Source organism: Chlorocebus sabaeus, chromosome 2 (assembly GCF_047675955.1).
Source record: "Chlorocebus sabaeus isolate Y175 chromosome 2, mChlSab1.0.hap1, whole genome shotgun sequence".
Lineage (NCBI taxonomy): Eukaryota > Metazoa > Chordata > Mammalia > Primates > Cercopithecidae > Chlorocebus > Chlorocebus sabaeus.
In genome coordinates, this window is record NC_132905.1 from 63,834,680 (window position 1) to 63,967,796 (window position 133,117).

The 133,117-nt window shown below is 48.1% G+C and overlaps 3 protein-coding genes across 4 annotated transcripts; 2 read left to right on the forward strand and 1 right to left on the reverse strand.

The window, feature by feature from the left end:
• Window positions 1-14,756: 14,756 nt before the first annotated feature.
• LOC140709655 (ectonucleoside triphosphate diphosphohydrolase 6-like) lies at window positions 14,757-61,097 on the forward strand. Its single transcript, XM_073009040.1, is given in 14 exon segments — window positions 14,757-14,940; window positions 26,739-27,057; window positions 29,274-29,350; window positions 32,682-32,825; window positions 34,304-34,379; window positions 35,107-35,142; window positions 36,079-36,158; window positions 36,896-36,975; window positions 37,579-37,643; window positions 40,229-40,330; window positions 41,843-41,983; window positions 43,086-43,142; window positions 44,186-44,298; window positions 44,479-61,097. Coding segments are annotated over 13 exon segments (1,362 nt in total). The 5' UTR covers window positions 14,757-14,940; window positions 26,739-26,765; the 3' UTR covers window positions 44,578-61,097.
• Window positions 61,098-64,908: 3,811 nt separating this feature from the next.
• LOC140709656 (glycogen phosphorylase, brain form-like) lies at window positions 64,909-77,938 on the forward strand. 2 transcript variants are annotated; one of them, XM_073009051.1, is made up of 2 exons: window positions 64,909-65,273; window positions 75,430-77,938. In XM_073009051.1, the coding sequence occupies exons 1-2, from the start codon at window positions 65,031-65,033 to the stop codon at window positions 75,532-75,534; spliced, it is 348 nt and encodes a 115-aa protein (XP_072865152.1). In that variant the 5' UTR covers window positions 64,909-65,030; the 3' UTR covers window positions 75,535-77,938. The 2 variants fall into 2 exon arrangements, with proteins under 2 accessions (XP_072865152.1, XP_072865158.1); XM_073009057.1 differs by having other exon boundaries at window positions 64,940-65,273; window positions 75,438-77,938.
• A 9,099-nt stretch (window positions 77,939-87,037) lies between these two features.
• Window positions 87,038-114,471, reverse strand: TBC1D20 (TBC1 domain family member 20). Its single transcript, XM_007963086.3, has 8 exons — window positions 114,294-114,471; window positions 99,473-99,658; window positions 96,316-96,396; window positions 93,105-93,291; window positions 92,835-92,936; window positions 91,523-91,664; window positions 89,963-90,150; window positions 87,038-89,700 (listed from the first exon to the last, which is right to left on the reverse strand). Exons 1-8 carry the CDS (start codon window positions 114,361-114,363, stop codon window positions 89,445-89,447), a joined length of 1,212 nt encoding a protein of 403 aa, XP_007961277.1. The 5' UTR covers window positions 114,364-114,471; the 3' UTR covers window positions 87,038-89,444.
• Window positions 114,472-133,117: the final 18,646 nt, after the last annotated feature.

Genomic DNA, 133,117 nt, shown 5'->3' on the forward strand with positions numbered 1-133,117 from the left:
CTATCCACGAGCATGGAATGTTTTCTATTTGTTAGGGTCCTCTTTTATTTCCTTGAGCAGTGGTTTGTAGTTCTCCTTGAAGAGGCCCTTCACATCCCTTGAAAGTTGGATTCCTAGATGTTTTATTCTCTTTGTAGCAATTGTGAATGGGAGTTCACTCATGATTTGGCTCTCTGTCTGTTATTGGTGTGTAGGAATGCTCATGATTTTTGCACATTGATTTTGTGTCCTGAGACTTTGCTGAAGTTGCTTATCAGCTTAAGGAGATTTTGGGCTGACATGATGGGGTTTTCTAAATATACAATCATGCCATCTGCAAACAGGGACAATTTGACTTCTTCTTTTCCTAATTGAATGCCCTTTATTTCTTTCTCTTGCCTGATTGCCCTGGCCAGAAATTCCAGCACTATGTTGAATAGGAATGGTGAGAGAGGGCATCCCTGTCTTGTGCCAGTTTTCAAAGGGAATGCTTGCAGTTTTTGCCCATTCAGTATGATATTGGCTGTGGGTTTGTCATAAATAGCTCTTATTATTTTGAGATACGTTCCATCAACACCTAGTTTATTGAGAGTTTTTGGCATGAAGGGCTGTTGAATTTTGTCGAAGGCCTTTTCTGCATCTATTGAGATAATCATGTGGTTTTTGTCATTGGTTCTGTTTATGTGATGGATTAAGTTTATTGATTTGCATATGTTGAACCAGCCTTGCATTCCAGATATGAAGTCAACTTGATCATGGAGGATAAGCTTTTTGATGTGTTGCTGGATTTGGTTTGCCAGTATTTTATTGACGATTTTCACATCGATGTTCATCAGGGATAATGGTCTAAAATTCCCTTTTTTTGTTGTGTCTCTGCCAGGTTTTGGAATCAGGATGATGCTGGACTCATAAAATGAGTTAGTGAGGATTCCCTCTTTTTCTATTGATTGGAAACATTTCAGAAGGAATGGTACCAGCTCCTCTTTGTACCTCTGGTAGAATTCAGCTGTGAATCCATCTGGTCCTGGACTTTTTTTGGCTGGTAGGCTATTAATTATTGCCTCAATTTCAGAGCCTGTTATTGGTCTACTCAGAGATTCAACTTCTTCCTGGTTTAGTCTTGGGAGGGTGTACGTATCCAGGAATTTGTCCATTTCTTGTAGATTTTCTAGTTTATTTGCATAGAGGTGTTTACAGTATTCTCCAATGGTAGTTTGTATTTCTGGGGGATTGGTGGTGATATCCCCTTTATCATTTTTTATTGCATCTATTTGATTCTTCTCTCTTTTCTTCTTTATTAGTCTTGCTAGTGGTCTATCAATTTTGTTGATCTTTTCAAAAAACCAGCTCCTGGATTCATTGATTTTTTGAAGGGTTTTTGTGTCTCTATCTCCTTCAGTTCTGCTCTGATCTTAGTTATTTCTTGCCTTCTGCTAACTTTTGAATGTGTTTGCTCTTGCTTCTCTAGTTCTTTTAATTGTGATGTTAGGGTGTCAATTTTAGTTCTTTCCTGCTTTTTCTTGTGGGCATTTAGTGCTATAAATTTCCCTCTACACACTGCTTTAAATGTGTCCCAGATTCTGGTACATTGTGTCTCTGTTCTCATTGGTTTCAAAGAACATCTTTATTTCTGCCTTCATTTTGTTATGTACCCAGTAGTCATTCAGGAGCAGGTTGTTCAGTTTCCATGTAGTTGTGCAGGTTTGAGTGAGTTTCTTAATCCTGAGTTCTAATGTGATTGCACTGTGGTCTGACAGACAGTTTATTGTGGCTTCTGTTCTTTTACATTTGCTGAGGAGTGCTTTATTTCCCACTATGTGGTCAATTTTGGAATAAGTGCTATGTGGTGTTGAGAAGAATGTACATTTTGTTGATTTGGGGTGGAGAGTTCTGTAGATGTCTATTAGGTCTGCTTGCTGCAGAGCTGAGTTCAAGTCCTGGATATCCTTGTTAACATTCTGTCTCATTGATCTAATATTGACAGTGGGGTGTTAAAGTCTCCCAGTATTATTGTGTGGGAGTCTAAGCCTCTTTGTAGGTCTCTAAGGACTTGCTTTATGAATCTGGGTGCTCCTGTATTGGGTGCATATATATTTAAGATAGTTAGCTCTTCTTGTTGAATTGATCCCCTTACCATTATGTAATAGTCTTCTTTGTCTCTTTTGATCTTTGTTGGTTTAAAGTCTGTTTTATCAGAGACTAGGATTGCAATCCCTACTTTTTTTTTTTTCTTTCCATTTGCTTGCTGGATCTTCCTCCACCCCTTTATTTTGAGCCTATGTATGTCTCTGCACATGAGATAGGTCTCCTGAATACAGCACACTAATAGCTCTTGACTCTTTATTCAGTGTGCCAGTGTGTCCAGAATTGGTGGGTTCTTGGTCTCACTGAGAGATGTGTCTGGAGCTTCTTCCTTCTGGTGGGTTCGTGGTCTCACTGTCAGGAGTGAAGCTGCAGACCTTCATGGTGAGTGTTACAGCTCTTAAAGGCAGCGTGTCTGGAGTCGTTTGTTCTTCCTGATGGGTTCGTGGTCTCACTGGCTTCAGGAGTGAAGCTGCAGACCTTTGCAGTGAGTGTTACAGTTCATAAAGGCAGCGTGGACCCAAAGAGTGAGCGGCAGCAAGATTTATTGCAAAGAGCGAAAGAACAAAGCTTCCACAGTGTGGAAGCGGACCTGAGCGGGTTGCCACTGCTGGCTCAGGCAGCCTGCTTTTATTCCCTTATCTGGCCCCACCCACATCCTGCTGATTGGTCCATTTTACAGAGAGCTGATTGGTTCACTTTACAGAGAGCTGATTGGTCCATTTACAATCCTTGAGCTAGACACAGAGTCACAGAGTGCTAGTTAGCTAGATACAGAGTTAGCTGGATACAGAGTACCAATTGGTGTATTTACAAACCTTGAGCTAGACACAGAGTACTGATTGGTGTATTTACAAAACCTGAGCTACACAGAGTGCTGATTGGTTCATTTACAATCCTTGAGCTAGATACAAAGTCACAGAGTGCTAGTCCTCCAAGTCTCCACTAGGTTAGCTAGATACAGAGTACCGATTTGTGTATTTACAAACCTTGAGCTAGACACAGAGTACTGATTGGCCTATTTACAAACCCTGAGCTAGACACAGAGTGCTGATTGGTGCGTTTACAATCCTTGAGCCAGACATAGAGTGCTAGACGTAAAAGTTCTCCAAGTCCCCACTAGGTTAGCTAGATACAGAGTGCTGATTGGTGCATATACGATCCTCAGGCTAGATATAAAAGTTATTCATCCAGTTCAGGAGCCCAGTTGGCTTCACCCAGTGGATCCTGCACTAGGGCTGCAGGCAGAGCTGCCCACCAGTCCCGAGCAGCGCCTGCACTCCTCAGCCCTTGGGCTGTCTAAGGGACCAGGCACCACAGAGCAGGGGGTGGTGCCCATCGGGGAGGCAGCTAAGACCTGGCGAGAATTTGAGATTTGAGAGCGGTGCCAGCAGGCCGGCACTGCTGGGGGACCCGGCGCAACCTCCACAGCTGCTGGCCCAGGTGCTAAGCCCCTCACTGCCCTGGGCTGGAGATGCTGGCCAGCAGCTCCGTGTGTGGGGCTGCTGAGCCCACACCCGTGCCCATCGGAACTCACACTGGCCGGCGAGCATGGCCCCGGTTCCTGCCCACACCTCTCCCTCCACACCTCCCTGCAAGCAGAGGGAGGTGGCTGCAGCCTCAGCCAGCCCAGAGAGGGGCTCCCATGGTGCCGTGGTGGGCCGAAGGACTCCTCAAGCGCTGCCAGATCAGGTGCCGAGGCCGAGGAGGCACTGAGAGCAAGGGCTGCTAGCACATTGTCACCTCTCACCAGTCTGTGTCTTTTAATTGGGGCATTTTCCCCTATTCACGTTTAAGGTTAATATTGTTATGTGTGAATTTGATCCTGTCATTATGATGTTAGCTGGTTATTTTGCCCGTTATTTGATACAGTTTCTTCCTAGTATCAATGGTCTTTATAATTTGGCATGATTTTGCAGTAGCTGGTACCGGTTGTTCCTTTCCATGTTTAGTGCTTCCTTCAGGAGCTCTTGTAGGGCAGGCCTGGTGGTGAAAAAAATCTCTTAGCTTGTCTGTAAAGGATTTTATTTCTCCTTCACTTAGGAAGCTTAGTTTGGCTGGATATGAAATTCTGGGTTGAAAGTTATTTTAAGAATGTTGAATATTGGCCCCCACTCTCTTCTGGCTTGTAGAGTTTCTGCTGAGAGATCTGCTGTTAGTCTGATGGGCTTCCCTTTGTGGGTAACCTGACCTTTCTCTCTGGCTGGCCTTAACATTTTTTCTTTCATTTCAATTTTTGTGAATCTGATGATTATGTGTCTTGAGGCTTCTCTTTTGGGGTGTTCTCTGTATTTCCTGAATTTGAATGTTGACCTGCCTTGCTAGGTTGGGGAAGTTGTCCTGGATAGTATCCTGAAGGGTGTTTTCCAACTAGGTTCCATTCTCCCCATCACTTTCAGGTACACTAGTCAAATGGAGATTTGGTCTTTTCACATAGTCCCATATTTATTGGAGGCTTTGTTCACTTCTTTTTACTCTTTTTTCTCTAAACTTCTCTTCATGCTTTATTTCATTAATTTGATCTTCAATCACTGATACTCTTTCTTCCACTTGATTGAATCAGCGATTGCAGCTTGTACTTGCGTCACATAGTTCTCGCGTCATGGTTTTCAGCTCCACGAGGTCATTTAAGGACTTCTCTACCTGTTTATTCTAGTTAGCCACTTGTCTAATCTTTTTTCAAGGTTTTTAGCTTCCTTGAGATGGCTTCCAACATCCTCCTTTAGTTCGGAGAAGTTTGTTGTTACAAACCTTCTGAAGCCTTCAGCTCATCAAAATCATTCTCTGTCCAGCTTTGTTCCATTGCTGGCAAAGAGCTGCAATCCTTTGGAGGAGAAAAGGCGCTCTGATTTTTAGAATTTTCAGCTTTTCTGCTCTGGCTTCTCCCCATCTTTGTAGTTTTATCTACCTTTGGTCTTTGATGCTGGTGACCTACAGATTGGGTTTTGGGGTAGATGCCCTTTTTGTTGATGCTATTCCTTTCTGTTTGTTAGTTTCCCTTCTAACAGTCACGTCCCTCAGCTGCAGGTCTATCGGAGTTTGCTGGAGGTCCACTTCAGATCCTGTTTGCCTGGGTATCACCAGCAAAGGCTGTAGAATAGCAAATATTGCAGAACAGTAAATATTGCTGCCTGATCCTTCCTCTGGAAGCTTCATCCCAGAGGGGCATCTGACTGTATGAGATGTCAGTTGGCCCCTACTAGGAGGTGTCTCCCAGTCAGGCTACATGGGGGTCAGGGACCCATTTGAGGAGGCAGTCTGTCCATTCTTGGGGTTCAAACACCATGCTGGGAGAACCACTGCTTTCTTCAGAGCTGTCAGACAGGGGCGTTTAAGTCTGCAGAAGTTTCTGCTGCCTCTTGTTCAGCTATGCCCTGCCCCCAGTAGTGGAGACTACAGAGGCAGTAGGCCTTGCTAAGCTGCGGTGGGCTCCACCCAGTTCAAGCTTCCCCAGCCACTTTTGTTTACCTACTCAAGTATCAGCAATGGCAGATGACCCCTGCCTGCCAGGCTACTGCCTCGCAGGTTGATCTCAGACTGCTGTGCTAGAAGTGAGCAAGGCTCCATAGGCCTGGAATCCACCCAGCCAGGTGCAGGATATAATCTCCTGGTGTGCCGTTTGCTAAGACCATTGGAAAAGCACAGTATTTGGGCAAGAGTGTCCCATTTTTCCAGGTATAGTCTGTCACGGCTTCCCTTGGCTAGGAAAGGGAAGTCCCCCGACCCCTTGCTTTTCCCGAGTGAGGCAATGCGCCACCCTGCTTTGGCTTGCCCTCCGTGGGCTGCATCCACTGTCCAACCAGTCCCACTGAGATGAACCAGGTACCTCAGTTGGAAATGCAGAAATCACCCATCTTCTGCATCGATCATGATGGGAGCTGCAGACTGGAGCTGTTCCTATCTGGCCATCTTGGAACAGAGAGAGCAAAAATATTTCTAAATAACACATGGACAGAGAAACATTGTAGTAGCAGACTTTAGAAAATGTTCCAAACTGACAATTACAAAAATACAACATAGCCAAATGTGTGGGACAGAGCTACAAGGGTGCTTATAGGAAATGCAAAGCTCTAACTGCATTTCTGATAAGATAGGCTGAAAGTTGACCTCGAGTAAGACAGCAGCACATTGCTCCCACTGGGCAGCCTGGCTTGGGGCTCCCTAGTAGGGATGGTTTTTGAGGGGGACCTTATCATAGTTCTGGGGTCATGTAGAGGACACTCTGGTGTTACTGTTTCCAGTGCACCAAGGGTGACTGTCTTCTGGTGACCTAGCTACCTTGGCCCAAGCATTCTGGGGCCTGGGAGACTGGGAGGCAGGAGATGGGTGGGAGGACAGAAAGGTCCCAGGTAATAGGGGAGCAGGGCTAAGGAACACAGGTAGCCAGCCTGAGGTAGCTCCCTCAGCCTCTGTGCTGAGAAATCTCGTTCTCTACTTCTCCGCCCTGAGAAACCTTGCTGTCTGGAATCCTGTCGCCTGCAGATGCTCAGCCATGCAGGTCACTCCACAGAGAGAAGCAGCCTGGAGCTCTCACCTTGGCTCACAGCCTCAGATGAGGGGCTTCCAGATATAACATGGCATGTTCATCTTGAGTTTGTGCCCCCAAGTCAGCCTTTCAGCCCAGTGTGATGTGTTGCCATGTGACCCACAGCCCTGCTTTCAGCCTGTCAGAAAAGGCTTCATTTTAAACTTCACCTGAACTCCTCCCTTCTCTGCAATCCTGTCTATCCTGTGCTGAAGACAGAAAGCCTCTGATCTGGCTCCCTCGCTGCAGTTACTAACCCTCACTTTGTCATGGACAGCTGTGCCCTGGTGCCCTTCACCAAAGGGGCTTTATCAGGCGTCAGAAACACCCTTCCTGATGGTGAGGCACTGGGCTGTAAAATGTACATACATTTTTTAAAAAGGCAAATGCTTGATGACACCGTGCTATTTGGACTTTATTTTTTTGAACACTTAGCAATGCCCTTTCTCAACAAAACAAAACACCATTTTACTTGAATTCCTTAGATAATGGAATTGGCTGCAGGCAGGGTTTGTTTTTTCACCCCTTGAATATTAAAAATAACCCCGAGAGAGCTATCTGCATTGAGCATGAAGGAAATAATACATACAGTGGTCCATTTCCAAGACAAGGTGCCTTGAATTGGTTTAGGTCAGCAAACTACAGAAGAAACAGGATACACTAGGCCCCTGCTTGGATAGCCAATGTCTGCTTGCCGCCTCCCCACCCTCTCCCCTACCCCATTGCCTTAGTTGCCCTCAACCAAACCAAAGAAGTTAGTCTAAGATGAAAGTTTCCTAGCTTGCAAAATAGCTTACTTTGTCTGTTCTTAACAGCCTGCCCAGATACTTAGGTCATAAGTCAAGTACTTGAAGAGGCCCTGAGCTAACAAGGATTGCAATGTATTGTGGCTACAACAAAATGCAGCAGAACAATCCTAAAGAAAATGCCTAAAACCCCTACCCAACAACCAACAGGCAATGTCCAGGAAGACTGTGACCCCATCGTACTCAGTCTATGAGGAACCAAGGGAGGGACCTGCGCACTAGGGGATAAATTGCTTTTGAAACTGCTAGGTGTGCCTGCCCATTAGACACCTGATCTTGCAAGACTGTCATTAAAGTCTCACATCCACTGTTCTCCGGGTCTCTAAGCCCAAACTTTGGGTTTGGATGGTTTTTTTTCTCACAGCATGACCTCCTCTCCACCGATGTGCAGCACTGCAGTGAGCAGAGCAGAAGAGCTCTCCCTTCCCACTCACCCACCTGCCTCTTGGTTAGACATAAGTTCTCTTGTAACTTATTTTGCTTCATTTATTTTAAGTAAGAATAATAAAGTTTTAGTCTTTAATTTAAAAAAAGAAGATAGGCTAAAAATTAATGTGTTTAGCTTAAACTAGAAAATTTTAAAAAACAATACACTCTAAGTACAAAGAAAGAAATACTAACGATGAAATAAATTTTAAAATATTAAACAAAGATACAGAGGAGTTCCACAAAGCCAAAAGTTAGCTCTTGGGGAATAGAAGTAATAAAACTTAGGCATTTCTGGGGATGCTGACCAAGGAAAAAAGGAAAATTTACAAATTAATTATTATGAGTGAAATGGAGGCTATCACTGCAAATACTAAGAAGATGTGAATAATGTTATACTAATAACACTGAAAACTTAGGTGAAATGGGATGATTCCTTTAGAAAAATGCCAAAACTGCCTGGAAAAGGAGAAAGCTTGATTAGAAAGCTTGATTAGAAATAGAAGCAGTTTAAAATATTTCCCACAGAAAACAGAAATATTCCATCAAATATTCAAGAAATAGAAACTTCAAAACTTAAACACATTTAGAAGATTTAAAAGCAGAAAATCTCCAACTCATTCTGTAAGGCTAATTTAATCTTGATAGTTTCTAAACAAGTACTATATTAGAAAGAACATTAGAAGCCAATCTTTTTGTGAATGTAGGAGCAAAGAACCTAAACACAATGTTAGCAAGTCAAATCCAGCAATGTATTTTAAAAGTATGCTTTATATTGCGAATGCAGGAATGATTCAATGTTAGAATTTATCATATCAACAAATTAGTGGGCCAGGTGTGGTGGCTCACGCCTGTAATCCCAGCACTTTGGAAGGCTGAGGCAGGTGGATTGCCTGAGGTCAGGAGTTCGAGACCAGTCTGGCCAACATGGTGAAACCCCGTCTCTACTAAAAATACAAAAGAATTAGCTGGGCGTGCTGGTGTGTGCCTGTAATCCCAGCTACTTGGGAGGCTGAGGCAGGGGAATTGCTTGAACCAGGAAGGTGGAGGTTGCAGTGAGTCGAGATCATGCCACTGCACTCCAGCCTGGGTGACAGAGCAAAACTCCGTCTCATACGAAAAAGAAAATTAGTGGAAAAAAATAATAATATCATGTATAGATGAAGGAAATGCACAAAATAAAATTGAACGTTCATTAATGATTTTTCAAAACTCTTAAACTAGAAATAGAAGGAAATTTTCTTAATCTGGTAGATGACAACCTATACAATGTAAAATGCTAAAGGCCTTCGTGGAGAGAAGACAGTCCATTAACAGCTACTCTAAATGGGACAATCTGTTCACACCAGTCTCCCCCTACCAGGACAGTCGACCAATTGCCCAGAACATTATTACCTGTGTTACAGCTGCACTTCATGTGGTCCCAACAAGACTGTCACTACAGTGCAAGGTGACGTCTGTTGGATCATCCATTGGGAAGCTAAGAGACCACACAATGGCCCACGTGGCAGGCAGGAATCATAAATGCCAAGTTCTCTTGGGGAAGAGTAGGGTTTCCCTCACATTTTTTCCTGTTTGTAGTAGATTTTGGAAAATGGAAGGCTAGCCATGAGCAGGGAAGATCTTACTTTTTTGTTGCCTTATAGGAAAAATATTTGGTAGAGAAAGCAGTGATTTGTGGTTATAGATTTCAGAGGAAGAAATCAGAGCAGTGGCTAAGATGTTTTGTTTGATATTATTAACTAAATGACCTATGAGTGATGGTATCTTAGGTTGAATTCTTCCAAAACAAATTCTAAAGAACGATTTGAGTGCAAGTAGTCTATTTAGGAGGTGACACCAGGAAAAACCAGTAGAGGAGTGGGGCAGTGAGACAGGGAAAGGAGGAAAGCCAGTATGGGTTACCACTCGGGACCACTGTGCTCAATTCCACGTAGACATGCCAGAGAGTTGTCCTGAGCAGAAAGGGAGCCAGGGTCTTTGCACCTGACATGGGCTGAGGGCCGCTCTCAGAAGCGTTACCTCCTGGCACTTCCTCTGCCAAAAGAAGGCCCTGCTGTGGAGAGTCATGGGAGTACACAGTGGGATAGACATGAGCAAGAGGCCTGGCAGCCTCTGCTACAGAGACACTGCGCAGTCCACGTTCTGTTCCTTCACTGAGCAGACAGCTTTGCAGCTGTCCTCCTGGACTTTTGTGAGTAGGTGGGCACATGTGAGCAAGTCATACACAATAGTGGGCTTCCTCCACTATTACTCAAGTTAGGTAAATTGAGGCAGCTTGATAACTCATCAACCTCTTCTAAAACATTCTCACCCCCAAAAAGCAGGGCCAGGCACTCCTCCCTGCTGTCAGAATACTTGCATACATGTTCTGCTGAAGCCCATGTTTCAGTTATCTGCTCCTGCATTCCTAGGGCGGGTGCCAATTGGCTTCCTTCACCTTCTGCCTGCAGGGCTGAGCTGCTTCTGGCTGACAAGTGAAAACATCAGAAGCACCCTCATCAATCGATCCATTTCTTCCACAAATATTTTGAATACTGACTTAATTTGAGTTTACCCAAAGGCAATTTGAGTCAAGAGCTTAGATGCAGGTAGTTGACCTGGGAGGTGATTCCCAGAAGCAGCAGAGAGAGAGAGAGAGTAAGAGAGAGAGAGAGCAAGAGAGCGCGCACGCGAGAGCGCACCGAGGAAGATCAGAGGACCACCCAAGGGGGCATTATTGAGCTGATCACCACTGAGGGTCACTGAGGCTCACTTCTACTGAGGACTCAGAATTGGTCCTCTGGGGACAGATATATCCCCAAGTTAGTTAAGGGTTGCTGTGAAGCAGGTTCACTGTGCACTGGTTACCAACATGTCTGTGTCCAGTGAGAGAGAACACATTCATACTCAATAAGTTATATGAAGCAAATTTATTACTTACAGACAGGCAGCAAGGGAGAAGAGGAGCATTCATTGCAAGCTGGTCTCCCAAGGCTCAGGAAATCTGCTCAGGGCAAATGGAGTCTCAACTGGGCAAGCCCCACTTTCACCACAGATGAGGGATGCCAGAGAGCAGCCTGCCCTGGGTTTAACATCCCAGGGTAATGTGATTTGCTGGGCTGTGTTGAAGGACATCCTATTTTCAGCTGGAGACTGGAACTGACCTTGGGCTGTTTGGCCAGCTCTCCCTTATCTCACGATGTTGCAATCCCAGCACATTCTGCAGTTATTCCTGAGAACTACATGGAAAAAGGGGGACTGGGTCTGTCCAAGGCCAGCCAAACTGCCCTGCAGTTACCCCGGGGATGTTAAATTTCCCTGAATTCCAGGCTGTGCCTGCTCCCAAGGCTTCCGGAGAAAGTCGTAAGATAAGCCTTACAACAAGATGCTTGAGGTGGCGGCATTTAGGGGAACTTTCCACAACAACCAGAGAGCTGACGGCAGAGGCAGGCAAGGGACATTAGCACTGCCAGTGTATGCTACAGGCACCTACCATGTTCCAGACAGAGTGCCGGGCACGCAGCAGTGAGCAGGACAGACCAACTTATTTGTTCTCATGGAACTTCATTTCAGTAGTGGAACAAAGAATTCGCCAATAAACAAGTCAGCAAATAAGTAATGATGGGTGTTGTCTTTGCAAAAATTATGACAATAAGAAAAATATGACAAAGGAAAATTACGACAGTGAAAAAACACCTGACCTAATCCAACTCCATCTTCTAACCTCCAATCTGCCCTTGTTCATTCCCAGGCATAGGCCAAACAAATTTGTGGAGAAATTTAATTTATAATTTCACTTTAAACCAAATATAACAGCCCGTCCCTGAAACAAACCTCCTTCTTGCTTGGGGACCAGACCACCTTTGTGAGACTAACAAATTAGCTACAAGATTAAAAATTATGGGCCAGGCATGGTGGCTCACACCTGTAAGCCCAGCACTTTGGGAGGCCAAGTTGGGCGGATCATCTGAGGTCAGGATTTCGAGACCAGCCTGGCCAACATGGTGAAACCCTGCCTCTACTAAAAAATATAAAAACTAGCTGCGCATGGTGGCAGGTGCCTGTAATCCCAGCTACTCAGGAGGCTGAGGCAGGATAATTGCTTGAACCCAGGAGGGGGAGGTTGCAGTGAGCTAAGATCGCACCATTGCACTCCAGTCTGGGGGACAAGAGCAAAACTTCATCTAAAAAAAAAAAAAAAAAAAAAAAAAATTATGGCTTAGGAGTCATGCAGCCCGAAGCCACAAGATTCCTAACCCCTCCAATTGCTCTAATAAATAATATTACTATTATAAAACATAAGATTGGTGTTCAAGGTATTTTTCAGACCCTACATTGTGATAGACTAGCCGCCCAGACTGGTAAACTGGCTCATCTGGTCTTGTGATCCCAACCCAGGAACTGCTTCTCCTCGTGATTTCATCCCTAACCCAACCAATCAGCACTCACCATTCCCTAGCCCCCTGACTGCTCAACTATCATTTAAAAACCCTAGTCTCCAGACTGGCACAATCCCAGCACTTTGGGAGGCTGAGGAGGGCAATCACTTGAGAGCAGGAGTTCAAGACCAGCCTGACCAACACAGTGAAACCCTGTCTCGACTAAAAATACAAATAATTAGCTGGGCATTGTGGCGTGCACTTGTAATCCCAGCTACTTGTGAGGCTGAGGCACGAGAATCACTTGAACAGAAGGTGGAGGTTGCAGTGAGCCTAGACTGCACCACTGCACTCCAGCCAGGGCAATGAAGCAAGCCACTGTCTCAAAAACAACCACCCCCAAAAAATTACTTAAACTCCGAATCTGAGGAGAGCCTGATTTGAGGAATAATAAGCCTCTGATCTCCTATTTAGCCAGCTCTATGTGTACTGAACTCTTTATCGCAATTCCCGTCTTGAAAAATTGGCTCTATCTGGGCGATAGGCAAGAAGAAGCCATTGGGTGGTTACAGTGTGATGAGTGCTATGAAGGAAATAACATAAAGGGTGACAGAGAATAACTAGAGGAGGCATTCTAGATAAAATGGTCTGAGGAGGTGACATTTGAGCTGAGTACTAAACATTGAGAAAGAATCTACAAAGGGAAGATCTGGTGCAAGACCTTTCCAAGCAGCGTATAACACACACAAAAGCCCATGCCAGCAAAAAGATTTTACTTTCACAAATTCTAGAAACTCTAAGAGTAAAAAATGGTGAAAGGAAATGAAGTGATAACACATATTCTGAGTGCAGCAGGCAGAAACAGCGCCATCACCGTTTCACGACAGGATCTGAAAATACTAGGAAAAGTGCAAATTAAAACCGTGAGACACAGTTTGGTCATTATTGGATGGGGAAAGATCCAGAAGTTTGGAAAGACCCCACTGGTGAAGATGTATGGAAACCCAAGGTCTTACACATTATTTGCCATAGTGTAAATTAGTACAGTGTCTAAGGGGGGCAATTTAGCCATGTTTAGCCAATATATTATTTTAAAGGACATATCCCAGTACAGCCAATTCCAACTCTAAGAATATTTCTGACAGATATACCCACATGCATGCACAAAGACAGTCCATGGGATCCAGTCGCATTATTCCTAACTGCAAGCAACTGGGAAAAACTTCAAGGTCCATCAGTGAGGGCCCGCATAGGCTAACCTCTCTAATAACCAAACCTCAGTGGCAGTGTCCAACCAGGTGCTTGTGGGTGACCTTCCAACAGGGACCGCACTGCCCGGCTGACAGGCCTGGTCTATGTACTGTCCGGGCATCCCATACAGTTAGCACTCATTCACCCTCAAAAGCGTCCCATCTTGAAAATAAACGCTTGCCCACTTGGTGCTTCAGGAACCTGGGCTTCTTCCACCAATAGCTCTCCCAGATGCCCCAGTGCGCAGGTGGGGCCGTCCTCCAGGGCCAGGCCTGGCTAGGGCGCACCCACACCTCCTTGGCCAGACACTGTGGGCCAGGAAGGGGCTCTGGCCCTTGCGGGAATGAGGGCGCCTAGCATAGGTGTGCACGTGGGCAGACCCCACCGTGGGGCCCCTAAGTAAGCCGGGACCTGCGAGCCAGGACAGTCAGGAGTTGCAACCTTGGTGATTTCTAGGAAGACATTAGAAAATGGGGTCAAAGGCCGGGTGCGGTGGCTCATGCCTGTAGACCCAGCACTTTGGGAGGCCGAGGCAGGCAGATCACCTTAGGTCAGGAGTTTGAGACCAGCCTGGCCAACAGGGTGAAACCTCGTCTCTACTAAAGATACAAAAATTAGCTGGGCGTGGTGACGCAGGCCTGTAATCCCAGCTACTCAGGAAGCTGAGGCAACAGAATCGCTTGAACCCGGGAGGCAGAGGTTGCAGTAAGCCGAGATCCTGCCACTGCACTCCAGCCTGGGTGAGACCCTGTTAAAAAAGAAAAAAAAAAAAAAAAGACAATGGGGTCAAGAAATGGGGGGTGGGGGGGAGTGGATTTCATGAACCTGCCTGCTCTGATGTGGCTGCATTTCCATCATGCATTGTCCTAAAAAAAGAAAAAGAAAAAAATAAAATATAGACGTGGAGGGATGGGGGAAATTGCACAGGCCGGTCCAGGCTGTGAGGCTGCCCCCTGCCAGGCACTACGGTCAGCTCCGTCGCGCCGTGAGGAAACCGGCCAAGGAAACCACTTGAATCTGGCGAGGTCCCGCCCTGAAACGCTGGGGGAACCAGACTGCCGAGCCCTGCCTCTGGGCCGACGCCAGCCCGGATGTGGACCGCAGAAAACCGCAACGCCACCCACGTAAAGAGAATCCGGCCGCCGCGCTTGCGCAGCTGGGTCCCCGACCCGGCCCGCGCCTGTGCAACTGGGTTCCCCCGGCCCGCGCCTGCGCAACTGGCCCCTCCCGCCAACCAACCCGCGCCTGCGCAACAGGGCCCCCACGACCCTCGCCTCCTCTCCCGCCTGCGCCTGCGCGGCTGGGTGCGCCCCCCCCCCCACCCCGCCCAGCCTGTGACGCCACGTGCATGTGGGTGGAGCCCATGCCCTAGGGAATCTTGGGGTGGTATCCCACTGGTGGAGGTTGGGGTGGCGCCGGCCGGGGCTGGGGAGCCCGAAAGATCGGCTGCAGCCTACTGCCCGGAAAAGGGCACTCGTCTCCGTGGGTGTGACCGAGCGCGCGGTGCAGGGTAAGCGGCGGGCCGGGGCACTGGCGGGGGCGGCCGGGGATCACCGACTGCAGGCGGGCCTCCCAACGCGGGCGCGCTGCGCTCCGGAGGACGGCCTCGGGTCACTCGCACCCCGGCTCCCACGTCCTACTGCCTTCCTGTCCAGGCTTCATCAGGGCTCCCTGGACGTCTGGGCTCCGCTGACCGGTGGGGGGCAAGTCCAGTGTTTTGGGCCACAGGGCGGACCAAATAGCAGGGGCCTCTAGCCCCAGGGGGCCCCAGCCCTGCTGCGTTCATTCATTCAGCCAGCTTTTGCGGACCCGTCCCCAGTCTGCGTCAGGAACAGGCCCCTCCGCTCCTGGATGAGCCCGGCGGGGAAGCCTCGCGTAGCAGTTTCTGGGAAACAGGTAGGATCAGGCCGCTCGGACAGGACTGAGGGTGTAAGGACGATTCACCCCGGCATTGGGGTGATGTCCCGAGGAGCTCATAGGTGGTCAGGGCGGTTCTGCCCGAGCTGACCTGGGAGCCGCGGATGCCTGGACCGAGGGAGGGAGAGCCCCTGATGTGGACAGACTAGACTCCTTCAGTGGAAAACATTCAACAGCCAGGAGAGCGTGGAAGAGGAAGGAGAGATGGGAGGGCCCACGGGAGCGTGGAAGGGAGGGTGTTTTCATTATAAGTGCAAAGGAACCAGCCACCGGGAAGTGCCTGGGCAGCTCAGGGTGTCCCTCCAGGCACCTGTATTCTAATCTTACCTGCGCGAAGCCATACACCCACGTCACACAGGATGCGGGGAATTCAGCCATAGCCTGCAGGCGGGGAATCTTCCTTGGGAGAGGTGGATTACAAGGACTATTCCTCCCGCCCGCTGTGCAACAGCCATGGGCGGCAGGTAGTCATTTTTGAAGGACCTGGCAAGCATGGTACCAATCTCGAAACTGCTTTTTGTCTCCCTCTCCTTGGCCTGGAGAGAGTGACTGGCTAGCGTGTGTGTCTGCCTCCTGAAGCTTCGGGAAAAGGACCAGGGAGATGGGCAGCCCTTTGTGTCAGGAGATCTGGAAGCGCCTCCCCTCCCACCGCCTCCTGTGTAAAGGAAACAGCAGGTGGTGTTGACGGGCCTTTCATGCACCGGTTTTTGCCAAGGAGAGAAAAACCTATTGAAACCTACCAGGAGGATGAGTGGAAGTTTCTAATGTGCTTTATTTTTGGATACAGCGTGCATGGCAGGCATTTGCATTCGTGGCCCTTCCGTGTACTGGAACTGAAAACCTGAAGAAACTGGCCAACAGATTAGGCAGCCATCAATCCACATCAGATGGCGCCTGTACTTCCAAGAGGTGGCTTGCCATCCCCATCATCTAGAAAGCCAACCAGGGGACAGGGCAGCTCCTACCACCGACAACACTGCTCCACCCTCAGATTCTCCTCTCTGACTCCTGCCTGGAGGGTGGCCTCGGCAGGAGCCACACCTCTCTGTTTGCCTGTGTGCACCCTACTTCCTATCCTTGCCTCCCCTTGGTCCCCACCTGCTACCTTCCTTGCAGCCTCATCCCACCCTCTCTCTCCTTTAAAGAACAGACTGAAATGACATTGTTTTCCTCAGTGAGTCTGTCAGGGAGAACGTGATCAACAAATTCACGCTGTGGTGTTAGTGGTTCCCACAGAAACCCCATTGCCCCTCCTGCAGGTGTCTCAGCCATGGGCAACACTTTAATCTAGTGGAATGACATTGGTGTTAAGATCTGGGCCACAGGGATATGGAGGTGACCTGTTCCTTGGGGAGAGGGTATGGTGAACATGATTGTAAGAACTCTTCTTCCCACCCCTGTGCATGATCAAGGCTGTTCCTGGTTCTATGCTCTCTCAGTACTGTGTTCTAGTTGGACTCTTGTTTTTGTCTTCCTGAACTTGGTGTGTAACTTCAGTAATTATGTCTATGTAAGGTATGTCTATGTATGTGAGTGTTTTTTGGATATCTAAAGTAGTCTTGTACTTACAGGGAAGGTGAAGTGATAAAGCACGTTCAATTTGGGGACTGAAGCTGGGGACTCTTGTGTGCTCCACCACACACTGACTGCAATCTCAGACAGGTCCGTTTACACACATTCCCAGGGCCTTGGTGCTGTCTTAGGGAAACCCAGGGCTGTGAGGTGGGCTTTGTGGGGCACTGGACACGGGACATGGCACATAAAGGGTTATTTTAAATGGGTAGACAATAAATAAGTAGCAACTTTGCCTCTAGATTTAATATACCACCTGTGAATCTGATCATGTAGAGTATGGTTCTTAGACTAACAAAGGACATGATAAGACTTGATTATGGGCCAGGTGCGGTGTCTCACACCTGTAATTCCAGCACTTTGGGAGGCCGAGGTGGGCAGATCATTTGAGGTCAGGAGTTTGAGAGCAGCCTGGCCAACATGGTGAAACACCGTCTGTACTAAAAATACAAAAATTAGCCAGGTGTGGTGGCGTGTGCCTGTAATCCCAGGTACTTGGGAGGCTGAGGCAGGAGAATTGCTTGAACCTGGGAGGCGGAGGTTGCGGTAAGCCAAGATTGTGCCACTTCACTCCAGCCTAGGTGAGAGAGTGAGACTCTGTCTCAAAAAAAAAAAAAAAAAAACTTGATTACATAAAAAGGATTTTATTAAACATATTCACAGTTGTAGGGTGTTACTATTGCTTTTTGTCCTCACTATTCATCCCTGGACTGTTTCAGAACTTTCTCTATAAATGCTGTAATTTAATTAAACATTTGATGATTACTTAGAAACCTGAAACTTTGGGTTATAGTCCACTAAGGAAGGGAGACTGTTGTGGTATGAGAGGCGCTACCTTGAAATGGACATTCCTAGTGCCATGTCTCTTCTCCCAATCTCAGCTAATGTTGCCTTAATGTGCATCTTTCCCAGCCCCAAGCCTGTCACCTCTCATAGAGTCCATCCTATTTCTGGACCAGCCCCAAACCTGTCACCTCTCATAAGGCCTGTCCTGTTTCCCACTGATGTCCCGCTGGCATATCAAACTCAGCATGTTGAAAACCTGATCACTGCTGCCTCCTGCCAAATGGTCCGTTCCCAGATGACCTGTTTCAGCTCATGGCCATCACCCAGTCCTGTGGCATCTGTGATGCCTGCATCTTCCTCCTACTGCCCATTCTCCCCCTCAGTACACTGCTGAGCCATCAGCGGATCCCCTTCAACAGGTGCTGGCTGAGCAGCTGCTGGGCTCTGGTTTTGTGTTGGGTGTTGGAGGTTCTGGGATGGGGGCTGGTCCCTACTCCTGGAGTAGGCGCCATCTAACCAGAGCGAGAGGGGCCTGGAAGAAGAACTGCACATGTCATGTGCTATGGAAATGGCAGAGCAGCCAGGAGCCCAAGGGAGGAGCTCCGCCAGCACATTTCAGCAGGAAGAATCTTAGTAAGGCATGATCTGTCTCCTTCGTTGAGAGAGTAGGGCGTGAGTGTGATCAGAACTGTAAAACGTTTTGTATTTGACACAGTGGGTGGGCCCTGCTCTCTTTATCCCCATCCCTCACCCCACAGAGTTCCTTAAGTCCTATAGCAACAGAACTTATTTCTGTTACCTGCCTGGCCTAGCCATTGAAGGATTTTAAAATAAAATAGACATAACACAAAAGTTACCAACATAACCCTTTCTAAATGTACAACTAAGTTCTGTGGCATTAAGTGCATTCACAACCACCATCACCATCCGTCTCCAGAACCTTTTCATGTTCCCCAACTGAAACTCTTTACCCAGTAAGTCCTCCTCACCCCCCTGCCCTCAGCACCTGCCCTTCTACTCTCTCTCTGTATGATTTGACAGCTCTAGGTAACTCATATAAGTGGAATCCTACACTATTTGTCTTTTTGTGACTGGCTTATTTCACTTAGTGAAATGCCTTTAAGGCTCGTCCATGTTGTAGCATGTGTCAGAATTTCCTTCCTTTTTAAAACTGAATAATATTTCATTCAAAATTCCATTCAGTTCTAAATTGAATTTTGTGTATCCATCTGTCAATGGATGTTTGGATTATTTCTGTCTTGTCTGTTGTGAATAATGCTTCAGTGAATGTAAGTGTGTAGCTCTTTAAGATCCTGCTTTCAACTCTTTTGGAAGTGGGATTGCTGAACCATATGGTAGTTCTGGCTTTGATTTTCGGAGGAAGCTCCATGCTGTTTTCCAAGGCAGCTGCACCATCTGACTTTCCCACCAGCAGCGCACAGGGGTTCCAGTTTCTCTACATCTTCACTAGTATTTGTTATTTTCTGTTTGTTTGATAGTGGCCATCCTAATATATGATGTGATTTTGCTAATGACTCATGATGTTGAGCCTCTTTTTGTATGCTTTTTATCTGCTATTTTTTAATCAGATTTTTGTGGTTGACTTTTAAGAGTTCTTTATATATTCTGATTATTAACCCTTTTCAGAGCAGACGTACTGTTTATCTATTTTCTCCTGTTCTGTAGGTTGTGTTTTCATTTTGTTGATTGTTTCTTTTGCTGGGTAGAAGCCATTTAGTTAGTGTAATTCCACTGGTTTATTTTTGCTTCCATTGCCTGTGCTTTTGGTGTCATATCTAAGAAATCGTTGCCAAATTCTTTATTATTTGTCTTGGTGGATTTTTTGTTCAGGAATTTGTCCATTTCATCTAGGTTATCCAGTTTGTAGGCATACAGTTGTTCATAGTACTCTCTTATAATCATTTTTATTCCGTAAAATAGGTAGTAATGTACCCCCTTTCATTCCAGATTACGGCTATTTGAGTCTTCTTTCTTTATTCCCTAGTCAGTCTAGCTAAAAGGTTTGACAGTTATGTTGACTTTTGAAGAACCAAATTTTAGTTTCATTTATTTTCTCTATTTTTCTATTCTCTATCCTCCTCTAATCTTTATTATTTTGCTCCTCAATTTTTACTTTTTTTCTCCTCCTTTTTTCCTCCTCCTTTTTCTAGCTTTATGTTTAGTTTGTTCTTTTAGTAGTTATTTAAGGTGTACAGTTAGATTGTTTGTTTGAGCCCTTTCTTCTCTTCTAAAGCAAGTGTTTACAGCTGTACATTTCCCTATTGGCACTGTTTTTCCTGCATCCCGTAAGTTTTGGAAGGTTGTGTTTTTGTTTTCACTTATCTCAAGGTATTTTCTAATTTTCATTATGACTTCTTCTTTGACTCTTTGGTTGTTTAAGGTTGTGCTCTGTTGAATTTCCACATAATTGTGAATTATCCAGTTTTCCTTCTGCTGTTGATTTCTGGTGTCACCCCACTGTGACTGGAAAAGATGCTTTGTATGGTTTGGATTGTTTAAAATGCATTAAGGCATGTTTTGTAGCCCACCATCTGGCATTGCGTGTAGGGTGTTCTGTTACACTCTTGCTCTGTAGTGTCGTTTGAGTCCTCTGTTTCTTTGTTGATCTTCTGTCTCATTTTTCTGTCTATTATTCAAAGTGAGACATTTCAGTCTCCTAGTATAATAATATTACTATTATTGATAGTTGTCTATTTCTCTTCAATTTTATCAGTGTCTGGTTTATGTATTTAGGGGTTTTGATGTTTGTTGCATGTATGTTAACAATCATTTTATATTCCCGGTGAATTGACTATTTTATCATGATATAATATACTTCTCTGTCTCTTGTGACAGTTTTTGACTTAAAGTCTCTTTTGTCTGATATTGGTATAGCAACCCCTGCTCTCCTTTGGTCACTCCTGGCGTTGACTCTTTTCCATTCTTTTACTTTCAGCCCATATGTGCTCTTAGATCTAAAGCGAGTTTCTTGTAGATAGAATACACAGCTGACCCTTGAACAATATGGGTTAGGGATACCAACCCCTCACCTGCAGTTGAAAATCCAAGTGTAACTTCAGTCTAGAATGCAGTGGTGCAATCATGGCTTGCTGCAGCCTTGAGCTCTGGGGCTCAAGTGATTCTCCCAGCTCAGCCTCCCCAAGAAGCCTGGGACTATAGGCGCACACCACCATGTCCAGCTAATTTTTTGATTTTTTGTAGAGACAGGTTCTCCCTATGCTGCCCAGGCTAGTCTCAAACTCCTGGGCTCAAAAAAAACCTCTCGCCTTCGCCTCCCAAACTGGTAGCCTACTGTTGAAGAAGCCTTACTGATAACATAAAGAGTTGATTAACACATAGTTTGTATGTTATATGAATTATAATCTGTATTATTACTATGAGGTAAGCTAGTGAACAGAAAATGTTATTATAATAAGAAATCATAAGAAAGAGAAAATGTATTTGCTATTTAGTAAGTGGAAGTATATTATCATAAAGGTCTTCATCTTCATTGTCTTCATGTCGAGTAAGCTAAGGAGCAGGTGAAAGAGGAAAGGTTGATCTTGCTGTCTCGGAGGTGGCAGGAGTGGAAGAAAATCTGGATATAAGTAGACCTGTGCAGTTCAAACTCATGTTGTTTGAGGGTCAGCTGTAGTCAGGTCTCGTTTTTTAATCTATTCTGTCAATCTGTGTCTCTTGATTGAGGAGTTAATCCATTTATATTTAAAGTAATTACTCATAGGAAAGGACTTGTTTTTGCTATTTTGTTGTTTGTATATATTTTATAGCTTTTTTGTCCTTCATTACTACCTTCTTTTGTATTTAGTTGATTATCTGTAGGTTCCGTTTTTGATTCCCTTCTCATTTCCTTTTTTGTATATACTACAGATATTTTCATCGTGGTTACAACCATAGGGATTGCATACATAACATCCTGAAGTTACAGCAATCTATTTTAAATTGATATCAATTTAATTTCAGTCAGTTCACAGTAACCTCTCCTTTACAATTCCATCTACTCCCACTTTGTTATTGATGTCACAGATTATATCTGTATGTATTGGGTATGTACCATTAGCATAAACCTGTAATTATTTTTATGCATATATCTTTTAAATCCTGAAGAAAATATTAAGTAGTGTTGCAGACCAATTGTACACTAATACTAGTTTCTAAATTTGTCCCTCCGTTTGCCTTTGCTGGAGATGTTTGTGTTTTCTTACAGCTTTTAGCTGCTGTCTAGTGCCCTTTTGTTTTAACTTCCAGGACTCCCTTTAGCAGTCTTGTAGGGCAGATCTAGTGGCAGTGAACACCCACATCTTTTATTAATCTGGAAGTGTCTTAATTTCTCCCTCATTTGTGAAGGACAGTTTTGCTGAATATAGAACTCTCCATTGACGGATTTTTTTTTTTTTTTTTTTCTTTTAGCAGTTTGGGTGTATCATCCCACTGCCTCTGGCCTCTGAGGTTTCTGCTAAGACATTGGCTAACAGTGTTATTGAGGATTCCTTGTACATTATGAGCCATTCTTCTGCTGCTTTCAATATTCTGCCTTTGTCTTTACACAGTTTGATTACATTGTGTCTTAGTGTGGGTCTCTTTGGGTTTATCTTACGTGGAGTTTACTGAGCTTCTTGGATGTTTATATTCATGTCTTTAGTCAAATTTGGGAGGTTTTTAGCTATTCTTTCTTCACATAATTTCTCTGCCCCATTCTCTGTTCTCCTTCTTAGACTTCTATAATGTGCATGGTGCATGTGAGGGAGGCCCCTAAGTCCCTGAGGCTCTGCTCACTTTCCTCATTCTTTTTGCTCCTCTGACTTGATATATTCAAATGTGCTGCGTTCAAGTTTGCTGATTCCTGTGCTGACCCAAATTCCTCTGGTCAGAGTTTTCAGTTCAGTTTTGTATTTTTCAGCTCCACAATTTCTGTTTGATTCCTTTTTATAATTTCTCATTTTGTTGTCGTTGTTGTTTTCTTGGTTTATTTTCATTCTTTATCTGTTTTCCTTCAGCTCTTTTAAAAGGCATATTTAAGATAGTCATTTTTAAGTCTTGGTCAAGTGCATCCAGTGCCTGCATTTCTTCAGGGATGGATTCTGCCGCTTCATTTTCTTCCTCTGAGTGAGCTGTGTTTTCCCATTTGTATGCCTTGTGAGTTTTTTGCTAAACTTTGGGCATTTGAAAAACAGCTCCATGTCCCAGTCTTTGCAGACTAACTGTGTTTTGGGAATGGCCCCCACCAAATAGCAGGATCTGTCTAAGCCTACGGATCAGCTCAGGATGAAGGCTGAAGTCTCCTCAGCTTTCTTCTGAGGATGCATCTTCCCTGGGCCTGTGTATATGTTTTTTTTCAATTTCCCCATATTCTTGACTATTTAAAAATATCTTCAAGCTTCCCTTTGGAATATACCAAGAAATGTATTTGGAGTTACCTCTGTTTTTCTTTTGGTTTTTTTTGTTGTTTTTTTTTTGTTTTTTTTGAGGCGGAGTCTCGCTCTGTGGCGCAGGCTGGAGTGCAGCGGCTTAATCTTGGCTCACTGCAAGCTCCGCCTCCCGGGTTCACACCATTCTCCTGCATCAGCCTTCTGAGTAGCCAGGACTACAGGCGCCCACCACCACGCCCAGCTAGTTTTTTGTATTTTTTAGTAGAGACAGGGTGTCACCGTGTTAGCCAAGATAATCTCGATCTCCTGACTTCGTGATCTGCCTGCCTCGGCCTCCCAAAGTGCTGGGATTACAGGCATGAGCCACCACGCCCGGCCTGGAGTTACCTTTGTTTTTCTATTGTTGTAAATTTAGATTCCTGAATTGGGGTTTGGTGGTGTGATGTGTTGCTCACATGTGCCCGGAACTCCTGTTCCTAAAAGGACTTTGAGATCAAGGAACACATATTTAATCTCCCCTTTATGGCTTGGTTTTAGTTCCTCTTTCCAAGTTGAATAACCAATTTTTCATTGCTGTTTTGTTTAAGTTGGTGCTCTGAAGCTTAATCTCAGTACCCTTAACTCTGAATTGTCAAATTTTGATAAAATGTGTGCCCCCTTTTTTTTTTTTTTGGTAAGAGAAAACAGGTCTTAATGTCTGCCAGAACACAATTTATTTGCCTTGTTGGCTCCATTAAACTTTTACAAAGCTTTAAGTACATATATATCTTACTTTCCCAAAGTCTCCCCCAGTCCCTCCTTGGGCTTGAGATGTTCTACTGTATTTCTTACCTGTCATTCTTGCCCCAGGTATGCGTGGGTTTGTAGTCACCCTACAGCTTTGCCTAGCAGTGCCCACAACCATTTCCCTGACTTCCTATCTGAGCTCTGAGCTCAGAGTCAGGTGAAACAGAGATCTGTTCCTCAGGCAGCCCAAGGCAGATTAGGATGTTGCAGAAAGGTCCACTCCGCTGCCTCCAGTTCAAGGGAAGGAATTGGGAACCGGGCTGCTGCTTTCATCAGGCAGCGCCGTGCTGGGGAGGCGTGGGGCAGGAGTGAGTGAAGCACCGCAGAGTTCCTGACATCCTGAATGTGGCTGCTTCTGGGCTGGGCATTCTCTTGGTTGCTGTAGATCGTTGCCTGTTTTGCAGAGCTCCTATGCAATATTTTAACCAGTCTCTTGTTGTTTTAATGTTTCTCTGTGGGGGAACGAGGGCCTTTGAGCTTCTTCTTTTACCGTCTTGCTGTGTCCTCTCCCTGTTAATGGATTTTCTACAGGATTCTGTTGTGTGTCTGGTGACATTATAGAAGGTGCAGGGGTGGAGGAGCAGCCTCTTCCATTCTAAAGAAGGGCTTGGATACCATGCTGGGCAGCAGCAGCACAAGACAAACTGAGTCCCTGCCCTGGGGGCTCATGGCCTAGACGGGAGACACAGACCTACAGGAACCAGGTCTATTAATACTGGTTTCATCACAGCTGGTGGTGGGTAAAGGGAACTCAGAGAGTATGTGATGGGGCATGTGGAGGTTGGGGGCATCCAGGAAGGGGGTGGCAGTGACATTTCAGTGGAGGTTTCAGAATGAAAACACGGTGCCACGGTGGTGGACCAGTATTCTGGGAATGGGTATCAGTCTGTGCCAGGGGCCTGAGGCAGGGAGAGGCTGAGTTCTAGGGGCAGAAGGCGGCACTGTTCTCAGAGCACTGTGGGCAAGGACAGAAGAGTGCGATGAAGCAGCAGGGGCCGGCAGGGACAGGCCCAGGCAGAGGCTGCAACATGATCCTGAGAGCTGTAGGAAGCCCCTGAGTGTGGTGGGACCCAGGCCCAACATAGGGCTGGGGAGGGGCTGCACCTTGGCATCTGCCAGGAGAGCCTTTTTGCAGCCCTGCCCATGGCACATGCTCAAGGAAGGGTGGTTTTCCTGTCTCCTGCCCCAGTGTGGGTAGCCAGGCCACTGGTGAGGCTTCTTCCCTCGGCACGGGGCACTGTGGCAGTGCTTGTCTTGCCTCTCTGGGCCTGAGGATAGCCAGCTGTGGCCACAGGTGGGACCTCAGTAAGGAAGGGCCAGGAAGGGCCTGCTCCCTGTGCTCTGCCCCACAGGCCCTGTCCTTCCATTCTGCTGTGCCCAAACAGCCTCAGGTAGTGCAGGTCGCTGCTGACTTGCCCCTTGGACTGCCACTGCCTCCTCCTCAGCAGCACAGCCATGCTGTCCTTGGCTCCACAGAGATGCCACCTCCTGCTGCCCTTCTGTAAAGCCCGCACGTGGCACATGCTTTCTCTACAACCTGTTCTGAGCACACTGAATCCCCAAAGTCACGAGGGGCTCTCCCATGAGCAGCCCCACCTTACAGATGAGGCTGGCCCCCTCGAGGGGCATCTTGCCCACTGTCATACGTGGCTGCAGGCAGAACCGGTACCCCTTCCAGCCCGGCACCCTCCTGACCCCTGCTCCCCTCGGAGTGGCCACTCACCAGGACCGCCTGAGAGAGTGAGCGGGGGACAAGCTGATGGATGTTCCCCAGGGTTGGCGGCCCTAGAGTTGGCCCACGCTTCTTGTCCTTTGAAGCCTCAGGTTCCTACATGCTGCCTCACACTGGAGCAGCCCATGAAACTTGAACAAATGCTTTCATTTTGGGTGTATTGATCCAAAAATAATGGTACCCAATGAATTTTTTGCTACTTTAGTAGAATTTTTTTTTTTTTTTTTTTTTTTTTGAGACGGAGTCTCGCTCTGCCGCCCAGGCTGGAGTGCAGTGGCGCAATCTCGGCTCACTGCAAGCTCCGCCTCCCGGGTTCACGCCATTCTCTTGCCTCAGCCTCCCGAGTAGCTGGGACTACAGGCGCCCGCCACCTCACCCGGCTAGTTTTTTGTATTTTTTAGTAGAGACGGGGTTTCACTGTGTTAGCCAGGATGGTCTCGATCTCCTGACCTCGTGATCCGCCCGTCTCGGCCTCCCAAAGTGCTGGGATTACAGGCGTGAGCCACCGCGCCCGGCCGTAGAATTTTTGTAGGCTTTGGAAGTACACAGACAATATTATCTCCTTGGCATAAATGGGCTATGTGAACGAAAAAAGGTATTCGTTATGAAACTTCCAGAAAAACAAGCTACATTTTTCAGGTTTGTCTGGGGCTCTCAGTAGTTGCCCAAGGGCTGGAGTTTAAACCTTTCGAAAAGTAAATTGCCTGAATAGAAGTATAACTGAGGATTGAAAGACTGAATCAGATATGTGCTTCTGTTCCCATGAACAGTTTGGGAACACCATTTACATGTGGCTTTTTTTACATAAATCGCCATGTGTCCCACGCTGCTGGTGGGACCCTCCCTTAGAGGAGCCAGCAGCTGTGGCCTGTGCGCCAGGTCAGCACCTGCAAGGTGTGTGACCTTGAGCAGGCTGTCCTGCCTTTATAAACCTCAGTTCCTCTTCTGTGAAATGGGATCACACCTTCTGGAATCATTATGAGGATCAAATGAAGCTTCTGATTCCTGGGGGGAACATGGAGCGGTTTCAGGTTGAACATTTTGTCCCTGGACCTGGGGACGTCTGACTCTCCTTGGAACTTGGCACCCTAACGTGCTCTTCCTGCCTCTCCCCCTTCCCACCAGCAGCCGCAGCACGGTCCTTGGCAGACAAGGATGAGAAAAATATCCAACCACAGGAGCCTGCGGGTGGTGAAGGTGGCATACCCCCTGGGGCTGTGTATGGGCCTGTTCATCTATGTTGCCTACATCAAGTGGCACCGGGCCACCGCCACCCAGGCCTTCTTCAGCATCACCAGGGCAGCCCCGGGGACCCGGTGGGGTCAGCAGGCCCACAGTCCCCAGGGGACAGCTACAGACAGGCACGAGGTCTTCTACGGGATCATGTTTGATGCAGGAAGCACTGGCACCCGAGTACATGTCTTCCAGTTCGCCCGGCCCCCCAGAGGTACCCGCCTCTCATGGCAGGGCTCTCGGGATCTTCTCCCCTGTGCTACAGTGTTGGCCAGGTCCCCTGCCGCAGACTCACCTGGGAGCTTGTCTAAATGCAGTTTCCCAGAGATGCTGACGCCGATGTAGGCTGGGGTCCAAGCATCTGAATTTCCCGGGAGTCCCAGATCATTCTTACACTAGTGAGTGGTGATCCTGCTGAAGGACAGCTGAGACCTTGAGGGTGTTTGGTGGCCCGTCCCCTCCCTACATTCACCAGCAGGTCAGGTGGCTGGGACCAGGATTTAGGCCAGTGGCTATTTGGGGCTTTGTGGGGAGTTCAGGCAGGAAGTATCCCCAGATTCAGGCCCATGGGAGCCAGAAAATCAGGAAAGCCAGATAAATAGCAAAGGCTCCTGGGCTTGACCAGGAGCTGCCAGGTGGGCCAAGATGGCCAGGGACAACAGCCGAGAGGGGTCTCAGCTGGAGAAGGGAGCTGGAGCGTGGACCCCGTTGGCTGTGCTTCTAGGGTGGGCCTCAGGCCGGGATGGGCAGCTTCTCTTGAGGGGTCCCCCTTGCCACCCATTCCTCTGCTCTCCGACCACCCTCTTCCCTCTGCCTGTGACCCTGAGGTTCGCCCTCCATGTGTCTCTAGCCATAGCCAGTGAGAGTTTGCAGCCCCTGTCAGGCAGGTCCCCTGGGTGTCCCACGTTCTTCTTGGCTGACCTAGAACCTGTGGGGTAGACACCATCCTGGCATTGCACGGTTCTGCTGGCGCTGGAGACTCCAAAGCTGGGTGGTGTGTTGTATTTACTTTTGACTCCATTTATTTTTTAACTTATTACAGTAGTGAAATATTTAGATGCCATGTATGCTTATCTCTAAAAGTGGCTTCGAAGCCTGTAATCCCAGCTATGCAGGAAGCTAAGGCAGGAGAATCGCTTGAACCTGGTGGGCGGAGGTTGCAGTGAGCCAAGATCATGCTATTGCACTCCAGCCTGGACAACAAGAATGAAATTCCATCTCAAAAAAAAATTTTTTTTTTAATAGAACTTTTAAAAAAGTAATAATTAATTAAAAAGTAAAGCTGCTTCGAAGCTAAGCATGCAACAGACATCAGCCTGCGATGCTTTTGGAGCCATGTCCCAGGGTTTTCTCTTTGGAGAGAAAAGACCTTGCAAAAAGTTTTGTCCCTGATCTTTTCTGGTCCAGTCTTCGTGTCTGAATTTAGTATTCCTCCTTGTTGTATGCACGAGTTCATGCCACTCCTAATAGTTTAAAACACTGCATTTTTTAAAGTGAAGAAAAAACCTAATCTTGAGAACCCTGTAATAAATTCATTTCAGAATCAAGGAAATGGTGTTCCTATTTTCAGTTTGAAGTCACTTGTCCTGTTCTTCTGTTTATTGAATTAGCAAGAATTAACTGTGTTAAAATTTAACACTGATGTAGTTGTTTCGCATGTAAATTATCTTCAGTTAAGTTGGATTTTTATTTATTTTTTATTTATTTATTTTTGAGATGGAGTCTCGCTCTGTCACCCAGGCTGGAGTGCAGTGGTGTGATCTTGGCTCACTGCAACCTCCGCCTCCCGTGTTCAAGCCATTCTCCTGCCTCAGCCTCCCAAGTAGCTGGGACTACAGACACCCGCCACCACACCCAGCTATTTTTTTTGTATTTTTGGTAGAGACGGGGTTTCACCATATTCTCCAGGATGGTCTCAAACTCCTGACCTCGTGATCTTCTCACCTCGGCCTCCCAAAGTGCTGGAATTACAGGCGTGAGCCACCGTGCCTGGCCATAAAGTTGGATTCTTAAAAAGTAAAATGCAGGGCACAGTAGCTTGCACCTGTAGTCCCAGCTACTCAGAAGGCTGAGATGGGAGGATTGCTTGAGCCCAAAAGTTCAAGACCAGCCTGGGCAACATAGCAAAAGCCCATCTCTTTTAAAAAAAAATAATTATAATAAATATAATTTTAAAAAAATAATTATAATAAATATAATTTTTAAAAAATAATAAGTAACGTTCTGGCCAAGACATTAGGTATTATACTCATCTTGTTCTGATGAACAAAGAGTCAGAATTTAGACAAGGAATAGCTGAAGGGCCCCTGCCACTTGGGGATTGGTCTGTATTGTCAGCGTCTGTCTTTAAAAAGTGTGGCTAGTTGTGATTGTATGTGTTCTCGTGTGTGTATTCATAGTTGTACCCTTTTCAACATGTTTTTCCCTTAGAAACTCCCACCTTGACCCATGAAACCTTCAAAGCACTGAAGCCAGGTCTTTCTGCCTATGCTGATGATGTTGAAAAGGTAAGGATCCTCTCCCGTGTCTCCCTGTTCAACTGCGGAATGTGTTCAAGCCAGTTCTTTTCCTTTGAATGTGGTAGGCTGTCTTCACAAGGGAAGGGGGCTTTGACGGTGCTGCCTGGGCATTTCACGCCATTTGGGATGGTCAGATGAGAGAAGGTGTGCAGCGCGTGAGGCCAAAGGAGAATGCACCCCCACCCGGCTCCATCCTCTGACTCCACTGTGCCAGCGCTCAGTTCTCCAACCTGGGGGTCCCGAGGTCTTGGTACAGGTCAGAAGCACAAATCCTACAAACTTACAAGAATCATTATTTGACAGTTTACTTATTCATATTTTTACACTAATTTTGTCTTGTGAATTTTGCATAATACATTTTTAATTTTTTGTTGTGGTTTCTGATTGAAGATAGCAAACATTGACTGAAATAAAAAATTAACGTTGGCCGGGCCTGGTGGGTCACACATGCAATCCCAGCACTTTGGGAGGCTGGGGCAAGAGGATCTCTTGAGCCCAGGAGTTCAAGACCAGCCTGGGCAATGGAGTGAGAACCCCATTGCTACAAAATTTAAAGATCAGCTAGGCATGGTGGTACACACTGTCATCCCAACTACTTGGGAGACTGAGGTGGGGGGATCACTTGGGCCTGGGAGGTCAAGGCTACAGTGAGCCACGATTGTGCCCCAGGTGACAGAGTGAGACCTTATATGTAAAGAAAAAAGTTAAAAACATGTTACGGGCTGGGCGCAGTGGCTCACGCCTGTAATCCCAGCACTTTGAGAGGCTGAGGCGGGTGGATCACCTGAGATCAGGAGTTCCAGACCAACCTGGCCAACATGGTGAAACCTCATCTCTACTAAAAATACAAAAATGAGCTGGGCATGGTGGTTCCAGCTACTTGGGAGGCTGAGGCAGGAGAATCACTTGAACATGGGAGGCAGAGGTTGCAGTGAGCCGAGATTGCGCCACTGCACTCCAGCCTGGGGGACAGAGTGAGACTCCAACCCCATCCAAAAACAATATATTATGCAAAATCCACAAAACCAAATAAATAGAAATTTAATAAAATTGTCAAATAATGATTTATGTAAGCTTGTATCATTGCTACTTCTATCTCAGGTCCTTAAAGCTTACAGCTGCACTAATGCAGGATGCATTACTGCAGGATGCCTGATTTTCTACTGAGGCACCCACAAAATGGGCTATGGAGAGAGTTGTAACTTCCTTTTGGTTCAGGCATTTCTTAAGTCATGAGCTAGTACATTGCTCTTGTCCACAAGTGTGTCATGGTCTTGGACGATGTAGTTCAAGCCTTGCTTTCCTGTAGCTTTGTTAAAAAAGAAATTGAAATTAGTGATTCTAGAGTGACCTTACAGCTAAACCTGATTAAATGAGATAAATTTAGAATAAGCTCCTAGGATTTTTAAGGCCTTAGTTGTTTGAGTAGTTGACACACATTCAAGTGGGACAAATGTCCACGCCCTCCAGGGTGACAGCACAGATTTCCCTCCTACTCCGGGCTGCCTCGGAGGCCCACATCCTGGCTCTCTTAGCATCCTTTGAGGCTGGTTGATGTGTATGTAAACAGAGGCATCTGTGTTCTCCCCATTTTTACCTCACACCCATGGTGGCGTCCATACCGAGGCCCTTGGCTTTGCTGCTGAGCAGGATAGTTGGACAGCGTTTATGTCTGCATGTGCAGAGCTTCCTTAGTTTTTTTGGCTGAATGTTATTGCCTGGATGCTGCACTCTTATCTCATGGAACCAGTCCCCTTCTGAAGGACGTTTAGATAATGTCCAATTTTTCTCTCTTGACAGTAGAAAAAGGCTGCACCTGACACATACTTCATTATCCACACACTCAAGGGGCATCTCTCAGATGAATTCTCTATTTTTTTTTTTCCGAGATGAGGTCTCTCTCTGTCACCCAGAGAGTGGCACAATCACAGCTCACTGCAACCTCTGCCTCCTGGGCTCAAATTATCCTCCCACCTCAGCCTCCCGAGGAACTGGAACCATAGGTGCACACCGCAATGCTCGGCTAATATTTAAATGCTTTGTAGAGATGGGAGTCTTGCTGTGTTGCCCAGGGTGGTCTTGACCTCCTGGGCTCAAGTGATCCTCCCACCTCGGCCTCCCAAGATGAATTACTGGAGTGGGATTTCTGGATAGGAGGAATGTGTTTTTCCCTTGGACAGATGCGGCCCACGTGTCCCCACAGAATCACACCTGTCTACAACACCCGGCCGCCTTCCAGGCCTTCACTCTCATGCACACACCGACATAGGGCCTTATCCAGCCTTGGGTTCTGGATCCAGCACTCTGGCAGGTGAAGTGACTCCTCGATGTAGGTGTCATGGGGGTTTAGTGCCAGGAGGGACCCTAGAATTGCCTAGTGCCACACCTTTGCAATGTCCAGTGAAGCTGAGGCTCACCTGAGATTGCCCGTGAGGATTGGCACAGGTCTGGGTGTGGGCTTAGGTCACCAGGCTACAGTAGAACAGCAGGCTTATTCTCCTGACCTGTCCTCCCCCTGCCATGTTTCACCTGGTCCCTGTGTTCCCACACACCTGCCAGTACCACTTGCGTCACTGTTTCCTGCAGATTTTGAAAATCAGGAAAAAAAAATTTATAAAGGCAAGGGCCAGGGATGGTGGCTGACACCTCTAATGATAGCACTTTGCGGGGCTGAGGTGGGAAATGGCTTGAGGCCAGGAGTTCAAGACCAACATGGGTAACACAGAGACATAGTATCTCTATAAGAAGTTTTTTTTTCTTTTCTTTTTTCTTTTTTTTTTTTTTTTGAGATGGAGTCTCGCTGTGTCGCCCAGGCTGGAGTGTAGTGGTGCCATCTCAGCTCACTGCAAGCTCTGCCTCCCAGGTTCATGCCATTCTCCTGCCTCAGCCTCCTGGGTAGCTGGGACTATAGGCGCCCACCACGACACCTGGCTAATTTTTTGTATTTTTAGTAGAAACGGGGTTTCACTGTGTTAACCAAGATGGTCTTGATCTCCTGACCTTGTGATCCACCTCAGCCTCCGAAAGTGCTGGGATTATAGGCGTGAGCCACCTCACCCGGCCAGAAGTTTTTAAAAATTAATTGGGCATCGTGGCTCACGCCCTTGTCCCAGCTACTTGGAAGGCTGAGGCAGGAGGATCACTTGAGCCCAGGAATTCAAGGCTGCAAATGAGCTGTGATCAAGCCACTTCACTTTAGCCTGGGCAACACAGTGAGACTGTCTCCAGAAACCAAAAAACCCTGGAAGGGTGGAAGCAGCACGTGTGACCCTGTATGCTGCATTTGACAAACCCCGCTTTGCTCTTACCGTGTTCACAGAGCGCTCAGGGAATCCAGGAACTACTGGATGTTGCGAAACAGGACATTCCATTCGACTTCTGGAAGGCCACCCCTCTGGTCCTCAAGGCCACAGCTGGCTTACGCCTGTTACCTGGAGAAAAGGCCCAGAAGTTACTACAGAAGGTGAGCCTGGCCATTCCCCAGTGCCATTAGCCAGCCCCCAGGACCTACTGATGACTAAAAACACCTGCTGTCTCACCAGTGCTGCACCATCAGGCAGGACACAGATGCTTCTGAAGAAAAGTTTGAGCATCACTTTTAGGTGGAGAGATGGTGGGCAGATGATACTTTGTTCCTTGTGACATTTAAGGTTATTCATGTTTTCTAGAGTGAATCTGTGTTTTATAGGAAGGAAGGCAGCTTGATTTTAGAAGTGTACTGTGGGCTGGGCACAGTGGCTCATGCCTGTACTCCCAGTACTCTGGGAGGCCAAGGTGGGCAAATCATTTTGAGCCCAGGAGTTCAAGGCCAGCCTGGCCAACATAGCAAGACCCCATCTCTACCAAAAACACAAAAATTAGTTGGGCGTTGTGGCGCATTCCTGTCATCCCAGCTACTTAGGAAGCTGAGGTGGGAGGATTGATTGAGCCCAGGAGGTCAAAGCTGCACTGAGCTGGTCATTATGCCACTGCACTCTAGCCTGGGGAGCAGAACAAGACCTTGTCTCAAAAAAATAAATAAAAATAAATAAAAGTACATGGTGCCTTCAAGGGACTTGATCCTGGTCAGAAATTGATGTGTGCTGAGCCCCAGCGCTGCAGCTGAAGCCTGCTTGTTCCCCATGGCAGCTGCTCATTCTGCTCCTGGTCTGATGCTCATACATGACTGTCGAAGAGGCCCTGTGGCCTCTCCCAGTCCTGGCACGTCAGGGCCAGTGTGTCCCCAGCCGCCCAGCATTCCGCAGTGGGTCCTCCTCCCCTCGGTGCTACCTCCACCCATTTACTTGTGGGAGGAGGGCACAGGGCACACCTGTCAGGGTCCCTCACAGGGTTGGATTGTGGGGCACGCATGCAGGTGGGGTGTGCAGAGGTGCTGAAGCTTCTGTGGGTAGACTTTGCTGAAAGGTGGACAGGGAAATACCCCCAGAGGCCAGGGCCCTGGTGAAGGTTGCTGTCTGCCTTGGAGGACTTCCGGCTCCTTTATCTCACATCCCAAAGCAGGGCAATGTTTAGAGCCCAGCAGGCCCAGTGTGCCCCAGCTTCCCCCAGTCTCTGCAGCCCCCAGAGCCCTTCTAAGCCCCAGCTGGCTTAGGATAGGGTCTCCAGGGCAGCATGGGCCTCAGCGAGCCCTGGTGGTAGATTAACTTGCAATGGATTAGAGAGGCCTGAACAGACTTACAGAACATTGGCAGGTGCCCCTGGGGTTTCGTTACTGCCTGCCAATAGCATGATGCAAAACCCTTGACCATAAATTCTAAAGGATGAAGAAAGCTGATCTGAGTGCAGTAGTGTTTGCGATTAATTGATCACAACCAGTTACAGATTTTTTTGTTCTTCTCCACCCACACTGCTTCACTTGACTGACTAGCTAACTAGCTAAATAAATAAATATATTCATTCGTTCATTCTAAAGGATGAATTAACATCTCTCTTTACATTTAGATGAAAGAAGTGTTTAAAGCATCGCCTTTCCTTGTAGGGGATGACTGTGTTTCCATCATGAACGGAACAGATGAAGGTAAAGCGTCTGGAAGCGCCTCTGTACGATAGGGCTGTGCAGTGAGGTGGGCGGGAGCGATCCTGCTGCTTCTAACCATCCCCCACCCTGCCCCGTGTGGGAGCCTCCTCCCCTGTCAGGTGCTCAAGTGAAGAATCATGGCTGTTACAGCCCTGTTCTGAGTTACAATTGACATGTCACAAAAGGGTCTTTTTGGGGTCATTGTCAGAGACAGATTATCTTGACCAACCCCAAACCTGGCCCGAATGGAGCTTCTAAAAAACATCGTGTTTTTAGTTTTAAGAACATTTGGAGAGAATCTCCAGTTGCCGCCACATTTAGAATGTTGTTGCATTGTTAATTCTAAAAGACATTTAAAGTTCCTCACTGGCTCCTGATGGGTCTTCAATATGACCTTGAGAATGAGTGTGTATGGAGGAGGAAGGGGAGCACTGTGTTCTTTTTCTGCTTCTTCCAAAAAGAGGAGGCCAGTAATAACCGGAGGAGAGAAGCGGCGTTTGGTGAAGTGCTTTAGGATTCAGTTTGCTGTCTCCCGGACAGTCGGCCGGAAGCTGCTGGATGCATTTACGAGAAATGCTCCTCTCTGCCGATGATCCAAAGGCTGGGTGTAGTGTAGAAGTGATCCCTTCGTGCTCCCCAGATCTGAAAATTGTCATTTAACGGTCCTGTGTGTTATGCTCTCAGCATCTCAAGTGATTAAAATAATGCCTGTGACACTCTCTTGTAGGCGTTTCGGCGTGGATCACCGTCAACTTCCTGACAGGTGTGTGCGCACTGCATCACAGAGGCTAGCCGCCACAGACGCCTGCAGAGGGCTCAGCCAGGCCTTTTGAGAGCAGGAGCCTCATTTCTGCTCTTTAAGATAACCCCTCAGGGTTTGGCAATGTTGCTGACTAACCATAGGGTGTTGGGGATGGATGGGGTCAGCCATCTGACTCACAGGTGTAGATGCTAGGAGTGGGGTGCTTCTCTGCAGATCTGGGGCATTTTTCTCCCAGCACAGCCCCTGCCCTGTCGCCTGCAGAACATCCACCAGGACCCCCATCCTCTCATTTCTAAGAGAAGTAATGAATCAAATCAGTCATATCTTCCAATATTGAATGCGATGTGAACGACATTCACCTTCTAATTGGATTCCTCTGCTGTAGGTGGAAAAGGGAATGGAAACATCTGTTTTTAGAAACAAGTGACAAGGAGTCATTTTTCTTAGCGCATGTGGATTTTTGTCCCTTTGCTGGAATTATGGGAAAGAGCAGTGTTTCTGATGTACGTATAGAAAGGAAAGAAGTTTCCTGTCAGGTTTGCCCATTTGCCACTTTGGGGGATAGAAATGTTAGGAGGTGGGTTGGGAGCCTCCGCCTGAGATGTTCTGGGGAGTGGAGACAGGCTGATCAGAGCAGGGCCCAGCTCTTCCTGGGAGCTAGGCGAGCGGGCTCCCTCCCAGTTGATACGGCAGTTTCAGTATCTCCCCTGAAGGTTCGTGCTGTCCCGTCAGGATCCAAATTAAACCACGGCTGGTGGAGCCATTACTCTTGTCCCTTAGATATATAGTGTATCCTTAAATGGAGATTTGTCAATAGTTGAGCTACTTCTGTGTCTTGTTTTTCTTTCCCCTGAGGGCCTGGCTTTCACCCTGGCTTTTCTGCTGTTCTCGCCGTCTTACTAATGCCCTGTGCTGTTTTTGCTTGCTGTGCTCCAGGCAGCTTGAAAACTCCAGGAGGGAGCATGCTGGACTTGGGCGGAGGATCCACTCAGATTGCCTTCCTGCCACGCGTAGAGGTAAGGAGCCCCTGCCGACCACACGCTCTTCCTACCCCGAGGCCACGCCCGCATGGGGGTGCAGGGTGGGGCCTGCTGAGGTGCTGCGGGGTGGGGTTGGCCAGGCCTCTGGACCCCTGTGGTCATTTCCTCATCTGAGAGCTGGACTCACTCACAGATGATGCTTCTGGCTTGGAGTTTTAATTCCACCAGGAAAAAAGCCAAAAACAGAAATTTGGTCTTTAGAGGGGTGATAAATTAGAGAATAACTAGAAACGTTTGGGCCAGAGGGTGTGAAGTGCTTGCTGCCTCCCTCCCCTTCAGGGTTCCGAAAGGAACAAGAGCAGAAAGATTTCGTCCAATTCATAGGTTGGGAGGGAGCTTCCAACCTTTTCAGTGAAAACACTTCCCATTGAGGCGTCTGCTGCTCTAAAAACAGTTCCCTCCTCACCCACTCATCCTCCTGTTGTGGGTAGTTTTCCATGGTAGGGTGGGCTTGTAGGTACTGATATGATCGTCGTTGTGGCTGTGCCGTGTTTGTCAGCATGGGAGGGGTTGCCTGTGGGAAGGAGGCACCGTTCTTCACTGGGATGTTGGCTCCTCATTGCCTGCTCCTGTCTCGCAACCAGCAACCTAGTGAACAGCTCCTTTAATTGGCTGCACCTGACCATCCCCTTTCTTTCAAATGAATTCAGTGGGTGGAGGAGAATTTTCTAGAAAGACCAGCAGCAAGCATAGTTACCCTCGTTCTTCCCCAGGGCACCCTGCAGGCCTCCCCACCCGGCTACCTGACGGCACTGCGGATGTTTAACAGGACCTACAAACTCTATTCCTACAGGTCTGCTTTCGGGAATAGGCATGGGGAGGCACCATGGGGGGGGTATGTAGCTCCTGGGGCCTCACATGGCCCTCTTGAGGTCATGGATGGCAGATCCTGGTGTTCCTGTGCTGGGAATCCACCCAGATCTCTCTCTCCTCCTCCTCCTCCCACCTCCTCTGTCCTCCTTTGTCCTTTAATTTGTCTACAGTATAGCATATTCCTCCTTGTGTGCTTATTCTGTTCTGCTTTGGAGAAGGTTTGAGAAGTGGGAGGAACCAGGGCTGCACAGGAGTGTTCCGGGCCACCTATTGCCATGTGCAGGCTTCAGTCAATTGTTGTTACAAAGTGGGAGCATCCCAGACTGGGGTCGAGTCAGTCCCACTCACCACAGTGTCTGCAGCTCCTGGATGAGCTCCTGCCATATGATAGGCCCTCGTGTGTTGAATTAATTAGCTAAGTTTCCTCAGCTGACAGAAAGAGGCTTTTAGAAGGAGCAAAGAAGCTCACTAACTGCCTTGCTGCAAGCTCCCCCTTCCCCACTCAGGCTGGGTCTCAGAGGTGAGCCTGCCATGCCCTGTACCTGCCATGGCAGCTGCCCTCACTAAGGTGTCGTTCCCACAGCTACCTCGGGCTCGGGCTGATGTCGGCACGCCTGGCGATCCTGGGCGGTGTGGAGGGGCAGCCTGGTGAGTGGACATGTTGCCCCGGGCCCGCTCTTGCAGCCTCTGCCCTCCATTCTCAGTGGGAATGAGGAGCCCCTCAGGAGGGTGGCAGCTTGGCCCTGGGGGAGAGGTCCCTCCTTCCCTTCCACCCCACTGCTGTCCCGCTGCACACTAGGCACCCGGCCAGGCCAGGGCATGCGAGTGGAGGGCTGTGCTGCAGACCTTGTTAGTGGCAACCTGATGGGGCAGGAACCCAGGGTGGTGGTGTACCTGTCCACGTTCCAAAGTATTTCTTTCTTTATTTTGAGACAATGTCTCACTCGCTCTGTCACCCAGGCTGGAGTGCAGTAGCATGATCCCGGCTCACTACAGCCTCTGCCTTCCGGGTTCCAGCAATTCTCATGCCTCAGCCTCCCCAGTAGCTGGGACTACAGATGTGCACCACCACACCCAGCTAATTTTTGTATTTTTGGTAGAGACGGGGTTTCACCATGTTGGCCAGGCTGGTCTCGAAATCCTGCCTTCAAATGATTGCCTGCCTTGGCCTTCCAAAGTGCTGGGATTACAGGCGTGAGCCACGATACCCAGCCCCAAGTTATTTTTTAAAAGATGCTGGTGAAATCCCTTCTGAAGCACTGAGCTGAAACTGAGGGAACCAGGGAACTGCACACTCATTCCCTATGTTGGGAGCCAGCTTTAGGGATGTGAAGACAGGACCTTGTTCAGACAGCACAGGAGGGCCATGGGGTGGGTGCTGGGCTCTTGCCATCGGGAAAGGTTTTCTCTCTCGCTCATGATTCCAGCCTTGCAAGAACATCCCTCCTCCCTTGCTCTGCGAAGGGTCATGAAATGTGGACTTGGCCCTTCCTGAGATGTGGAGTTGGCCTGGGGACGCAGCCTGCATCAGGGCCAGGGCCTCTGCTCCTTACAATGGGCATCACAATGGGCATGGACTTAGGAGATCTCAGGATGCCATGGTCTGCTTCAGGTCGGGGGCACGGCCCTGAGGCTGGTGGCACCTGTCTTCCCTGATGGAACTGACCAGGCCACAGAGGCCTTCCCAAGGCCTTAGTGTCTGATGTGTGTATGAGGCGCTCAGCAGCGCCCACGTGTGCTCCAGCCAAATGCCCTTACCTCAGCCCCCAGTGCCCCATTGGCCCAGCACCCCTGCCCACTTCTTCCAAGGGCCTGGTATCTGACAGAGTAGGTTGTTCAACTGGAATTTTCATTCTCCCATGCATGCCCTACTTCAGTTCTTTCTTTCAAATCTTGGTGTTTATCTTCATAATGGTATTTCTTTTGTTGCAAACAAAAACCATGTCTATGTCTCAGAAACACCTGCAGCCCTTATTCTGGGGCCAAAAACCACCTATTATTTAGCCAATGAGAAAAGCCAGGTACCTCTTTGCCCCTTGTGGTTCCCAGGGAGTTGCAGCTCAGACACTGAGTCCTCTCCCACCCAGCAGAGCAGCAAGAAGGTCTCCTCGTCAGGCTGTACAAAGTGGCTATGAGGACCCAGGAGAATGAGTCTCTCTGTTTTGTTACTGGTTATTGCATAACAGACCCCCCAAGTAGAGTGAAAGAACAGCAAACAGCAGTCACGGCTAGAATCTCATGGCTGATCACACAGGCTTATCTGGGTGGCACCTCTGCTGGGGTTCTGGGGATCTGTGCAGGTGCCTGTGGCTGTGGTGGCAGTCTAGATCCCCCCGCTGGGGTCCTGGGGGTCTGTGCACATGCCTGTGGCTGTAGTGGCTGTCTAGACGCCCCCCCCCCCCCCCCCCCCCGCTGGGGTCCTTGGGGTCTGTGCAGGTGCATATGGCTGTGGCAGCTGTCTAGACCCCCCACTGGGGTCCTGGGAGTCTGTGCAAGTGCATACGGCTGGGGCAGCTGTCTAGACTGGGTCTGTGCACGTGCCTGTTGCTGGGCGGCTATCTAGACCTGGGCGCTCTTCCACATGGCCTCGCCCCAGCAGAGCAGCCTGGGATGCTTTTGCAGTGGCTTTAGAAAAGGAAGGCTACCCTGAGGTCACCATTTCCTGCCCATTCCATCAAGGAAAGCAGGCCCAGGCCAGAGTCCAGGGATGGGACCAGCACCTTTTGGTGGGACAGCAGCCTGCCGTCCTCGAGCACGATGCTGGGGCCAGCCCTGGGACCAATACGCTTCCTTTGCTGGTTTTGAGCCCCCAGCTTGTGTGTATTGGAGCAGCAGATTCCATTCAAGGCATGGTGGCACCTGGTGGCACTTGTCCTGGCCCTGCCACCAACCTACCAGCTATTGACCGCCTTGGTCACCTATAAGACTGGGTGATGATGGCTCCCCTCCTAAGAGGACTGTTGTCATACTTCACTGAACAGCCCTTGGCCCAGTGCCTGGCACCCAACATGCCCAGGGCCGTGGGCTGGGCATGGTCCTGGCAGCCGTGTGCTTCCTGGCCAAAGAGGCTTTGCTGCCGCTTCCCAGGGAGGTGTTGCCTTCCCAGTGGACCTGGAAGCCACTCAGGTTCCCCCATCCAGTGTCAAGCCAGGGCCTCCATGACTCCTGGCTGAGCCCTAGTCCATGGCAGTGATATATCTTCCTTTCTCTTTCCTTTTTAATCTCTGTTTCAGCTAAGGATGGAAAGGAGTTGGTCAGCCCTTGCTTGTCTCCCAGTTTCAAAGGAGAGTAGGAACACGCAGAAGTCACATACAGGGTTTCGGGGCAGAAAGCAGGTATGGGGAAGGTTGCTGCTTGTTGGGTTCTGCGGGAGAGAGTGGCGGCCTCCTCTCCCCCTTGCCTTTCCCACATCCCATGGGACGCTCCACAGGAGGCTCCTGACCTCTCCTTGAAGAGCCTGTACCTGCCCTGGAAGTGAAGGTGGTTCAGCTGCAGGGGCCTGTGTCTGTGCTGAGAGCTGGTTCCTTCCCTCTGCCTCTGCTCAACACTCCCCTGACTGTCACCAGAAGCTTCCTCCTGAGGGCTGATTTCCTAACAGGCCTGCAGGGAGGAAGGACTGGACCAGCTCGGGGCTCAGATGCAGGACTGGGGCTGGGAGCCCAGGCACTCTGTGCTGTGCTGGGAGGGAGTGAGGGAGGGTCTGCTCCTACCTATCCTGCTCGAGGCCATGGAGCCCACTCTTGTCCACTGGCCCTGGGCAGGCTCTGGTGCTCTGTGCCCTTGCAGTTTCTTCTGAGAGAAATGTTCAAACACCACTCCCAGACTGGGCACTCAGCATGAGGAGTACATGCCTTCAGGAACCGTACAGGTCCCTCCAACTCAGTCACCCACTGGTGCACGTGCTGGGGGGCCGCATCAGGCACAGCAGAAGTGCGCAGCTGCGTTCCACAGGAGGAGCCAGACCGTGAAGCTCATCGGAAAGGCCTTCCGGGAGAAATAACATGGGGGTGGGGGTCTGAGAGGGCGATTGCAGCTGTAACTAGGACAGCCAAGGATGGCCTCGTAGGGTACCATGGGATCTAAGACAGGAGGAGGTTTAAAGGAACTGCACAGATCTGAAGCAGCAGCACCCCAGGCCGGGCAAACAGCACACACCGGGACCCTCTGGCAGCTGCTGTGTTTAATGAACGAGGAGGAGGTGGTGTGGCTTGGCGAGGGACAGCAGGAGGAAATGAGATCATAGGGTCGGAGCGTGGGTCTATGGACCATGGGAACCCTGGAAGCACTCGGAAGGACGGGGCCTGGTGGAGCAGACTGGGAAAGCCAGGAAGCCGGGTCAAGGTGTGGGGTGTAGAGGTGCCCTCAGATGTCCACATGGTCCATTGACCTCTGGGGTCCTCTGTTCCTGCTCTCCCCTAAGCCATGGGAGCTTGGCAAGTGAGCTGGGCCTCCGCTTCCTTATCTATGACATAGGGAGGGTGCAGGCCTCCCGAGGAGGTGGGACGCAGGCCTGGCAGAGGGGGGATGCAGGGCAGATGGTCCCGACAGGCCAGAGGCCGGCTGGTGTCAGGCATCAGCAGCCTCCTCCTCAGAGTCCTGGTCTGCGGCTGCTTCGTGCCCACAGTCTTTGCTCCCTGCCCAGGGACCAACAGTGCCCTGGCTCCTGAGGGCTGCTTTGGACCTGTGTGGGGAGCAGCCCCAACTTGGGGTGGGGTCTTAGGGGCTTCTGGACCTGCCTTTTCCTGACCATTCAGGTCAGGGTCTCAAGTCCCCTGGGAGGGGCCCCAAGCAGCTATGAGGCCTGGTGCTCGGAGCCCACTGACTGCTAGCCTTGTGCTTGTCCCCAGTGGCAAGCCTGCACGAGCTGTGTGCTGCCAGAGTGTCAGAGGTCCTTCGGAACAGAGTGCACAGGACGGAGGAAGTGAAGCATGTGGACTTCTATGCTTTCTCCTACTATTACGACCTTGCAGCTGGTGTGGGCCTCATAGGTAAGGGGGCCCGGATGGGCTGAGCAGGAAGTTCGGGGCGGCGGGGGGTGGTGGGGGGCGGGCGTGGAGGGCGTGTGCTCCCCAAGGCAGAGGGCCGGTGTCTGGCAAGCAACCCTGTTGCCACATCCTGGAAGGAGGCCAGAAGTAGATTTGGGAAGGCGTCTCGTCCTGAGTAGGAAAAGATCAGTTCTTTGAGCCCTTCAGTAAAACCTCGTGGCTGGTGACTTGCTGTTGATTCCAGTTCCTGCTAGAAGGCAGGTCCTGCCCTGCACTGGCCCACGTTGTCTCCTGGCTACAGGAGGCCTCCTGTGACCTGCGGGTGGCTGCCCTGTCCCCGTGGGAGGGATCAGCTCACTGAATGTGGAGTCTCTCCGACTCACCCTGCACAGCCCAGGAAGCCAGATTAGGGCGGAAAAGGGTATTCAGAGTTTGCTGAGGCTGGTGGTGGTCAGGCTGTGTGGGGACTCTGGAGGGGGTTACAGAGTCACTACCATGGGGAGAACATCAGAATGTATGGCCTGTGGTAAGGATAAGAACACTACCGTTTTAAATAAGCTAACACAGTGCTGGCTCTCTGGGCCCCACGGCCTCCGGTGGGTGTCTGTGCTGACAAAGCTACCGCTGACTGGCCTGGGTGGAAGATGGGTGGTCAAGGTGGAAGGCCACCAGTAAACCACCCCTCACTTTATTTTTCAATAACTTTTCTTTTTTTGTTTTCTACATTTGGGAAACTGAAACCAGAATACTGTTGCTGAGCTCAGTGCTATGGCTTCCGGAAACTTTTCAATTTCTCTACTTTTATTTTTCTTAACTTAAAATTTTACTCAATTTGGGGTCCTGGGTTCCTGGTGAGCTTTCTCAGGCGACACTGCAGGGTTGGGATGTGGGGTAACCCTCTCAGCCCCCAAGCCCACCCCATGCCACATCACCCAGAAGCTGCCCTCAGAGCATGTGAGTGGCCGTCTACAGCTGGAGGGCCTGCCTCAGAAGCCAGTCAGTGCCTTGGGGCTCTCAGGCCGGCGTTCCCCGTGCCAGCCTCGTGTCTCAGTGGCATCGCCAGCCTCACGGTGCTCCTGCAGACTGGGTGTTTTGTCCCCCACAGATGCGGAGAAGAGAGGCAGCCTGGTGGTGGGGGACTTTGAGATCGCAGCCAAGTACGGTGAGTGATGCTACGGGGGCCGCCTCAGCAGGTGCATGGTGCTCGTGACGCAGGCGCTGGCCCGGACTCTCCTGGGAGTAGCCCCTCCTAAACGGTGGCCACAGGCTGGGGCCTTGGCGGCCCCAGCTGAGAAAGGACCACCGTCCTCGTCCCACCCCCATGGGGTCATAAGGAACTGGGTCCCTCGATTCCACTTCCTCTGATGCCATTTTACTGCTACTAGGGTAACCCCAAGAGTGATTTCCCCTGGGATGTCCCAGTAAGTTCATGATTGTCACACAACCCTTAAGAAGCCGAGGCCCTGCAGAGTGGAGCCTGGGATGTGGGGTGGAGGGCTGTCCCCGGGGTCGCAGGCGACTAGCCCAGCAGAACCTGTGCCACACACCTCGCCCCTCCACCGTCTCCTTCATGCCTGGTCCAGCAACCAAGCCTTGGCGAACATCTCCTGCTCTTGGTTGCCCTTCCCAATGTGTGGATCCAAAGAGCTGAACTTTGTACATCTTTCCAGAAAAAGTACTACCCTTCCCCTCCCCCAAAAGTGGCTTTTTTTAAAGCTTTTGTGTCATTTTCCCAGTTGTGCCCATGGACACTGGGTATCCACAACTACAGCAGGAAAAGGCTTTGAGCCATAATCCCAGGACAGTTCTTGGTGGATTTGACCTTCCTCAAAGAGCAGGAGTGGATTGTTCTGAGCTGGTTTTGGTGTTTTCTTTCCCCAGAAAGCTTACGTTTTATTCAGATTGACACCTGGGAGAGGTGTCCAGGGTCTTAGATGTAGAAATGTGGCTTGGGAGACGTTGGCCCATGACCTTAACACCAGGTGTGAAGTCCCCTTGGAGCCCAGACCCAGTGGCAGCCGAGGTTGCTGCCCACCTGCCTGTGCTGTGCACTAGGCGCCTTCTGCGCTCAGCTGCAGTCTTGTCTGTGAATCCGGAGTGCGGAGCCAGCGGGTGCCTGTAGTGGGTGGAACTGGGGTCTGCACTTGCCCCTCCGCCCCTGGGTGGGAGTCACCTGGAGCCTGAAGGGATGTGTCTCATCCCCAGTGTGTCGGACCCTGGAGACACAGCCACAGAGCAGCCCCTTTGCGTGCATGGACCTCACCTACGTCAGCTTGCTACTCCAGGAGTTCGGCTTTCCCAGGAGCAAAGTGCTGAAGGTAAGGGTGCCCTCGGGGCACACCCCAGCCCCTTTATGGAGTGAGGGGCCTGGAACCACTTCTCTAGTTACTGGGTTTGTGTCCCCCAGCCCATCCCTGGCTTCCAAGGAGCCACAGCCTCTGATGCACAAGCCTTTCCTGTCTGCGTGATGGTCCCCTCTCCCTCTCTGTCTTTTCAAGCTCACTCGGAAAATTGACAATGTTGAGACCAGCTGGGCTCTGGGGGCCATTTTTCATTACATCGACTCCCTGAACAGACAGAAGAGTCCAGCCTCATAGCGGCCGAGCCACCCCTGTCCCCGTCAGCAGTGTCTGCATAAACCCTCCTGTCCTGGACGTGACTTCATCCTGAGGAGCCACAGTACAGGCCGTGGTGGCACTTTCTGCACACTGACTCTGGGACTTGCAGAAGGCCTGGTGCTGCCCTGGCATCAGCCTCTTCCAGTAACATCTGGCCAGAGGGCTGTCTGGACCTGGGCCCTGCCCAATGCCCCCTGCCTGCCTGGGCTCCAAGTGGGCAGGACCAGGACAGAACCACAGGCACACACTGAGGGGCAGCATGGTTCCCTGCCTACCCCATCCCTGTGCCCCGTCCGCGGGGCTGTGGCTTCTGCCATGCGTGTCCCTGCAATGGGAGTCTTGTCTCCCAGCCCGTCAGTTGCCTCCCCAGGGCAGATCTCCCCTTCCTGCGAGAGTCTGGGAGGTGGTGCAGGCTGTCCTGGCTGCTCTGGGGAAGCCGAGGGACAGCCATCACACCCCTGAGACAGTGGGTCTGGGCGGCACCACTGGCAACTCTGGACTTGAGCGTGTTTGCCTCTTCCTTGGGTATGAATGTGTGAGTTCACCCAGAGGCCTGCTCTCCTCACACCCTGTGTGGTTTGGGGTTAATGATGGAGGGAGACACCTCCTCACGGATGGCAAGTGCCCACTCTTCAGGGAATCTCCCAGCATGGGCGATGCCAGGCGTGAGCTGCTGTAAACAATTTGTGGCTGTGCTGCTTGAGTGACGTCTCTGTCATGTGGGTGCCAAGTGCTTGTGTAGAAACTGTGTTCTGAGCCCCCTTTTCTGGACACCGACTGTGTCCTGTGAATGTATCGCTACTGTGAACCGTTGCTGCCTAGCCAGGGCCATGTCTTAGATGCAGCTGTGCTGCGGGTCGGCTGAGCCACAGTCCCAGAACCAAGCTCTCGGTGTCTCGGGCCACAATCCATCCACCTCGGGCTGACCCCACCTCCTCCATGGACAGTGTGAGCCCCGAGCCATGCGTCCTGCTCAGTGTGGCATGGGTGCCCAGGGCCGAGCCCGCCCCGCTGCTTCAGTGAATGTACAGTGCCCGGCACGAGCTGAACCTCATGTGTTCCACTACCAATAAAAGGTTGACAGGGGCTTCCTCTCCTCTGGGCTTCCTCTCGTTGAGTGACAGGAGTACTTGCCCACCTGGCACCTGAGATCCCTGTTTACTAAAGCTTAGAAAAACTGCCAAACAGGGTGATGTATTTCCAGTCCTGTCGACGTCCCTCCTGAGGACGCAGCAGTGGAGGGCCCCTGGGGGCCGGGGCTGGTGAAGGGTCTGGCTAATGGCCCCAGCCCTCCCAGCATCTGTTGAGCACAGAGCTCCTCCCATGCCGGGCCAGCAACCCACAGCATGGCCAGGCAAGGCCTGGGCACATCACCTCGGGTGAGCTGCAAGTCTGCACGTCATTGTGTTCAGCAAGGATCTGGTTTTGGTCTGGAAGCGTCCCAAAGGTGTTGCATGGCAGGGAAACTGCAGACCAGCCCATACCCTGAGTGCTTGTGCCTGAAGCCCCGGCAACCAACTGTGACAGGAGGACAGGGTCTGGCCCTAGGGCCTCCCAGGGCGCAGCGAATGCTGATGGAGTCATGTGGTAGAGGCCTGCGCAGAGCAGGAAAGGACAGACGAAAAGAGGAACAGTTTCCTCCCTCCCAGAGCCCGGGCCTCACAGTGGGCAGGGGCAGGAGAGGGGTCTGGGCAGAAACCTTCCTGAGGTCTGAGCAGCTGTGTGCCTGCAGGGCACTCAGGGAAGGGACGAAGGGAGGATGGCCATGCTGCACACCAGTGCGGCCCCAACCCTGGAGGCTGGAGGGAGACCCTGGGACAGGAATGAACCCCTCAGAGAACTGGAGCCAGCTATTCTCTGCCTAGCAGTCTCCTCAAAACGTAAACCTTGGGGAAGAGGTCTGGAGGTCAGCGTATGACACAGGCTGAGAAAGAGCAGGAGAGATGGTCCCTCAACGAGTCAAAAGTCGCATTAGGACTAGGGCTAGGAAGCTTGCTTCTGGCGCGCATGACAAGGCCTATCCTCCCCGCTCACCACCCCGGCCTGGGCTGGGTCCCCGCCAGCACCTTTACTTCTGTAATATCCACTAGCTTAAATATTTAAAGAACTCCGGAGGCTGAGAATCAAACGCGTGAAGGTAAAGCCAAAATCAATTTGGTCCATTTAAAGAAGGTCAGTGACCTCATGCCTGAAAAAGGCAAACAACTGGAAGTTTTCCAAAAGTGCACCAAATAAGTCATGGAATATTTCTGGGCCCGGCAAATTATGCAAGTCATTTCTCTCTGAGTGTCTTTTGTGATAATGAAGTAGGCTCTCATTTGTCAAAAATAGCTACACATGCACATCGTAAAAGAAGCAAACTAGGATTGCTTGAAAATTCTGTTCCCTCAGAGGATGTGTGCATTGACGAGCTCAGACAGGTCTAACGCACCCCAACGCCACCCCAGCCCACGTACGCCATGTCACTTAGTACCCATTGCTGCCCACTGAGCTGCCTCAGTCCTGCAGTGCCCGTGTCTGGATGGCAGGACCACAGAGCAGTGAGTTTCAGGGCATAAGCAGACGTCGCCACGTTGCCTTCAATCCTACTGGACAAGCATCTGTGCTGGCCTCCCCCATGTCCTAACAGCTACAGCCAATTTAATCTTTGCCATTCTGGCAGATTTAGAAAAATGATAACTGATAGTTTTAATGTGCATGGATCTAATTCATCTGGTATATCTAAGTTGTATTTCTGTGAAACATCTGTTCATATCCCTTGCCAATTTTCTATAAGATTATCATCATTTTTTTAATTGTAGATCTTTATTAAGGAAATTAGCCCATTGTGATACAATGTGTTCAGAATTTATCTTTTTGTGACTTCTAAGTTTCATGTCATAATTAGGAAGGCTTCTCCACAGAGATAGTTTTAAAAGTTAACCAAAAGGTATTTTTATAGTTTTAGTTTCTTAACTTTTTGTTTGTTTGTTTTTGAGACAGAGTCTCACTGTTGGCAAGGCTGAAGTGCAGTGGCACGATTTTCATTTTGGCTCACTGCAACCTGTGGCTCCCAGGCTCAAGCAATTCTCCTGCCTCAGCCTCCCGAGTAGCTGGGATTATAGGCACGTGCCACCACGCCCAGCTAATTTTTGTATTTTTAGTAGAGATGGGGTTTCACCATGTTGGCCAGGCTGGTCTCGAACTCCTGACCTCAGGTAATCCACCCACTTCAGCCTCTCAGAGTGCTGGGATTACAGGCATGAGCCACTGCACCTGGCCTTGTTTTTTAATTATTCATTTATTTATTTATTTTTGAGATAGAATCTCCCTTTGTCACCCAGGCTGGAGTGCAGTGGTGCAGTGTGGGCTCACTGCAGCCTCTACCTCCCAGGTTCAAGCAATTGTCCTGCCGCATCCTCCTGAGTAACTGGGATTACAGGCACCTGCTACTGGGTCCAGCTAATTTTTGTATCTTTAGTAGAGATGGGGTTTCACAGTCTTGGCCTGGCTGGTTTTGAACTCCTGACCAGGTGATCCGTTCATCTGGGCCTCCTAAAGTGCTGGGATTACAGGCATGAGCCACTGCACCCTACCTTAACATTTTTAAATATGTTCAGGCACAACAAATCATTGTTGCAGGGTGAATTTGATTTTTAGAACCATTTCAGAGTCGTCAGAAGGCAAATGTGGCCAGGCATGGTGGCTCACGCCTGTAATCCCAGCATTTTGGAGACCGAGGCGGGTGGATCACTTGAGGTCAGGAGTACGAGACCACCCTGGCCAACATGGTGAAACCCCGTCTCTAATAAACATACCAAAAAAAAAAAATTAGCCGGGCATGGTGGTGTGCTCCTGTAATCCCAGCTACTAGGGAGGCTGAGGTGTGAGAATTGCTTGAACCCAGGAGGCAGGGGTTGCAGTGAGCCGAGATCGTGCCACTGCACTCCAGCTTGGGCAACAGTGAAACTCCGTCTCAAGAAAAAAAAAAAAGGCAAATGTGATATTCAGACTAGGTTAATACCATTTTTGGATAAAATCAAGGATGATGGCCCGGCATGGTGGCTCATGCCTGTAATCCCAGCACTTTGGGAGGCTGAGGTGGGTGAATCACGAGGTCAGGAGTTCGAGACCAGCCTGACCAACATGGTGAAACCCCCGTCTCTACTAAAAACACAAAAAGTTAGCTGGGCCTGGTGGTGCACGCCTGTAGTCCCAGCTACTCTGGAGGCTGAGGCAGGACAATTGCTTGAACCCAGGAGGTGAAGGTTGCAGTGAGCAGAGATTGCGCCACTGCACTCCAGCCTGGGTGACAGAGCAAGACTGAGACTCCATCTCAAAAAATCAAGGATGACAATAGAAATGAGGCAGTTCCACGAGGGAGCTCTCAGGAGCGCGTGGGTCACAGCCATCAGTGGCAGAGTCCCCCGGCAAGGTCTTTGAGGAGCCACACTTGGGCGTGCAGTCTCTGGTAGAGGTGTTTAATATGACCTGTGTGGAGGCCATGAGATGTGGGGCATGTTTGAAGCAACTGGGGCTGTTCATCCTGCAACAAGGAGCTTTTGGCTGGACAGCAATATGACAGGTGTCTTCACTATTACTGGAGGATTGTCAGACACTGGCTTTTGCCGTGTGGCTCCAGGGGCAGCGGAAGTTATGGGGACACTGCTGTCGGGTTTCTCACTCAAGCATTGCTCACTCACACAATGAACGATGTCCAGGGCTAAGGTGGGCTCGTCCTTGGGATGTGCCCCTTCACCTGTGGGCATCGGGGTGCTTGAGAAAGGAGCCTGCGTGAATGAGAGGTTAGAGTCAGGTTCTTCCAGTGTCTTCACACTCATCAGATTCTTGGATTCGCCTTGAAAATGATTTTGAAAATCACGGTCAGGTAAGCCTACTTACCTCTCTCCCCCTTAATTGTAAATGAATAACGGTAGTTGTGTTTATGGAGTGCTTGCTGTGTGTCAGGCATAGTGCAAACTGGACTGTGTGTCGTGTGGTCAGAGACTGAATGCTCAGCCTCAAGGCAGGTACCGTGCATCTCCATCCTGCCACCGAGAGAGAAGCAGGCCTGCAGGAGCTTGAGGACTTACCTGGACCCACTGAGACCCAATTCTGCAGGCTTCCTACACCTAAAACAGTGGGCCACCTTGCCTCCCAAAGTGGGAAGTGTTTCCAGAGGAATGTTTACTGATCACATCAGGCCATGTGCTCATTCTCAAAGGCAGGTGCTCCCCTGAAGAATCAGCCATCTCCATAACAGTGTGCTTGTAATGCTTACAAAAATAGTTACACAGTTGAGAGAAATAATAACTCCCTCTAGGCCTCACTGCCCCTTTATCATTTTAACAGCCTCTGATGATTTTCCTGTTATTGATTCAGTGGATAAAGGTTTCCATTTAAGAGCTTAAGTGCAGCCTTGTGAATCTTACTACCTGCCACATGATTTACATAGTTCAGAAGCAGACATCCCCCTATAAGGACTCCTGTTTCAAGAAACCTCTCTAGAGGTCAGAAGAGCCCACAGCCAAGTTTTATGGCACAGCACAGGGTGGTAGGATAGCTCTAAATACAGCGTCCAAGAGGGTCGAGTGTTCAACTGGCACAGAGATGTGGTTCCTTCAGACCTACCAGGGAGGACAGCCAGGGATCGCATGGTTTTGTAAATTAAAATGCCCAAGCTCACAGATCTGCAAGGACTTACCTTAAAGCAACAGGGAGGCTGGGTGTGGTGACTCACACCTATAATCCCAACACTTTGGAAGGCTGAGGTGGGCAAATCACAAGGTCAGGAGTTTGAGACCAGCCTGGCCAATATGGTGAAACCCCATCTCTACTAAAAATACAAATATTGGCCAGGCATGGTGGCAAGCACCTGTAGTCCTAGCAACTCGGGAGGCTGAGGCAGGAGAATCGCTTGAACCCGGGAGGCAGAGGTTGCAGTGAGCCGAGATCACGCCACTGTGTCTCAAATAAATAAATAAATAAAGCAACAGGGAGAGGCTGGATGCAGTGGCTTATGCCTGTAATCCCAGCACTTTGGGAGGCCAAGGCGGGTGGATCACAAGGTCAGGAGTTCAAGACCAGCCTGGCCAACATAGTGAAACCCTGTCTGTATTAAAAATATAAAAATTAGCCAGGCATGATGGCCCATGCGTGTAATCCTAGCTACTTGAGAGGCTGAGGCACAAGAATCACTTGAACCTGGGAGGCAGAGGTTGCAGTGAGCCGAGATCATGCTGCTGCACTCCAACCTAGGGGGCAAAGCAAAACTCTCAAAAAAACAAAAAACGAAAAAACAGGGAGAGTTTTCCTGTTGATAGTCCCCTGGGCTGTCTCCTGTTTGGGGCTTTATGAATAAGGCTTCTATGACCATTCTTGTGCAAGTCTTTTATAGGCACATGTTTTTATTTCATTTGGATGAATATCTAAAGGCAGAATGGCTGGGTCATATGGCATGTGAATGTTTAACTTTATAAGAACCTACTGGGCTTGGCGCAGTGGCTCACACCTGTAATCCCAGCATTTTGGGAGGCCGAGGCGGGCAGATCATGAGGTCAAGAGATCAAGACCATCCTGGTCAACATGGTGAAACCCTGTCTCTACTAAAAATACAAAAATTAGCTGGGTGTGGTGATGTGTGCCTGAGTCCCAGCTACTCAGGAGGTTGAGGCAGGAGAATTGCTTGAACCCAGGAGGCAGAGGTTGCGGTGAGCCAAGATTGCGCCACTGCACTCCAGCCTGGCAACAGAGTGAGACTGTCTCAAAATAAAAAAAGAACCTACCAAACCATTTTCCAACACGGCTGTAACAATTTACACTCCCATTAGCAGTGTATGAGAGTTCCTGTATAATATAAACCAGGGTTTTCAGCTTTCTATACATTAAGAGATTTCGAAGGACTTTTTTTTTTTTTACTGACTCTCCAGACATTGGTATAGTATTCAGCCTTAAAAAGAACTGAATTTCTAGCCGGGTGCAGTGGCTCACGCCTGTAATCCCAGCACTTTGGGAGGCTGAGGTGGGCGGATCACCTCAGGTCAGGAGTTTAAGAGGTCAGCCTGGCCAACATGGTGAAACCACGTCTCTACTAAAAATACAAAAATAAAATTACCTAGGTGTGGTGGTGAGCAACTGTAATCCCAGCTACTCGGGAAACTGAGGCAGGAGAATCGCTTGAACCCGGGAGGCAGAGGTTGCAGTGAGCTAAGATCGTGCCATTGCACTCCAGCCTGGATGACAGGGTGAGACTCTGTCGTTAAAAAAAAAAAAAATAGCTGGGCATGGTGGCAAATGCCTGTAGTCCCAGCTACTTGGGAGGCTGAGGCAGGAGAATCGCTTGAACCCAGTAGGCAGAGGTTGTGGTGAGCCGAGATTGTGCCACCACACTCCAGCCTGGGCAACAAAGCAAGACTCAAAAAAAAAAATTAAATTTCTGACCCATGCCGCAACATGGTGAACCTTGGAAACATTATGCTAAAGTGAAAAAAGCTAGACACAAAGGACTCCGTAGTGTATAATTCCGTTTATGTGAAATGGCCCATCCACAGAGACAGGTTGGTGGTTGCCAGGAGCTGGGGTAGGGGAGAAGGAAGAGTGACTGGTGCTCAGGGCTTTTGGGGGGTGATGAAAAAGTTTAACACTTAGATTATAGTGATGCTCGCACAACTCCGTAAATATACAGTAAACCATGGACTTGTGCACTTAAACAGGTAGCTTTCTGCTATAAAAATTATATCTCAGTAAAGCAGTTTGAAAAATGAAGACTCGAACTCTAGAAGGCAACAGTCTGAAAACAATAGGTTTCCTCCAGAGAGTTCCCTTGAGGTAAAGCTCATGCTTGTCTGAGAGCAGATGACCTTCCCTTGTCTTTTCAAACCTTAGACTCTTTTCAGTCTTGTCCTTGTCTCACCTTAGACCCTGAGAGGAGTATCAGACCTACTCGTTTGCTGGTGAACCCAAGTCCAGCAGGTGCTGCCCTGGTGCGGGGGTCCCTCAGCCACCTGTTGAGTGGCGGGAGGTTGCCTGTAAAAAGGAAGGAATTGAAATTCCCACACTAGGGATATTGGTCCTCCTCCACACCCCCACCCCGGCATTTCCTAGTGCAGCCAGCGATCCTCTTCTGTTTTCTCAGTGGGTGTGCCTGGCCTGGACTCCACCCAAGCCAAACAGCCGAGGTGAAATGGTTGGGCAGAGCAAACAGGCTTTCGCCAGGAGCCTTCCTTTACTTTCCCTTGGACAAATCACACTGGGCTCAAAGCCCCCGCTGGAATTCCTCCTGCTGCTGCAAGGCCCAGAGTGACCACATCACCTGCCTGATGGAGTCATGAGTCACTAGCTCTCTCTGGGTTTTACCTTGACCTAGTGAATGTTTTTCTAAGAATATTTTCTTATTGAGGTATCATTTTCATATAATAGGACACACAGATCTTAGGTGTACAGTTCAAGTCATTTTGGCAAATGCATGCACCCATGTGGCTCACACCCCTATCAAAATAGAGAATGTTGCTATTACCCCAGAAAACTCCACGAGTACCCTGCCCCTGGACTCTAGCAGCCCCTGTCTGGTGTCCGTCATGACATATTACTGTCACCCGTTCTGGAATGTTATGTAAATGGCATCGTCCAGTGTCTGCTCTTGTGTGTCTGGCCTTCAGCTAAGCATGGTGTTTGTGAGATTCATGCAGGTGGATGCGTGCAGCTCATTCCTTTTCATTGCTGAATAGTAAGTAATTATTTCAATATACCACACTTTGTTTCTTCATTTGCCTGTTGATAGTCCCCTGGGCTGTTTCCTGTTTGGAGCTTTATGAATAAGACTTCTGTGACCATTCTTGTGCAAGTCTTTTATAGGCATATGTTTTTATTTCTTTTGGATGAATATCTAAAGGCAGAATGGCTGGGTCATATGGCATGTGAATGTTTAACTTTATAAGAACCTACCTACTGGTTATAACCGGTTATAAGAACCTACCAACACGGCTATAACATTTTACTCTCCCATTAGCAGTGTGTGAGAATTCCAGTTGCTCCACATCCATGCTAGCACTTGGTACTGTCTGTAATTTTAATATTAACTGTTCTGGGGGGAGTACTGCTATCCTATTATGCTGTTGTCGTTTTTTTAAAACATAGGGTCTCACTAAGTTGCCCAGGCTGGACTCAAACTCCTGAGCTCAAGTGATTCTCCCACCTCAGCTTTGGAGTAGCTGGAACTATAGCTGCATGCCACCAAACCTGGATCCATTGAGTTTTAATGTGCATCACCCTGAGTGAGGTAGTGAATTTTAAAGGAGCCTCCAAGAATCCTCCTGCCCAGGCCAGCCTGCCTCCCCTCCCAAGCACCCTATTGCCTGGCATGCTGCATACAGAACCAATGGGACTCCTTCATAAGGATTCACCTGTGAGCCTGTATGTGCAAGGCAGCGCTACAGACGTGGGTTCCTCGCCCAGAGGTCCACAATCCAGGGTAGTGAATGGCCAACTCTTTTCGTAAAGAGCAGCCAGTAAATATTTCAGGCTTTGCAGGTCGTGCAGTCTCTGTTTTGGCTGCTCACCTCTGCTGTCGAAGGGTGACAGAACCTTAGACAACCGTAAATGAATGAGAGAAGCTGTGTCCTAACTTGATTTATGGACACTGAAATTCAATTTTCATATCATTGTAACACCATGATTACTTGGATTTTTTTTTCAATAATTTAAAAATGTAAAAGGTATTCCTAGCTTGAGAGCCGTACAAAAACAGTGGGGTTACCAGATCCAGAGGCTCCTGTGCTTGGTGCCCCGTTTCAGGCAGGCAGAGCAGCCAGCTCGGGGCACTTCTGCACTAGGCAGGCTCTCAGGAGCGGCTTCACAGTGAACCAGGCCAGCCCTGCGGAGCTCCAGCATCCCACCTGCTCCAGGAGGCAGCTTCCCCAGGATGAGTCCAGGTGGGGACCCACACCACTCCCAAGGGAAACACCGATGGGCCAGAGGAGGGCAAGAGCCAGGCGGGGAAGGGCTTGAGAGTGCCAGATTGGTGTTCACAGCCCCTCCCTGCCCAGCAGGTGGCTCCCAAGCTCCCTGATTATGGGCTTCCTCTGTCTCCCTCCAGCCTCGCTGACCTCAGTACTGCTCCCTGCTCACCTGGTCCCTTCGGAATCCACACATCAGGATGCCCACTAGCTTTGGCCCAGTGTTTGCTTTCACCCTGGCCACCTCCTCAAGTCTGTCTTTGCCCTGCCCATGCCCCAGCCTGGGGACCTGCCAGGAAGGGGTCTGGGGTGGGGGTATAGGATTATTGTCTTTCTTATGAGGTAGTGGTTTGCAGGAAGGGTGTTGGGCTCAGATCTCCATCTGGGGAGTGGAGTCTGCACCCTGTGGAGGCTCTGAGGAGGGGCCCCGGAGGCAGGAGGACCTGTGTGGAGTCTACTGCAGGGCCCCCAGCAACAGGACCCCAAGAGCAGTAGCCACGGGTTGGAAGAGGGTTGTGCATCCCCACAAGGAACAAAACACAATGGCCAGGCGTGGTGGCTCATGCCTGTAATCCCTGCACTTTGGGAGGCCGAGGTGGGTGGATCACCTGAGGTCAGGAGTTTGAGACCAGCCTGGCAAACCTGATGAAACCCCCTCTCTACTAAAAATACAAAAAATTAGATAGGTGCAGTGGCGGGCGCCTGTAATTCCAGCTACTCAGGAAGCTGAGGCAGAAGAATCGCTTGAACCTGGGAGGCAGAGGTTGCGATGAACCTAGATCGCGCCAAAAAAAAAAAAAAAGTAAGTCAAGTCCTGAGTTGGTGGCTCCTGGCCTCCTCCTGGGAAGACTGGCTGCTGGGCAGATTCCTTGTAGCTTGTGGAGAAGGCCTGGGTGTCGCTGGCACCACTGGTCTTAACGAAGGACCTAAAGCCCTGTTGGGTGTGGGGAGGGCCAAGAGGCATTGGATAAGGTAGGGAAGACAGTGGAAGACCCATGACTGTGGGATGTGGGACCCTGCAGGCCCGTGGCCCAGGTCCGGGGAGGTCCACCACACCCATAGACGCTGCCCACAAGGGGGTGGCTGCCAAGTGTGCCCGCAGTGCACTTTCACACTTGTATACACCAGACAGCGATGAAGAGCTTCTCCAGACCCCACTCCTCACAGCCCCTCCAGTTGCACACAGCGGGAGGTTCAGCCACTTCCTTCCTAACAGGGTAGAGGTCTGACACCTGAGGGCTTCCGGGAACAGGATGTGCTCTTTTGGGCTGGTCCCTCACACAGCATTATTCATCCATGTGGGAGAGCAAAGTCGTAGATGACTCATCCTTGTGTTGATGTGAATATGCCACAGTGTATTTATCCATTCCAGTGATGATAGACGTTTGCATCGTTTCCAGTTTGGGACTGTACTGAATAGGGCTGTTCTGAACGTTCTTGTACATGCCTTGGGGTGAGCATAAGTATTCATTTCTGTTGGGTGTTTTCTTTGGAGTAGAATTGCTAGGTCATAGGGAGGCGTTTGTTTAGTGAACACTGCCAGTTTTTCAAAGGGATTGTACTAACCCATAAGGAGTTGTGTTGATGTGGAAACTGAAGGCGCCGAGAAGAACATTAGGGTCAGTGGGTGACATCAGGGACACCCCCAAACTGATATTGAGGGGGTCCAACCTGAGGTGTTCAGGACCATTTCACAGGCGTCCCAAAGGACAGGGGCTCCAGCTGACACTGTCAGTCCTGACAAGAGAGGACGGAAATAGAATCTCCAGCATTTGCTGTAGGATTTGGATTTGAGGGGCTGTGAAAGGGGAGATTCTTGGAAATGCGAGACTGGGAGTCTGGAGTGGAGAGCAGCATGCTTTGATGGAACTGTGGGCCGTGGAGACACAGGGTGAGGAAGGAGTCAGAGCCCAGGCAGGCTGGCCGGCTGGGCAAGTCCCATGGGTTCAGAGAAGAGGCAAGGGTTTGAATGCCTTCCCCTCCAGAACTTGTGTTGAATTTCGATTGCTGGTGTAATAGTATTGGGAGGTGGGGCCTTTAAGAGGCAATTAAGCCGTGAGGGCTGCACCCTTATGGAGGGTTTAATGCCTTAGTGAAAGGGCTTTGGGAGTGAGTTCTCTCTTGGCTTTTCACTTTCTGCCATGTGAGCATGCAGCCCTCCTCCCCTCCGGAGGACACACCGTGCGAAAGACACCATGGAAGAAGCAAAGGGCCTCACCAGGCCCCAAACCTGCTGGCATCTTGACCGCACACTGAGAAGGACACTCCATCCTTAGACTTTTCAGCCCCCAGAACCGTGAGGTTGTATTAGTTCATTTTTGCATTTCTCTAAATACTTGAGACTGGGTAATTTATAAAGAAAAGAGGTTTAATTGGCTCATAGTTCTGCAGGCTGTACAGGAAGCGTAGTACCGATGTCTGCTCAGCCTCTGTGGCGGCCTCAGGAATCTTACAGTTATGGTGGAAGGCGAGGTGGGAGGCAGCAGATCACATGGCCAGAGCAGAAGCAAGGGGTGGGGCCCACACTTTTAACCAGATTTCACGAAAACTCACTATCTTGAGAACAGCATCAAGGAGATGGCGCTAAACCATTCATGAGAAATCCACCCCATTATCGAGTCACCTCTCATCAGGCCCCACCTCCAAAACAACATGATTACAATTCACCATGAGGTTTGGGTGGGAACACAGACCCGAACTGTATCAGAGGTCTTTGTGTTTTGTGTGGATGTGAAGCTCAGTGCCTGGCTGGCAGTAGGTGCACTGCAGATGGAACCAGTGTCTGATGAATGAAGGAAGGGTCCTTTGCTGGTGGGGTCCGGGTCTCACTGACCTACTGTCCCCTCGGGGCCTAACGGGTGGGAAGTGGCCAGATGGAGGACTCCTCCTGGGTTGTCTGAGGACACCAGACCGGCGCACTTGGGTGGCGCAGAAGCAGTTCCTAGGGAACACTTGTTTTCCAGCGCCATTTCCACAGGTGCTGTGCTCATCCTGTGTTCATCCTTCTCACATTAATTCAGGCCATCTGAAGAGAGCCAGGCTTTCTCAGTGTGAATTTAACCTGTCCTCTGGAGAGGCAGACATTTTAACAGCCAGGCCCATGGGTGCACTGGAATCTTCCACTCAGTACTATGCTGGCAGGTTTGTGTTGGCCAGACCGGGTGGGAGGACCCCTGAGCGTCTAAGTGCCGATTTCATCCCGGGCCTGATACTGACTGAGCAGGAAGTGGCGGGGTGCAGACATGCATATCAGTGGCTCAGCCTGGCCTTCTATGCCCTGCCCCTTGGATGAAACCCACCGCCTGGTCACTATGGGGCAGCGGGGAGTGCAGTCCATTGCTCAGCTCCACAGTGACCACCACAGCTTCCAGGGTGGGCCCATTTAACATATACCCCCTCCCCCAAAGTCAGGACATGTTTCTGACTTGGAAGACAGCAGGGTGGTGGCCCCAAGGTGTGACCAGTTTGCTATCTCTTTAGCATGCTCATCTGTCCCTCACTAACTCCTGTCAGGGGAGGGCTGGGGCAGGGTACCAGACCCACTCTCGTCCCAGCTCTGGAACTCATCTCCCAGTCATTCAGTAGCAGCAGTTAGGCCTAGCTCACAGATGCCTTGAGGCCCCCTGAAAGCCCCCGCGCCCCTATCTGCATACTGGGGAAGTCCTGGTAGAACTGGGCCACTGGGTTAGAAACGCAGCCCGCCCTGCGGCAGAGATTCCCACATTGCACAGTGAAAATATGCCCTGGAGATGGCCGAGTGCGGTGGCTCATGCCTGTAATCCTAGCACTTTGGGAGGCCAAGGCAGGTGGATCACCTGAGGTTGGGAGTTCGAGACCAGCCTGGCCAATATGGTGAAACTCCATCTCTACTAAAAATACAAAAATTAGATGGGTGCCTATAATCCCAGCTGCTCAGGAGGCTGAGGCACAAGAATCGCCTGAACCTGGGAGATGGAGGTTGCAGTGAGCCGAGATCGTGCCATTGCACTCCAGCCTGGGCAACAAGAGCAAAACTCTGTCTCAAAAAAAAAAAAAAAAAAATGCCCTGGAGGTGCTCACTAAGCAGGTGGAATTCTGGGTTTGGGGCTTTGGGAATGTGCTAGTCACAAGCCCTGTCAAGAGTTTTTATTTGCAAGTTTGGGAAACTGCCTCAAGTATTATCTGCACTTCTACAAACAGTGTCCTAGAAACCTGTACTGTTACTAGGAAATGTAATATACTACATATGTTAGTGTGTAATATACTGCGTTATGTTACAGCAGAGTAAGTGATGTTTGTCCTTCTTGGTGCCCTGAATCAGACTCAGTGTGGGTTTGTCCCCCGGGTGGCGATGCTAAGTTGCATCACTTCATGAGGCTGGAGTCTGCCATACCTCTCCATTGCAAATCCCTTTTCCCTTTTATAGCTAATAAAGGTAAAGTGTAGGGTGAGGTTTCGAGATGCAGTGAATCCCCTGTTCCCCTGTGGCCGCTGTCCAGTAGTTCTCAAAATCTCCTGTATTGATTTGGCATCCTGTAGAGAGAAACGGCTTCCTTCTTCCCCATCTCCATTTTGTTTCTTCTTAGTATCACTCTGGTCTCATGGATTCTTTTTCCTTTAATGTCAGTGTGTTAAAATCATTAATGTCATGAAGAATATCTGTTGACACACCCCAGTGAAGGGAAGGCATCAGTTCCACAGTGTCATTCCAGCTGGTGGGCTCTTTATTCCCTTGTGCTTTATAATTACCAGCCTCTCAAAAGTAATGCATTTGTTATTTATCTTCATTTCCTGAAAGCCTGGGTCTGTGTTCCTTTCTAACACGAAATTGACCAGCACAGATCTGCCAGTGGCGTTGCTGGGATCCCAGAGAGATTTTCCCTCCACACCTGCAGTCTCAAGGGCTGGCGGTGCTTCTGAGTCACTCATTTCGTCAGCAATCAATGACACACTCTTCAGGTCCTCAAGAAGCTTAAGCCTAGCAGACCAAAAATATCTGTTTTCCACACCCCACTTCTAAGTCCCACAGAATTTTAATCCATTCACAAGACATCTTTCATCTCTTTTTCTGAGGCAGACGACAGGGGACTTGCTACAGTTCGAATCTTAAATACCTATTTAAAAGAACTTTAGGCTGGGCACAGTGGCTCATGCCTGTAATCCCAACACTTAGAGGGACCGAGTTGGGTGGATGGCTTGAACCCATGAGTTCAAGAGCAGCCTAGGCAACATAGCAAAACCTCATCTCTATAATAAATACAAAAATTAGCTGAGTATGCTGGCATGCACCTGTAGTTCCAGCTACTTGGGAGGCTGAGGTGGGAGGATAACCTGTGCCTAGGGGATCGAGGCTGCAGTGAGCCGTGATCACACCACAGCATTCCAGCCTGGGCAACAACACCATGAGACCCTGTCTCAAAAAACAGATAAAAGAACTTTAAAGGTAATGTATTATCTCCAACAACACAGAATAGCTCACTACAATAGTAACTAAACCAGAACCAGCATCCATCCCTTCTTAGTGATTTTTTAAAAATGACCTCCCAAAAAGAGAAGAGACGTAGAGGACAGTCTAAAACAGGGATTCCCTGATGCTGAGGTTAGTAGATGCTCTGGCCTGGTCACTGCTCTGATCCAGGCTGCCAGAACAATCCTTTCTCTTAGAAGGGTAAACCTGCTTTTCAGCTTTATATAAAATAAAAGCATAGCCCAATTTCTTTCTATTTTGCCTGTTCTGAAGCCTGGCAGTTTCGTTGCTAAAATGGAAGATGAAGCTGAATCCAACTGTTGGTTATTTGCAGAAGGAAAAAAATCTTTTCCCTGGCCCATGTTAGGGTCTCCAGCTAGGGCGCCTCTAATTACACCAGCCAAAGACAATTCAAGCAGGCAAGAGAAAAACAAGTTAATTGGCAGTACCTGGCAATGAATAACCCAAAGTGGGGTCAGAACTTGGGTTCATCTATCATCTTAGGCTGACACAAAGGAAAAGGCCTGGAGCTTCTGGGCAGGAGAGGCATGTTGTGGGAAGGTGTCTTGGTCTATTTTGTGCTGCTGAAACAGAATGCCACATACTGTGTAATTTATAAAGAAAAGTGGCTTATCAGGCTCATGGTTCTGAAGACTGGGAAATCAAGAGCATGGCACTGGCATCTGGTGAGGGCCTTTATGCTACGTTGTCCCATGGAAGGAGGGTGGAAGTGCAAGAGAGGGTGAAAGAGACAGAACAAGAGAGGGCCAAACTCATTTTTATAACAACCCACTCCCACAATGGCATTAATCTATCCTTGAGGGTGGAGGCCTCATGGCCTAATCACCTTTGAACAGTCCTACCTCTTACACAATGGCAATTAAATTTCAACATGAGTTTTGGAGGGCGTATTCAAACCTCAGCAGAAGGTGCCCAGGAAAAGTATGGTAAACAAGGGTTCTTTAGGAAGGTTTGTTATGCAAATAAGTCAGTACCTTCTTCCATTGATAAGAGTTGTTACAAGATATCCTCTTCCTTGCATGGAAGAGGGAGACATGGAAATTTCCTTTATAATAAATGTGAATTTCTTTTACAAAATAAAAACGGTTTTTAGAGCCTTTCCTGTGGTCTGCTGGTCTTGATGGCCTTTAACTCAAAATAATCCACATGCAAAGAGGCATATTTTGGGGTGGCATATCCCAGTGCCCCTCAGATGCTTGTTTTGTGAACTGTCCAAGTGGATGCCCACCTCAGGACCTTTGCATTTGCTATTTCCCCAGATTCATTCATTCCTTCTTTTTTTTTTTTTTTTTTTTTTTTTTTAGACGGACTCTTGCCCTGTGGCCTAGACTGCAATCTCAGCTCACTGCAGCCTCCACCTCCTGGGTTCAAGCAATTCTCCTGCCTCAGACTCCCAAGTGCTGGGATTACGGGCATGTGCCACCATGCCCAGCTAATTTTTGTATTTTTGGTAGATACAGGGTTTCATCATGTTGGCCAGGCTGGTCTCGAACTCCTGGCTTCAAGTGATCCACCCACCTTGGCCTCCCAAACTGCTGAGATTACAGGTGTGAGCCACTGCACCTGGTCCATTCTTTCACTTTTTGTAGTCTCAGCTCAAATATCACCTCCTGTAACTAACAGCTCAACCTGCTTTTCTTCACAATACTTTATCTAAAAATCATTTATTTGAAAATGATGGCCAGGTGTGGTGGCTCACGCCTGTAATCCCAGCATTTTGGGAGGCCAAGGCGGGCAGATCACCTGAGGTCAGGAGTTAAAGACCAGCCTGGAAACATAGTGAAATCCCGTCTTCACTAAAAATACAAAAATTAGCTGGGCATGGTGGCGGGCGCCTATAATCCCAGCTACATGGGAGGCTGAGGCAGGAGAATTGCTTGAATCCAGGAGGCGGAGGTGGCAGTTAGCAGAGATTGCACCACTGCACTCCAGCCTGGGTGACAGAGCAAGACTCCATCTCAAAAGCATTAATAAACAAATAAATAAATAACCTGAAAATGGCTGAGATAATTAATCCTGGGACTCATTTAGCCACTCCAGCAATAGTAGCGGCCAGAGGAGGTGAAGAGACATGATGATGAGAGGGCTCCTCCCTGCATCAACCATGTGCATTATGAAGAGTCACATCATGAAGATTCAGTATTGGACTAAGTGCTACAGGAGAGGGGAAGGACCATGGCGGCTCCCAGGAAGAAGAAATTACATCTGGGTAAGATAACTGTTAAAGAAAAAAAAAATCAATAGCATTTGTTAAAGCATGGTACCAAAGACTTTATTCACAACCATCATGATAGGTACAGGGACCACTGCAACAGGGTCTTGCGGCAGGGGAGAGAAATTGGGCTCAACTCCAAAAACAGCATGGGCAAGTGGGCATTTATAGCCAAGGACCAGGGGAGGGGTCAGTGGATGGACAGTTATTAAAAGGACACTTCAGGGGTCTGAGGGATTGTGGCTAAACCACCTCACAGGATTCCTGCTGAAGGCAGGCCAGGGTGATTGGACATCATGGGGGATGGTGGAGCACGGGGAGCCTGATCAGATGTCACCGAGGGGGGATCAGCTATCAGGGACAGGGAGTCCTTGCTAAATTGACAAAGCAGGGATTACTAAAACGTATGTCACAGGGAAGTGTACAATGGCCCTAGGAGAAGGCTCAGAAGCCTGACTAGAGTTTGGTCAAAGAATTTTTGTCAGGATCTTAGAAAATTTCATAAAGTGTAGCTCTGAAAGAAAGGACTTAAAATTTATTTAACCAGAGCACACAGAATTAAAAGTCAATCCAGTAAGAGAATATATAGGCCTTAAATCAACAACCATTAGTGAAGTCTGTGGCCTCTAGTTTTTCTTACTAAAACTCCAATTATAAAAGAAATATTGTGGAAAAAACAGGAAATACAAAATATATGGAGAAAATAAGGAAACCCCCCTGATAATTCTTCCATTCAGAAATAACCAGTGTTTAGGTTTGGATATGCACCTGTGTTTCTAACACAGTAGTCCATAGCCACATGTGGTTATTTAATTTAAATTTAAATTGACTAAATTAAAATAATATTTAAATCATTACTGTCATTTCTGCATTACATCCTTATTTTTGTCTTTCATTTATCAGTATTGTCATCTATCACACCTTCCTAGCTAGCTATTAAAATAGTCATTCCTTTTAGCAGCACAGTGGTTTATGATATTAACTTTGAGCATAGATACCTTGTTCCGGGCTTGTGCAGTGGAGCAGGGCTTGGCTGGGGTGAACCTTGGCTGTTTCCCTTATTAGCTGTGTGGGCTTAGGCAAGAGTTAACTTCCCTGTGGCTCACCTTCTCCATTGTCAAGCAGGAGTAATAGCGGGCTATTTGCAGAGATCAGGAGTTAATATACGTACACTGCAAGTAATGATCAATAAGTGTCAGCTCCTCCATTCTTTGCCAGGTGTGCACCACAGCTGGGGGATTAACCTTTACCACACCACAGCAGAAAACATATTTGCATAGCTTGCTTTTTGTCTTGTGAAGCTTTGCTTGAACTCTATTCCCCAGAGTGGTAGAAGTGGTCATGGGGCACTATCCTTTTTTTGACTTCTGAATTGCCAGATCACCCTCAGAGAGATTGCGTAAGTGTTTGGAGCTTGCAGCCAAGCTCGACCCCACAGCCCTGCCATCTGTGCCCGAAGTTCGATCTTGTTGGCTCCAGAATCCCTAGGATATAGTGCAGGAGTGAATCCCGAGCTGGAGCTGGGTGGGCTGTGGGGTCATTCCAGATTGATTAACCTCCGACCTCTGAAGTCTGCAGGTGGAAGGGGCTCCAGGTAAGAAGATAACTTTGAAGCATCACACCAGGAAACCTACTGCACCTGGACTTTTATGACATCTCCCGCGGGCAATTTTTACCTCCATGAAATTCAGTAACCTTCGCAGCCGCTTCAGCCCAAGACCACCAGGAGCAAACCGGTAGTCCCACAAAATCGGGTGTACTGACCCACTGCAATGAGGGAGAGCCTCCCAAGAACGAAGGGAAAGGCAGAGTTCTTATGGGAATGGGGGAAGGCAGAGTTTAGGTGACCTTTACATGAAGCAGGGTTCCCATAGGCTGAGGCCAGCAGGACTGTGTTCCGCGGGGACCAAGTGTGGGAAGACGCCCCCTATCTGGAGCTGCAGCCTGGGTTGGGATGGCGGAGGCTAAATCTTGGTTAGTGGCTGAGCTCCCCGGCCAGACAGGCATGTGTCCTTCTCCCTGCTGTAATCTCAAAGCGGACAGCGTCTGCCGGGTGGTTTCGGGAGCAGGGTTTCTCCGAGGGCTAGGGGGCTGCGGTCCCTCCGAGGCGGGGTCATGGTGGCAGTTGGCTGTGGCTGCCTCGCGCCCTCGGGAATGGGCGTCTCCCGTTCGCTGGCAGTTCGTTTTCTCCACGTCTGCCATCGGCCTGGAGTGGCAAGCAAATAGCTGGTATTTTCAGAGCCGCCCTGTCCCCGACACAGAAGACCGGACCCAGCAGGCGTTGGTGGATGCCTTTCAAGCTGTAATCAGTTTCCCCGAACGTTTACCAGGCCTCGGCCACGGCCTGGGCCCAGCGCGCTCCCGCGAGGCACCTGGTCACCCGGTGTAGGGCGTGGGGACCGGCCCCAGGAACCCCCAGGGCCCGAGAGCAGGGCCCCCTCCCGCACCGCCCCCGGGCTGGCAGGAGCGGCCAGGACCGCACGCTCCAAGGCCCCGGGTCTCTTGCCCCCTCCAGTCGCTCCCACTTTCTGCCGGGCTTCCCCAACGAGGGGGCAAACCCCAATCTCAGATGATGTGGACAGGTCGCTGTTACCTCGGACCACACCAGCGCTCTCAGCTGTGAGCCTGGACGCCCGCTCCGCCCCGCCCCCCGTGGCCCCCCCTACCTCCCCGGAGGCCCCGCCCCGGCGCAGCGCGCAGGCGCTGCCCGTCCCAGCCGCAGAGCCGCAACGCGGGGCGCCAGAGCAGTTGAACCATCCGGGCGCTCCCGTGTCCCGCCGCTTTCCTTCTCCATCTCTTCTCCTTCGCCTCCGCCGGCGCCATGGCGAAGCCGCTGACGGACAGCGAGAAGCGGAAGCAGATCAGCGTGCGCGGCCTGGCGGGGCTGGGCGACGTGGCTGAGGTGTGGAAGAGCTTCAACCGGCACTTGCACTTCACGCTGGTCAAGGACCGCAATGTGGCCACGCCCAGCGACTACTTCTTCGCGCTGGCGCACACGGTGCGGGACCACCTGGTGGGCCGCTGGATCCGCACGCAGCAGCACTACTACGAGCGCGACCCCAAGGTGAGGAGCTGCCCCGCCCTCTGCGCCCGGGCCCGCTGAAAGGGCGCCAGTCCCGGAGCCGCGCCAGCGGGGGTCTCTTTGCGGGGCGGCCCGCTGGGCGTTTCCCGCGCCCGTCTCCGGCCGGCGGCCAGGCACAGCCCTCTGGGGAGTCGCCTGGAAGCCGCGGTCGGCGGGGGCCGGGCGTCCCCTGCGCAGGGCGGCGGCCACAGGTCCCCTCCACTGAGAGCCCGCGCCGTCCCCCGCACATGATGCCGAGCCCGGGAGCCTGGCGGATGTTCCCGGTCTCTTTCTGGCCGTGCGCTTCCGCGCTGGCTGCAGAGCCCGTGCTCCCAGCCCCTGCCTCCAGCCACCTTTTGTTTTCCTGCAGCAGCCTGTGGGAGAAGATGGGACTGGAACCCGGCCTGGGCAGCCTTGTGGGTTGGAAGGGGGTGAGCTCGGTAATCTGCAGGGAATTGTGAGACTTTTTTGTGTGTGCGCTGCTTAGAAGAAAATCGCTGAAGATGCCTGCTTCACGCAGGATGGGTACGAAGCTCAGAGCTGGAGATGGAGCTCTTGAAGAAGGCTCTGTCTTAGAGGTTCCCATACTTCCCTTGGAGAAATTTACTTGGGTTAAAGTTCATAGAGATTGCCTTACTAATTGTTACTTTTTATATCTTGCAAAAATTTGTTTGAGTAGTTGAAGTCACTGATTGTCCCCGTTACTCTTAACCATATTAACTATGGGCCTGTGTTCCTGCCGGTTTTTTGGTGTTCCTAAACGTACATACACATTTTTAAAAAGTATAATGCACATACAGTTTTTTAGATTTTCTGTTTCATTCGTAAACATTTGTAACTTTTTCACTGATAAACAGCTTTGCAAGTCAATGGATAGGATGGTAGGTTTCAATTTGATAGGTACACGGTAGTCTTGCACAGCCCCCTGTTGCCAGTTTTTTGTTGTGTTGTTTGTTTTTTAACTTTTGACTATGGAGAATTGTGTCTTTCTACTACACTAACGTAGAGGGAAAATTGGTGAGGAAAAGACACGCTTCCAGACCTGAAGCCACTTGGCAACGATTTTACTTGCAGTGTACACCTGGGCACTGAGGACTTGCTTTATGGATGGTATTTTAGAATATTTTTGTAGGGCATTAAGATATGTTTAATACAGTAATTGCTAAGAGATTGATTGCTTTGCCAAACTTTTTCTGGGACATTCTTTTTTTCTGAAATAGGGTAAAAGGGACACATTTGTTAGAATACCAACTGGGGCTCTTCATCTTTAGTATGCAAAACATAGAAGTGGCAACAAATGGCCAAAACAGGTTATAACAAGGGCTTGGGATGACTTTGCCAGGAAAAGCAGCCAAGAAGCAGTGGCTCCCCCAGAATTCCCTGCTGTTGGGACAGTTCTGATGCACAACACCAATTTTTTTTTTTTTTTTTTTTTTAAATTCTGAGATGGAGTCTTGCCCTGTAGCCCAGAGCTGGAGTGCAACGGCGGGATCTCGGCTCACTGCAACCTCTGCCTCCCAGGTTCAAGCAATTCTCCTGCCTCAGCCTCCCGAGTAGCTGGGATTACAGGCGCCTACCACCATGCCCGGCTAATTTTTTGTATCTTATTAGAGACAGGGTTTCACCCTGTTGGCCAGTCTGGTCTCTAACTCCTGACCTCGTGATCCGCTTGCCTCGGCCTCCCAAAGTGCTGGGGTTACAGGCGTGAGCCAACGCACCCAGCCTACAACATCATTTTTATTGTCTAAGTGGTTTATGGCAAGGACATAGCTCTGCCTTCACATTCAAGGGCATTTCCTTGGAGCTGGACCAGAACTCAGCTCTGCACCTTAGGGTGCCCATTGGAGTATTTATATATAATCACATCATGGAGAGGCCAGCGATGGGCTCAGGGATTACGGAAATGACCTTCATGAACAAGATAGTCCCTGCCACAAAACAGGTTTTCTGATCCACTGTGAGATCTGTTTTGATTGTCTACTGTGGTGGCTCTTGGTGGAAACCTTTCTCTTAAACCACAATCTGTAAGTTCTAAAGTTGTAAACTTTTCTCTTAAACCTCACAGTCTGTAAATAAGCTATGTGCCTATTCTGAATAGGAAGGACGTGTAAAAGTGGAAAATTGGGATTTAAGTGCTTCTTTGGCTAATTCATGATGAAAATAAACTTGCCATCCTTTCTCTGGAAAAATTTCGTGTTTGTGGGTGATGGACTAGCAACCAGTCCCACCAGAGCCAATGAGAGGAGGTGGGCTCCCAAGAAAACACCTGCTGTGCCTCCCGCTCAGCCAGAAATGACCTCAGATATTCACCGGCACACTGCAGACTGGTAATATGACACTCTAGAGTTCCTAAATAGAATGCTTTTTTTGTTATTTTTGTCTTTTTAAAAATTATGTGGCTGGGCGTGGTGGCTCATGCCTGTAATCCCAGCACTTTGGGAGGCCGAGGCGGGCGGATCACGAGGTCAGGAGATTGAGACCATCCTGGCTAACACGGTGAAACCCCGTCTCTATTAAAAATACAAAAAATTAGCCCGGCATGATGGCGGGCGCCTGTAGTCCCAGCTACTCGGGAGGCTGAGGCAGGAGAATGGCCTGAACCCAGGAGGCGGAGCTTGCAGTGAGCCGAGAACATGCCACTGCACTTCAGCCTGGGAGACAGAGTGAGACTCCGTCTCAAAAAAAAAAAAAAAAAAAAAAAAAAAAAAAAAAAAAAAAAAAAAATTATGCAAGTCCTGAAGGAAAAATTATTACTGGAGGAAAAATTAGAAAATATAGATAAGCCAAAAGGAAAAAAATTAACTGTAATCCTGTAACCCACTTCTATCACCCACTTTGTAAATGCTATAAATATTTTGTGTTCTACGTTGTTTTTTCTGTATTGACAGAAACTTGTTTTTAATACATAAAATAGCATTATACCGAACCTGTTGTTTCATAACTCTTAGCACTTTATTTGTGGTAAATAGCAGAAAGAGTAGAAGTTGGAGTGTTCAGAGGAAGATTTGTCAAGCTTTACCATGCTTGGCAAATCAGCACATCAAAACATCTGGCTAACATGGAGAACTTTGTGCTTGGCAAGAGGTGGCAGTTGGTCATGAAGACGTTTAATGGATTCTCTGAAGTGGTGGCAAGGTGGCAAGAAGAGTCCAACCTGAAGCTGCAGAGCCTGGGATTGCACTGCATGGAGAAGGAAGGGTGTGCGTGATTCCATGCTCCTTTTCATCCTGGCCTTTCCATTCGGTCTGTGCAACTGTGGGCTTGGGTGCATTTATTTGCTGTTCTTGGCCTCAGTTTTCTCATCTTTAAAATGAGGGGAATCAAGCTGGTGATCTGTTTCCGAAGTCTGTTGCCATTCTGAAATGTTAGAGTTAAAATGTTTCCATTTCTTATTGAATTGACATTCCATCTCCAGCCAAAGAGAATTTGAGGATGCTTATGCTAGATGCAGCACAAAAGGTTCACATTAGAAGGCCTCAAAGTGAAGGTTGGGGTGGGACAGTGAGGGTCAGAACACAAAACGCAGACCAGGATCCTGGCAATGAAAGCAGCCCATGCCCAGTTATGAGAGTCGTGGGATCCCTTCTATAACATCCCGAAAGGACAGGTGCACGGTTTATTCTGTGGGCCTTTGTGAAGCAGTATTGTCGATGTGCTGAACCACTGACCTGCAGCACCCCTGCAGTGGATTTAACAATCAGTTTTTGAGACTCTTCCCATAACCTCCTGGCATGACTACGACACAGATTAAGGAAAAGCAGCTCTACCTTGGGGCCCACACTGCTGTCCTAAATATTCCTAATAAGATAAACACAATGAAATACGATTAATCTTTTGGTTTGGCTGGACCCAGGAGTTAAAGATGATCTAGAGAAGTGTTTTGCAGCCCCTGCTGCTCTGTGATCCCCACTTCTGGGATTTGTTTAATTAGGCAGTTGTGGGACCAGCCTCTGGAATCTTAACACTCCCAATTTTTCTGATGTGTTTCTACTTTTATGGGTGAAGTTCAGCTTGCATCTCCTGGGCAGGCTTCCCTGACAGCAAATCGCTCAAAGTCATTTTCTCTGGCCAGTAACTGATGGTGGGTGCTGTTTTGTGTTGCTGACAGCCAGCCACTTGGAAGGTAGGCCCCAGCTGTCATTTTAGCAGATGGAGAAGCCTGCAGTGTGTGTGCCTTCAGTTTCTGCAGAAGACTGCCTGGCCTTTGCCCTTGCAGGCTGTGGTGGCTGGTTTTTATGTGTCAACTTGGCTGGGCTGTTATACCTAGATAGTAATGTGGATGTGCCTCTGGGGGGTGGGGGGTAGTGTTTCCCACACGGACTGAGCGTCCTACAATTCAGTTCTGTTCTGAGACTGTCTACCTGGATGTAGCCTGAGATCCCACAGGCTGAAGGCTCAGTCCCACAAGACTTCTTGAAAGGACACAAAGATAGATGTGTACCCGCTGCCCCCCCCCCCACTACACCCTTTGTTCTGCTCTCTAATCTTTGCACATACCAGAGATTTCATAAGTTCTGTGAGTACCTGTTTTTCTGCACGTACCAGAGATTTTGTAAGTTCTGAGGCAAGGTCACAAGACGTGTTTAAGTAAGATAAACTCTTGCTGCCATAAACCTGCTCTCCCGCCTCAAAGGTTGAACCGAAATATCAGAAATGGCAGGAACCAATCATAGTTAGTCAAATCGCCTTGTTCAAACACTAGCCAATCATATATCTGATTTGTATAATAACTCTATGCCCACTTTTCTTAGACTATATAACACTGCTCGGAGCTCAGGGGGGGAGCTCTCCTGCCTGTCTCGTTTCGCGAGCGAGGGAGAGTTCCAGGTTCGAACCTGTAATAAAGATCCTTGCTCCTTAGCTTTGACTCTGGACTCTGGTGGTCTTCTTCGGGGAATAAACGGTCTGGGCATAACAAATGGGGGCTCGTCCGGGATTTCCCCCAAGCCCACCAGACCCCCAAGTCAATGGATCTTAATCTGTAGGTAAGCCGGCTTTGTCACTGTCTCTGTCTTTGTCTCTGTCTGTCTCCCTGAAATTTCGCGAAATCCGTAATCTGTAATCTGTATTGGTCTGTTTTGTAAGTGGCACGGTCTTGGCGGACACGCTAAAAGACAGCCACTCGGGACTGGTAGGAGACGTCCCCCAGTGCCCATCTGGGGGCCTCCATCCTTGGTTGCCCCGTCTGACTCAGGTCGGAAGTCCGACACGCGCTCGCGAAGGCTCATCGTTTCTCACTGTCTGTCCGTTATTGTTAAGTGTAAGTCCAAAACGAAACATAAAACGTTTTCTTCCCCTTCCAGGACCGGACCTGTCGGATACTCCCCTCTGCTTCACACTCATTTTCGTCCCTCCTTCTCTTTGTAGGAGCAGTCCAAAGATGGGCAACAACCAGAGCACGCCGCTCTCACTCCTTGTTACCAATTTTAAGGATGTGAAGGTTCGGGGGCGTAACTTAAGCGTAGAACTAAAGAAGGGAAAGCTAGTTACTTTCTGCCATTCAGAGTGGCCCTCTTTCGGCGTAGGGTGGCCCTCCGAAGGAACTTTCTGTCTCTCTATTATTACTAAGGTAAAAACTAAGATTTTCCTGCCAGGGCAGTCAGGACATCCTGATCAAATTCCTTATATTCTAGTGTGGCAGGATCTTGTGGAAAACCCACCGCCCTGGGTAACTCCATTCATCCCTGAGCCCTGTAAGGTCCTAGTAAGGCGACCTACAAGACAAAGGACTCCCTCTGCTCCCTCGGCCCCGTGCTGCCAGACAGCCAGGACCCCCTAACGTTAGAACCCACACTTCCCCCACCATATCCGCACCTTATCCCGCAGGACCCAGTCCCCCAGAGTGGTGCTTCCGTAGAGGGAAACCGAGAAGCGGAAGCAGCTGAGAGCGAAAGTAACCCGGGGGGGCCGGCCGGCCGAACGCGAGGCCGCGTACTGCGGGACCAAGCTTCCCGACTCCCTGACTCCACCGTAGCCCTGCCTCTCAGAGAAATAGGATCGCTCGATGATACCGGGCTCTCCCGTCTCATGTATTGGCCTTTTTCCACTAGTGATTTATACAATTGGAAGTCCCAAAATGCTCGGTTCTCCGATAATCCCAAAGATCTAACCTCGTTGTTAGACAGTGTCATGTTTACTCACCAGCCGACCTGGGATGACTGTCAACAGCTCCTCCGAATCCTGTTCACAACGGAGGAGCGGGAAAGAATCCAAGTTGAGGCCAGAAAGCTGGTTCCAGGAGATGACGGCCAGCCAACTGCAAATCCTGACCTCATTAACGCGGCTTTTACTTTGACCAGGCCCAGATGGGACTACAACATGGCAGAAGGTAGGGGATGATTGCTCATTTATCGCCAGACTCTAATGGCGGGTCTCCGGGCTGCAGCTCGCAAGCCCACCAATTTGGCTAAAGTATATTCTGTGTTACGAGGTAAGACAGAAAGCCCCGCTGTGTATTTAGAAAGATTAATGGAAGCTTCCAGACAGTTTACCCCTATGGACCCGGAAGCACCGGAAAATCAGGCTGCGGTAGTAATGTCCTTTGTAAACCAGGCAGCGCCAGATATTAAAAGAAAACTCCAGAAATTAGAAGGGTTAGAGGGACAGCAGATTCAGGACCTCCTTCAGATGGCCCAGCGAGTTTATAATAATAGGGATACTCCAGAAGAAAAACAGCTCAAGGCAACCAAAGAAATGACCAAAGTCTTAGTAGCAGCTTTCCCCCAGGCAGGGAATGGCCAAAGCAGAAAGCAGAAAAAGCAAGGCTCTAGGCAAGGATTAGAAAAGGATCAGTGTGCTTATTGCAAGGAACGTGGTCACTGGATTAAAGACTGCCCAAAGAAACGGAGACCAGCTAACCCTACCTCCGTACTCATTACCCAGGACTCTGACTAGGGGGGACGGGGTTCGGACCCCCTCCCCGAACCCAGGGTAACTTTGCAAGTGGAGGCGTCCCCAGTTTGCTTCTTGGTCGATACTGGGGCGGAACGCTCAATCCTAACCAAACCAATTGGAAAAATGTCTAAGAAAACATTCTGGGTGCACGGGGCCACAGGCATCAAAAAATACCCCTGGACAACCCAGAGGACTGTAGACTTAGGAACGGGAAAAGTCTCCCATTCCTTCCTAGTCATCCCAGAGAGCCCCTGCCCTCTACGAGGGAGGGACTTGCTGACAAAAATGGGGGCCCAAATCCACTTTGAGCCAGAAGGGCCCAAGATAACTGATTCCCAAAACAGGCCAATATCTATCCTGACTGTCACCTTAGAAGATGAGTACAGACTCCATCAAGAGCAAAAGCCCCCCGATCAGGAAATTGACTCTTGGCTCCAGCGTTTCCCTGAAGCGTGGGCAGAAACTGGGGGCTTAGGGCTAGCTAAACATCGACCTGCCATATTTGTGGAAGTTAAGCCAGGGACGGACCCGGTTCGGGTTCGGCAATATCCTATGCCCCTGGAGGCAAGAGAAGGAATTACGCCCCATATCCGCCGACTCCTAGACCAGGGAGTCCTATGGGCTTGCCACTCATCCTGGAATACTCCACTGTTACCTGTTCGTAAACCCAACAGTACGGACTACAGGCCAGTACAGGATTTAATAGAAGTTAATAAAAGGGTCATGGACATACATCCCACTGTGCCCAATCCATACACCCTTCTGAGTGCTTTACATCCTGAAAAACAGTGGTATACCGTTCTTGATCTAAAAGATGCTTTCTTCAGCCTTCCTCTGGCTCCCAAAAGTCAAGGACTCTTTGCATTTCAATGGACGGATCCTGAGAGGGGCATCAACAGTCAGCTAACATGGACCAGGCTGCCACAAGGGTTCAAGAACTCGCCGACCCTGTTCGATGAAGCCCTTCATGAAGATCTGGGTGAGTACCGGCGGCAACACCCTGAAATAACTCTTTTGCAATATGTTGATGATCTCTTAATAGCAGCCAGATCCCCGGAAACTTGTGTTCAAGGGACTGAGGACCTCTTGAAGACTCTGGGGGAGCTAGGCTACCGAGCCTCAGCAACAAAGGCTCAGATCTGCAAGTTGGAGGTAACTTATCTGGGGTACCTATTAAAAGGGGGGCAACGCTGGCTAACCAAAGCCCGAAAGGAAACAGTCCTACGCATCCCTAGACCCCAGTCGACATGGCAAGTGAGAGAATTCCTGGGGTCGGCAGGGTTCTGTAGGTTATGGATACCCGGATTTGCTGAGTTAGCCAAGCCCCTATACCGGGCAACAAAGGAACGGCAGCCCTTCAATTGGACGGAAGAGGCTGAGCTGGCCTTTCAACAAATCAAAACTGCCTTGTTATCAGCCCCCACGCTGGGGCTCCCTGATGTCTCCAAGCCCTTTCACTTATACGTGGATGAAAGTAAGGGTGTTGCAAAAGCTGTGTTAACACAGTACCTAGGCCCCTGGCAGAGGCCAGTTGCCTATTTGTCAAAAAAATTAGATTCAGTGGCTGCTGGCTGGCCACCCTGCCTGCAGATAATCGCGGCGACCGCCCTAATGGTCTGAGACGCTGATAAACTTATCATGGGGCAAGAGTTGCGCGTTATAACCCCGCATGCCATTGAAGGCGTCCTCCGGCAGCCGCCGGACCGATGGATGAGTAACGCCCGGCTCACCCACTATCAAGGACTGCTGTTAAACCCCCTCAGAATAACTTTTCTGCCCCCAACCTCTTTAAACCCTGCTTCACTGCTGCCAAATCCAGACTTGGACGCCCCGTCCTATGAGTGCACTGAGATACTGGCTCAGGTGCATGGGGTGCGGGAGGACCTGCAAGATCATCCGCTCCCCGACACAGAACTCATCTGGTTCACTGATGGCAGCAGCTACGTCCACCAAGGCCAGCGGTATGCAGGAGCAGCTGTAACGTCAGAGACTGAGGTAATCTGGGCGGAACCCTTGCCTCCAGGGACATCGGCCCAAAGAGCCGAACTGATAGCACTCACACAGGCCCTCACCCTAGGGGCAGAGAAAAAACTAACAGTATACACGGATAGCATCTATGCTTTCGCTACTGCGCACATACATGGGGCCATCTACAGAGAGAGGGGACTGTTAACAGCTGGAGGCAAAGAAATAAAAAACAAGCAAGAGATCCTAGCTCTATTAACTGCTTTGTGGAAACCAAAGAAATTGGCTATCGTACGTTGCCCTGGGCATCAGAAACCAACTACGCCAATTGCTCGAGGCAACTTCTTAGCTGACCAAACCGCAAGGAGCATAGCAAAAGCTCCCAGTCAGCTCCTCGCACTCCAGCTCCCTGATCCTGGCCCGCGAAATTTGCCATGTTTTCCCGACTATACCGAACAGGATCGCGAATGGATGGACACGCTTCCCCTAAAACAGGTTCAAAATGGGTGGTGGACTGATGTAAATGACCAAACCATCCAACCAGAAAAATTAGGACGGCAGGTGTTGGAACATATCCACCGGACAACCCACCTGGGTGCCCGGCGAATGATAGACTTAATAAGGCACGCCAAGTTCAGAATCAGGCGCATAGCTGAACTGGCCAGCGATGTCACAACAAATTGCAAAGCCTGCCAATTGAACAACGCTCGCCCCCAAACCCAGGCTGCCACAGGAATTAGGTGTAGAGGAACTAGGCCTGGCGTCTATTGGGAAATAGACTTTACTGAGATAAAGCCTGGAAAATGTGGGTATCAGTACTTACTTGTCTTTGTAGACACTTTTTCAGGGTGGACAGAAGCGTTCCCAACTAAGAGAGAAACTGCTCAGGTTGTAGCAAAGAAAATTTTGGAAGAAATCCTCCCCAGGTATGGCTTTCCCGTCCAGATAGGGTCAGACAATGGACCAGCCTTCGTTGCTAAGGTAAGTCAGGATTTGGCTTCCATTCTTGGGGCAAATTGGAAATTACATTGTGCTTATAGGCCCCAAAGCTCAGGACAGGTAGAAAGGATGAATCGGACTCTAAAGGAGACCTTAACTAAATTGACCATGGAGACTGGCGCTAATTGGGTAGTACTTCTCCCCTACGCTCTGTTCCGGGCCCGAAATACCCCTTACAGACTGGGCCTCACACCATATGAAATCATGTATGGCAGACCCTCACCCCTGGTCCCCAGTCTAAAAGATGACTTACTCAAACCTGAAACTGAAAATGTCTCTGAGCTCTTGTTCTCCTTACAAGCCTTACAGAAAATTCACCAGGAAATTTGGCCCAGACTATGAGAACTGTACGAGGCAGGACCTCCGCCGACGCCTCATCCGTTCCAGCCGGGAGACTGGGTCCTAGTCAAGCGCCACCAGCAAGAAACTCTTCAACCCAGGTGGAAAGGACCACTGCAAGTACTCCTGACTACTCCCACCGCTCTCAAAGTAGAAGGCATCGCTTCGTGGATCCACTACACACACGTCAAACCAGTGGATCCAACATCCGACCTTCTCGAGCCGTCTGGAGCACCGGTTACATGGACTGTAGACAAAGCTAAGAACAATCCCTTAAAGCTAACCCTGCGCCGTCACCCACATAGCCGTAACCATGTCTAGCTTGCCTATGCTTTTATGCCTTATACATCTGACTCTCCTAACTGCTGCGCCGTCTAATCCCTATGTCTGGAGGTTCTGGCTCTATGAGAACAAAACTCACCCCGGGGAAACCCCCCAAGCGGGTAAACTGCTAGCTAGAGCAGACTGCCCCCCCTCCGGGTGTAATACTATAGTTTACCTCAATTTCACTAAGTTCCAAATTGCCCAACCGGGGATACCCATGATCTGTTTTGAATATGATCAGACTGAATATAATTGTAAGAATTATTGGTGGGACCAGAATGCAGGTTGCCCATACCACTATTGTAAAATGCATTCAGCCAGGGTATGGAACGAATACCCGAGAAAGTCTAATCTCCTCAGGACTCGCTACCCGACAGGGACTCCTAACATATACACTTGGATAATAACAGATCCGGGGCACTCCCGGTGTACATCGCCCCAACATGGGGCAGTCTACTACGATTCCAGTAGTAGCTGGCCTAGTAGCCATCTGTACCTGTGGCAAAGTCTAGTCCAGATTCAACCCTTAATCCATACACAGATCCACAGACAAGAAACCAAGCTATCACAGGACTTGCAGCCCTTCTCTTGGCTAACCCTACTACAGGAAGGGCTAACAGTCGCCAACCTCACCGGCTTAGGTGACCTGTCCTCCTGCTTTATGTGTGCAACCCTAGGAAGACCACCATTAACCGCTGTTCCCCTATCCTCCCCCCTCCACAAACTATATGCCAGATTCTAATTCATCAACAGTTGCAATACCCGATGTAGCCCTGTACCGTGACCCATAACAAGAAAAATACCTCTACTGTTATTCAGCATTTAGTAGCAGCCTCTGCAACCAGACGGTTACATACCCTAATAGCCCCATACGTGCTCCCCCTGGTGTGTTCTTCTGGTGTAATATGACTCTGTTAAAAACTCTGTTAAGAGCATCTCTGTTAAGAGCATCTCTGACGGACAGTTGTGCATCCCTGTTACACTAGTTCCCCGACTGACCCTGCTAACTCCGGCAGAGTTCATAGGCTGGGCAGGGACTGCCCCAACTGAAACTACGTGACATAGACGGGCAGTTTTTCTACCACTAATTGCCGGAATATCCTTAACCACCTCTGTCGTCGCAGCGGGGTTAGCAGGAGGGGCCCTACAACACTCCATGATAGAAAATGACAAGCTGTTACAACAATTCTCTGTTGCTATGGAAGACTCCGCCTATTCCCTAGCCTCCCATCAGCAGCAGCTTACCTCCCTAGCACAGGTCACCCTTCAAAACCGCAGAGCCTTAGACTTACTCACGGCTGAGAAAGGAGGTACCTGTATGTTCCTCAAAGAAGAATGCTGTTTCTATATAAATGAGTCAGGGTTAGTTGAGGAAAGAGTCCAACGCCTACACAAACTAAGCTTAGAAATGAAAAAGCAACAATTCACTACAGCCGCTAACAATTGGTGGAGCTCTTCAATGTTTTCCCTTCTGGCACCCCTTTTAGGCCCCCTAATGTCTTTACTACTTCTATTCACTATAGGCCCCTGTGTGGTAAATAAAATTTTACAATTTGTCAGAGAAAGGTTTGATACCATCCAACTAATGGTCCTCCGTAGCCATCACCAGCCTCTCCTGCACCCAGAAAGTGAGGCTACATTATAAGACTCTGGAAATCCAAGATTGGACATCCAGTTACTTATGAGAGGGGGAAATGAAAGGACACAAAGATAGATGTTTACCCGCCCCCCCCCCCCCCCCCGCTACACCCTTTGTTCTGCTCTCTAATCGTTGCACATACCAGAGATTTCGTAAGTTCTGTGAGTACCTGTTTTTCTGCACGTACCAGAGATTTTGTAAGTTCTGAGGCAAGGTCACAAGACGTGTTTAAGATAAACTCTTGCTGCCATAAACCTGCTCTCCCGCCTCAAAGGTTGAACCGAAATATCAGAAATGGCAGGAACCAATCATAGTTAGTCAAATCGCCTTGTTCAAACACTAGCCAATCATATATCTGATTTGTATAATAACTCTATGCCCACTTTTCTTAGACTATATAACACTGCTCGGAGCTCAGTGGGGGAGCTCTCCTGCCCGTCTCGTTTCGCGAGCGAGGGAGAGTTCCAGGTTCGAACCTGTAATAAAGATCCTTGCTGCTTAGCTTTGACTCTGGACTCTGGTGGTCTTCTTCGGGGAATAAACGGTCTGGGCATAACATTCTCCACCCCAGATGTCAGTTGCACGTCAGGGCCTCCCTTCTGACCTCTGACCAACAGCCTCCTCAGGTTTGATGATTTGCCAGAATGGCTCAGGAAACTCAGGGAAACACTTCACTTGCGTTTACCAGTTAATTATAAAGAATACAACTCAGGAACAGCCAGATAGAAGATATGCAGAGGGCAGGTCTGAGGGAGGGTGCAGTGGCTTCCATACCCTCTGCAGGTGCCACTGTCCCAGCACCTCCAGGATTCACTGAACTGGAAGGAAGCTCTTCCATTCCCTTCAGTTGGGGATTTTATGGAGGCCCCAATTACCTGGTGTGATCATTGGCCATTGGTGATGATCTCAGCCTTTAGCCTCTCTCCCTTCACTGGAGGTTTGGGGGTGGTGGGAGGGGTGGACCTGAAACTTCCAATCCTCTAATTGCAGATCTGGTTCCCCTGGCAACCAGCCTCTGCCCTTAGGGGCTTGCCAAAAGTCACCTCGTTAAGGTGTGGTTGGAAGGCGTTTGTTATGAATAACAAAAGACACTTATTTCATCTTTACTGGTCTTATCACTTAGGAAATTACAAGGGTGTTAGCAGCACTGGCCAGGAAGAACAAACATATATATCTCATTACATCACAGTTTTACAACCTCCCATGGGGCAAGGCCTTGCAGAACAAACCCTGCCACCAGCTACCTTGCACCAGAGCTGCAGCTTGCCTGGGTCTCCAGCCTGCTGGCCCACCCCTCCCCCCCGCAAGTTGCGGCCTTGAGCTTCTAGAACCACTTGAGCCAATTTCTTATATCTGTCTCTCTCTCTACACATACCTGACTGTTAGTTCTGTGTCTCTGGAGAGCCCTGACTAATCCACAGGGGCCGTGGTGGCTCACACTTGTAATCCCAGCACTTTGGGAGGCCGAGGCGGGTGGAGCCCCTGAGGTCAAAAGTTCAAGACCAGCCTGACCAATATGGTGAAACCTGGTCTCTGCTAAAAATACAAAAATTAGCTGGGCGTGGTGGTGTCTGTAGTCCCAGCTATTCGGGAGGCTGAGACAGGAGAATTGCTTGAACCAGGGAGGCGGAGGTTGCAGTGAGCCAAGACTGCACCATTGCACTCCAGCATGGGCAACTCTGCCTAAATAAAATGAAATAAGGTAACCGATCTTGTCTCCACGTCTCAACCATATTTCCTTTTAAACTTTATGTGATTTCAGACTCTTAAAAAGTTGTAAGAATAATACAAAGATTTCTTGTAATTCCTGTATACCCTTCATCCGGATTCCTCAGATATTAAACGTTGTAACACACTTGTTAGGTCATTTTGTCACTGTAAGTTCATTTTTTTGTCGCTGTAAGTTCATTTTTCTCCAAATCATTTGAAAGAAAGTACCAGCCTGACCAACAAGGTGAAACCCCATCTTTACTAAAAATACAAAAATTAGCCAGGTGCGGTGGCAGGCGCCTGTAGTCCCAGGTATTTGGGGGACTGAGGCAGGAGGATCGCTTGAACCTGGGAGGAGGAGGTTGTAGTGAGCTGAGATCACGCCACTGCATTCCAGCCTGGGCAATGGAACAAGACTCCGTCTCAAAAAAAAAAAAGTAAGTTGTAGCCTTGTTGCCCTTTCACCCCCAAAAACGGCAGTGTGTACTCCAGAAAAACAGGGAGATTCTCCTACACACCTGTAGTAGAGCAGTTAAACTCTGGACATTTTCATCGACACAGTGCTGTCGTCTGCAAATCTTTCCAATGTCACCAGCTGTCCCGCTTAATAAATACAAATAAAATGCAAAAATACAATTATAAAAAATACAAATAAGTAAATTAGGAGAACTTTAGAAGTCTTTTCAGATTATACCTATTTTTTCATTATTATTAAACAGATCAAAGCTTTCAGCCATTTGGAAATTCACAGCATCCTAAGACGTGCAGCAAATAACAGCAGGAGATAGGAGCTGGCTCTTTCTCACCCATGCAGAATGGCGTTCTTAGGATACGGTGAAGGGCAGAGAAATGAACACAGATTTAGAAAGGTAGTGGACACTAAGATGGGTTTGGTTAACAGTGTCTTCAACAGTATCTTGAGTAGGAATGACATGTAATTTTAGGTGTAGCTAAGTGGCATTTCCTGGCTGGCAAACAGTTAAAATGAAATATTAAAGTAGTGGTTAAAAATGGTGACTGGTGGCTCACTGGTTATAAATATAGTTTGACACGGTCCAGATCACTTAGTGTAAGTTGATGAGGCTCTGTCAGTGATAAGGAGAAGGCTCCCATCGCTTTCTGGCTCTGGATTAGTACTGAGTAGACTTTTTGTGGAGCTTAGTTGAATAGAAGGCAGGAGACAGTGGACTGTGGCAATGTGTGTCTTGGATGTAGAAGGAATGTGTTTACTGCAGAACCAAGTGATCTCTAAGATCCCCGTAAGTGCTAAAGTTCTATAATTCTTTTACATTTCATTTTCAAAATTGAGCAAACAGACCTGTGTTTGAGTGCTAGGTACTGGAGTGAGAAGGAAATCCACGATCCATGTTGAGAAGCCTGTCCACTCCTCACGGGAAGCCAAGTTTCCCTGGCATTTAATTCACTAAGAAAGTGCTGTGTGACTTCACAGGCTGGGAGCTTGAGAGATGTGCTAGCTAATCCTCACGTCCTTACAGCAGATACAGTAATAGGTTATCAGATTGCTCTGTGAACAACTCCCCAGAAGCACCTTCAGACACAGTGGAGTGGACTCTGTGACACTGTCAAGGAGGCCAAAGACCAATCTCAGCATCTGGCGGGTGGGAGGCCCCTCAGCATCTCTCCTCCCATGGGACCTTGGTTCCCCTGGATGGTGTCTTGAGACTGCTTAGCTCACCAGCAGGAGCCAGCAGGTCCAGCCCAGGGAGGTGACCTGTTTGTGTCTGGAGGGGCCGGGAGCCCCGCCTCCAAGGCCTGGCTGGTGGAACGTGGTGCCCACTGGCCTCCAGCTGGCTCAGTGGTCCGTGTCCCTGTGTCTTATCAGGGCCAGCTCTGTCCACAGTGCCTGGGTGGCAGGGAGGGACAGTCTGCCTTGTGAGTCACTCTGTGCCCATTTAGGAACCAGTAGAGGGTGGCTGAGGCATGCTGGCACTGATAGAATCGAATACACAAAAAGAGAGTTGCTGTGCTTTCTTGGGGACAGGAAAACCAGTTTCAGATTTTAGACCAGATCTACCTGCAGAATGAGGCTCTTCATCTTGGTGAAAGCAGCTGCCCAACTCTTTTTTTTTGAAGTGGGGTTTCACTCTTGTTGTCCAGGCTGGAGTATAGTGGCACAATCTCTGCTCACTGCAACCTCCGCCTCCCAGGTTCAAGTGATTCTCCTGCCTCAGACTCCCGAATAGCTGGGACTACAGGCATGCACCACCGCGCCCAGCTAGTTTTTGTATTTTTAGTAGAGATGGGGTTTCACTACGTTGGCCAGGCTGGTCTTGAGCTCCTGACCTCAAGTGATGTACCTGTCTCAGCCTCCCAAAGTGCTGGGATTATAGGCGTGAGCCACCATGCCTGGCTCCAGCTCTTTCTGTTGTTTCCTTGAATGTTGGGAAAGTTCTTTCTTTTTCCACCAGAGTATTCAGACACCAGTGTTATTAAATGAAGACTCTAGTTAAAAATCCCTTCAGAAAAGGGAGAAAAAATTGGCGGTCTCTACAGGCCTGATTCTGTGAACCTGTGTCTGTGGGAGCACAATGAGGCCCTGCCGGTTGGTGTTGCATTCTCTTTTCAAAGTCTCTTAACTCCTGAGGTATCGTTAGATGATTGCTATCTTGTGTACTGTTTGTGTCCATCATATTTTCATCTATTTTTCAGCTTTATGCTTTTCTATTATTTGCCTGGTTGTGTAGGCTTTGCATGTAATAAATAAACTCTATTAAAAAACACACACACACACAGTGGGGGGCTTGGCTTGAACCCAGGAGGCGGAGGTTGCAGTGAACCAAGATTGCACCATTGCATTCCAGCCTGGGCAACAGAGCGAAACTCCGTCTCAAAAAAAAAAAAAGAACAACAGAAAAAAACAGGCTGGCTTTAGGCTAGTTAACACTTGTTATGGTCATATTGCAAGAAGAGACCATGCTGGAGAAAGCAAGTTCAATCCCAGGCGGCAGCGCCTCCTTAGAGCAGAGCTGCTGAGCAGGGAGGTTAAGGGATCCTGTTGGCATTTTCAGGCTGAAGTAGGTGAGTCCAGTTCTCCAACCAGCACTGCCTGAGCAGGGAAGCCCTGTTCACTGTTGCACAGGAGATGCCAGAGGGGAGTGAGTGGAAAGAGGCTGTCCTGCAGCAGCAGGATTTAGGGTCATGGAAGAGCTAGGTCCCTAGGCTGTTGCTTGGACAAAGCCTATGGCTTTACGTGATTTTTTTTCAGAACTGCCACCTGCCAACTTACTAGGCTCTGCATTTCTCCTTGAGAAGTCTGATATGGTGCCATCACCATAGCAGGTGGAGGGCGCCTCTTCTGCTGAAGGCCTGTGGTTTTGTGGGGAAGGGCCTGTTCTGGCCTCTGGAAAGGCACTGCCACCTGCTGTTGGATGCCGAGACTCAAGAGCTGGCCCCAGTCACTGTGTGCAGAGCTGTCCGAGAATGTGTGAGTGGACTGGGTCCTGCCGGCACTACCTGCATTGGCTCAGGGCAGTCGACCATCGCAGAGGATGAGGGGCGCACTCAGGCAGCCTTCCCGGCCCTGGAGGCAGAAAGGCCCAGGCAGAACCACCGACTGGGAGGAAACAGAAAAAGCAGAGGAGAGCCAGGCTGCAGGCGCGTGGATGGGACGCACTTGGGCAGATGCTGTCTCATACCCACTCTTCCCTCTCTTGCCAGGGCCTGGCCCAGTGTCTCTCAGGAGCCTGGGCACCAGACAAAAGCAGAGATTGTTCTCTTGTGGTGCCGCCGGCTGTAACCAGTCCACCTGTTTTAGAAATTTAAATTGGTTGCCAGTCTTTTTAAATTGGCAACATCTTTTACCACGTTAAAATCTAGATGCCCGGCTTCTCTTGAAAATGTCAAAGCTTGGTAATGCCAGGTCCTCACTTCCACATGGGGGGAATGGAGTCGCAGAGATGTCAAGTCTCTTCATGTGGTATATACCCTCCGGTTTGCCACAGTCCTGACCACCCCAGGACTCACGCCCAGGCCTTTCCAGTGCCCTTGCACCATCCTTTTTCTCTTAAGAGGAAAATGAAGTGGGTCTCTACCCACAGTGTATCACAGGTGAAGGTGAGACGGTCAGAGAGGGCTGTGCTGGCTGTGGCTTTGCTTGACCCGCCCCGTCCATGCTGCAGTGGTGCGGAGGGGCAGCGAGGTATGCGGGGCCAACTCCGGTTCCTGCCTCAGCTCCACGCTCCTCGCACCTGTGAGTGAAAGATCTAAGACGAGCAGGCCTAGGGTACCCTCTACTGCACGGCCAGGTGGAGGGGCCTCCACCTCCCAAGGCTCCCCCCATGCCAGGGGCCCAGACCTTGAGAGCCCAGCACCAGCTCTCTAGAGCAGAATGAAAACTACACCCCAGGGCTTTGGACTCAAACCATCTAGAGGAAGCAGTAGGAGGTCCCAAATGTACTCGCGTGACACAGTGATCATTCTCTCCCCAGGTGCAGGACAGGGGCAGGGGAAGGTGAGTGGAAGCCCATTGCTCAGATAAAGAGCAGCTGCCACTGAGGTGGCCCCGTGGCCTATGCCGGTGCTCACTGGTGTCTTCCTCTAGTGCCTGGGGCTGGCATGGAATCTGCTCAAATGCAGGCAGCTGGAGGTGAGCCCGCAGCCTGGTGCTCCCAAGTGCCAACCATGAGGATGTCTGGAGAAAAGACCAGGGAGCAGGGGCCCTCGTGAGGAGCAGGAATTGGCAGCAGGGGCCACCAGAACACCAGAGGGGATAGTGGCAGGGGGAGGAAGATAAAGCCAGGCTGGGTCTCAGCCCTGTCACCTCTTGGCTGGTGAAGCCTCTGGCCTGTTCCTCCTTTCAGTCACCACTTCATCCCTGGGTGATCGTGGGCCCAGTGCAGGACTGGCTACAGGTGTTTGTTGATTGATAACTGCTGACAAAAATGCACAGCTTCACAAATAGAAATGCATCTCACCAACACCCTTGCAGGAAGCCCTCCAGGAGGGACAAAACCATCCCTGCTTTACTGTTATGGACATGAGCCTCCGAGAGGCAGTGACTTAGATGCTCATCGCGCCAGGAAGGAAGGGACACACTTGACCCTCAGTCTAAGACCCCATCAGGCCACCAATAATTCTCCCTCCAAACCCAGCTCAGGTCAAGGCCTATCTTCACCCTCAAATCACCCTCAAGGCAGGCTTAACTCCTCTCCACAGCACTATAGCCATCCCCGCCCAGCCTCGATGCTCCACGGACAGGGCCACCTTCCTCCACAGACCCTAAACCAGAGCCCTCTTAGGCTTTGCTGGCCCGAAACCATCTAAACTTGTTACTCACGTGTTATTTTTACACTGGCGTTTCCCCTCAGCCTTGCATACTGTGTGGTGTTTTCTGACACCACTTTTCCAGATGTCTGACACCAACGTCAGGGCTACCCACACTTCCTGGCCAACTACACATTCAGGGGTTCCCATGACTCCACCCCCTCAGGTTCAATAATTTGCCAGAGTGACTCAGAACTGAGGATCGCCCTGCCCTGACGCTTCCTGGTGTGGTGTCCTCAGGGATGCAGTGCGGGCGGGAACAGCCACACTCGAGACGAACAGGGTAAGGGATGGGAGCAAGTGGCAGCCACTGGAATCTCAAGTTTTGGGTTTTTTGTTTTTTTGAGACGGAGTCTTGCTGTCTCCCAGGCTGGGAGTGCAGTGGTACAGTCTTGGCTCACTGCAACTTCCGCCTCCCAAGTTCAAGTAATTCTTCTGCCTCAGCCTCCCGAGTAGCTGGGATTACAGGCACCCACCACCATGCCCGGCTAATTTTTGTATTTTACTACAGATGGGGTTTCACCATGTTGGCCAGGCTGGTCTCGAACTCCTGACCTCAGGTGATCTGCCCGCCTCGGCCTCCCAAAGTGCTGGAATTATAGGCGTGAGCCACCGCGCGCCCAGCCCTGAATCTCAAGTTTGTAAAGTGCTCCACTTCAGTCAGCCTGACTCCCAGGAGTCACTGCTTGGGATCGAAAGTTTCCACCCTCGAAATCACCTGGTCTTTCTGGTGCAGGAGCGACCCTGAGGCAATCTAGGGGCCCTACTCTAACAACTTCATTAGCATTAACTCAAATGGGCTGGAAAGGGGTTATGAATACCAAGACACTCACGAAATTCCAAGGGTTGTTGGAGCCCTGTGTTAGGAACCCAGGAGGAAGACCAAATATTTCTTAGTATCCTACACATACCCTTCCTTCAGTTCTCCAATTATCATAATTCTGTTCATCCTTCACATTCCACCCTCACCTTCTATGAAAGCGTCCCTGAATTTGCTGCAGGATACAGATTGCTCCTGGAGTGCAGCTCTGGTGTGAGCTTGCAGAGGCAGCACAGTGCCCTGGGCAGCCCTGTGTACCCCACGACTGTCAGATCAAAGGGCAACATGACCCTGGCCCACAGTGGCAGGAGCCGAGTGCCACTGGCTTGGCCCTGGGAACCTGCACATCTCCCCTCTGGGCCAAGGAAACGAACAACACAGACAACAGGGTCTCCCTGATGGCCCCATCCCCAGGGTGGAGGCCCTGTACCGGGCACTGCTCTGCACTCGCTCGCGCTCCCCAGCCGCCGGCAGTGTCTGGAGGATGTTGGAAAGCTTGGCAAGAGCAGGCTGAGCAGCTCCTTTGTGGACAGAAAGGCCATGTGGAGAAGCGGCACATCAAGCTCTGGTTAGGATCCAAAAACAAATGCCAGCTCCTAGGATCCCCAGACCAGGGTGTGAAACGTAGCCCAGAGCACCCCAGACCTGCACCAGTTGCCTCAACTGTGACAGTACCCAGAGTGGAAAAAACATGAACTCAAACTGTGTTTTCCTCCGCTGCTCTCTCAACGCCAAGAGACATCTGTGGCCAAATGTGTTGGGGATTTCTCCCGACACCAAGCAAGCAAGCAGTTCTGCAGCCTACACCAGCTGGGTATTCTCCAATTCAATTCAGTGCTGACCATACCTATAGTATCTGGAAATGGAATCCACAGGTTCAGGGCTCTGTCCCACGAGACTGCCCCCTCCGCACATCGGACTGACCACCCTCTTTGGGTGGGATGATTTGCCAGAGTGGCTCACAGAACTCAGGGAAACTTATGTTTACCAGTTTATTACAAATGTTATTAGAAAGGACACAAATAAGTGAACAGCCAGATGAAGATACACACTGGGTGAGGTCTGGAAGGGTCCTGGGCAAATGCGGGAGCTTCTGTCCCCATGGAGTGGGGGTGTGCCATCCTCTTGGCACATGGACAAATTCTCATTCCCCTCCTTCCCTCCACATGTTCAGCTCTCCAGAAACTCCCCAAAGCCTATCTTCCTGGGCCTTTTATGGAGACGTCATTGGATAGGCATGGCTGAAGCATGGCAACCATGTTGAGATGAAACTGGACAAAAAGCATAAGGTCTAAACCCAGTGAGTCCTGTCTGTCTAGATGCTTCTTGATCTCTCTGTGCAGCATTCCTCCTTCCCGGGTATGGGGCAGGACCCTCTCTGGAATGAGGGTCTTACGAGCTACAGTCAGACTAGAGTCTGGCATTGAGCAAGTGAAATGAGGGCATAAGGTCACAGACAAAGACTCCATTTTTGAGGCCTGCAGTGCCCCAACAAAGGGCTATGGAAGTGATGAACCAGAACTGTGGACAAAAACGTCTACACACACACACACACACATATAAAATATCACGGTGCCCTGGGCAGCAGCTGGAGCGTGTGGGTCATACTTCTTGCAGATGAAGTAGAAACAGCAGGACTGTAGATATTGCCCAAGGTCCCATAGCCAGTCAAGGCCGACCACGAGTCCACAGGCCATGGCACAGTTCTGGGCCTGACATGGAAGGTGGGGAGCATCCAGATCAGAGACCATTCCCACTGAGTGGTGGGCAAGGACAGAATGACAGAAGAGGTGATTAGTAACCACATATGGCTATTTATTTGATACAGGGCTCTGTACAAAATATTTACACATATTCTTTACAGAATAAGTAAACCACCTGAAGGTAATTAGATAATGCTTTCTTCTCAATGACAGGGAGAATCCTGGTGTCAGCAAAGTTAAAAAAACAGATAAACATGATCCTTCCGAGGCCACAACTCAAGCAAATGCCACTTGCTTCCTAGGATCTGAAAAGCTGTGGCCTTGGGACCCTGGTCACATGAACCTCTTTTCCTCAACCCCATCAATTCCTTCAGTATTTACAAACAGGTTTGAGTGCTTGTGGAAGGAGGGGCAGCTGCTGCCGCCCACTGAAATGATGACAAGAGGGCCAGCTTGCTGTGGGAGAGCACTGGGAATATCTGCCACATCACCACCTCTGGAAGAATTTCCTTTGCCCTGATAAATACACCACTTTCTAAACTAATCCGTCTACATTAGGCTCACCCCAAGGTGGGGCTCCTGCCATGGACAATGATCCATCACTTTGAGCTTTTTTTGGTTTTAAAGTGCGTAGTGGCTGGGCGTGGTGGCTCACGCCTGTAATCCCAGCACTTTGGGAGAACGAGACAGGCATATCACTTGAGGTCAGGAGTTCGAGACCAGCCTGGCCAATGTGGTGAAACCCCATCTCTACTAAAAATACAAAAATTAGTCAGGCATGGTAGCAGGTGCCTGTAGCCCCAGCTACTCAGGAGGCTGAGGCAGGGAGAACTGCTTGAACCTGGGAGGCGGAGGGTGCAGTGAGCCGAGATTGCACCACTGCACTTCAGCCTGGGCAACAGAGACTCCATCTCAGAAAAAAGAAAATAATAATAAAATAAATAAAAATAAAGTGCTTAGTGTAACTCAGTGGACAGGGCTCCCAGCTGCTCTGGCTCGCCAGCTGCTTGGCATGTGGGACACCCTCCACCCTGCACACAACAGGCATGCAAGGAGGGCATGGAGGTCTGGATATGGTGGGGTGGAGTGCTTCTGGTGTGTTCACTTTAAGAAAACACCTGCCAAGAGAGATCAGTGCCCAGGAAAGACCAGGAAAATACAAGTACATGGCTGCTTCATACCATATACCCCAATTCTTTAAAGCAGCAAAAGGCACTTTTTTTTTTTCAGGCCAGAGTTAATCTAAAACAAACCTGGCTTTGCTTAGAGGGAAGCTGTCCTGGAAGGACTGAGTGATGCCTCTTGTTCCCTAAGGCCTGGAGAGTCTTTGGAGAAGCTTGGGCAAGGAAGTTGGCTGTTCCAGGCTCCTGCCAAGCTCTTCAGGCTCATTTGTTCCTTTCTGGGTGCCAGCAAGTTTCCAATGACATTTCCAACCAGGTAGGAGAGACCAGTTGACGAGACAAATCAGACCCAAAAAACGACGCTAAGGTAGTGAATGGGCGCCTATGTGGTAGTAGTATGATTTGAGGAAAACAGGAAGAAAAACTGGTCAGAAAGTGGCACTTTGGAAGTGGAAAGCTGTTTGCAAATAGCAACTCTGTTTAAAGTGAAATGTTAATCAAGTAGAAAGTAAAATTCAGGATCTTAGAAGCTCATCCTTCTGATGAGAACTATTTTTTTTTTCTGTGAAGGAACTATTATTACTTTAAAAGTGAGGGTAATTTACATATGGGGTGTATATATTCTAAAAATAGTAACAAAAGTACTTTTTATAAGAATGTTTTGTGGCTTGTAGAAGAAAACAGGGAGGAGAAAAAAAAAAGGCAGGCAAAACTAGTCTAGGTCTAGGCCCTAAAAATGAGCATTCCTTCCCACTTGACTGGAAATGCCCATGCAATCTCTAGGCGGAAAATAGGTAGGATTTAACAAGTAACCTAGTTCCCTTCTGTCTCTGATTTCTGACCAGCTGATGGAGCTGCTAGTAAGAGGGGCCGATCATGCTCCCAGACGAGTCCTTTGGCCTCTTGTTCTCAATCCCAAGCCTGACTCCTTCAGCAGCAGCCCCCTCCTCCTGTGTTCATCGGATGCGGGCAGACCAGGAGCAGTGAAGAGGGCATCCCGTGCTCCAGCTCACTTTCTACGGAGTAACTAGGAGGTTCCCGGTAACTAGGGCAGCCCAGGCCCAGCAGGTTGCAAAGGCAGCTGGAAGCTTCAGAAACCCACTTCCTCCAACACCGGGGGAGATGGCAGAGAGCCCATCCAAAAGCCCACTGGGAGGGGCATAAGATTCTGTGCCAGGCCCCCAAGTGCCCTCTGTGTCAGGTAGGCTCTCCTATTGGCCTCTGAAGTAAAGGCAAACACGAACAGGCAGGGCAGGGTGGCAGGAATAGAAAACTCTAGACAGAAACCCTTTTAATAAAGGAAATTCCACCCCTCCCAATCCTTCCATGGAAGGGTGAGACCTTAATGTGATGTAAGAGGAAGGTCTTCTCTGGCTTTCAGGGAAACAGCTGCAGCTGAAACTTAGGGGCCCACTCCAGGGCACTTTTCACCACAGCCAGTGCGGCCGCTCCAAGTGCCACCGTCAGCCCCATCACTGCCAATTTCACAAAGCGGTTGGTCCTTGGTTTGGTCAGGACATCTTTTGTTCGATCTTCAGGCCGCAGAAGTCCCCGAAACCGCTGCCGCAGCACCATATCAGGCCTCTGCTGGGCTGATGCCAGCTCAAAGTCTTTGAAGGTAGAGGCTGCCGTCCTGCAGGGGAAAGAGACAGAAGGAAGGAAGTGGTATGAAAGAGGAGAAAAGAAAAACTACACCACATAGGCGGTGGGCAGAGCCTTTCATTGCTGGGAACGCTCTTCTTGATAAAGACTCATATGTCTACAGTGAAGATTCCACTGGCCTAAGCGCAATCTCTGGAAACATGCCCCAATCCTGTCCCACCAGACACAAACCTTCCCTCACTTCTGCTCATTTACAGCCACCCGCACTCAACCAGCATCCCAGCCTTGCTCACCTCTCGGCTTGCTGTTGGGCAGCGGCCTCCCGAGCAAGTTCGGATGGGGGAAACTGAACAAAAAGGTCTCCTGCTCTGCTGATCAGTGTCTCATAGGGCAAGTCCTGAGGGATCTGGGACAACAGGTGGTGAACCGAGGCCATGTCACAGTCACAGTCCAGGACTTCCTGCTCGCGATACAACACAATCTGTGGGGAGGTAGTAAAGCCTTGCGGTCAGAGGCCAGACACACGGGGCCTGGGCCGCCTGCATTCCATTATCCTTGGAGATGAATTTAAACTGGTTACAGGCCGGGCGCGGTGGCTCAAGCCTGTAATCCCAGCACTTTGGGAGGCCGAGACGGGTGGATCACGAGGTCAGGAGATTGAGACCATCCTGGCTAACACGGTGAAACCCCGTCTCTACTAAAAAATACAAAAAACTAGCCGGGCGAGGTGGCCGGCGCCTATAGTCCCAGCTACTCGGGAGGCTGAGGCAGGAAAATGGCGTGAACCCGGGAGGCGGAGCTTGCAGTGAGCCGAGATCCGGTCACTGCACTCCAGCCCGGGCGACAGAGCAAGACTCCGTCTCAAAAAAATAAATAAATAAATAAACTGGTTACAGACAGGACTCAGCCCAAATGTTCAGCAAACTCTTGTATCCATCAAGGAAGTAATAACATATATACTCTCAGTGCTACTCCTACTGTCTGGCCCTTCCTGTGAACTCCCACCATGTGACATGAAAGGCTGACCAGTTATAATCTGAGTCCTTCAGGCACACTGGGCTGCTCAGGTGTCCCTTTAAGTCTTGAAAGAAATGAAGGAGATTCTTTTAGAAGAAAGCAGAAGAATTACTGGGAGGTTCCTGGAGCTCCAGCATAGAAGACATGGTTCAAAACAGTAGAAAGAACAGTCTTGCTCCCTTTAAGCATCTTCCTTCTGACTTTTGGTCCACAAACCCATGGATGCTCAAGGGACCAGTGGCCACTGAAAGACTTCCCTGAACTCCCATCTCCACCCCATCCCCCAGGCCCTTCTCCCTGAACTCCCGTCTCCACCCCATCCCCCAGGCCCTTCTCCCTGAACTCCCATCTCCACCCCATCCCCCAGGCCCTTCTCCCTGAACTCCCATCTCCACCCCATCCCTCAGGCCCTTCTACTAACTGGAGCCCCCACCCTCCACAAGCCACTTCCTTGTCTATCATGACACCAGATCTCTTCTTAAATCTGGAGTTGGCAGCTTGTACTACTACTTCCCTAATTCTGTTCATCAGCTGAATATATGTTCCAGGCAATGTCAATAGGAACCCTGACAATTCACAATGCAGACTAGCGTTTTAAAGGTTCAGAAGAGCCATGCAGCAAAAAAATCTGATTTTGTTTACCCAGCATTTCACAACTTATTATTTTTTTTTGTGACACCCCCATTAATATTGCATAGAATGGTGTCCAGGCACACCAGCCTCAAAAGTGCTGTCTTTTGCATCTTTCCATAATCCCCAGGTTTCCCTTCAGGGAAAATGACCACAGTGGGATGCGTGATGGTGAACCTAGTTGCTGGCTCGTGGCCTGTACCTACCACGGCTGCAAAGTAAATGGGCATCAGTGGGTGGCAGGCCAGGAAGAAGTCATATAACCGCACGACGTGCCTGAAGTCAGACAGGACATGCCCGAACCAGGTGATGAGCCAGCTGAGGGCAAAGATGGTCCCCACCTCAGCACTAAAAACAAAGGAAAGCTAGGTGTCAGATCCTGTGTGCCATCCCTTCCCTCTCTCTGGGCCTTCTCTGTCCTCAGTGCTGGTGAGAAGGAAGCATTAAGGAACAGAATTTCTGGAAAATTCAGCTACCAAGGAATTCAGCATCTTCTCCTCAGAAAATATTTAATACAAAGTCTTTAAGGTGTACCATGACACTAACACCACAACAGGGTCTGGGTGCTCTCCTAATGGCCAACAAATGTCAACTACAGGAATGAGAAGCAGTTGTTTTCAGAGAACTACGCCATGATTCTCCTTCTGAGTAAGTCTTACCCTTGTGGGGGGCACAGGTACATATTCCCAGGCCTGAAAACATGACCACATTAATTTTTCAATTAACATGAGACAAATGAAATATCTTCAGACGTAGCTGCCAGGCGTGGTGACTCACGCCTATAATCTCAGCATTTTGGGAGGCCGAAGTGGGCGGATCACCTGAGATCGGGAGTTCGAGATCAGCCTGACCAACACGGAGAAACCCCATCTCTACTAAAAAAACAAAATTAGCCTGGTGTGGTGGCACATGCCTGTAATCCCAGCTACTTGGGAGACTGAGGCAGGAGAATCGCTTGAACCTGGAAGGTAGAGGTTGCGGTGAACTGAGATCATGCCATTATACTCCAGCCTGGGCAATGAGCAAACACTCCGTCTCAAAGGAAAAAAGGCGTACCCATTACCTTTTAAAATTTTTTTAAAAAGAGGCATTGGCCAAGAACACATTTCCAACTAAACAGAGAAGAAACAAAACATCACATAGGATTTGCAAAAAAATAGTTCTTCTCTTTGGTACTTAGGAAATAAAACCACCCATGGTCGGCCTTCTCCTTCTCGCCGCTGGATCCCACAGGACTTCGTGTTTGTCTTGTGGCAATCATCTCAACATCTACCTTGGCATACATACCTTATCCACCTCTCCCCACTAGATGTAAACTCAAGGGATGGGATATGTCCCCCAAAGAGCACAGTCCCCAAAAAGTGCTCCAAGAACGGAATTATCCAGATTGCTGGTGACTGGAACAACTTGGGAGAACTTAACAAATCCCCCCAAGACAATGAGGAGACTGCGCTCGGCTTGTGAGGAGGGGTGTGGGTGTGTGTATGCATGCACACACAAATGCGGACACACATGTACCTCTGCATGAAGTCATGGAGCTCTGGATTCACCTGGTCAATGATGGGCATCAGATAGTTTAATATATGCTTGGTGTTGTCCATTGTTGGATCCATAAAATCCCTGGAGGGAGACAATTCAATAAGCCTGGTCACCAAACACTTAGATCAGGGCTGGGGGTGGCAAGGGCTCAAACTTCTAAAAAAAGTTGACCAGAAAATGGGCCAATGAGTTATCCCCAGGATGGCTGAGGAGTGATGCCTGTCCTCTCATGTCCTTCTGTACTAGTACCTGAGGTGGTGGGTAGATAATTTTTCTACCAGGGATGTTGCCAGCCTCTCGCCTACCACCAGCAGAAATGTGACCACAATGTCATGGTAGCCCTGGTAGTAGTGCAGCTGAGGGTTGCGCTCCAAGATGAGGAGGATGATGTCAATCAGTTCTTCCTGGAGCCCTTCTCTCTGTTCTTCTGGCATGCCTGGGGACAGGAACAGAGAGGAGATGCCTTTGAACATACCAAGCAGCCTAGTTAATAAGGAGGTCGAAGAAGGCCAGCAATGAATTTTCAGAGAAAAAAGGAAAATGAATTACAAATAATTTGGCAACGCATATCAGGATCCACTGTTGATACCACCTGGCATACAGGAAAAGGCAGCCGCTAGCTCTCCAGTGGGGGAAGCCGCAGACACCACCTTAACCAAGTCGCTGCAGTTAATACTGCTGGGACACAGTATTTAACTGCAGTATTTTAACTATGGGAGCTGCAGAAGCCTCTGCCTCCCGATGCGATGCACTGACAGAGCTCAGCATCACGTCTGCAGGATTCCTATCAACAGCGCACAAACCTACATCTCACGATGAAGAAATACCCAATACACCCAAAGTAAGAGAAATTTCACAAAAATAACTGGCCTCTCATACAGTACAAAGGAACTGTTCCAGATTAAAAATGGCTAAAGAGATATGATGACAGCATGAGAAACGCATAAACCTGTATTTCCTTCTCCAGTGAAGCACATGACTCGAAGAAATGGTGAAATGTGAGTAAAATCTGTGCATTAATTAGTTAACTATTTTTCAGTGTTGTTACTGATGTTGCTCAGTGTACTATAATTATGTGAGAGCCTTATATTTAGGAAATATATCCTGAAACATTTAGGGGTAAAAAGATGTCATGTTTGCAACTTAAATAGTTCAGAGAAAAAGTGTATGTCTATGTGTAAAGTGAAGGAAAGAGAGAAAGCAGCTAAAAAAGCAAATGTAGTAAAATGTGAAAACAAAACGAAATCTGGGTAAAAGGTATCTGGGGAATTCTTTGTCCTATTTTTACAACTTTTCAGTAAGTATGAAATTATATAAAAATAAAAAAATGTTAAAGCTGCATGTTTCCCTTTAAACCAAAGCAAACGTTACGGGAAAAACCGATCCTCTTGATCCAAAGATGTATTATAGCTGGAAACAGGGAAGCCTGTCTTGGGAGTTCTTTCAGAGTCCGGAGCTAGTCCTGCCAGCAGTAAAAATGCCAAGCCTTGGCCTCATGAGCCACATTAGAAGAACGGCACATGCACAGCTTCCCTACACCATTAGCTTTTAGTTATAAACACATACTCAGAGAGAGAAAGCAGCTAATGTAAGGGCCCAAACTAAACTGGACAAAGGATTGCAGGTAAGAGCAAAGCTCACCCCTTGCTCATATTTACCCCATCCCTTCTCAAATAGAAAGCATACCCTAAAAGATAAATAAGGAAATGAAGCAAACCCAGGGCTGCTGATAGGTGAAGCAGTGAAAGGAGTGAGAGTAAAAATTAAACCCTGTGTGAATTTTCAGCAAAAGAGCAGTGAGTCAAGCCCAGAAGACCATGAATGGAAAAAGAATATGAAGCCACATGGTAAGTTCAGCCTACAGAAAGAATATCACAGATATTACATCAATGGAAGAGGAATAAAGGGTTCAGAGGGAAAACAGGCTACCTAGGAAAAAATGGGGGCCAGGCACGGTGGCTCTCACCTGTAATCCTAGCACTTTGGGAGGCCGAGGTACGTGGATCACCTAAGGTCAGGAGTTTGAGACCAGACTGGCCAACATGGTGAAACCCCCTCTCTATTAAAAACACACACACGGCCAGGCGCGGTGGCTCAAGCCTGTAATCCCAGCACTTTGGGAGGCCGAGACGGGTGGATCACGAGGTCAGGAGATCGAGACCATCCTGGCTAACACGGTGAAACCCCGTCTCTACTAAAAACACAAAAAACTAGCCGGGCGAGGTGGCGGGCGCCTGTAGTCCCAGCTGCTCGGGAGGCTGAGGCAGGAGAATGGCGTAAACCCGGGAGGCGGAGCTTGCAGTGAGCTGAGATCCGGCCACTGCACTCCAGCCCGGGCGACAGAGCAAGACTCCGTCTCAAAAAAAAAAAAAAAAAAAAAAAAAAACCACACACACACAAAATTAGCCGGGCGTGGTGGCAGGCACCTGTTATCCCAGCTACTTGGGAGGCTGACGCAGGAGAACTGCTTGAACCCGGGAGGCCGAGGTTATAGTGAGCTGAGACAGTGCCATTGCACTCCAGCCTGGGCAACAAGAGTGAAACTCTGTCTTTAAAAAAAAAAAAAAAGGGAGGTATCTGTCCTATGTGATCTCATCCAAACCAGCAGGCTAGGAAAAGGGAATGGACCGTGGGCATGTGCTTTTATCAAAACCACGCTGGCAGACTGCTGCTACCTGGGGATTGCGAAAGTCTGTCCAGGAAGCAGGAATGCCAGCAGGAAAGCAGCCCCTTCAACAACAAAAGCCAGGCCAGAGCACAGTCCAGAAGAGGGAGGCAGGAGCTCAGAGGCTCCTGTTCCCTTTAGCAATTCTCCTTTCTTCACAACCTAAAGGTGGAGTTGCCAGAGGAAGAAAAATAGGTCATCCATGCGACATTTGTTGCCCAGTTCCTTTCACTGTGAAAACTGAGACAACGGTCCTTCTTTTCTTTCTTCCGGAAATGAAGAGGTAATTTTAGGAATATATTCTCTTTTTTTTGTTTTCTTTGTATTTATTTTTTTTTTATCTATCGCTGCTGAACAAATTAAGGAATATACTCTTACACAAACAGGGAATGGCCTCTCTTCCCTCTAAGGAATCTTACATATGTATGCGCAAGATATCATTATTTTTAAACCTAATTAAGATATTAATCATTCATGTTGGTGCCCAATTCCACACCAATCTGCTCTTAAACACCAGACTGATGGCTCTAACAATTCTTATTAACTCCTTTTTGTGGCTTCAAGGAAAAACAAACCCTCTTCTCTCATTCACCACCTCCAGGCCAGGAGAAATTATTTTTGGTTCAGGCTTTCGCAGTGGGGGTCTGAAAGTGACCAGGCAACAAAAGGATGACTCAGCAAAAGGAGAGTTCTGAAGGTCCCTGAGGAGGCACGGTCCAGCATACTAGGTCACATGGTATGACCTGGGACAGATACAGTCTTTCCAAATGTGGCAGGACCGCGAGAGCTTCTCACCAGGAGGGAACCGCCGCAACGACCGCCGGACGTCCAGCAACACTTGTTGGTAGTCCTTGCTCATCTGCCGTAGGTTCTTCCCTATTGAGGGAAAAGGAACGTTACTACAGGAATGTCCAAGAAGCCAGACCAGAAGCAAAACATTCTAGGATGACGAAAAAGGCCTAGAGGATACATGTCAGCTTTCTCCCAAAGAGTAGTATATGACTCAAGATACAACATTTGGCAGGGAATCCCTAGTTTAGTTCCAAACATTATGTTTCCTGCAAGTCACAATGACCCTAAGAGAAGGGAGCACAGACTTCCCAGGAGGTAATACAATGGGGTGAGAAGGAGAACAAAGATGTAAGGAGAACAGGCGTCTCGTGCAGAAGGCCACTGCACATCACTGGGAACTGCTCTGAATTTCAAAGCCCACAGCTACAAAATAAGGATATTCCCTTCCAAGGATCAAATAAAATCATGAACGTGGGAACAATACACCACTGAAAAAAACCCTAACACCTATAAAGTTGTGGGAGCACTAAGCTGTTTAGAAAGGTATACTGAGACTCACACAAAGAACCACCTAACATCTCTCGACCCAGCAATTCTAAAACTAAGATGCTGCGAAGACGAGACAGTCCTTGTGTTCAGCTGGTACGTCCAATACAGTGTGAAAGTAAGGAGGCAGTCTCTAGCTGTTATATAGATAACAAGTGTACATTTCCCCCAAACAAACCAAGTGCTGTATAATAAGCGTACATTTCCCTCGCAACCCAAATCAAAAGCTAGTAAGGCTGCGCAACACTTCCTCACATGCAGGCTTCATGGTATAAAAAGATGAGGGAAGTTTGGAACCTGGTAGAACATCATCTCAGGATTCAGGGTGTGAATATGGCACTGCCTTAGCCTTCCAACAAAAAGCTGACTGCTCTGAAGCAGCCAATTCCAAGGATAGTAACAAGTGGCAACTCGACACCTACTGGGTGACATCATGACACTGTGAACTTTTTGGTGGCAGAAGTCCTGTTTCAATCATCTCCAGTACCTGGCACACAATCATAGCACAACTAATATTTGCCAACTGAATGAAAGAATCCTCAGCAGTTGGCATTTTGCCATGATGGCAGGAAAGCTACAAGGTGAGCTCACTGAGTGAATGGCCAGCAGGGTGGATTCACTGTTCTGCAGGACTTTTCTTTACTATTTTGAACTGCATTCCAAGGAACTCTTTTTACTACATAGACCTTGCATATTAGTTAGGTAACTCTTTTCACAGAATTACAGGATTTTACAACTCCAAAGGATCTCAGTATTTCCAAATAAAAAGAGGGTGTTTTCTTTTTTTTGAGAGTGTCTCACTCTGTCGCCCAGGCTGGAGTACACTGGCACAATCTCGGCTCATTGCAACTTCCACCTCCCGGGTTCAAGCGATTCTCCTGCCTCAGCTTCCCTAGTAGCTGGAATTACAGGCGTGCGCCATCACACCCAGCTAATTTTTGTATTTTTACTAGAGACGGGGTTTCACCATGTTGGCCAGGCTGGTCTCGAACTCCTAACCTCAAGTGATTCACCTGCCTCAGCCTCCTAAAATGCTATAATTACAGGCATGAGCCACTGTGTCTGGACAAAAAAGGGTGTTTTTGTGTGTGTTTAATTTTACTTTACTTTTAGAGATGGAATCTTGCCATGTTGCCCAGGCTGGCCTCAAACTCCTGGGTTCAAATAATCCTGCCTCAGCCTCTCACGCAACTAAGACTACAGCGGTGCACCACCATGTCTGGCTTTTTTTTTTTTTTTTTTTTTTTTGAGGCAGAGTCTTCACTCTGTCGCCCAGGCTGGAGTGCAGTGGCGCGATCTCGGCTCACTGCAAGCTCCGCCTCCCGGGTTTGGGCCATTCTCCTGCCTCAGTCTCCCGAGTAGCTGGGACTACAGGCACCCACCACCGCGCCCGGCTAATTTTTTGTATTTTAGTAGAGACGGGGTTTCACCGTGTTAGCCAGGATGGTCTCGATCTCCTGACCTCGTGATCCGCCCGCCTCGGCCTCCCAAAGTGCAGGGATTACAGGTGTGAGCCACCGCGCCCGGCCGTCTGGCTAACTTTTAACTTTTTGTAGACAGGGTTTTGCAATGTTGCCCATGCTGGCTTCAAATTTCCAGTCTCAAGTGATCCTCCTGCCTCAGCTTCCAACAGTGCTGGAATTACAGGTGTGAGCCACCTTGCCCAGCCACAAAATATGCATTTTTTTTTTTTTTTTGAGACGGAGTCTCGCTCTGCCACCCAGGCTGGAGGGCAGTGGTGCAATCTTAGCTCGCTGCAACCTCCACCTCCTGGGTTCAAGCAATTCTCTGCCTCAGCCTCCCGAGTAGCTGGGATTACAGGCACCCACCACCATACCTGGCTAATTTTTGTATTTTTTTTTTTTTTTAGTAGAGATGGGGTTTCACCCTCTTGACCAGGCTGGTCTTGAACTTCTGACCTCAAGATCCACCCGCCTCGGCCTCCCAAAGTGCTGGGATTACAGGCGTGAGCCATGGCGCCCAGCCCAAAATATGCATTTTTAAAAGACACTTGCCAAGCAAGTATGTAGAACAAAGCATATGCATTTTGAATAAACTCACTTGCCTAGGCAATATTTTAATCCCTAATAAAAAAAGAACTTGGCTGGGCGTGGTAGCTCACTCCTGTAATCCCCGCACTTTGGGAGGCCGAGGCAGGCGAATCACTTGAGGTCAGGAATTCGAGCCTGATCAACATGGCAAAACCCCGTCTCTACTAAAAATACAAAAAGTAGCCAGGGGTGGTAGTGCATATCTGTAATCCCAGCTACTAGGAAGGCTGAGGCAGGAGAATTGCTTGAACCCAGGGGGCAGAGGTTGCAGTGAGCTGAGATTGTGCCATTGCACTCCAGCCTGGGCAACAGAGCGAGATTCTGTCTTAAACATAAATAAATAAGTAAAATAAAAACAAAAAAAGAACTCATCCCACTTTTGAATTAAATTCTACTTATTGGTTTGGCCTTATTTTCAGAGTGGGCCCAAGCATTTCCCAAAACACTCTAGATTTATTCATATACCCTTCGTTTGAAAGGACCATAAAAATTAAAGATCCTGGACTTCTTTTCTCCCTGTCTCCTAGATACGCTCCCCTCACAGCCTCCCTGACTCCCCTTACCTGATATAGGAGGTGGGTCATTGGCACTGACATTGAGGAGCTTGGGCCACACTTTTCGTCTGATCTCATCAGTCAGGAGCCCTCCTTCACTGATAGCCATGCGTCTAAGGGCAGCCACATCAGTGGGATCACTGTTCAGAGCCTGGTGTATCTCTGCCACTTTCTTTTTCCTTTTGGCGTTAAAGTCTGAAAATAACGATAGGGAAGAATTAGGCGTATATTCAGCACGTGCATGTTTTCTGCCTAGGACTCAATCTCCTTTTTGATGTGAGGTACAGGTAGTATCTCCTCTGAGCTCTAAGACTGCCTGCTGGCATAAAGGCTCATAGCCACATGCACTGTCATTTCAGGCCCAGTCTACTGGGCCTCATGGGGGAGGCTTGGAGAGCCCATTATAAAACAGATTTTAAATCGCCAATTTTTAAAAAGAGAGTCTCTTTTTATAGGTCTGAACCAAAAATCATAGGCACAGACTGGAAATAATTATTAGTTGTTGTTTTTAAGAGACAGTGTCGGCTGGGTGTGGTGGCTCACGCCTGTAATCCCAGAACTTTGGGAGGCCGAGGCAGGCGGATCACAAGGTCAGGAGTTTGAGACCAGCCTGGTCAATATGGTGAACCCCTGTCTCTACTAAAAATACAAAAATTAGCTGGGCATGGTGGTGCTCACCTGTAGTCCCAGCTACTCAGGAGGCTAAGGCAGAAGAATAACTTAAACCCGGGAGGCAGAGATTGCAGTGAGCCAAGATCGTGCCACTGCACTCCAGCCAGGATGACCAAAAAAAAAAAAAAAAGAAGAAGAAAAATAAAGAGACAGTGTCTCTCTAAGTTGCCCAGGCTGGCCTCAAACACCTAGGCAACACTGATCCTCCCACCTCAGCCTCCCAAAGAGCTGGGACTACAGGTGCATGCCACCATGCCTGGCCCAGAAAGAATTATACGTTTTTAAAATTATTTTTATTTTTGAGATGGAGTCTCGGTCTGTAGCCCAGGCTAGAGTACAGTGGCGGAATCTCAGCTCACTGCAACTCCGCCTCCCAGGTCCCAGTTCAAGCAATTCTCCTGCCTCAGCCTACCAAGTAGCTCAGATTTCAGGCATGCACCACCATGCCTAGCAATATTTTTATATTTTTAGTAGAGATGGGCTTTCACCATGTTGGCCAGGGTGGTCTTCAACTCCTGACCTTGTGATCCTCCTGCCTCAGTCTCCCAAAGTGCTGGGATTACAGGTGTGAGCCACCATGCCCAGTACATTTTTTTTTTTTTTTTTTTTTTGAGATGGAGTCTTGGTCTGTCACCAGGCTGGAGAGCAGTGGCACAATCTCAGCTCACTGCAACCTCTGCTTCCTGGGTTCAAGTGATTCTCCTGCCTCAGCCTCCCGATACATTTAAAAAAAAAAAAAAAGGTAAGCGAGGCTGGGCGTGGTGACTCATGCCTGTAATCCCAGCACTTTGGGAGGCCGAGGTGGGTGGATCACCTGAGGTCAGGAGTTTGAGACCAGCCTGGCCAATATGGTGAAACCTCGTCTCTACTAAAAATACAAAAAAAATTAGCTGGGCATGGTGGCCTGCGCCTGTAATCCCTAGTAGGAAGGCTGAGACAGGAGAATCGCTTGAACCTGGGAGGTGGAGGTTGCAGTGAGCTGAGATTGCGCCACTGCACTCCAGCCTGAAACAGAGTGAGACTCTGTCTCAAAAAAAAAAAAAAAAGATAAGTGAAAAAAGAGATGTGTTAAAATCAGACAGATCTTGGTTCACATCCTGGGTCTGCCACTTATCTGATCCATAATCTTGGGCAGATGACTTCCCTGCTCTGGGCCTCTGGACTGACACCCTCTTGTCAGGATAGTTACCATGGTACACAGTAGACACTTACTAAATTTTAGTTCCTCTCCTCACTCTGAAACAACACATATTTTACAAATCAACCTACAGATATTTAATCAGTACATAATATGCAAAGCACTAAGGAGAGATACTGTGTAAGTAACAAGCAAGGAATTACAATTATAATAAATGCTCAGTAAATTCAGGCATATCTAGCAGTTAGTGTCAATGTTTTCATAAAAGAATGTCTGTTCATTCTTAAATCCCAAACTTCACAGAGCACATATATCTCTTACTGTAACAATTTTTTCCTGTTGTTTAGATAGGAAAAATGCATATCACCAAAACTCAGTACTACATTGAAAACAAAACCACATGAAAAAGTCTCCTGTTACACGTTACTACAACTGGTAGAAACACTAGAATCACATAGAGATTTTTTTTTTTTTGAGACGGAGTCTTACTCTGTTGCCCAGGCTGGAGTGTAGCGATGCAATCTCAGCTCACTGCAACCTCCCTGTCCCAGGTTCAAGTGATTTTCCTGCCTCAGCCTCCCGGGTAGCTGGAATTACAGGCACGTACCACCACGCTCGGCTAATTTTTTTTTTTTTTTTGACGGGGTTTCACCACGTTGGCCAGGGTGGTCTCAAACTCCTGACCTCAAGTGATCCACCTGCCTCAGCCTCCCAAAGTTCTGAGATTACAGGTGTGAGCCACCACGCCTGGCCAACACAGAGATGTTTTCAAAACCAGAGTGTCAAAGGGTACTTGGGTTTCCAGTGTGGCTGGTGGGGTGAGAGGCTGTGACACTGCATACAAAGGAACTGTTTCTTAAAAACCATAATAAGTAATGTTTTAAGCATCTTACATCCTTATGCGATAGTCTGTTACTCATAGGCATTTTGCCATGTTTAAACTGCTTTTTAGGGCTGGTCTCCTGTGTGGTGCTGTTTACAACTCATCACAATCAGATTTCTTTGTTCCTTTTCTACTCCCACTGATTTACCTGACTAGCCTTCAAATAAATAAATAAATAAATAAACAAATAAATAAATAAATAACATTTTTAGGAAATTGGTTGGGAATTTGTGGTTAGTAGCCATCATATCATTTTTCTATGTGAAATAACGGAGTATTGCTTTTTGTCCTTTTGGCTAAGATCAGGGGAGATAAAGGAGTAAAAGGCTCTGAGAGTTTGCATACAGAATGTCTGCTTTTAGGGACGGCTTGCTGAAGTTTAAAATGGATGATGCCTGTATTTCGGTTCTTTCTGGTTGTTGGTACCATTGAGAAAACATGTCAAAAACACAAGAAACATTACACGAGACAACACCAAATGTCACAAGGCAGTAGACTATAATTGTTAAAAAAGGCACGTGCAGACAATAATGACCAAGAGCTCAGAGACTACAGTGGGTCAGGGCCAAGCTAACCTGAGAACTGTACCTTAAAAAGGAAGGGGAGCAAAACTCTCTTGACATGCTTAATTGTGATGTTTAATGGACATCCTTGCAGTGCAAGACAACCTTTTTAAAATAAATTCTCGGCTGGGGACAGTGGTTCACGTCTGTAATCCCAGAACTTTGCGGGGCCAAGGCAGGCAGATCACCTGAGGTCAGGAGTTTGAGACCAGCCTGGCCAACACGGTGAAACCCTCTCTCTACTTTAAAAATACAAAAAACTAGCAAGGCATGGTGGCGGGCGCCTGTGGTCCCAGCTAGTCGGGAGGCTGAGGCAGGAGAATCGCTTGAACCTGCAAGGTGGAGGTTATAGTGAGCCAAGATAGCATCACTGCACTCCAGCCTGAGCGTCAGAGCAAGACTCTGTCTCAATCAATCAATCAATCAATCAATCAATACATTCTCTCAGCTTCAGACCCACCTATCTTTGGTCTCTTAAGTTAAATCCAAAGCAGCACCCATCACATCTGCCTTTTCTTCACTTTTGTCTCCCATTGCTTCCGGATACCTTCTTCCTTTTCCTGCAAAGCCCATTCTGCTGGAGTGGGAAAGTCCAACGCCTTGATACCAGGATCTTGCTCAGTCACCCAAGATGGAGTGCAGTGGCACAATCATGGCTCACTGCAGCCTCAACCATATATATATAGTTTAAATAAATCAATAAATTCTCTCTTAATGATGGTTCGAGCCTCACCACTTGATTAGAATCAGCATAACCTGTAGGATCTTACTTGGAATTGAATTTTGTATTGTAATTTTGTTCCTGTTCATTTTTAAATTTTATTTTTGTTTCACTGGAAAGATGATGCTCAGTTTTAAACGTTAAAAGTGTACAAGCAAAAGGCCAGGTGCAGTGGCTCACACCTGTAATCCCAGCACTTTGGGAGGCCAAGGCAGGCGGATCACGAAATCAGGCGTTCAAGACCAGCCTGACCAACATGGTGAAAACCCCGTCTCTACTAAAAATACAAAAATTAGCCTGGCCTGGTGGCGCACGCCTGTAATCCCAGCTACTCAGGAGGCTGAGGAAGGAGAATTGCTTTAACCCCGGTGGTGGAGGTTGGAGTGAGCCAAGATCGCACCACTGTACTCCAGCCTGGGAGACATAGTGAGACTCCATCTCAAAAACAAACAAACAAACAAAAAGTGTATGAGTTAAGGGAGCCAGGTACAATGGCTCACGCCTGTAATCCCAGTGCTGTGGAGGGACGCAGTGTGAGAATCACTTGAGCCCACAAGATTGAGAACAGTCTGGGCAACAAAGTGAGACCCTGTCTCTACAAAAAGTATGAAAAGTTAGCCAGGCATGGTGGTCCCAGCTACTTAGGAGGCTGGGGCGAGAGGATCACCTGAGCCCAGGAGCATAAGGCTGCAGTGAGCTATGATAGCACCACTGCACTTCAGCCTCGGTGACAGAGCAAGACCCTATTATCAAGGCACTGGACTTTTCCACTCCAGCAGAATGGGCTTGGCAGGAAAAGGAGGAAGGTATCCTGGTGACCTGTCTTTAAAAACAAAAACAAGGCTGGGCACGGTGGCTCATGCCTGTAATCCCAGCACTTTGGGAGGCCGAGACGGACAGATCACCTGAGATCAGGAGTTCGAGCCCAGCCTGACCAACATGGAGAGACCCTGTCCCTACTAAAAATACAAAATTAGCTGGGCGTGGTGGCACAGGCCGGTAATCCCAGCTACTCAGGAGGCTGAAGTAGGAGAATTGCTTGAACCCAGGGGACAGAGGTTGCGGTAAGCTGAGACTGCAGATCGCGCCATTGCACTCCAGCCTGGGCAACAAGAGCAAAACTCCGTTTCAAAACAACAGCAGCAGCAGCCAGGCGCAGTGGCTCACGCCTGTAATCCTAGCACTGTGGGAGGCCGAGGTGGGCAGATCACCTGAGGTCAGCAGTTCGAGGCCAGCCTGACCAACGTGGAGAAACCCCATCTCTACTAGAAGTACAAAAAATTATCTGGGCATGGTGGCACATGCCTGTAATCCCAGCTACTCGGGAGGCTGAGACAGGAGAATTGCTTGAACCTGGAAGGCAGAGGTTGCAGTGAGCCAAGACGATGCCATATGCCACTGTGCTCTAGCCTAGGCAACAAGAGCAAAACTCTGTCTCAACAAACAAACAAACAAACAAACAAAAAACAAAAACCAAAAGCAGCCAGGGACTGTGGCTCATGCCTGTAATCCTACCCTTTTTTTTTTTTTTTTTTTTTTTGAGACAGTCTCGCCCTGTCACCCAGGCTGGCGTGCAGAGACACAATCTCGGCTTACTGCAACCTCCACCTCCCAGGTTCAAGTGATTCTCCTGCCTCAGCCTCCTGAGTAGCTGGGATTACAGGCGCGCGCCACCATGCCTGGCTAATTTTTTCTTTTCTTTTTTGTATTTTTAGTAGTGACAGGGTTTCACCATGTTGGTCAGACTAGTCTCGAACTTCTGACTTTGTGACCTGCAAGTCTCGGCCTCCCAAAGTACTGGGATTACAGGCGTGAGTCACCACACCCAGCCTATCCCAGCACTTCAGGAGGCTGAGGCAGGTGGATCACTGAGGTCAGGAGATTTGAGACCAGCCTGGCCAACATGGTGAAACCCCATGTCTATTAAAAATACAAAAATTAGGCCTGGCGCGGTGGTTCACATCTGTAATCCCAGCACTTTGGGAGGCCAAGGCAGGCGGATCATGAGGTCAGGAGATCAAGACTATCCTGGCTATTACAGTGAAACTTCATCTTTACTAGAAAAATACAAAAAAATTAGCCAGGCGTGGTGGCAGGCGCCTGTAGTCCCAGCTATTCGGGAGGCTGAGGCAGGAGAACAGCGTGAACCTGGGAGGCGGAGCTTGCAGTGAGCTGAGATCGCACCACTGCACTCCAGCCTGGGGCACAGAGCGAGACTCCATCTCAAAAAAAAAAGAAAAAATTAGTTGGGCATGGTGGCAGTCACCTGTAATCTCAGCTACTGAGGAGGCTGAGGCAGGAGAATCGCTTAAACCTGGGAGGTGGGGAATGCAGTGAGCCGAGATCATGCCACTGTACTCCAGCATGGGTGAAAAGAGCAACACTCTGTCTCAAAAAAAAAAAAAAAAAAAAGCAACAAGAACATGGATTCACCTGCTTATATAAGAAAAAAGGGGGAAAAAAAAGTACGAGTTGCCTTGTTACAATAAAACTAAATGTGTATACACATAAAGGAAAGGAAGGACATTCAGGGCCTGGGATGAAGTATACAGAAGAAAGGCCAAGAGATACGGCCCTTCCATTTGACAGTAAATAGACTAATGAAAAAACATTTATGTAGTATATATTAGACACAAGGCACCAGAGTTCATGTGAAGTGGAAGATATCACCAGAAGGTAGGGTAGATTTTAGAAAGGACTAACATCAGAAGGTACATTAGATTTTAGAAGGGACACTAAGCAGCTTCCCCAGCAATGTTCTAGTCTGAGACCACAGTCTACAAACTGTTTCCATGACAAAGCTGTACATTATTATTATTATTTTATTTTATTTATTTTGCAACAGAGTCTTGCTTTGTATCCCAGGCTGGAGTGCAGTGGAGCAATCTTGGCTCACTGGAACCTCTGTCTCTCGGGTTCAAATGATTCTCAGGTCTCAGCCTCCCAGGTAGCCAGGATTGTAGGCGCATGCTGCCACCACGCCTGGCTAATTTTTGTGTGTTTTAGTAGAGATGGGGTTTCACCATGCCAGGCTGGTCTTGAACTCCTGACCTCAAGTGATCTGCCTGTCTCAGCCTCCCAAAGTGCTGGGATTATAGGCATGAGCCATCACATCCGGCCCATTATTAACATAAATTAAAGTTGGTACTAGTAAGTCACAGGTGAGCTACCTACGAGACCTGAAACATAAAAACCACATAAACAGAGGCACTAACTGGTTTGGAGTCACGTGCAATTGGAGGTGCAGACAGAAAGATAATACAAGTGACTTTTCACCTTGGTAAACCTGCCCTCCTGGCTTCACTGCTGTTTCCTGGTAACCTAGTAGGGTGACCATTTGTTCTCGTTTGTCTGAGATCTTCCTGGTTTATATCTAGAGTACTGGCAAATTGTTCATAGCAAACCCTTTTTGTTCCCTGTACTTTCAAATATGTCCCAGTTTGGATGCCAAATTAAATGGTTACCCTACCTAGAAATCATTAAAAATAAAACCCCTTCTGGGCACGCCTGTAATCCCAGTACTTTGGGAGGCCATAGCGGGCAGATTACCTGAGGTCTGGAGATCGAGATCAGCCTGACCAACATGTTGAAACCCTGTCTCTACTAAAAATACAAAAATTAGCCAAGTGTGGTGGTGCACGCTTGTAGTCCCAGCTACTCAGGAGGCTGAGGCAGGAGAATCGCTTGAATCCGGGAGGCAGAGGTTACAGTGTGCTGAGATCGCGCCACTGTACTCCAGACTGGGCAACAGAGTGAGACTCTGTCTCATAAAATAAATAAATAAATAATAAAATAAAACAGGCTGGTGGCTCATGCCTGTAATCCCAGCACTTTGGGAGGTCGAGGCAGGCGGATCACCTGAGGTCAGGTGTTCCGAGACCAGCCTGACCAACATGGCAAAACCCCGTCTCTACTAAAAATACAAAATTAGCCAGGTGTAGTGGCGGGTGCCTGTAATCCCAGTTACTTGGGAGGCTGAGGCAGGAGAATCGTTTGAACCCAGGAGGTGGAGGTTACAATGAGCTGAGATTGTGCCATTGCACTCCAGCCTTGGCAATAAGAGCAAAACTCCGTCTCAAAAAAATAAATAAATAAAATAAAAATAAAAATAAAATAAAATAAAATAAAAAGCACTGCTGGCATGGTTTTTAGTTGAGACGGGGCTCATGCCTATAATCCCAGCACTTTAGGAAGCCAAGGTAGGCAGATTGCTTGACCCCAGTATTTGGAGAGCAACCAGCCTGCGCAACATGGCAAAATCTTGTCTCTACAAAAAATAGCTGGGTGTGACAGCATGCACCTGTAATTCCAGCTGCTTAGGAGGCAGAGGCGGGTTGTAGTGAGGCATGATTGTGCCACTGCACTCCAGGCTGGGTGACGGAGTAAGGCTCTGTCTCAAAAATAAACAAACAGGTCGGGCGCGGTGGCTCAAGCCTGTAATCCCAGCACTTTGGGAGGCCGAGACGGGTGGATCACGAGGTCAGGAGATCGAGACCACCCTGGCTAACACGGTGAAACCCTGTCTCTACTAAAAATACAAAAAACTAGCCGGGGGACGTGGCGGGCGCCTGTAGTCCCAGCTACTCCGGAGGCTGAGGCAGGAGAATGGCGGGAACCCGGGAGGCGGAGCTTGCAGTGAGCTGAGATCCGGCCACTGCACTCCAGCCCGGGCGACAGAGCGAGACTCCGTCTCAAAAAATAAATAAATAAATAAATAAATAAATAAATAAATAAATAAAATAAACAAACAAAAATCTCCAGTTTCTTCTGTCAGCACAGCATCTAGTCAATTGTTCATGAGATGTGTTAAGCTCTTGACTCAGGTGTGCCCTTCTATCCATTCATCTGCCTGCCCATTTGTCCAGTCATTCTTCAGTCTGTCACTTAATGAGTGTCTACTTGTACTAAACACTGTACTGGGGATAAAAAAGATGAATTACTCCCTCCCGGCCCTTGAAGGGCTCACAGCAGGGACACAAACAATTATTATATATAACAGAATCTGAGGGATTATGAAAATCCAGAGGAAAGAATGACTACTTCTTTGTTTTTTTTTTGAGATGGAGTTATGCTCTTGTTGCCCAGGCTGGAGTGCAGTGGCACGATCTCGGTTCACTGCAACCTCCGCCTCCCGGGTTCGAGCAATTTTCCTGCCTCGGCCTCCAGAGTAGCTGGGATTACAGGCATTCACCACCACGCCTGGCTAATTTTGTGTACTTTTAGTAGAGACGGGGTTTTGCCATGTTAGTCAGGCTGGTCTCGAAATCCTGACCTCAGGTGATCCACCTGCCTCAGCCTCCCAAAGTGCTGGGATTACAGGAGTGAGCTACCGTGCCCGGCCAAGAATGACTACTTCTAAAGGAGTCAGGAAAGTCTTCACCAAGAACATATTCTGGATCCTTCTTTTCAATTTTTTTTCTTTTTTTTGAGATGGAGTTTCACTCTTGTTGCCCAGGCTGGAGTGCAGTGGCGCGATCTCGGCTCACTGCAACCTCCGCATCCCAGGTTCAAGCAATTCTCCTGCCTCAGCCCCCTGAGTAGCTGGGATTACAGGCACGTGCCACCATGCCTGGCTAATTTTGTATTTTTGGTAGAGATGGGATTTCTCCATGTTGGTCAGATTGGTCTCAAACTCCCAACCTCAGGTGATCCACCCACCTCGACCTCCCAAAGTGTTAGGATTACAGGTGTGAGCCACTGCATCTGGCCCTTCTTTTTAATTTTTATTTATTTATTTAGACAGGGTCTCACTCTGTTGCCCTGGCTGGAGTACAGTGGCACAATCATAGCTCACTGCAGCCTCAACCTCTAGGGCTCAAGCGATCCTCCCACCTCAGACTTCTGTGCCACCATGCCTAATTTAAAAACATGTTTTATAGAGGTGGGGTCTCACTCTGTTGCCCAGACTGATCTTGAACTCCTGGGCTCAAGCAATCCTCCTGCCTCAACCTCCCAAAGTGCTAGGATTACAGATGTGAGCCACCACACTGGGCTCTGGTACCTTCTTAAAGAAAATTTTGCCAAAGGGAAGAGTGTGTTAAGGGGAAAGTACTCCAGGCAGAAGAAAAGAGTTATATGCAAAGACCTTGTCACATGAAAGAAATACCATATCCAGGAAACAAAGAGTTCTATGACGCTGAAGTGTCAGGTAAAGGGAGAGAACAGAAGCAGGTAGCACCGCAGTAAAAGAGGCCGGGCTGGATTTATCCCGCACAGGAGTCTGGGTTTATCCTGCACTCAGGAGGAACACAGGGAGGGATTTTACTTTGGGCCTGAGGGCCATCCTTTGGAAGACCAGGCTGTATGTTTTCAAGAGGGGTCAAAAACACGCAGGAAACAGAGAAGACTTTTTATATAACATTGGTGGAGGCAAAACCTGAGAACAATTTAATTTCCAACAAAGAGAAAAAAGTCTAACATATTTAATTTTTTTTAACTTGGGAGTACCCCTGCACTTTCCACACATCACAAATTGACAGCACTTGAGCGGCAATACTGAATACTGCTTGAGGGAAGCTGACATTCAGAAATCTTGTTAACCTATTTGCTAAGAGTACGATAATTTTTCTTCAGTTTGTTTAGACACCTCACCTCTCTTTCTAAATAAGTTATTCGGCAATCTGGGAGAAAGGAAATCTTGTATCTTGGGGGAAAAAAACACTATGCAGTCAACTGAATTTCCATGAGGTTTTGGCAAACCATATGCCAGAATGTTACTTAATTCTGAACTCAAATCCTCAAAATCATACCTCCCATAACTCATTTCTCTTAAGATTCTGTCCCAATTTTTTTTTTTTTTTTTTTTTTTTTTGAGGCAGGGTCTTACTCTGTCACCCAGGCTGGAGTACAGTGGCACGATCATGGCTCACTGCAGCCTTGACCTCCTGGGCTCAAGTGATCCTCCTGCCTCAGCCCCCCAGGTAGCTGGGACCACAGACAGGCTCCATCTGGCCCAGCTACTGTGTGTGTGTGTGTGTTTGTGGGGTGTGTGTGTATATATATATATATATATATATATATATATTTTTTTTTTTTTGGTAGAGAAAAAAAATGTTGTCCAGGCTGATCTTGAACTCCTGGATTCTACTGATCCACCCACCTCGATCTCCCAAAGTGCTGGGATTACAGGCATTGAGCCACCATACCTGGCCTCCAATTCTATTTTTAATACTGCATTTCAAAATTTACTTACTATTTCAAAATTTTTGGCACTCTGTGGGAACGCAACAAATACATGCAGAATATAATAAGTGATTTAGTTTATTGTTCCTCTGGAAAAAACTGGCTTGCAGTAAATGACATTTTTTTTCCATACTGTTAAGATGATGCTCACTGCAGAACTCTCTAAACAGATCTGCAGACTCTTTGGCCTGTTTCTAAAACTACTGGTGTTTCCCAGAGTAGGATGCTGCCCCAGTGTGGATTTCGACTGCTGTTTTTTTCAGGCCCCAACACCACCTTCCTCAACCCCACACCCTAGTGAGTAAATGTCAGTGGCCGATGGAGAAAGCACTCCCACGTGTGCCACTCTGACAAATACTTTATTCCAACTAAATGTATAGACTTTCATTGTGACATAAAAAGGGAAGAGGAAACAGAAAACTCAAGTGAGCAAAAGATGTATGAATACAGAGTGAGATCAACTGCTAGATGACACAGGGAGGGAGGTTAGCAGCATCTCCACTGAAAAACAAATTCACAGACATCCTGTTTATTTCCGAAAGAGAAACACCATAGAGCTATTCTTGGGATGTTCAGGAAAAGATTAAAATAAACGCCTATTATGTATTATATTTCAAGATAAACTTTATAGAGTTAGAGCAGGACACGCATTTCTGGACTTGAGAATGCCATATCTGGCTTGGAATAAAAGCCCACATTTCATCTAGAGGTAGAATGTATGTCATTCTAATCTCCCTCAATCCTTTCTTCTCCAATTTCTTTATTGCCCCATTTACAAGAGAGTGCACTATTATTCCAAAGCCGAAACCTTCCAAACTCCTTTATAGTAGAGGTCTTGGCTATCATAACCATGATGGAACAAAATGACTGTCCTACAGCTGGCTGCAAAATATAAGACTGCTATAAATAAATCCCTGATGCCTGAAAAGTAATTCATTCGACAAAGGAAGATAGGTATGACGTTGGCCTACTCTTTATTAGAACGCTTATTTTTATTTATTTATTTATAAAGAGTGCAAAGCAGACTTCATTTGAGGGGTACCACAGCAACAGGTATAGAAACAACTGCAACAGGGTCTTGTAGTCAGGGAGAGAGATCAGACTCAACTCCCTAAAATGTTAATTTTAACAATGGGACACTTTAACTGAACTGTTGTTCTTAATGGTTCAGATAAAGATGACACAACCCACTACTGTCTTAAATTTCTCTCAACTCTGGCTACAGAATCCAGGTAAAGATTTCTGCCTCCTCAGAGTAATAGGCATGTCCAAAATCACCTGGATTAGGGCACTTAATATACAGGGAAGGGACAATAACAACTAAAGATGACCACTATCCATGTCTCATCTAAAAGTTTTTTCATGTATTTTTCCATATCACCAAAACAAATACTAACTTGGATCAACTAATTTATATAATGGAATCTCGTGTGAGAGTACAAAATTCCATACTGATTATTTGGTTTAAGCTTGCATTATCATAAAAGCTTTACAGTCTTTAAACTGAAGTTAAGCTCACATTAAGCAATGCTAGTCTTAAAACAATGGAGGGTTGGGGACGTTTTCTGTGGAGGGAGGGAGACAGACATCCCCCTACACCCACCCACAACTCCTGATATTGACATTGGAAATTAACTTAAAAATTTATGCCTGTAGTCCCAGCTACTCAGGAGGCTGAGGTGGGAGGATCACTCAAGTCCAGGAGTTGGGAGGTGACAGTGAGCTTTGACTGTGACACTGCACTCCAGTCCGGGTGACAGAGCAAGATCCCATCTCTCAAAAAAAAAAATGCTTTAACTCCATGTCTGTACCAGAAGACCACAGCAGGAGAGGAAAACCTTATTTCAGTCTGGGTAAGACTTCTATTAAACACAAAATAAAACAAAGTAGCCTCTGTTTTTAGAGGTCTTAACTAGCAGTTTCTACAAAACAGTATCCAAATTAGCAAAGATTCTGTTAACTACCTGGAACATAAAGCAGGTTATAAAGACTTAAGAATGTTTCACCCCTTTAATGGAAAAAAAACAGTCGTGAGCAAACCAATCTGATCATAAACGCTACAAAAGAGGGATAAGCATTAGGAACTTTGCCAACAATACTCTGATATGATTAAAAAACAAAACAGTAACAAAAACAAAAAACCTCATTTTTAAATTTGTCCCATTCATCCAGAGAAGCAAAATCAAGGAAACTAGAGGCGGTAAAGTCTTGCAACAGACACACAGCTGCACTGCCAACAGGTCACAAGACCCATGTTGCCTAGGGCATTGACTATTATGCCATGAGGACAGACATCACACAAACACTAGTAATGAAAGGGTTACGGTGCCAAAGGTTCAGCGCTCCATCCACTTCCATTCAGTATCAGAACATGAGAAAATGAGAAAAAACAGAAAATGAGCCCAAATAAAATATAAAATAAAATATGAATACTAGCAGCTTCCTCAAAATACGTGGGTTGAATAAACGTGTTTGGCTCTGTTATGGGTACCATGCATCAGAGGACTGGAAATGGGGAAGTCACCTTAGTCTTCAAGGAAAAAAGATTATATAACTTGGTTCACGGTGTACATTCATAATTTTAACTGTCATGTATTTATTGAATGAAAAACATTTGAGAACATAATGTGCAACAAAAACATGAGTTCACAGAAATGGTCCAAACTAAAAGAGTATAAAAATAGAATCGCTTTGTATACAATAATGTACTCATTACTGAGATAGGGTCTCCATCTGTCACCCAGGCTGGAGTGCAGTGGCGCAATCATAGAGTAGCCTCCAAGTCCTGGGTTCAAGCGATCCTCCCGCCTCAGCCTCCTGAATCGTTGGGATCACAGGCTCGAGCCTCTACATCCGGCTTTTAAAAAAAAAACTTTTTGTAGAGATGAGGCCTCGCTATGTTTCCCAGTCTGACCTCGAAATCCTGGCCTCAATCGATCCTCCAACCACGGCCTCCCAAAGCGCTGGGATTACAGGTGCGAGCCATAGCGCCAGGTCGCTTTTACACAACTAAACAACATTAAATAGGTGGCAGAAGACAGACAGAAAGTCGATTCGTGGTTGCCAGGCTTCGTGAATACTGGGGAATGGGGAGTGCCTGCTAATGGGTAAGGGTTTCATTTCGGAATCAGACAGCGGCGATGGTTGCACAACTTTGTGAATGTGCTAAGAATCACTGAACTGTGCACCTTAAAGGGAGAATTGCATGGTAATTAAATCGGCGGTACGCGGACAGCGCGTCAATCAAGCCGGCGACAGTGAATGAAGTTCGGGAGAGCTGATTTCCCTCGGGGAGGCGGCTCCGGGAGTCTGCGGACGTGGCAGACACCTGGGACGGGGTGGGCCTGCCCGCGCTGGGGGAGTCCCGGTCCTCTCCACACGAAAGAAAGCCAGGGCGCGGAGCTCCCGCCCGCTCTTCTGCCTGGGGACGCTACTCTGCCGCCAGGCTCCCTCGGGTCAGCTCGGCACCCGCCTGAGCCCCCCAGTTCCAGGCCCTCTCCCCAACAGACGTGCCTCGGGCCCTCCGCCTCTTCCTCTCTCGCCGCCCGGAACCCCGCCGCAGCCCCGGGTCGCCAGCCCGCGCCCCTCCGGCACCGCCTCCGCCACCAGCTGCCACTGCCCCCTGGGCCGCCCTCGCAGGCCGCTCCCGGCGCCCTGGTCGGCTTCCGTACCTGCCTTCTCCGCGCCGCCGTCCCAGTGGCTGGAGTTGGGGCCGTCGCCCTGCGCACTCCGGAGGGCCATGCCCCGGGGGCCCGGGCCCCCACCCGAGCCCCGGCCGGTGGCGGAGCCGGGAAACAACGCGGCTCCGACCGCGGGACGTAGCGCCCGCTCGTCATCGGCAGGGTCCGCTCGGTCGGCCAGCGGCGCGCAGGCGCGAAGGCGCCCCGCTGGCCCCGCCCCGCGCCGGCACGTGACCCTGCGCTACGCCTGGACGCGGAAGGAGCGCGGTGAGCGCTCTGAGCAGTTAGTTTCCTCTGCGCTGTAGACTGTACGGTGTATAGTGTGGCGCTCTTGAGCGAGTGTGCTCAAGACCAGCTGTCATTTCCTTTGCTTCTTTCATCTGTTAAATAGTGTAGATGATAATAAAAATATTGAACTCACAGGGTTGAGAGTGTTTAGAACATTACCAAGCATATAGTAAATACTCCACAATTATGACCAATTTTTGCTTACCAAGGATTTTTATTTATTTTTTTTTTACCTCCTGTCTCATCTCCCCACACGAACTCCTGTCATCAGTTCTTGGGTACTTGGGGATCTAGCAGGTTCATCCCATACGGGTGCGCAGGTTATGCACTGCACAAGGCCTGGGAGCGCCATTCACGTAGACGTTCATGTGAGCAGTGCCCCGCTTACGTTGTGCAAAATAGTGGCCACTCATCTAAAGTAGCACTCTGGCTTATCACGTCTGATTTCCTTCTCGTCTCCAGTAACATTCCTTTCTTTCCAGTTGGACATCCATTCCCTTACTTATATCCCTGATACTGTGATTGTGGCCTCCCGAATTTCTAGTACTAGCTCTTTATGCTGAAGTTCTTATAATTCCAGTTGCTTGATGACTCTCTTCCACCTCCCACCCCCAACTACAACAGTTCTTTATTATCCTGAGACCTCCAACCCATGAAACTCCTGACCTCGTGATCCAACCGCCTCAGCCTTCCAAAGTGCTGGGATTACAGGCAGCCACCGCGCACAGCCAAATTTTAGTTTTATTCATAACTCTAGTAAATGATATCACTTATTTGGTCCCATTAATAAACTTAGCTAATTAAAATTCTTTGAACATTTGAAACTGCATTTATAAATTTAATTCATTTTTCTTTTATAAGTATCACAGTTTTCTGTCTAGCAAAGCCTTTCAAGTCCTTGTGTAATTCTTGTAAATATAATAAATTTGTAAAAACACTGAGTCATGAGTACTTTTAAATGTGTCAATACAAATGAGATTTCATCTTAAAATCAAAAGTCTAAATCTATTATTCAAATACGTATTTGTAATTAGTACAAGAATAATCTGTTAGAATTCTCAAAATTATCTCTTTTTTTTTTGAGACAGAGTCTCACTCTGTCACCCAGGCTGGAGTGCAATAGTGATCATAGCTCACTGCAGCCTCAAGCTCCTGGGCTCAAGCTATCCTCCTGTTGCAGCCTCCTGAGTAGCTAAGACTACCATGCCTGGCTAATATTTTTAGTTTTTATAGAGGGGGTGGGGAATCTCGTTATGTTGCCCAGGCTGGTCTCAAACTCCTGGCCTCAAGGGATCCTCCTGCCTTGGCCTCCCAAAGCTCTGGGATTACAGGCATGAGTCACAGTGCCAAGCTCTTGAAATTATCTTAAACATTATAAGAATTTAAAGTATCACATTTACACAGACGCCTTAATGCAAAATTAACACTAGAAGTTTGAAAACATTTCTAGTCTTTGTTCTAAGTCATCTTTGAGACCTGGCCCGATGGCTCATGCCTGTAATCCCAGCACTTTGGGAGGCCAAGGCCCACAGATCACTTGAGGTCCAGAGTTCAAGACCAGCCTCGCCAACATGGTGAAACTCCATCTCTACTAAAAATACAAAAATTAGCTGGGCATGGTGGCGCTTGCCTGTAATCCCAGCTACTTGGGAGGCTGAGGCAGGAGAATTGCTTGAACCTGGGAGGCAGAGGTTTCAGTGAGCCAAGATTGTGCCACTGCACTCCAGCCTAAGAGACAGAGTGAGACTCCATCTCAAAAAAAAAAAAAAAAAAAAAAAGAAATGAAATGAAATAAATCATCATTGAGGTTAAAAGATGCTTAGTGCCCATTGAAGGAAGAATTAAGTGATCCCAATTTAAGAGTAACCTGTTCAAGCAATTTGAGGTATTTATTCCCTTCTCAGTTTACTGCGCTGACCATCCAGTCAGCTGGATTCTTGTTTTTGGTAGTGACTGAACAGTGACCCCCACCCCATTCCCACCACCACAACTCTAGGACTAAACAGTTGTGTGGTCATTGCGAAGGTTGGGCCCCTCCTCACCCTCTGTTAAAAAAAAAAAAAGAAGTGGCTGGTTCTCAGGGAAAAGGGCGAGATGCTCAAGCTAATGTCAAGTGCTCAGTAGGGCAAAGGAAGAGGTGTGCCTGTTGAGATACTCAGCTCCTGTTCTGGACTGGTACTCTACCTTCCGGGCAGCACATTGCCTAACTACACTCCATCAGCATGGAGCTCTAAATGACAGTCATTTTCTTCATAATCTCCCATGCCTACTCTTTTTGAAAGGAGTTCCATGTGTTGGGCAGTAATTTTTCAAAAATTTTCCTGGACTAATAGAAAACAGGCTGTCAGGCTATGATCTGAGCATTGTGACGGTGCCCTGTGGCCTGGGCTTGGAGACCACAGGGCAACCAGAGCCTGCCAGGCTGGCCTGCCACAGGGCCCAGGACTCCAGAAAGCACAGACATCTTGGAAGACTCAGAATCACAAACATGGAGAATACTGAACTCGTTTGTTTGGTCAACAAATTGTCTTAACTGTAGATCAGACCTTTCCTGGGACCCAATGCAGTTTCATTCTCTACTCTCCAGGACAGCTCAGGCTGGCAGAGGAGAGGGACTCTTAACATAGAAGGCATGACAAGTTCTAGGAAAGGAGAAGGAAGCTTAGAGGGTTGTGGAAGCCCAAACAAGGGCACGAACCACACAATGGGGCAGGAGAGGGTGATGAGGAAGTTTCCTGGGTAGGTAACCTCCAAGCTGTTTATCAAGGGATGGGTATGAGTCAGTCAGTCAATGATGTAAGGAAGAGCATCCTAGGTCAAGAAAACAGCACAGGCACTGGAATGGAGCTAAGAGAAAGCAAATCATACATTAGAAACAGGAAGTGATTTAATGTTCTTACAGTATGGTATGAGAGAGAAAGTGAGGTGAGGGCAGAGAAGTGTACAAGGGCAGGTCAGGCAGGGCCTCTTGAGTCATATTTGAATTTGGACTGGATGGAGCCAGTAGGGTAGAACTACAGTATTTTAGCATTTTAATCTTCACTTACAATGTGAGAATCACACCTACTTATCCATTAACAAATGTTTATGGAGCACCAAAGCCATGTCAGGCTGTGAACTAGGACATAGAGTGACAGGTGAATTGCTCAGCTTTCAACTGGGAAGAGAGACAAGTAAAGCCAGGTGAAAATATATCAGACAGGCTACAGCCTAGAAGTCTGGGAGAACACGGAAAATTCCAGAAACAAAAAGAGAACAGCAGAATTCTAAGATGGTCCCCAAGATTCCCACCAATGGTGTGCATGGTACGCATGTGTGGACAGAAATTCCCCTCGAGCGTGTGCAATACTTGTGAATATGACAGGGTTTCACTCTCACGACTGGGTTATGTTACATGGCAAAGATGAAGGGATTTTGCAGATATAATGAGGATCCCTAATCAGTTGTCTTTGAAGTAACTGAAAGGGAAATTGGCCTGGGTGAACCTGATCAAGTTGAGTCCTTTAAAAGAGATTCCAGAGGCTGGGTGCAATGGCTCACGCCTGTAATCCCAGCACTTTGGGAGGCCGAGGCAGGTGGATTACGTGAGGTCAGGAGTTTGAGACGGGCCTGACCAACATAGTGAAACCCCGTCTCTACTAAAAATACAAAAATTAGCCAGGCGTGGTGGCCCACACCTGTAGTCTCAGCTACTTGGGAGGCTGAGGCAGGAGAATTGCTTGAACCTGGGAGGTGGAGGTTGCAGTGAGCCAAGATCATGCCACTGCGTTCCAGCCTGGGCGGCAGAGTGAGACTCTATCTTAAAAACAACAACAACAACAAAAACAACAACAACAAAAAACCTCAAAGAGCCTCCAGGCCTTCCCTGAAAGATATTCAAAGCAGCACAGATGCTCTCCTATTGGCTGTTAAGCAGCCACATGGCAGAGAATGGCAGGCGGCCTGTAGGAGCACAGGGCTTCAGTTCTACACCATAAGGAACTGAATTCAGCAACCTTGGAAGAGGATTGCAAGCCTAAGTTGAAATCACAGCCCTGGCCAATACTTGGATTTCATCCCAATGAGACCCTGAACAAAGGACTCAGCTGACCCACACTTGGACATCTGACCCATGGAGACTGAGATAATTAATTTGTGTCATTTAAGCTGCTAAATTTGTATTAATAGTATTTTGTTACACAACCAAGTGATTGAAAATCCCACCCAAAACAAGTTCCCAAGAGGAGGATTTTTTGGCTTCCGTAATTAAAAAGTTATTACCCCTCTGCATAGCCTCTCTCCATCGCTCATCTCCTTACCTCTTCATGTTGAATGCATCCTCCAACAGGTTTTGGGGTCCTAGCATGACTCTGGTGGCTGCAGATGTCACATACGTCCCGGTCTTACTCTGTGAAATAGAACAACTACCATTGTCCCAGCATTTCCAAGCAAAGTTTTGCAGCGTCTCACTGGCTCTGACTCAGTCACCAATCGGTCACTGTGGCCAGAAGAATGCCATGAACTCATTGGCTAGGCCTGTTTCATGCTCTGCCACTGAGCATGGGGCTGAGTCGGAAAGATATGGAAAAGTTAATGTTTACGATTGACCTAGGATTTATAGTACACATAATTGTTTTCTTTTTCTTTTTCTTTTTTTGAAACAGAGTCTCACTCTGTCGCCCAGGCTGGAGTGCAGTGGCACGATCTCGACTCAGCTCACTGCAACCTCCGCCTCCCAGGGTCAAGTGATTCTCCTATCTCAGCCTCCTGAGTAGCTGGGATTATAGGCATGCACCACCATGCCTGGCTAATTTTTGTATTTTTAGTAGAGACAGGGTTTCACCATGCTGGCACACTTTTCCTTCTGTTAGGCCTTTAGTGTGGGGGTTTGAATTAACCTAGTCAGGAGTTGTGATAGGCTGGGTGGGTGGCTCATGCCTGTAATCCCAGCACTTTGGGAGGCCAAGGCAGGAAGATTGCTTGAACACAGGAGTTTGAGATCAGCCTGGACAACATAGTGAAACCCCATCTCTACAAAAAAATAATAAAAATTACTTGCGCATTTTTGGTGCATGCCTGTTGTCCTAGCTACTGGGAAGATTTGCTGAGTCTGTCCCGCACACTCTGCCCGAGCAATGGATGAAAGGAGTACTCAGACACAGATATCTGGTGAAAGGGCGGGATAGGGGACTGACAGCACTAGGGGCTGAAGAAAATTAGCAGTTCCCCTAAGCTGGCAGCCCTTGCATTTATTTAGTACAGATTTAATGACAAAGGCTTGGAGCAAACACAATTTGTGGGTAATAAACATTGTTGATCCCCCAAGTCCTGCATGCAAATGATCAAAGGTTGGTTTCTGGAGACAGGAGTAGACAAATTTATCTAGATTAAGTTCCTTTACATTCCCTTGTTATCTGCCCTTTGCTCTCAGGCTCCAGGTAAGAGAATTTGGCTGCCTTCAGCCATAATTTCCTTCCAAAGCTTTTGCAAGACCTCCCAGCCTTTCAAGAAGATTTGTGTCTTTCCTATAATTTCTCGCACCACACTGACCAATCTCCTACATCTCCCCCTTTTCTGTTTTTTGTATCAGGTTTTGTTGGTTGAAGAGTACAGACGTGTGCAGCAACAGGTTTGTCAGGTGTAGCAGTCACTGCTTGTATTCTGGCTTTGCATCCTAGAATTAGTAAATAACATAAGATAAACATGAATATAATCAGTAACATTTTTTTTTCCAGTCAAGGAGTGACATGTAGTGTTACTTGCCACCTCAGTTCAGTGTGTGTCATTACTAAGGAACCCCACTGGGGTATGTTAACCCCTTCCAGCCAAGCAGTTACGTTATTAGAGCCTGGGAAGGGGGTGTCCACCCAGGTAATAGGGTGGAACAAAAGTGGATGTAGAAGATGGACCCAATAGAGTGTAGCAGGTACTGGTTGCAGGCAGAGTGAGGGAATTAAAAAAGGTTAATAAAGCATAGCAAGGAATAAATTATCTGGAGTGAATGGTGTTTGTGTCCAGAGCAAGATTCGCTCAGCCTCCTTGGTTGTTTTCTTCAGCATCCCCCAGGTAATGTCCGGGACTTGTGTCGTCCAAGGAAGCTGCATTGTCCAGGGCTGTGGGTCCTGAAGGAACTTTTCTTTCATTTCTGGTACCGGGTTGGGTCCTAGCCACACCATAAGGTTGATGCATTGTGCTGGAATCCAAAGAGGACCTGAGATGATGTGAACACAAGCATATCCTCTTCCCCTTGTTAGCAATTCATCTAGACCACACCATATATTACTGTTTACATCTTTCCATAAAACTGTGGGTTTTATGTCTTGAGAGGTTTTAGCAAAGTGCTTTTCTATAGCTGATTGAAATTTATTGTTTAAATTTAAGAAATTAAGGGCAAATAAGGCTTTTGCTAGTAGTGTTGCAGGGTCCTTATTCATATTCCCCCTTTTCTGTTTTTTGAGCATATTTTTAAGAGTGGACACGTTCTACTCTGGCCTGTCCTTGGGGGTTACATGGGATGCCTGTGGAATGTTGGATGTTCCACGTGTGACAAAATTGTTGACATTGTGAGTTGGCATAAGCTGGGCCACTATCAGTTTTAGTTTTTGTGGGCTGCCCCATAAATGCAAAAGTTAAGAGATGTTTAATAACATATCAGGTGGACTTTCCAGGAAGAGCATGTGCACTAAGTAGGTGAGAATAGGTATCAATGGATACATGTACATATCTTAGTTTTCCAAAGTCAGGGATGTGAGTAACATCTGTTTTCCATAACTGATTAGGTTCCAGTCCTCTAGGGTTAATGCCTGTTGAAGGAGGGGACATGCCTGTAAGCTGGCAATCCAGGCATTGCAGGATAATTTGTTTAGCTAGTCTTTGGGTAAGTCGAAATTGTTAAGTTCCTCCAATTTTGGTGGAAAAATTGATGCGACTGCGTGGCTTGGTCAAGCAGTGATGTCGTAAGTTGCAGGTCTGCTTGTTCATTGCCATAAGCCAGTGGGCCAGGCAGTGAACTGTGATAAAAATAGGATGTGTACGTTGATCCAGCAATTGCTGAAGTTGAAAAAGTGCACACAGGGTGGGCTCGAGAGTGAACTTAATGAGGACTGTTTTAAGGTTTTGCAATAAATAAACAGAGTAAGCAGAGTCACTAACGATATTGATAGGCAGAGTGGAAAAGGCCTCCAGGGGCAATATTAAGGCTCCAATCTCAGCTCTCTGAGTGCTAGTAAATCCAGAATGAGTGAGGAAATTATGCAGTTTCCACCAAATAGCTGCTTTTCCATTTTTACCAGAGCCATCAATAAAAAGCATTAAAGCATTGGGGTATGGGAGAGTGAAATACTTTTGTAGGCACAACTACAGGAGTACGAGATAAGAACTGAATTAGGTTGTCAGCAGGAAGGGCATGCTCTATATGGCCTGTGTAATCAAAGAGTGCTATCTGAAGATCTAGAGATAGGGGCAATACTGCTCCAAATTGCCTTTTACTCAAAGGAATTCTTATGACATCAGGGTCATAACCTAGCAACTGATTGCATTGTCTGCAGCCTGTGTAGATGACTTTACTAACTAGCTGGATGTAGGAAGACAGTGTTTTAGTCCTGGTATGTGAGTGAAAAACCCAATCTAGGAAGCGTAGTCCTGGGGTCATCTGTCCTATTAATCCTGTTGGGGAATGTTTAGTAGGAAAAACAAACAATTGAACTGAATATTGTGGGTCTATGTGATACAGTTGCCTCTGAGAAATAGTTTGCTTTTTTTCCTCAATTTCCCCTTTTTGCTGCAGGAGTCAAATACCTGGGAGAGTCTAGGGCTGTATTGCCCTTTAGGATAGAAAACAGGTTTTGTAACTTATCAGTAGTTATGCCCAGGGTGGGGCAAAGCCAATTAATATTGCCCAGTAATTTTTGATATTAATTTAAGGTGTGTAAATTGCTAGTATTTAACATTTTGAGGTCTTACTGCAAAGTTAGTATGTATCCAAGATATTTCAATTGTACTTTTTCAGGTGCTATGATTAAACCTCTTAACTGAGTATTCTTTATGATAGAGGCATATCAACTTAGAAGTACTGGCTCTGTTTGGGCTGCTAGTAAAATATTATCCATAAAATGAACAATCTCGCAACTAGGAAATTCTTTTCTACTGGGGAGCAAAGCCTGATTTACATGATACTGACACATGGTAGGACAGAACAGCATCCCTTGAGGAAGTACTTTCCAATGAAATCAGCAAGCTGGCCGGCCTCTCATTATTGATAGCTGGTATTGTAAATGCCAATTTTTCTGAGTCCTGTTCTGCAAGGGGAATAGTATAAAAGCAGTCTTTTAAGTCAATAATGACTACAGGCCAATCTTGAGGAATCACCTCAAGAGGGAAGGGAGGCCCTGTTGAAGGGGCCCCATAGGTTGCAAATTAGCATTGATGGCCTGTAAGTCATGCAAAAGTCTCCATTTGCCAGACCTTTTGGGAATGACAAAAATGGGCGAATTCCAAGGGTTGTTTGACGGTTCTATATGGCCAGCTTTTAATTGCTCCTCAACTAATTCATGGGCTTTTTGTAATTTCTCTCTCTCTAAAGGCTACTGTTCTACCTAAATAGGATTTTGAGAGAGCCACGTCAGGGGTAGGGGAGGAATAACAGTGGCCATAATTAGAAAAAGGTTTGCTGTTCACATAATTTATCAAATTCTGCCCTCCAGAGGAGGTACTGACTGGACTTTAAAGTTGTTTTAGCTAGCACTGACCAGTCCCATGGGGTGATATGGAAGTTGTCTGCTATGGCTTCTACTATTTCTTTCATAAATGGGCTAGTGGATGTATTTTCTTTAATGCTTTTTCTTGTCTCTTTGTAAGTGTCAAAAGAAGTTGTCTGCTATGGCTTCAATTATTCCTTTCATAAACGGGCTAGCAGCTCCATTTTCTTTAATGTTTTTTTCTTATCTCTTTATAAGCGTCAAAAGAAATGGGCTCATATACCTGATTGCCTTGTCAATCTTGCATTACCGGGCAGGCTAAGAGCTCCCCTTCTAATGCTGCTTGCCTAAGACAGGGTCCCATAGCTGTAGTGTATCCCTTGTCTTTTTTCCAATTTATTGGAGGAGGGGGCTCAGGCAAAACCTCTGTTTCCTCTTTGTTATTTTTGCCTGTTAATGGCAGGGCTGAGGGAGAAGGAAGAGGCGGCAGGGTAGGTGACGGTTCCACCTCCCTTACCTTTTTAGGCTCTTCTGTGTAGAGTGGGACCAAAGCAGTCCTAACTAAAGCCCCATAATGTTAAAGATGTTACTAGGAACCATTGCCCTTGTGCATGACGTTAAGATTTCTCCCCACTTGTTCCCAGAGCTTTACGTCTAGTGTACCTTCTTCCGAGAACCATGGGTTATGGGAAACAACAGTTTGCATTAGGTCCCATAATTGAGCCTGTGAAACTGAGGCTCTGATAGCTTTCAGCAGCTCCTTTTAATACTTTTATATTCTGTTGCTGTTGAGCTGACAACTGTCATTCCATAATGAAACCCTAGCCTGAGCAATTCCCTTGAACTTGGAAATGCTGAGGAGGCACCAATGACTTACTGACTGCGCGGTCTCTTCACCTTCATTTTTGAGGGTTCCATTGCAATCTGTTGCAGCATTCCTCACACAGGGAACCACCTGTCAAGTCTGTCTCACAGACTCTGGGCAAACGACAGATGAAAGGAGTACTCAGACACAGATATCCAGTGAAAGAGCAGGCTAGGGGACTGCCAGCACTAGGGGCCGAATAGAGTTAGCAGTCCCCCTAAGCTGGTGGCCCTCACATTTATTTAGTACAAATTTAATGACAAAGCTTTGGAGCAAACACAATTTGTCAACACCCCAATTGTCAACACCCCCAGTAGAGAGCAGTCCTGTGTGTGAATGATCAAAGGTTGGTTTCTGGACACAGGAATAAACAAATTTATCTAGATAAGTTCCTATACAATTCCCTTGTTATCTGCCCTTTGCTCTCAGGCTCCAGATAAGAATTTGGCTGCCTTCAGCCATAATTTCCTTCCGAAGCTTTTGCAAAACCTCTCGGCCTTCCAAGATGGTTTGTGTCTTTCCTATAATTTCTCCCACCACCCTGACTGATCTCCTACAAAGGCTGAGGCAGGAGGATCGCTTGAGCCCAGGAGTTTGAGGCTGCAGTGAGCTGCGATCACACCACTGCACTTCAGCCTGGGCAACAGAGCAAGACCCTGTCTCTAAAAAATAAATGAAAAAAAAAGAGTTGGGCTAGGTTTGAGGTTTATTGTTGTGATGATTACCCGCAATGCAGAAGCTTCAAGTTCCTCCAATGACAACTTGGACCGAGGGTGCGGGCTGGCCTGCCAGAGGTATTTTCCTCCTTCCATGTGTGCTCCCCACTCAGCTTCAGGTCTTCCCTCTGTGACCCTCAGAAAGGGTCTTCTTTCCATGCTCTTGTCCCTTTCCTCCAACATTTTTACTTTCTACTCAAGGCTTGTCAGCTTACCATTGGCAGGTGGGGGAGGAGGGAATTCTCTGTTCTGATCAAATCTCAGTCTCTGTCAGGCCCTTTGTGTGCCTGGGTTTTGGGGTTATGGCCTCCTTAGTGCTTCTGTTCCTCCCCCAGTTCTGGGCCCAGTGTGTATTCCTGCCCCTGCCCAGGGGAAGTTTTGTTTTGTTCTGTTTCATTCCCCCAGATGCAAGGGGGCTTCACCCAAGGGGGTGACAGGATTCGGTGTCCTTCCCTCCACAGACTAAGACTTTTGTTCAGTAGGGGATACAGGGAAGGGTCTGGGTGGAGCACTGTGATCCTTTCACAGTGACCGCCATTGTCTTCTTCCAGATCTTGAGACATTTTATTAAAACTTTCTCCAGTCTTCTGTGTGCTCCCAGTGGGGTTCATGGTGAAAAACCCTGAAAAGGGTAAAGACTCCTGCAATCTCCATGACCCAGTCCCTCACCAGTGCCCACTTGTGTTTACCAGGTAACCACTGCCCATGTCATCTCTTCCATTTTGTGCCTCTCCTTAGATTTGAAGCCAGTTGATTGTCCTCTGATCTCAGCTCTCCAGAAGACCTCTCCCTGTGTGTCCACCTCTAAACCAGTCACAACTGCCTGAGTCTCACAGCAGCAGGCTGGAGATCCTGCTGCCCCTCAAACTGGGGCTCTGTCAACAAAGAGGAAGGGAGGAGACAACAACACTGCCCGCGATCTAGTCTTTGAAAGGCTTTTAAGCAAGGGACTGAGATAAAATTTATTTATTATTTTTAAGAGAGAGGGTCTCACTCTGTCACCCAGGTCTCAATGAGAGTAGTGTGATCATAGCTCACTGCAGCCTCCAACTCCTGGAGAATCCATTGATTCTCCCACCCAGCCTCCCCAGTAGCTAGCACTACAGGCACACGCCACCACACTAGTTAATGTTTTTACTTTTATTTTTTGTAGAAGGGGACTCACTGTGTTACCCAGGCCTCAAGTGATCATCTGGCCTTGGTCTCTCAAAATGCTAGGGTTATAGATATGGGCCACTGTGCCTGGCCTAGAATACTGGTTTTTGAAAGATCTCTGGTTGCAGATGTCAGATGAATCCGGAATTGAGAGAGATGGGAAGGCATCAAGACCAATTATCTGCTATGATACGCCAAGCAAGAGAGGATGGTGGCCTGGACGAGGAATTTGGCAATTGGAATGGTGGGGAGTGGACGCATTCAAGATAAATACCCATTTATTAAAATGTAGTTGCTTTTTCACCACAGTAATACATAAATATAGTTTTAAAAGTAAATACTGCTACTACATTAACAATAATTTAAAAAATCTCAAAATAACATGCAACTGGTTGCTTTTTCAATTTTAGGCATTAGTTCCCCTTATAAATGATGAGAGTTTAGAGCTTAGACTGCTTGTCCTGTTACCAACAGTACCGCACATGCCAACATTTCCCATCACTCCTCTTTCCATTGTAATCATGGAATCATACTGTAATCCTGGTTAGACCAGTATTCAGTGTTTCCATTATGACTATGTAAATTCTAATCACAGCTGAACCAGCAGTATGATATTTAGTTTTCCTTCCTTGCATAACTTTTCCCATTCCTGCTGAGTTAATACTTTTTTGGCTTGTCTTACTCTGCTCAGTCTTCCTTTTATTTTGTAAACTTTTAAACATTTGAACTCTAGCAAATATACTGAGAAGTGCCCCAAACATAAATGGAGAGTTAAACAAATAATTATACAGCAAATATAACATGTAACTACCACTCCAATAAACGGAACACTGAGGACCCCCAAAGCACCCTGTATACAGTGGAATGTTGTGCTGTTTCTGGCCATGGAGTCTCAAAGACTGATTCTCAAATTTTGTTGCTTGAAAACAAGTATTCTCAGCCGGGCACGGTGGCTCACACCTGTAATCTCAGCACTTTTGGAGGCCGAAGCAGGCAGATCACTTAAGGTCAGGAGTTCGAGACCAGCCTGGCCAACATGGTGAAACCTTGTCTCTACTAAAAATACAAACACTATCCGGGTGTGGTGGCATGCATCTATAATCTCAGCTACTTGGGAGGCTGAGGCAGGAGAATCGCTTGAACCTGGGAGGTGGAGGTTGCAATGAGCCGAGATCATGCCACCGCACTCCAGCCTGGGCGACAGAGTTAAGACTCCATCTCAAAAAAAAAAAAAAAAAAAAAAAAAAAAAAAAAAGGGTTGGTGTAAGTAATCCTTTCCACACACATATATACATAGATGTTATATGTGGTTGCCTTCTGCTCCTACTGATATATATTAATAGTATGGCTGATAGCATTATTGGTTTTGTTTCTTCACTCCCCTGTAATAAGACAACACATACACACCTTTTGCCATATAACCTCATAAAGTTTTCCCAACACAGGCTCTATACTTCCCTACTCCACTGATGTTGGGCTTGGCTATGTAATTTGCTTTAGCCAGTGGAATGATAGTTCTTGTGACACAGCAGAGGCTTGAAATGTGCTTGTGTGATTTCATTTGGTCTCTTATGTTTCTGTGATCCATGAGAAGAGCATGCCCTGGGTAGCTGCTGCAACTTCTGCCACATTGGGCAAACCTGAATCCAGTTCACATGGAGGTGTCCAGCCCAGCCGACCCACAACCTGAAAAACAGCTGCTTGGGCTGAACTTGATCTAGATCAGCTAAAGTACAGTTGCCTTAGAAATCTGCGTGAGACTAAGACTAGACAGAGAGCAAAAGCAAGAGAAAGAAAAAATTTATCTGCAATGACTGGCTAGAAACCTAGACAGATTCCTGGCAACACAGCTGTGCAAAAGCAGCCCTGCAAGCAAAACTGAGCCAGGAGACAGGGTTCTGATCCCAGGCATGGGCCTTGGCAGCTGAAACTTTTTAGGCTGGGCCTCTCCCTAGCCAGTTCAGGCAGTCCCTCCTCTGAGGCCTCACTGTCTGTTCTCCCTTCTCCAATACTTCAAGATTCCTTCCTAGTGAGTTTTTTTTCTTTTAGATGGAGTCTGGCTCTGTCACCCAGGCTGGAGTACAGTGGCATGATCTCAGCTCACTGCAACCACCACCTCCTAGGCTCAAGTGATTCTCCTGCCTCAGCCTCCCGAGTAGCTGGGACTGCAGGGCACACGTCACCATGCCCAGCTAATTTTTGTATTTTTTAGCAGAAACAGGGTGTCACCATGTTGTTCAGTCTGGTTGCAAACTCCTGACCTCAGGTGGTCCACCCGCCTCGGTCTCCCAAAGTGCTGGATTACAAGCTTGAGCCACCATGCCCGGCACCTAGTGAGTTTTTCTGTTACCTTTTTTTTTTTTTTTTTTTTTTTGAGTCAGGGTCTCCCTGTTGCACAGGCTGGAGTGCAGTGGTGAAATCATGGCTCACTGAAGCCTCAACCTCCTGGGCTCAATCGATTCTTCCACCTTGGCCTCCCAGGTAGCTGGGACTACAGGCATGCACCATCATGCCCAGTTAATTTGTGTATTTTTTTGGTAGAGATAGGGATACGTCATGTTTCCCAGGCTGGCCTTGAATTCCTGAGTTGAAGGGAGTCGCCTGCCTCCACCTCTCAAATTGCTGAGATTACAGGTGTGAGCCACTGCACCCAGTCTGTTAAACCTTTTTTCAATTAATAACTTCCTTTTACAGACAGGGTTTCTCACTCTGTTGCTCAGTCTGGGGTGCAGTGGCACTATCATAGCTCACTGCAGCCTCGAACTCCTGGGCTCAAGTGATCCTCCTGCCTCAGCCTCCATAGTAGTTAGCACTATAGGCATGTACCACCACATCCAGCTAATTTTTAATTTTGATAAGAGATGGGGTCTCCCTATGTTGCCCAGGCTGGTCTCCAAATCTCAGCCTCAAGCAATCCTCCTGCCTCAGCCTCCCAAAGAGCTGCGATTACAGGTATGAACCATCACACCCAGCTTCCGTGACTTAAAAAAAATTTTTTTTTAGACAGGGTCTTGCTCTGTCACTTGGGCTCAAGTACTGTGGTGCAATCACACCTCACTGCAGCCTCGACTTCCTGGGCTCAGGCAATTAATTCCCATCCTTTGGCCTCCTCTGTAGCTGGGACACAGGCGCACACCACCACATTCAGCTAATCTATTTTTTGTAGAGATGGGTTTTTGCCATGTTGTCCAGGCTGGTCTGGGACTCCCGGGCTCCCAAAGTGTTCCAACCACAAGCATGTGGGCCTTCAGTGGTATCAACCTCATCTCTCAGAGGCAACAAGAGCTAGTATTCTTCCAGTTTTTACCGCCCCCCACCACCTCAATCCCACCCCTGCAGCCTTTCCAAGTGCCACAGCATTGTTTCACTTTCTATCTTAGAAGACCCTGAGTCTGTGTCCTATCTCCCTGGGGGCATTCAAACCCTAGTCCCTAGCCTGAGGCCCACCTATACCCAGACCTATTGTCTTGGACACACTGTGACTTTAATACTCACTTAGGCCAGGGGCAGTGGCTCACACCTGTAATCCTAGCACTTTGGGAGGCCGAAGCAGGCCGGTCACCTGAGGTCGGGAATTCGAGACCTGCCTGACCAACATAAACCCTGTCTCTACTGAAAATACAAAACTAGCTGGGCGTGGTGGCACATGCCTGTAATCTCAGCTACTTGGGAGGCTGAGGCAGAAGAATCGCTTGAACCCGGGAGGCAGAGGTTGCAGTGAGCCGAGATCGCGTCATTCCACTCCAGCCTGGGCAACAAGAGCGAAGCTCTGTCTCAGAAACAAAACAAATGAACAAAAAAACCCAAACCAAACCAAACAAAAAAACCCCATTTATATTCAGGATGAATTCTGCCTTCTTTTTTGCCACCTTGAGATTTCCATTTCTGTCTTTGAAATAGGCTATTTGAAAAGTAAGTGATGCTACTTCGGTCAGCATCCCCATTTATTCAAATAAATGGGGGTTTAAGAGGTGGGTACCTACCTCAGTTAGCTCAGTCAACCATGCTGATTTGGAAATTTGCATTTTTCCTAGGATTTTTTTTTTTTTTTTTTAAACAGTTGGAATTATCCCATATACACAATTTTGTTTTTCACTTTTCTAATTAACAACATACATTTCCCCATGGGCTTGTGTCTCATCTCCATCCCCAGTGTTTAGCAAAGGACCAGGCTCAGGGGCACTTACAAATGTTTGTTGAATCCAAGGACATCCTATATTATAGAAATGAACTTCGGAAAGACCAGTTAGCGTGGGTGGGTAAGGAATGCCAGAGACGGGGGAACAGAATGAGGTATACCATCAGGTTTGAAGACTTGAGGGTTATCGAGGGTTTGTCACAGGAAGTTCACCATGGAGTTCTTGGAACCATACAACACACAGAAGCAAGGTCCTCTCTTTCCAGGTATGGCTAGAAATGTTTATCAACAGCTGAGACTCTGATTCTGAGACTCTGATTCCCAGGGTGGGATGAGGAAGCCAGCCTCAGCTGCTGCTGCATTTCCCCCCCTTTTTCTCATTACAGGAGCCAAGAAAACTGGCAAAGCAGATGATGCAAGAGTGAAGCTGATTCAGAAATACTCAACCCCCTCTGGAACATCTCTAAGAAACGGATTGACCAACCTGTAAGCTTCCATCTGGAGGTACCTGGGGAAAGGCTTCTTACATTGAAGTCAGTAAGAATCCCTAGTGGGCCAGCTGTGGTGGTTCATGCCTGTAATCTCAGCACTTTGGGAGGTCAAGGCGGGCAGATTGGTTGAGCTCAGGAGTTCAAGACCAGCCTGGGCAACATGGTGAAATCTCATCTCCACGAAAAAACAAAAAAACAAAAAACAAAAAAAGCCAGGCATGCTAGCTCGAGCCTGTAGACCCTAGAAGGCTGAGGTGGGAGTATCACCCGAGCCTGAGAGGTTGATGCTGCAGTGAGCTGTGATGGCGCTACTGTACTCAAGCCTGGGTGACAGAGAAAGACCCATCTCAAAAAACAAAACAAAGCAAACAAACAAATAACCTCTAGTGATTATAGCCACAGGGAGACAAATTCGGTTTGTAATTTGCTACAGTGCAAAAATATCTGGCTTTCTGTAGAGGGAGTGGGAACAAGGCAATGCTGGCCTTCACGCAATCAGAAACTTGACTTGTACCCGTTGAAAACCTGTCATGTTTAAGGGTTGGGTTTTTTTTCTTCTAGTAAAGACACTTTACTGCCATCTGCTGGAAAAGTGTCAGAAATTTTCCAAATGCAAACATCTATGGCTTCCCTATAACGTAGCATCCTTTTACTGTACAGTCTGCACAACTGTACAATTCAGAAGAGAAACTAACATTTGGTGTAACTCTACCATATGCCAGACATCTGTTATCGAACCTGAACAACCACTCTATGAAATCAGTACTTACACTCCAATTTAACAGAGAGAAAATATTGGGACCTCTGGGGAAGGGAGGAAGAAGAGGGTATCACCAAAAAAGGGCAAAAGAGGGGCTTGGTCTGTATTGATAATGGAAATTCAACTTGGGTGGTAGGATTATGGATGTGTTACAGCTTTCTTTATAATTTGGTACATGCCCAGAATGTTTTACAGTAACAGTTTTTTTTTTTTTTTTTTGAGACGGAGTCTTGCTCCGTCGCCCAGGCTGGAGTGTAGTGGCGCGATCTCGGCTCATTGCAAGCTCCGCCTCCCGGGTTCATGCCATTCTCCTGCCTCAGCCTCCCGGGTAGCTGGGACTACAGGCGTCTGCCACTACGCCTGGCTAATTTTTTGTATTTTTAGTAGAGACGGGGTTTCACCGTGTTAGCCAGGATGGTCTCCATCTCCTGACCTCATGATCCACCCGTCTTGGTCTTCCAAAGTGCTGGGATTACAGGTGCAAGCCACCACGCCCAGCTACAATAACAATTTAAATCACCTGTGAAGAAAAGATTCAGAGAGGTTAACTGATCCAAAAAATCACATTCCCAGACAGAACTCTATTAGAGGTAGGCCACTTGCAGTAACATTACATTGCTTCTCTAATGGTTAAATTTAGCACAGAATCAAAGGAGAGCTATAAAGTCTAGGAAGTACTTATTTACTTAGGATTGAGTCCAGAACATCTTGTGACACCTTCTACATATCTGTTTTACTTGGAGAATAGTCTGAATTTTCTATTACAGGTTGAGCATTCCTAATTTGAAAATATAAAATCCTCAAAAATCTTAAAATTTTTGAGCATCAACATGATGCCTAAAGTAAATGCTCATTGGAATATTGCAAATTTCAGATTAGGAATATTCAACTGGTATGTATTCTGCAAATATTCCAAAGTCCAAAAAAATTCAAAACACTTCTGGTCTGAACCATTTTGGATAAGGGATATTCAACCTATATTACATATAGGTAATATAGCAAGGGAAAAGCAGGGAGACTGAAGCATCTAAGTCTACTAAATTGGCCAGGATCATTCCTTAGCCTTCAGATACCTATTTATCAGGGTGTCTTAAATAAAGTTACTTCTCATGTTAGTTCAGTCTGGCCTGTGGCTTGTAATTACAGCTGCAAACTCAAGGACAAAGTTCTTATGATTTTGAGATGCTCTTTATGCAACAATACTTTTACTTTGTGTGTGTGTGTGTGTGTGTGTGTGTGTGTGTGTAGGGAGAGTAAAGAGGGTGGCAATGGAGTGGAGAGTGGAACTACAATTTATTAAGTACCTATTATTACAAGCCAAGTGGGGTGTTGAGCATTCTTCTTGTGCCATTCTATTCAATACTCTTCGATCCTGAGGGAAAATGAACCTACTTAAAAAACAAAACAAAACAAAACAAAAGGTTTTAATGAGGATTGCATAAGACATGCAAGGTCACCAGGGAGTTTACATGCAAGTGGGGAGACACAAAATAATACAACAAAAGTTCAGGTATCCTGAGGAAAAAGAAGGGCAAGGATAGTGATGACAGTAGGGGAAGCAGGACTCAAGGTAAAAAAATTTTAGACTCATTTTTTGAGGAAAGAACTGAGGATGACCTTACTACATAGCCTTTTTGGTTAAGTGTTTCTTTAACTAGGAAAGGGCCATGGGAAGACAGCCTCTCTACTATGCAAACCCAATGCCAATCTTGGGAGAGAATCTCCTG

What these genes read in the sequence shown, in the direction of transcription:
- LOC140709656 (XM_073009051.1), top strand. Translation starts at nt 65,031, where the DNA reads ATGGCGAAGCCGCTGACGGACAGCGAGAAGCGGAAGCAGATCAGCGTG. An exon ending in ACTACGAGCGCGACCCCAAG is followed by an intron (nt 65,274 to 75,429) that starts GTGAGGAGCTGC and finishes TCTCCTTACAAG; the next exon opens with CCTTACAGAAAATTCACCAG.
- TBC1D20 (XM_007963086.3), bottom strand. Translation starts at nt 114,363, where the DNA reads ATGGCCCTCCGGAGTGCGCAGGGCGACGGCCCCAACTCCAGCCACTGG. An exon ending in TTATCTACCCACCACCTCAG is followed by an intron (nt 92,937 to 93,104) that starts GTACTAGTACAG and finishes GTCTCCCTCCAG; the next exon opens with GGATTTTATGGATCCAACAA. An exon ending in CCATTTACTTTGCAGCCGTG is followed by an intron (nt 90,151 to 91,522) that starts GTAGGTACAGGC and finishes ACCTCCCCACAG; the next exon opens with ATTGTGTTGTATCGCGAGCA.